Below are 144,179 nucleotides of genomic sequence, written 5' to 3'. Positions count from 1 at the left end.
TTCCCATTTCCATTCTCTGTAGTAATTTATCCTGTACAGTTGTTGGTGGTTAAAAATGTTTTGTGATCATTAATTTCAGCCTATTCTAGCATGAAGTATGTAATGAGGTACCACAAAGTATCCCTTTCCTGGAAGAATGAGAGATTAAAGGGAGGAGGAGTTGCTACACATTACTACATATCAAGTACATCATTTTCTTTCTTTCTTTTTAAAAATTTGTCTTGTACTCTCAGCTAGAGGTGTGCGCTGAAAAAAATTCCGTTTCAGTTTTGGATCTTGGACTCGAGTTCTTAACCAACTACATGCCGTCCTTGTTTCTTTCTGGCTGGGGCATTGTCGGCTTGGATGTAATCCATTTGGGTTTTTACATTATCATGAGTTTTGGCTCCATTCTTTGCAATGCAGGCTCTTTGGGTCACCTGTTTTTGCACTTAATGGCACCAAAATCGCACAGAACACAGTCCTCTCTCTAAACCATCAATCCACCAAGTTTTTCCTCAATTACACTACATACACAGACACATACAACAACAGACTTGAAGAAGGAGGGTGGGTGTGCACTGCACACCATGGCAAGAAACGGGCTGGCTAAGGGAAAGTGAGGCAGAGGTGGCAGCATTAAAAACAATCCTGCTTTATGTTCACTTTTTTTCTTTTTCTAGAGTGCCAATAAATTATTGCCTTTGGTGCCATGTTTCCTTGTGCATTCTCCCAGGGAAGTGTCTTTAGAATTGCAAGCTATGATTGAAATCTGCATATTCCCCCTTCCAAATGCAAAGAGGTGTTGCCCCCTGTGAGGACCCGATTGGCAGGGAGTCAGTGCCATTTCCTGGATAGCAATGGGGAAAAAAAGGTGCACTCATGTGCGTTGCTCTTTCCCCCTTCCTGCCAAGAGAGTTAATAACATAAGGGCTCTCTCCCCTTCGGATCCAATTAGTGAATGCTGTTAGGGAAAACAAGATGCTGACCAATTAGTGAATGCTATTAAGGAAAACAAGATGCTGCCCTTTAAGGAGAGCCCAGTGTCTGTTTGCTGCTGTGGCAAAGTACAAACCGAAACTAAACAGACAAACTTTTTGGTGGGAGGGACTCATTACTATTTATTTTCCCAAATACAGTTCACTGTTCAGTAAACTGCTTTAATAAAACGAAACAGCAATTTCTATGTATATTTTGGCTCATTTTTTAAATTTTTGTTTTTCATTTCCCTACTCTCAGCCACATGGGTTCAAGGGGATTTCACAATCATATATTTAAAAACACCACAATATAGTACAATAAAAGATGGACAGATATAAAACTTAATTCAATAATAAAGGCCAACCAAGGGAAAAACCTGGCCAGTGGACATAAAATCCCCTATCCATCCATTCAATTAAACCTCAGTTAAAAACCTGGGCAAGAAGCAACATTTTAGCCTGATGCCTAAAACTACCAAGGTTAGGATCCTGGCAAAACTCCATGTGGGATAGGGTTGCCGTTCCCAGGGTGGGGGGCAGGGGATCCACTGCTCCCAGCCTTCTCCTTCGCCATTATTTACTTGGCCAGCCAGGGGGAAAGCATCGGAGTCGGCCTCCGGGGCTGCATGCCCACTACTGCGCAACAACATCACTCTTGAGAGTGATGTTATTGCGCAGGCCCTGAGAGTCCTTCCAGGCTTCATGCAATGCTGATTCAGCCTGTTCAGCAGCCCAAATTGCCCAATGTGAAGCCCAGGAGCACTTCCAGGGCCTGAAAGTGGTGTGATGACACCACTCACGGAAGTGACATCATTGTGTCGGGAGCATGCACCCGTTTTGCGTGTGCACGAGGGCGTCCAAAAGGTAAGTGCCAGATCCCATCCCTCCCACTGGGAAGGTAAGGATACCTGGCAACCCTAACTTGGGGGGAAGTTAAACAGAAAAGATTCTCCATTGCAGCCTCCAAGCTTGCTTTGGAAAGGGGAACACATGGAGAAGGGCCTAATGGCTGGTAAATGAGCAGAGAGGCCTTGGCTTCTGTGCCCTGTTTGTTGCCCCTCTGGGGCAAATAGTTGGCCACCTCATGAAACAGGATGTTAGACTAGATTAGGGTTGCCAGGTCCCTATAACTTCCTGGTGTGGGGGAGGGCAACACCTGGCACTTACCTTGTGCTTTCTGTGTGGTTCTTTTCGCGCATGCTCCCGGCACTTGGGTGATGACATCATCACAGTGGTAGGGTTGCCAGGTCCAGGTTGGGAAATTCCTGGAGATTTTGATGGTGGAGCCTGGTGAGGGTGGGATTTGGGGAGGAGAGAGGCCTCAGTGGGGTATAAGGCCATATATTTCACCCTTCAGAGGAGCTATTTTCTTCAGGGGAACTTGTCTCTGTTGCCTGGAGATCAGTTTTAATTTTGGGAGATCTACAGCCACCACCTGGAGGCTGGCAATCCTACACCACAGACATGGGCATGATGGCCAAAATTGGTCCCAGCGAAGTACGGGAGCACGCCTGTGGCTGGCAAGACAACATCATTTGAGGAAGTGATGTCGTTGCATCCCACCTGAAGCACCCCTGGTGCATGCTTTCCAATCTCCTGGAGGCTTGCCACCTCCTGTAAATTACCAGTGATCAGCAGACAATGGAGCAAACCTACAGAAGATTGCCTGTCACCAGCGGGCACCTGGGAAGCCTAGACTAGATGGACTTCGGTGTGACCCAGCAGGGTTCATCTTGCATTCTAATGGAAGAAGGCGGCCCTTACTACCCTGATCCAAGGATGGTTAGGTCTTCAAAGAAAATGACCAGTACTGGGCCAAGAAGCTAATAGGCAGTTAATAGCAGATCATATGAGCTCTACCACCAGCCCCAGATAATAATCTAGCGGTTGCATTTTGTACTAACTGAAGCTTTTGAACCCTTTTCAATCTGGATGAGAACCACGTGTGGTAAAGTGGGGCCACATCCTTTCTTGTTTACTTGATTCAGTTATATCCAGAGTGGCGTGGTCAGCTGTCACACTGAATATTTATCTTTCATTTCCACATCCTTTTATTCTCTGAAAAGCATTTTATGTTCTCAGCAAACCAAGACCAAGTTATTAGCATTTGATTGTTAGCGTTCCCAGAAGAAGAAAAAACCCAAGAAAATTATACAGCATCTCTTCCTGCAGTCTTTCAAAGTCAGTGGGAGTTTTGCCACTGAGGTAAACGGGAGCCAAATTACAACAGGCCCATTCTTATTAGGCAATATTTATTTCCAGCTGTGAAGCAGAAGGTCACAATTAAGACAAGAACACACAATAAAAAGCACACCCTGTCCTGTCCTGAAGGGTTGCCACCTGTTTCGATTTGTCTGGTTACAGTACTGCAACATTATCATTTTGGCTATCAAGATGGGTCAGCAATTTTGAGTCACTATGAACAGAATGTCATGAGAAGAGGAAAAGCACATTCAGGAGTTGTTGCCTCAGCCCACAGAGAACCACAGAAGAAGGCTACAAGCCTAAAACAGCAAACAGATGATCTAAAGCCAGCCACTGCAAGCATTTACTCATAACAATACCTCTTCCAATTCAGGGAGAGATGTTAAGTACTCTTGGTAAGGTTTGTTATACAGTTATAACAGTATCTCGTCTATTTCATACTTAACCCCAACCCTATGAGATGTGACAATGAATTGCCTAGGACCTAGGATTGCCAACTCCAGGTTGAGAAATTCTGTGAAATTTAGGGGTACAGCCTGGGAAGGGAGAAATTCGGCACAGATGTGATGTCATACAGTCCACTTTTGGGAAGGTGCCCTTTTCTCCAGGGGAACTAAACTCTGTCATGTGATCAGTTGTGATTCCAGGAGATCTCCAGGCTCTACCTAGAGGTTGACAAGCCTACTAAGTTTCCATTGGCTGGGCAGGGATTTTTAAATTCACATCTCTCCTCAGTACCACATTGGCTTAAACTCTGATCGCCATTATCTAAGGACACTTAATGAAGTCCCAAAAAGAGCAGGGTTGGGTTTGTGGCAAAACGGGGTCGTTCCCTTCTTTTTTGTCTTAACTGGTAGACCCCGTTCTGCCTACCCCTCCCTTGCCTAACCTAGCACCTGGAGGAGCCGTCTCACTTTCCTGTCTCCGGGTAGTTGCTGCCACCACTGTCCCTGTATGGGGTCCTGGTTAGGCAGGACAGCCTCCTAACCCCCCTCCTCTGCTAGTGGGCCCAAGCAGTTGGGAGACTATGTGGAACAGAAGATCTTTCTTCCTTCATAAATTTCAAAAATCATTTATTTAACTTCTAACTATACACAGGCAAATATACAGTGAATGGAAGGACTCTAATCTGGAGAGCCAGGTTTGATTCCCCACTCCTCCACTTATAGCCAGCTGGGTGACCTTGGGCTAGTCACAGTTCTTTGAAGCTCTCTCAGCCCCACCCACCTCACAAGGTGTTTTGTTGTGGGGATAATAATGACATACTTTGTAAACCGCTCTGAGTGGGCATTAAGTTGTCCTGAACATATATAAATCGAATGTTGTTGTTGTTGTTGTTGTTATTATCTCCCTCTGCTTCTCTGTACTCATGCCCTAGCTAGATGTTGTGTAGGGCAGGCCCAGTCCTTGAGTACCTGGGGTTACATTCGATCTACATCTCCCCTCAGAGCCAACTCCAGCCATCAACTGTCAACTTCCATCTCCCCTCCACCAACTGACTTGCTCTCCCTCCAATCACATTCTACTCCAGAACTGGCCCCTCCCCTCTGCAGCCCATAGAAAGTTAACTCCACAAACAGAATGGCGTTTCTCCACAGGGTTCAATAAAAACCTGCCGAAAAATAGCAAAATAACCCCCACTCGTCCCAGACATTCTGGATTGGGTTGCCATGAGGCAGACACATGCACCTATCTCTTGAGCCACCAGGAGGGACCACAGTAACTGAGGTGTACGTGCAGGCATAAGCAAGGATGTTTCAGTCTATTAGGCTAAAGGTAAAAGGAGTGGTTGCCCACTTCCCTGCAGCCACACACAAGCCTTCCTGCAGGTCACTTCATGGCTGGAGCAGCTGATTAGCCAAGCTCTGGACCCTGAATAGCAGAAAACTGGGGCTTTGTGCCTACTGGCTGTCACTTGGTCCACAAACCTCCTCCAACTGCTCCTTGTAACCATTGCCTCTTTTTCCTCCTCCATCTCTGGGAATACTATTTATTTCTTCACCCTACTGTGGATGTTCATGGGAATTATTCATGAACAGCAGCCTAAATAGCCCAGACTAGCCTGAGCGCATCAGAACTGAGAAACTAAGCAGTATGGGCCATGGTTAGTACTTGAGTGGGAGACCGCCAAGGAAACCCAGAGTTGCTATGCCAAGAAAAACAATCAGAAACCACCTCTGCTCAACTCTTGCCTTGAAAACCCCTTGAGGGGGTTGCCATAAGTCGATGGCACTTGTGATTAATTATTCATTTATACCAGTTATATTCCGAAACTCTCTCAAAGAAACTCAAGATGAATTATATGGGGGTTGTCTCAGTTCTCGTCCTCAGAGTTGTGCAGGCTGTTGCCTTGTGAATACATAATGCTGCTTTATACCGAGTCAGAACATTGGTCTGTGGAGGTCAGTCTTGGCTCCTCTTGACCGGCAGCAGCTCTCCAGGGGTTCGGGCAGAGGGCTTTCACCTGGTCCTTTAAACCAGGGACACAGGGGTTGAACCTGGGACCTTCTGCATGCCAAGCAGATGCTCTACCACTGAGCCACAGCCCGCCCTCATCTAGGTGTATTTATCATTCTTAGGGGCTCACAAAAAAAATCAGAGAGATATTTGGTGCTCCTAACAAATTTTAATGAAAGTGTGCTAAAAAATTTTATATGCAGATGTAAAAAAAATGGCTGCTGAAGAGTCACCATTTATATGGTTCTCTACGCATGAGCCAAACTCAATTTTTATTGTAGGAAACACCAAATGAACTCAAATTTAACATGTGACCTAAAGCTTACCTTTAAAGCAGTGGTGGTGGTGGTGGTGGTGGCCAAACCAGTTGTGTGCAGAAGAGGAGCATCTTCATCCCCTCCTTTGCACCCTGCAAAGGGCCGTGCGGGGAGCGTTGTCTTACAGCCAGTTCCACACATCTGCCCAGGTATGATTAGACTATGCAGACAGATTCTGGGCAGACACATGGAACCAGCTATGAGACAACTAGCCCTTCTCCCAGAGTCCTTCTCTGCTAGTTAAAGCATGCAGGGTGAAAAGGAAGGAATGAAGACGCTTTTCTTCCCTCCACACACAGGAGCAGATTTCTCCCCCTCCCTGCGATGTTTTAAAGGTAAACTTTGGGTCACACATTAAACATGAGTTGAGTGAGGATTTCCCCCAATAAAACTTGAGTTTGGCACATAAGTAAAGAGACTTTATATGTTCCTGCCATTTATACATCTGCACGTTCCTTAAACAATGTGGTGGAGGCAGCAGGTATGTGTGCTCTGGCAAGGCAAGCAGGCACTTCCCGTGCCCCCTTCCATGAAACCCCCAAAGTCCCAGAGACCAAATACAAACTCTTCACCACCTTTACACCTGAAAAATTCATTTGAAGGTGTGTCAATGCCCCTTCTCCCAAATGCCTCTGCTCATGCATTAGTACTACCATGACAAGTCCCATCTATCCCACCTCCTTCCTCAGCTCCAGTTCTGGAGAGAAGCAATGGGAGAGGCAAACAGCGCAGGAAAAATTAGCACAATTGGCTGTAAAACACCAGCATGAATAGGAACCCGCCTTCTTTGAACATTTGTTTGCTGCGTACAGCCAGTGCTTCTTAGCTGAGCACTGAGGCACCTTGCTGCAGGGAAGATGGTGGCCATTTCTGTGCTTTCAACCTCCTCTGGTCTTCTCAGGGCTAATTCACACATAAATGTTCATCCTCTGATGACTGATTACTGGCTAACTCATCTTTCAATGACTCACAGCCGAACATGAGTCATCACTTTCTATTCCCTTGAAAACGACTGCTTTCAGACAATATAAAAGCACACTTTGATGTGTGATGATGACTGTTTCACATGAGTGGCTTATTGCTTTATGTTGCAACAATGTGTATGGGGTCTTTGAAAAGGGGAAAGGACAGTTGTATGTAAGGGCTTCTCATAACTACCCCTCTCCCCTTGATTGAGCATATATGAAAAACATGCATGCGTAAATCAGGAGGAGAACCACAGAACGGTGTTCATTATGCTCCACTTTTCTTAAAGTTCAGTAATTACTGCGAAATTCTGGAAAAGGTGTAAAGGACATTTTTGTCCAGTTCTCACAGGTGGAGAAGAGAAGAGGCACAAAGATGTGCTTTCCTTTAAAGTCCATTCCCCAATCTCATGTGCATGCATTATCAACTTGGCAAAAAAGACCTAATTCAAAGGATAACAAAATGTATTTCAACATAAGCTCACTTCATCAGATACAGGGAGGAATGCTAAAGGGACACACACACACATTAATTTATTTAGGGCCCAATGGAGATCCAAAGCAGCTACCACATCGTTCTCCCTTCCACCCCCCTCTTCTCACAACAACCCTGTGAGGTGGGTTACACTAAGACAGTGTAATGGGCCCAAGGTCACCCAGCAAGTTTCCATGACAAAGCATGGATTTGAACAAAGTTGTCTCAGGTCCAAGCCCAACACTCTGGCCACAATGCCACACCAATACACATACCTACACATTCCCTTCTGCTGATCTCAGCAGGTGAAGTGGAGATGCTGGAATACCCTTCTAAGTGTGCCTATGACCAAAATATGTGGTTGAGGGAACAATCCGAAGCTCATTTCCACTTTAATTATCTGTGTCTTATTGCAAGTTTCCATTTTTCTTTACATTTCTTCCTACAGTATATGAAGACATCAGAGCAGGACATACACAAGCTACATCATGTGATGGCCTGCATCCGTCAATCAACCAGAATTCATAGCTCTCAAACAAACCTCCTATCTCCTGATACTGCAGCATTCACAGCATAGACAGCCTGCGTGGTGCAGTGGCTACAGCGACAGACTAGGATCAGGATGATTCCTTGCTCTGCCATGGAAGTTTGCTGGGTGACTCACCTTGGGCCAGTCACATACTCCCTGCAGACACAGAGCTGATGCCTCCTGGGCTCTTCTGAATCATGTTTTGCTCCAATGAGGTGGAAGAAAGCCAGGACTGGTTCTTTCCTTTGGGACAGAAACAAGGGTGTGGCAAGAAACATATATCAATAGGCGTCACAGTGGGAATCACTGAATTAGTCTTCAAATAAAGCCCTTTTCTGGGTCTTAAGTCATGATAAGGCCTTTTCTGTGGTGGCCTTCTGATGTGGAATGCTCTCCTGAGTTACCCACGTGGTGCCCTTTACTCACATATAGGCGCCCAGTTAAGACATTTTTATTCTCCCAAGTGTTTAATGATTGATTTTATACCTCATTTGCTCATATTCCTGCTGCTTCTGTTTTGTTTCTTGGACTGATTTTATTGCTATTTTGGTTATTTTATCTTGGTTTGGTGTGACATAATGGTTAAAATATTAGACCCTGGGAAACACAGGTTCAGATCTCAACTCTGCAATGGGAACTTGCTGGGTGAACTGGGGCCATTAGTTCTCTCTCAGACTAACCTACCTCACTGGGTTGTTGTGAGAATAAAACAGAGGAAGGAATAATCATGGGTGATGTTTTGAGCTTCTGAGAGAAAGTGTTATGTAAAGCTGTATAAAATAAATGCTTTAAACAAACATAAATCAGCAATGACTGACAGTTATGAACACTGACTTTTTAATGGTTGTGTCAGTCCTTGGCAACCCTGTGGCAACTCACAGGAGATTGACAGGGACAGAACTTACCCTAACAGCAATCTTCCGACACCACAATGTCACTTCTGGCTACACAACTGCAAATGAAGTTGCAATCCAGTGTTGGAAGATTGCTGTCCCCCTTCTTTTGTCCCACTGACATACTGAGTGCCAGCGGTGAATAGGGGAGTGCCAGCAGGGATTTCCCCACCGGCAGCTGTTAGTAGTCTGACCCCTCCTCACTGCTAAGAGGGCAGTTTATGAGCGGAATATCATAAACACCCTCTTCTCATACATCATAAGTCCAAGGCACTACCTGGGCCAGAGCAGATGCCAGCTAGCGGGAGCCTGAACAATTACCAGATTGTGAGTTAGGATGGCTGATTGAGAGATGCTTTTCCATGCCCTGGAGGGAGATGTATAACTTAGAACAATGACGCTCCCAGGAAACTCCTGATTTATCTTGCCAATGCCCAATATCGCTCCCCCGCACCTACCAATCCTAATCAAGCTATTCAGGAAATCTGGTAGCTTTTCTCATCCAGTACTAAAAGAGTCATCAAGCACCATTTTCACCTACAGCCCACCCCAGGTAGACCCATTAAGCCTCTCCCAACTCCATTGTCCACCTCTGGAGACAACCATCAAGTTACCTTCCCTCAGGGAGCATTTTGATCTATAACTGGACTTGTGTGTGTGTGTGTGTGTGTGTGAGAGAGAGAGAGAGAGAAGGAGAGAGAGAGCTGAGACATGCCATACACCCCCAATCCGTTTGGGCCTCTTCTCTCCATCATGAAACTGGTAGTTTTGCTGTTATCTTCATGGTTATCACCCTCCCTAATGTGCTTTCTCCCCCTTTCTTCCCTGATTTTTCTTAAGTTAGCCTTGTATGCATGCTGTGTGTGCTTTTTGTACATTTGCCCTTTATTACTTCTTTTAAATAAAAAAACCCTTTCTGGTTGAATATCTACCTGATTTATTTGAGAGTTCTCTAAGGGAATAATCCTCATAGATGAAGGTGGAGAATCCCAGTTACCCCCTCTCGCTTGTCTCTTTAAAGCTAATTCCCCCAACTAATTAAGGAGACTGCCTATTTGGGTAACACAGCAGCCTCTTTCTGTGTTCAAGGTATAGAAATCACTTCATCTTTGATAAACAGCAACGGGAACACCATTCAGAACTGCTTTTTCCCTCCCAATAAGACCTTGCCCCTCCTCCTTTCCCTTCAGAGCCTCTTCCTGGAAATCCATAAATATTAATCCTTATAGCTTCAACTCTATAGACCCAACAATGCCTCCTTCCATCTGTACTGGAAAGCCTTGTTTGTGATCCAGCCTTCTCCTGCCTAGACCTCCTCCCCCTTTTAAGAAAATCTTTTCTACTTCTGAGGCCATCCAAATTGGTGCCAAAGTCTCTTTTACACTTGTTATTCAGACTTTCCCTTCCAAGCCACTTTGTTGGCATTACATCTTCTCATATACCAAATGCAATTCCTTTATCTTGTTTCCAGTGCCCTCTACCATGTGCCCTCCACCCTCTTCACTCAACATGGTGACCATGCTTAGTAAGAAGGATCATGGGAAGTGCATGCTCCAGTTAGTCACAGTTGGTGGGTTCCTACCAGGTTGGTATGTGTGACTGTAAGGTCTGAAAAGGGTTTTTTTTACTCCCATGCGGCCACCTTGCACATAACAAATTTCCTGTAATTCTTCATTTGGATTCACTTTTCAAACAATGCTTATACCAGTGATAACTTTATAATAGGGCAGTAATAAAAGAGATCAGGAAACAGAAGACCACTACATAACAGCATGCCACGCTCAACTGCTTGACTTAGTACAGCAAAAACTTTGTCCTTCTTTTAACCTATTCTCCTTCTTGCCTTTCCTCACTTTCTTCCTTGGTGTCTTTCATATGGGTCATCAGGCCTAAGTTCAATGGTTTGGGGAAGTGGTTCCCCCCCCCCACACACACACAGCCTCGAGATGCATCTTTTGGAGTTTCTCCAGCTTTTCTCTATCTTGCTCAAACTGCCTTTGCTCTGAAATTTCTGGACAGATCACAGTAAAGCTGGGATGTCTTCTGTGTTGCTGGGTAAATTTAGATTTATTGACCTACATGGCAGCCATTTCCTCTATCCATCAATGAGGGGGGAAGCTTTTTTTTTCTTTTTTTTTTAATCAGCACTAGGGTGTCATTATATTGATATACCATTGTAACAATAGGTGTAGAAGATTCTCTGAATTCTCAGCTTTGATTTTTGAAAAAAGGGAAGTCTCTAGCTGCTGCCCCACCCCTTTTGCAGAGATATAAGAAAAAAGCTTATCTCTACAAGGGATGGAGCTAGAGACTTAAAAGGACAGATGTACCCACATTCTAGTACCCACATTTGAAGAAGTGAGCTGTGTCTCGCAAAAGCTCATACCTTACAATAAATTTTGTTAGTCTTATAGGTGCTACTAGTCTCTTGCTCTTTTCTACTCCTATATTAAGAAAGTTCACCTAATGGACTGGAGATTTGGGGGATGAGCCTGAGGAAAGTGGGGCTTGGGGAGGGGAGGAACCTCTGCTGGGTATAATGCCTTCCAAGGCAGCCATTTTCTTCAGGGGGACTGATCTCCATCACTTGGAGATTAGCTGTAATTCCAGGAGATCTCCAGCCACCAACTGGAAGTTGGCAAGTCTTTTTTCTATATACTGACTTTGTTAAAACCTATTCACCTCCTTTCAAAAGCTTCCACTCTTTTCTACCAATATGGGTTGATCTCATCTTATCTTCATTTTATTTCTCCTCTCTCAGGGATCAACGTGACAATAACACTCCATGGCAAATCTATTTCTCACTAGACAAGGGGGGAAAATAGTTGTGAGATGATTGCTTCGTGCAGGCAAGCCCCATTTCGAGGAGGAAAAAAAACACCCATAGAACCATTCTGAATGAGCTCTCTTAGCACCTAGTCCCTGACTTATTAACTTGATTCCTCGATGCACACTCAAAGACCGCCTGTTCTTCTGTGTCGTGATTCCTTAAGTGCTGTGGGAAGCCTCGCATGTGTGTTTTAACTCTGAGTCAATATAAAGCTTCCCTCAGAGAAAAACAATGAAGAGGGAAAAGATGGTCACCGTATGCCTTTCGAAATCAGGTTGTTCCCAGAGCCACTTCAGACATTTTTAAAAGTGTCCTTGTAAAACGTTTGATGTGTAAATGTAAAAACGTACTGTGTGAACATGACGAAAAAGAAATCCTGAGGGGGTTGATGGCAGTTCCCTGACAAGTAAACGTTTGGTAGCAAGCAAAATTTTGCTGTCACCTGTTACACAGAGGCTGCATCTACATGAAGGGGCATGAGAGGTGCCCCCAGCCATGAAGCAGCAGCAACAAGCAGCTTAGGAATGACATCCACGTGCTACTGGCTGCTGCTTCTACCTTCCTAACCCCCAGCCACATCAGTGCAAAAACATGGACATTACACGGATTTCATTCCAGAGGCCCAGAAACCCCCTTATGACCATTCTTTATAAAGAAAAACAGCTTTGGGAGGTGGATATTTGGAGTGCAAAAGCACCAGCAGAGGTGAGGAGGTGCTAAACCTTTCTCCTATCTAGTCTTTCCCCACTCTAAATCCAGCGCCACCCTTTACACGTATTTCTGTTCTTCACAGAAGTTCCAGACAAATGTTTGCAAGGATATATGACCGGAACCACACAGCTAGGAGGGATGGATTCTGAGAGGGGAAAAAAACAACTTGGCAAGGGAAAGGTTGAACACCACTTGTCCATCCACCTGGCATTGCTTCTTCACTCAAATCTACCTCCTCCTTAAGCTGCTTTTCTATAAAGAAAAGCCCATCAGAGCACAGTATATGACATGTCATTAGCGCCACATAACTCAATCTGTTGTTTGTCTGTTCAGAAAAAAAGGCCTGCTCCGTTCAAGAGGGTTTATTTCCCAGTGAGTGTCCACAGGATTGCAGTCTTGAGGTTACATTCAAGCTCTTTCACAACAAAAGTTGCTGTCCCCTCCTCACAGCTGGGATAGGGAATGCATCAAACAGATCAGGGGGATTTTTTCTACCAGAGCTGCTGATAGGGTTGCCAACCTCCAAGTGGGGCCTGGAGATCTTCTAGGATTCCATTTTAGCTATAGATCTCTGTTCCCCTGGAGAAAATGGCAGCAGCAAAGGGTAGACTCCATATGGCATCATATCTCTACTGCATTCCTTTTCCAGTCTCCACCCTGAAATCTCTAAGAACTTCTCAATCTAGAGTGGGCAACCATAGCTGCTGACATCCCTTTCAGTTCTTTAAATCCATCGGTGTGCTTTAGCTAAACCAGAAGAGAAAATCATTCTGAAATGTCGATCTTGTCCATGTTACCAGTACAGTAATGTGCACTGCTGGTAACATGTAAAATCACGGCAAGGGGACTGTCTGTATAGTGCAAAGGCCAGTGTGGTATAGTAGTTAGAATGATGGACTAGGATCTTGGAGACCCAAGTTAGAATCCCTGTACTAACATGGAAGCTCACTGGGTGACCTTGGGCCAGTCAACGCAGCCTCTGCCTAACCTACTTCACTGCGTTGTTGTGAGAAGAAAAAAGAGGCCACTTTGAGAAAAAAATACAAATCTATGTTGTACTTGTGCAAAGGCGTCTAGTAGCTAAGAAGTGCATACTGATGAGGTCATCAGTCGATGCTGTGCCACTAGTAGCATGACATGAGCATCTAACATGTGGCCCACTGGGAAAAATGTAGGCCCATGTGACCCTGGGGTGCGACCCATCTGATATTTTTAGCACAAAAAATGTTGAGCTATTTAATTCCACTACAATTACATGATGAAATTGGGGCATTATGAAGAATTACTAGCACGCATTGGCTCTCTCAATGTGGCCCAGTTGTAAGAGGAGCTCACTGAGCTGAAAACTATGCTCACCAAGAAGACACAGTATCCCTGGGACTTTGAAGACGAGTATACGAATTCAAGAACTGTCTTGAAATTTATCTGTGATCAAACTATGGGCAACGTGTGGGTTCACCTGGCTTTGTGAAAGTAAATTCTTTTCCACAAAACTGCTGAAATTGAAACTGAGAGCCACCATCAGTGATGTAAACCTGGAGTCAGAACTGAGATGTGCCCTGAATGCATATATTTCACATTTCTAGAGAACAGTTCAATCTGCTAAATACCAGCGTTCTCATTGACTTGACTAGCACTGGGCCAGTAACTGTAAACTTTTGTATGAATAAAATAGATTAAACTGGGGATTTTTTTTTTACTTATTTCGTAATGGTGGTGGAAAGTGCCATTAGATCATAGCCAAGTTATGGTGACCCCACAGGGTTTTCAAGGCAAGAGATGAGCACAGGTGGTTTGCCAATGTCTGCCTCTGGATAGTGACTCTGGACTTCCTAGGTGATCTCCCATCCAAGTACTAAGCAAGGCTTCTGAGATCTGATGAGACTGGCCTAGCTCAGAACATCCAGGTCAGAGTTCTTTTGTCTTACTACTAGAAAATTAGTACTATATTTGAAAAGGTAACAGGCTGTATTTTACTATTATGAATTTTTAAAAAATCATATAGTGCCACACACATGGATTCCTAGGGCTCACTCCTGAAATAACTTGGATGACTCTGAGCTATGAGTCTTCTATGCAGACTTAACTCTGCTCAACTGCACAAGTCATGGCCAGCATAACTTTTACACACAGCAATGGCCAGACAGTTCCTGTTCCTCCGCTGGTAGCAGAAAGCTTCAGGATGGAATGGGCTGCCCCACAGCTGCCACAACAGCTTTTATCAGCTCTAGCACAGGACGGAAACACAAGGCCCACCTTTGCAACGTGTACATGAATTCTTCTAAATTCCTACATTCCAGAGTTTTTGTTTGCTGTCATGCTTGTCGATCGAGAGACAAACTGAACATGTAATTCTGCAATCCTAATATGCAGCTTTTATTTATTTAGTACATTTTAAATCCTGCCCTTCCTCTGAGGAACTCAGGGCAAGGTATATTGGTCTTCCTTCCTCTATATTACTTTTACAGGTTGTGTGTTATGTGCTGTCAAGTCACCTCCAACCTATGGCAATCCTATGAATGAGAAACCTCCAAAACGTCCTATCATTAACAGACTTGCTCAGATCCTGCCAACTGGAGGACATGGCATCTTTTATTGAGTCAAGCCATTTCATTTTGGGTCTTCCTTTTTTCCTACTGCCTTCCACTTTTCTTAACATTATTGACTTGAGATTATGTGACTGGCCCATAGTCACCCAGCAAGCTTCGTGGCAGAGGGAAGATTTGAACCTGGGTCTCCCACCTCCTCGTCTGACACACCAACTACTAGTCTACCCTGTCTCTTAGAGCAGATAACCTTTACAAAAATAATATTATGAAATTATTTTTAAGTAGATTCAAAGATTGTGGGTACTGCCCATAAATCTGGTTGACTCAACGGGACTTCACTTAGTCATGACTCAATTTTTAAAACACACTGCTAAAACAACCCCTTGTTTTATTCCCAATTTATGTAAGTCTTTGGAAGATGCTCAGATCTGGACTTTGGTAAATGTTGTAAAGCTCAAGAAGAGCTTCAAAGGAGGGGAGGAACTGCTAAGGAGACCACAGTACTTGCCCTATTTGTTTGAACAGGGTTGGCGTGTTTAAGCGTGCCTATAAAAGGATCACTGAGTGGTGAAGGGCAGCAGGCAGGGTGGAGGACCCAAGTTCTATCGGAACATCAGACCATTACAGATCATACTGATGTTCAGGACACTTCCTGAGATGCTGATAAGAAGGCAGACAAGAACCTAAATTACCTTGGCAGGCATGGGGTTCGAAACAGGGCTTAATTTAGAAGTCACGGCCTCTGGTCTTTCAAGCACTCTTTCTTAATCCAAGTACCTGCGTTCCTATTACTTACTGCAAGAGAGGAAGACACACCCTGCCAATAGATGTTCAAAGGCTCTTCATGCACATGTTCCATAGCACCAAGATGGCATTTAAGGAAACACAGTCTGTACATGCTCATGGGCCTTCTCCTTTAGAAAGCTCCTGGCTGAGGTGCTGCTAATAGACAGCTAGAGTTTCCTCACAGTACAGCTGCCAGCTCCAGATTAGGAAATGCCTGGAGATTTGGGGGGCACAACTTGAGGTGGGCAGAGTTTGGGGAGGTGAAGGAGCTCAGCAGCAGGACATATTATTGTTCCGCCAGGCCTGTAAGACAGAGCTGTTCCGCCAGGTGTTCGGTGGTTGAAGGGGGAGGTGCCATGTCAGCCTCCCACTTTTGGGGTGGGGGGGGTTCTCCCCACCATTGCACTTTAATGTACTTGGTTAATTTATTTTATTATTGTTTATTGTATGTTGATTTTAGAATTATTGTTTTCTTGTTATTGATTTTAACTGTTGTTCACCACCCAGAGCCCCTGAGGATGGGCGGTTTATAAATCGAAATAATAAAATAAAATAAATAAATAATAAATAACGTCCTAGAGTTCATCTTCCAAAGTAGCCATTTTCTCCAGGGGGAGAAATCTCCGTAGCCTGGAGATCAGTTGTAATTCCAGGAAATCTCCAGCCCCCACCTGGAGGATGGCAACCTTAAGCATTGGACCCACTTAAGACGCAACAGGCCAAGAATCCCTTCGAAGCCTCTTCCGCCATCCCCTAAAGCGTCACGGGTGGGTGGGTCGGTGGGTACGCGCGGCCACGGTTATTTCTGGGGCTGCGTTCCGGGTCGACAGGCATTGTTGTCTGTTGCCTGATTTAGAAAAGGAGACGATGGGGGAGGAAGGAAGAGAAGAAGCCGCACAAAGGCGGAAGGCGGCAAGAGCTGCCGCCTGCGGCACCTTACCCCTGGCGCGTGTGAGTGCGTGCGCGCGTGTCTTGCCTTACCCCGCACGCCCTTTTCCTCCCATCGAGGCTCCCCCCGCTCCGCTCTTTCAGCCTCTCACGTTTTAAACTCTGCTCTATCCCGATCTCCGAAGATAGACGCCTGTGAGTCACCCTTTCCCAGCACACTCGCGTGTAGAATTTCTTTTCCCCTCTGAAAAAGGAGACGAGCGAGGGGATCCCGGCGCGCTCGCGTGGAACGGGCGAGACCCCTCCGAGCCGAGCGGCAGGAGAGGGAGGCGACGGGGGCGCCGTGGCAGAAAAGTCCCCCTGGCACCCCCTCCTCCTTCCTTCTCTTCCCCGGCAGTTCCCGGTTGGCAGCTACGTGACTCCTCCATTGCGTAACCACGACGCTGCGGTTATTGAAAGCGATCGCGCTGCCGATCTGCACGACACCCTTCGCCCGAGATCTAGCGTGAGAAGGGCGAAGGCCGCTCCGAGGGACCCGGCCCTTCTCCCCCCCCCCCCTCCCTCCGCCTACAGCCCCTCTCCTAGCCCCCGAGCCGCTCCCAAAGCCAACGGCAGTGCGAGGCTCTCTGTGACAGGAGGAACATCTGTTCAAAGGGCAAAATCAAAGGCGGAGAGGAGCGCCTTTGTTTGCCGGGGCCGATCAAGGGGCCTGCTTTCTCCGCACCCCCCCCCCCCCACAGAGCTCGGAATTAAAATCTCTCCAGTGGTGATAATAATAAGGTTCAATTCATGCTCCCGATTAACTGCACGCAAGCCGGCTAGAGCAGCGTTTCAGGCCCAAAAGGCAGGATTCCAATTAGTAGTAGGCTATTTACTACTAGATCAAGATGGGTAGCCCTGTTTGTCTGTAAGAGCAAGAGTCCAGTAGCACCTTTAAGACTAACAGCATTTGTGGTAGGGTATGAGCTTTCGTGAGTTGCAGCTCAGATACTTCTTCAGCTACTTAACTACTGCAATTGTAAAAAAACTTTTTTTTTTGCTCTTTGCCCTGAAGTTATATGATGAATGGCCCGGTTATAACTTTTGCAGCTGAAATGTTTACCCTCCCCCCCCCAAGTTTGTGGCACCCTGATGTATTTGTTTTGGCATAATTCCAGATGGGCTGCCTAGCTGTATTTGTATCTTGGCATACATTTTTGAGGGCTAGATCACACTTCCTCAAATGTGTGCTGGCCACAGGAAGGAAACAAATTGTAAACAGCACATGTTCTTGATAGCCATGCCTTTCTGACTAATTCTGGGGGCTGAGGATGCACCGGGCAGCTGGTGAAGAGGGCAGTAATCCATGAACACTTACTTAGAATAAACTTGTGAGTTTTCAAGAGGCCTCAAAACAAATTCTCTTGATTTTGCTGTGGCAAACTGAACTTCATGTTTCGTGTGATTTGCCTAAACATGGCTTGTGAGAGATCAGTGATGATCCTTTTATTTATTTATTGGTTGTTAGCTGTGTTGGTCTGTAGTAGAAGAGTAAGATTCTAGTCCAGTAGCACCTTAAAGACCAACTAGATTTCCAGGGTATGAGTCAGCTCATACCCTGGAAATCTAGCTGCTCTCTAACATGCTACTGGACCTGAATCTAGCTCTTATTTGTTGTTGTTAGTGAGGAGAGCCAGGTTCAAATCCCCACTCAGCCATGAGGATTGCTGGATGAAATTAGGCCAGTCACTCTCTCTCTCTCAGCCTAACCTACTTCACAGGGTTGTTGTCAAGATCAAATTGAGGGCGGCACACCAATGCAGGCCATCCTGAGCTCACTGGGAGGAAGGGTGGGAGAATAATGCAGTAAATAAATAAAAATATTTCTCCTGTGCTGCTTTATTATCATGTTCCAAAGAGCTGCTTACAGACTAAAATCACAGAAGAATAAAAGCATAAAACAAACGGTGCATAATAATAATAGCAAACAGCTCAAAGCAGCCCAAAGCAGCAACTTCTCAGAACAATCTATTTTTAAAACGCCCTTCAAAAAAGAATAGCCTTATATAATTTTTGAAATCTTGGGAGGCTCGGGAACTAGCTGGCTGTTTTGTAGGGCTGGTCAAACTCCGTTGTTGGGAGAATGACATGGAGAAGGGGAGAATGCTGTAAGCCACTTTGGGTCCTCATTCAGGAGAAAACCGGGTATAAATGAAGTAAGTACATAAATAAATAAAGATGTATATTTATTTCTAAACAATTACTTTAAAAAACACCAGCTTGTACATCCAAGGAGACAGGATAGACAACTCCAGCTCTTTCAGTGAGTGTTTGGGGAAAATAAAGTTCCAAGCCATTGATTTTGACCTTTGAACATATGGGCCTCCTTCGTGACAGCATACAATAAGCTTGCAAGCAGCTTTCCCCTTGTAAAATGCGATATGAGTACTAAGGAACTTGCTGAAGAGATGGTTTATTAAAGGACCCTGCTAACTGGAGGAGAAGGGAAACTGGAAACATAAGATAATGTTACCCACATCCAATCCTAGGGAACCTGCAGACTGATCATGTGAAGCCGGCTTCTAATGGTACCTCTCAGACTGCTGGTGGTGGGGAGAACACATTTTAAATTCCCTGAGACTTGAGAGTTTTAGCCCATCCTTTTCCTGTCCATGAAATTCTATATCATATGATTTATCTGCCTGCATAGATTGACTCTGCCTCCTTGTCCCTCAAAAAGAGAGCAGTGTATGTGGGGGTGGGGGTTAGGTCCTTTTGACCTTGTTTGTTGTACAAGTCAAGTGAGCCTATGTGGTATAGTGGACTACTACACCACACTCGCTCACTCGTGGTGAAAGTGTTGGACTAGGATATGGGATACACAGGTTTGAACCCCCACTCTGCCATGGAAGCTTACCAGATGGCCTAAGTAGTTTTAGGTGTCTGAAGAAGGAGCCCTGACTCAAACGCTCATACCTTGAAAATCTTGTTAGTCTCTGGACTGTAATCTGGGTGACCCAGAGTCCGTCATACACTCTCAGCCTAACCTACTTTAGCAGATTATTCAGAAGATAAAATGGAGGAGAGCTATGCAAAGTTGGTTTGGCTCTCCATTGAGAAAAAAGGTGGGATATAAAGGAATTAAATAAATCTACATGCTGACTAGAGGTAAATCTCTGTATGTGAGTAGTAAAAATCTCTGGATGTGCTTAGGCATATAGTAATAGTGCAGTAGGTAAAATTAAAATGCAGAAATGTAAGGTGTGTGCAAGATCACCATCTTCTCTGTGTGCAGGAACACAGTTCTGGCAGTTCCCCAAAGAGGTCATATGACAGGTGGCCCCGCCCACCTGATTCCACCATTTTGGGCCCGTTTTGGCCTGGATTGGGGCCAAAACGGCCTGGATCGAGCCTCTGACAGGTGGTGGATTGCTCTCCCGCTCATCAGCAGCCCGATCCTGACCATTTTGGGCCCCCTTTCAGCCATTTTCAGCCCTTTTTTGCCATTTTGGGCCCAATTTCGGCCCTGAATGGCCAGGATTGGGTCCAAAACAGCCAGGATAGGTGATGGCAGGGGGTGTGGCATATGCAAATCAGTTATGCTAATGACACACTGCCAGCGATGGCAAGGGGCATGGCATATGCTAATGAGTTCCTCCTGCTCTTTTTCTACGAAATGACCCCTGGACATAGGTACCTTTTGTTGGTCTTGTGCACAAAGACAGAAGATACATAGAGGGGAGAGCACCAGAAGGCAAGGTAAGGAGGCTGTTCATTTACAGCGGCAGAGTGGGGGAAAGATGGGTGCTGTAAGACCTATGCAAACTCCATTAAAATAAATGGGCGTTCCCAAGTGCATGTTGTACAGTGGGCAAAGACCATACAAATGCTTTCACAAAGACGAGCCAAATGTTTGAATGGACTTCTTTGGACATTTCAGGTGGATGTTCTGCCTTTAGTGTGTTGATATGAGATGGCCCATTCACATGTGCAAGTCATCACCTGATGCTGCAATCACCAAGTACTGTGTGCGCATGCATGACCCAGCCCCAAGGCATCAAGTCGCACACACGGACTTTCTGTCTTTATATATATTTTATTTAGAATATTTATAGGCTGGTCTTTCTCCTGACTATTTCAGACCAACTCAGAATCCAAGGCATGTTATAACATTAATACAAAATACGATGAAACTGTATAAAATTGCATTATGAAGAACATTAAAACAATAAAACTATATTAAAAATTATTCTAAAAACTCCCTGCATACATCTGGAAATATCTTCCCTTTGGACCAGACTGCTCCCACAGCTCTGCAGAATAATTCTGTTTTACAGCCTTGCTGGAAAGCCGGGAGAGTAGAAGCCTCTTTACATCTTCCAAGGGACTGTTCCAGAGGCGTCGGGAAGCCACAAAAAAAGCCAGTGCCTGGGCTATTGCAGTGTGTGCTGTAGACAAAGGGGGTACGGACAGTAGCAGGGAGGGCAGGCAAGAAATCTAATAAATGAAATTAAATTAGACCCTACTGCGGGGAGCAAAGTTGCTGTATGACAACCCTCCCTCTTGCACACACATGCACTTAATAGTGTACAAAACCAGCATCGCCAATTTGGGAAGGGATTGTGGCTCAGTGGTAGAGCATCGGAATAGCATACAGAAGGCCCCAAGTTCAAACCCAGACATCTCATTACAAAGACAAAGTAGCAGGTGATATGAAAGACCATGACGTTAGACCCCAGGGAACTGCTGCCCATCAGAGCAGGCAATACTGACCTCATGTGTCAATGTGATTTGTCTATACTGCACATTTGTACAATTAGTTGACAGGACTTGTTCTGTCTGACCTGCTCCACTGAATTATAAGCAAATCCTACATTTATACTACAACAGGCTATCCTGTGCCAAACAAACTGCCCCACGGCTTCCTTTCTGTCATTGCTTTTTTTTAAAAAAAAAAAGCTCAAAAATGCTTAAGTGATTTGCAAAGAACACATGGCGAAATCAAGCAGACAAACGTGCAGTTCTGCAAAACTCTCCCCTCCACCCAAAGCAAACTGGATGGAATAGGCCTTGCTCTGTTTTGTGTCAGGCAGCCAGTCCACAGAAGGGACCAGAGAATTGTCTGAAGGAATGTGAAGTAGTTTCTCTGTTGATGTGAAGCAGCACTTGTTTTGTAACCTGCCTGGATGGGATTCTGTGGGAACCACACACCAGCTGCTCGGAGCTCTCTGGATGAAGTACAGGAGAGAAGCATAAGAAGTATTATCGTGCTGCAGCCGCTACTGATCTAGTCAGAGACACCTCTGCGCTTCATTAGGAGCTGGCGATATAAAATTGCTGCAAATTGGACAGAACATTGATTCGTGTCATTTATATCCCACCTCTCTTCCTAATGAGGACCCAAAGCAGCTTACATAATTCTCCTCACTTTATCCTCACAATAATCCTGTGAGGTAGGTTAGGCTGAGTGTGTGACTGGCCTCCTGTAACCAAGCAGGTTTCCATGGAAGAGTGGGACTCAAACCTGGGTCTCCCAGATCCTAGTATAACACTCTTAAGCATTACACCACACTGCCTCTTAAGTCTGGTTTCCAGTCAAGGAACTGCAGCATCACCAATAGGCAGCAGTGGGCAGTTGCTAAATCCTGTTCCGTGTGAAGTGCTGTACTCAGCAGAATGTGTACTCTGTGCATGCCTGCACACACACTCACAGATTCTGACACCCCAGCTCTTATGCATTCATATTTAAAGTGGAGGGCATGCACCGCCTCTGTATCCACCCACCACTCAGTATTGTGATAGTAAGCATGCCTAGTAGTCAGGGCCGACATCTGCACACCCTGAAGAGGGGCAGCTGCCAGGGCCAAACCGCTCCCTTACGCCTTTATCCCACCAAGGACTGAGCCACCTGAGCTCCTGGCAACACCTGCTGTCCAGCACCACCAAAGAAGGGTGTGCAGGTGGTGTGGGCAGCTGTGAGTATGCTCAGCACAGCTGCAGGAGGGTGCAGCAGGAGGCCACATAAGTGGACAGCAAACAATGCAGTGGTGGGGCGGAAAAGAGCCCAGCGGTGGTCAGAGGAGGGAAGGGGGGCCCTTGGACATTCCCCCCAAACCGGGAACTGACCACTCTGGTAGTAAGTAACTGCATCACCTGGCGATCTGGCAATGCAATCTCACTGCCTCGTCTGGTTGGAGGGGCGGTATTATTTATTAGGTTGTTTTGTCTGCGGGTCGCCCGGCCTCCCGTGTGCCCCCTGCCCGTCTGGGGCAGTTCTAGCTGGGAGACGATTAGCAGCTTCCCCGGGAGATCAAAGGGAGCTCTTGCCAAGCGAAGGATTAGCGCAGCAGCCCAGTTTCGAGGTCGGCACGCAAAGCTCCCAGCAGCTCCGCTGCAAACGCGACCCCGAGGGACTCGCTGCGAGTCAGCTAAGCCGGTTAACACGCGGAGCGCAGCTGAAAACGAAGGCAGCGGCTGCAGCCCGGAGAGCCAGCTGGAGAGAGGAGGGGCAGCCAGGACGTGGGGGAGGGATCCGCGAGGGGGAGGCAAGGAGGAATGAGACTCCAGGGCGGACTCCGCGGAGCTGGCCCTGCTGCTCCCCCGAAATGCAGCCGTTCCGTGATTGACATCCGCACGTGTTACCTAATAGCGTGTAATCTACCAGATCCAGAAAATTAGATACGGAAGCAATTAAATGGGGAGGGGTGATGTGCAGCAAAAACATCTTGCGTTCACAATGACCTTTCCTCGATGGTAAAAAATACTCGGGAAGGACGCTCTCTGCATATGCTTAGAAGCACTCTTTCCCGCATTCGGGTATTCAAAACTGCTCCTGGGGTTGAGCCAAACCACTTCAGCCTGGAAGAGGGCCTGACTTGAATTTCTGTTCCATGTAGTTCAACGGCTGGTACTACTTTTGCCAACTTCCAGGTGGGGCCTGGAGAAGTCCAGGAATTACCACTGAACTCCAGCCTACAGAGATCAATTGCCCTGGAGGAAATAGATGTCTTGGAGGGTAGACTCTGTGGCATTAGACCAGGTCCCAGTCCTTCCCAACCCCACCCTTCATCCCCAAATTTCCAGGAATTTTCCAGCCTGGAGCTGGCACCCATAGCTGGTACTTTGCAAGCCACGCCCTGGGCCTTTACCTTCGCCGGAAGCCAAGGTGAATCAACGAGGATTTGCATTCTCTACCCCTTTTAATAATAATGCCCCCCGCCCCCGCCCAGCATAGGTCGTGTCTTCAAACGCCAGCCGGCTCCCTGGGGCTGCTCGTGACCTCGGAGTTCACACACTTCCAAGGACTTAATTGAATTAATCGAAACCAGGGCTCAGTCTCGGCGCTTCTTTCCAGGCAAGCGAGAATGAATGAAGAACATGTGCAGAACCGTGCGATGGCAGCCAGCCCATGCCTCCTGCATTAGCAGCGTGTCGTTTTCTTGTGGAAGGGCTCGCGTGTGTTTTAAGAGACGGGAGTTCAACAGGGCAGCCCAACCCCCAACCCCCCGCCCGAGATGCTGGTATAGGAACGTTGAACTTCTGCCTGCCACCACGGTCTTTCTACCAAAGACGGCAATAGTCCGCGGCCTTGCCAGGAGTAAGGCTAGAAAGGCCCCCAGTTTAAGGCCTGCAGGAGGAGGATAGGGACGCCCCCTCCCTCATATTCACGAAATAGGTCAGGGGCTGAGATTTCCCCCCTCCCTTGCTTCGGCGTCGCCCGCCTGCCCTCTTCTCTGGCTGCACAGAAGCCTTTTCTCGAAGAGGCTGATTGCCGACCTCCGGGTAGGGCCCGGAGATCTGGAATTACAATTGATTTCCAGCACAGAGATCAGCTCCCCTGGCAATCAAAATCTGCTGCTTTGGAGGAGAGACTCAATACTGAGCTCCCTCCGCCCCCAGGCTCCGCCTCCAAAATCTCCAGGAATTGCCCACCTTGGAGTTGGCAACGCTAGATGAGTAAGACCGCTACGCCCTGCAGTGCACAGCCAGGCAGCCCAGAGAGCGGGCGGGCGGGCGCTGGGCCGGATGTAGGGGGAGCCGGCCCCGCGTGTCCCTTGCGTGCAAAACTTGCCGAGCCGGGCTCTGCCGTGCGCAGCGACTGGCACGCAAGGCCAGCTGGCGCTGCCTGCCGGGCTCTGCGTTGCGTGCGGCGACGGGATCAGCCGGCTGGCTGGCAGCAGGGCGCGCACGCACTCGCCGCGCCTTCTCGCCCCGCTGACCCGGCCGCCCTCCGCCTGCTGCTGCTGGCGTGGAGGTGCCGCCGTGCCTCCTGCTTGCTCAACGCGGCAGGGCGAGCCAGGCACGCAAGCGGGCGGAACGCGCCCTCTCCACCTCTCCGCGGCGCAGCACCCCACCAGCGGGCGCAGCTTTCTGGCCTCAGCTTTGCTCGCGGTTCCCCCGAGCTCCATTAAAGTTTGGCAACGGAACCAGCCCAGTTCCGTTCCCTCTCTATCGAGGCTCTCTTGGGACAGGAGACTTTTTGCAGTACAATCCTAAGGTCTCCTCAAAACCCTACTCGTGTCTATTCAGCGGGCTTACTCTCAGGAAAGGGTTTTTGGGATAGCACTCCTAGTGGGGTGAACTTGAATTGCTTATTCTCCCCCCAAACTGGGCCTCAAAACTGGCACCAGCAAATAGGGTCGCCATTCACCATGTTCAGGTTCGGTAATTCCTGGGATTTGGAGGGTGTAGCCTGAGGAGGGTGGAGTTTGGGGACGGGAAGGACGGGACCCCAGAGAGGTATAATGCTATAGGATCCACCCTCCAAAGCAAGCCATATTCACCTGGGGAACTGATCCCTGTAGCCTGGAGTTCAGCTGTAATTCCTGGAGATCTCCAGGCACCAACTGGAGGTTGGTAACCCAGTGATAAAAATGCACCCTAAAACAAGAACAGGCCATGACAAATTGGATTGGATTGTAGAGAGCAGGCAGCCTCGTTCACTCCTCCCCTGGTTCCTCTGACTTTGCAAGCCTGGATTTGAAGTAAATGGGCATCTACATGTGTGAAGGGGAGAGGAGATGCTGCACGATTTTGTAATATTTAACAAAGTTTAAATTCAGTCTCTTCCCAAAGGGTAGGAAAGTTTGAGTCTGCAGGTGCCTGGGTTGCGATCAGAAACGAGGGGGACCTACTTTACATGCTGCAACGTGATGTTCTGAGTCTGTAGGGAGGCTCTTGTGTTTTTGCCTCAATGTTTTATTGATTCCAGTTTGTTCCCGTAAGCCAGTTATGCAAGCGGAGCATTGAATGGTGGCTCGTTCTGTCCTCTATATCCTCAGTGCCTGGAGAACATGCTGCAAAGTATCACAGCGGGACGGTTATTTGTTTTATTACATTTTTGCCCCACTTTTCTCCAGGCAGAGAATTCAAGGAAGCTCTCATGGTGGTTGGTAGGCAGTCTCCCAACCAGGCACTGACTACACCCGGACCTGCTTAGCTGCTGAATCACATGCCTTCAGGCCATTACACTGGTGCTGGAAGGAAACATTTGAGTTTGGAGCATGCTAGACAAGGCTTTGGCTCCTCCTTACCCATTTCCGCCATTTCCACCCTGACTCTGCACCTGCATGGCAAATGCATACATTCCATACAGGTACTATATGGGCATCTTTTCCTCCCTTTCTCACACTTCCCACCCCTGTCTTTGAGTCATGCTTCTGTCCTGGCATTGCCAAGTCTGGGAGAAGTGCATTGTAGGGGCTTGGCAGCCTCAGGCGTTGGTTCCAATTATTTCCAGACTGGCTTCTTTGCTGTTTTGCTCCTTGCAGGGTTTCTTCATTAGGAACATGAAAATAGACTCATAAGCGTTTGTAACAGAGGCATTATTTAGGGAAGTTTTTTAGGACAGGGAGTCCTCCCCTCACAATGTTTCACACCACACGTGATTGTTCCTCAGGCCAATCTATTTCTGCAGACAGAATTTTGTTCAAGACATTAAAGGGACATGTGTGCTACATTTAAATGCTAAGAGCCTTCATGCGTTTGCTTCAAAAATATTTCTCCGGTATTGATAGCACTCCAGTAGGTATTGTGAGGTACAGTAAAGCCTCCCCCCCCCCCATGTGCCATTAATATATTGGGGGGATTGCAATTTAATCGTAAAGGGTTCTGAAAGTGGGCCCTTGAATATTAATTTCAGTGCAATTCTATACATGGATACTTGGAATTAAGTTCCCCTGTGTAATATGGGGCTTACTCCAAGTAAGTGTGCATAAAATAGCATCATAAAACTGCTCCCCAAAATCTTGCCTGCTTTCTCCCCTTCTTCCGGATTTTGAGGCTTGTGGCCCTTGAAGCCTATGACAACTTGTGAGTGAGGTTTTGCCTTGCAGTACAGTTGGGAGGTAAGTGTGCAAAGCTGGAGACGGGGAAAACCTAGTTTGATTCAAACTCCCTGCAGAGCAGGTTGGATTTGGAAACTATGGAAACAGTAGTACTATATATATATGTACAGCTCGATCCTATCCATGTTTACTCAGAATCAAGTTCCTCTTGATTCAGTGTGACTTGCTGAAGATTGCATACTCAGTTCCATGTTAGATACAGTCTTTTTTGTTTAAGAATTAGAAATGACACTCAGTAAATTGGCTCCATGTGAATGAATGAAAATACGTTTGATGATGAATGGTACTTCAGGAGGGTTGCCTTATTTTCCCTTTCATCGTGCTTGCTGAAAGCTTTTTATAATTCTGAATGGTAGCAGATGTTTGATCAAAAACTGTTATATAATCAAACTGTTAGATCTGAAGGAATCAGTAACACAGTTTGACTCATTAATTAGCAATGGGGGTTTCAATATGAAAGTTCTTAAAAAGGAAATTGACTGCATTTGCACAGGGGATGATTTTTTTAAAAGTCATGTTAACCCCTTGTGTCTTGTGGGTTTAAGGCACACTGAAACTGCATGCCTGACACTTTTTTTGTGTGTGGGGGGGTAACATCCTAAAGAGTAATGGACAATTGCTAATCCTCTTATTTCTCAGAAGGAGAGTCAAATTTCTGTAGTGTCAAAATAGGTAGATAAGTGCATACAAAACTGCCCCCAAAGCCAGCCAAGTATTTGTGACCTGAACCAGATCTATACAAACTCAGTCCCAGGTGTGAAATAAATTCCGCTTTTGCATCATGAGAAGTAAAAATAGATTTAAGCTGCTTTCAGTGCATTGCTTGGTGTGTGTGTGTGTGTAATCCCAAAAGTTGAATGTTGTAATTTGTGAAGAATTAGCCTTGCCAAGTCTGGGAAAAGTACATGATGGCATCTTGGTAACTACAGGCCATTCATTCAAACTATTTACTTGTGGCTTCTTCCAGAATTGATGCCAGCATTTCTACATCATAATCAAGAGGTCCAAAGAGCCCCCAAAGCCAGGCAAGTATTTGTGACCTGAACCAGTCAGATTTGAGCAATAATTGGAGCCACGAGTTCGTCACCTCATCTGAAGCAGACAAAAGTGTGATAAGAAGCAGGCTTAGATACTCTTTTCCACTGGCAGAGTCACACTAGATGTGCAGGTTTTTAAAGAGTTGGGTCTGGGTTTCCCAGACCCAGCTCGGGTTCCCTGCAGCCACACAGCAGCTGTGAGGTATGGCTGTTTACAAATAAAGGACAGCCCAAACAACCCTGGCTTATTGGGAATAAAGGCTGCTCACCCAAGTTGTTTATTGGCGTATGTGGTCTGTGGAATGATGAACAAGGCAGTGGTAGCTAGCACCTTTTGGTATAGTGACCTACAAGTCCAAATGTACTTGGTATTGTGATCCACTTAAAAAATAAAACTGTAAAAGCCCAGGACCCTGTTTCACAGGCGTTGTGGCTGACTTTTGAGTTGGGACTCACAGGATGAGAAACGCTGGGATAAAAGCTATTTATGGAAATCCTCGGAGCAGCTTCTGTGAGTAGGACATTGAAGATGAGAAGATTTCAGGTTAAAGAAGTTTCTGGTACGGTTGGTTCACACGTGCTCATCGATCATGACTGCCACAATCAATCAATGTGTCTGAACAGGCCATTTACCAAACAGTCTAGATAAAACCTCATAGCCTCAAATGCATGACCAGAGTCCAAAGCAGCTTACAACGTTGGTAATACAGAAACAGATTCCATTAAAAAAAGAAGAAACATTTTTCTCTTTTTAAAAATTAATACGATGGTAAGGAGAGAGATGGGCGGGGGCTGAATACAGAATTCTAAAAATACTGAATTAAAAAAAAATCCAAAAAACCAAAATCTAAGGAAGCAAAAACAAAATCCTCTCATGTATGGAGAACGCTTAGTTCCTCTGAATGTGGGGGATCCTTCTGGAATTAGTGCAGAGATGTGAAGCAGCCTCTGTTGCTTCCATATGAAGGGTTGCTGTGGTTTGGCATCCAAACACACATGGGGGGGTCTTTTTTTTTTTTTAAGTAGCCATATGACACCACCCCCTCATGGTCCACTTTTTGTGCTTTCCCATGTTGTGATGCTATCTCTCCCAAACCTGGTCTGATGCAATCATTTTGGAAAGGCTGTAGTCAAAACACCTTAGCATGCAGTGTGGAGAGAAAATTGCACGTTTTTGAAGGTTCTGTCCACTTCGGTGTCATTTTCCTTGCCTCAGACTCTCATGATCACCATTTCCCCCCACACCACCGGATGGATTTTTAAAACCGGCAGTTTCTAGATTATCCTAGTGCCATAAAATTCTAACAATCAGTTGCCATGATTAGTTTTTTTTAAAAAAGTTACTCTTTAGCTCTTTTAGTTGTGGATCTTTTCAATGAGAAGAGCTAGAGGTTTCTTCTTCTTTTTAAAAAATGAATTGCACTGCTTATGCAAATAGACAAATAATGGGGGGTGGGGTGGTAGAGATTGTGCATATGAGCCGTGAAGGAGCATGTCCAAACCAATTCTGAGGCCAGTCTACATATCTGCCTGATAAAGCCCTTTAAAACACACACCAAAACCTAAGCTTAAATGGGTACGTCAAACCCTGTTGTTCCAAAATAGGGCAAGTCACAGGAATCTTGACCTTGGTAGTATTTAAAGGATGAACCTTGTTGTGAGTGATGACAAGAATGAAACAGATGAGTGGAATTAATTCCACTAGGATGGAATTGTAACAAACGCCTACTCTGCGGATCGCCTCATTTATTAGTTCATTTTCCTTTTGTTGCATGTTGCTCTGAAGGAAAAAAAGCTTTCATCCATGGCTGGCAGAGCAAAGGCAGTTCAAGTAGAGGGTAAACAGATGTCCTGGTTTAAAGGGATTGACCTGGGTTTAAGGGACTGCTTTGGGTCACAGAGAATTCTAGTGAAATCCGGACTGTGCGCTGGTTTCACTAATAGATGATCAGGCGGTTCCTCATTTCCCTGGCCCCTTCCTCCTGTTGTGCCTGAATGTGCTGTGCTATATGTGTAAACCGCTGGTCACTAATTTTAATGGGGGGGGGGACCGAACAGGCTGCAGACACTGCCATCTGTCATGCAGCAGCACAGAATATCCTGTAAAGCCGGAAGAGAGAGAGCAGCACGCACAGGCTAGGGGTTCATAGGAGCAAGAGCAAAATGCTACAGTTAGGCTGTGGTCCCATTCTACAGCCTGTGGGTTCATCACAGTTCAAACCTTTCATAGCAGCTGAGTGGCAGAGTGTCTAGGGGCATTATGTTACTGGAAACGCCTAGGAGGAGATCGAGGATCTCTCTCCGCCAGCAGTTTTTTGCACACGCCGTGTCCCAGAACAGCTGGTGCCGGCTAAGCCCGTGCCGCCTTCTGGAGAGGTGCCCCAATTGAGGTTCTGCTCCTGGGTGTTGTCCCAATAAAGAGAGTACTTGATTAGAATGTTATTTTCCAGCAAGCTTCCTAGGGATATGTTACTCATGTAGCTATCGAAAGAAAGAAAGAAAGAAAGAAAGGAAAGAGAAAGAAAGAAAGAAAGAAAGAAAGAAAGACAGAAAGAAAGACAGAAAGACAGAAAGACAGAAAGACAGAAAGAAAAAGAAAGAAAGTTGTCAAATTGTGTTCTCAGTAGCACTGGGATTTCTTGTAAACTTGTCAGGTGCTCCCTCCATGAGATCCGTAATGATGCTCACTCTTGCAATAAAGACAGCTTGCTGGCTATTAATCTCTTCCTGCTATGTGGAATTCCAAGGAAACGCTGGATATGGTTAGATTGCCTTCTCACTTCATATGCAACATCAAGGAGGCCCAACGAGGCCTAGCCAGGATCCTACCTGAACTAAGAATGTCCCCTAGAACACTTCCCAGAAATCTTTGCAACATGTTCAGTCTCTGTATGTGGGCAGACCTGTAAGAGAGCAATATTTATTTATTTAAATATTTAACCCTCACTTTTCTCACCAAACTCAAAGCAGTTTACATTGTTCTCCCTCCCACCCTTCCACTTTTCTCTGTGAGGTAGTTTGGGCTGTGCCAAGGTCCCCCACCAAGTTTTCATGGCAGATGGTGATTCGAACCTGGATCTCCAAGATCCTCGTTGGACGTTAACCACTTCAGTTTGCTTATGTTAAAATGTACAGAAGTGGGTCTTTCTGACCTTTTTTTGTCATGGTTTCTGTGAATTTCATTAAATTATTTGTATGTTATGCTCGTCTCAGAAGGCACTTTTTGTTATATCAGCACGGAATGAAAAGTGGGAAGCAGGTTACGGAAATGGAGATTGGAGTCAGGCAAACGGGTCCCCCTCTGAAATTTGTTGCCCGGAGAGAGAGCTTTATCTTTCTTGTTGCTAAGGCCAGCCCTGCACAGTGCTGAGTGACTGCTAAATTGCCTTTACTGACAGGCCTCCAGTTAACTGGCAGCCCTTAAAGTCAAGAGTTCCTGAGACAGCTCTAATTTTGTATTTCGGCATTTCTTATCCCCATATGCCGTGTTTCAGCTTGTACTAATTCCCTGTCAGTCCACATAGCTGACAGGGACTGGCATAAGCTCAGGCTCTGTACAGATGATGTCTTATGCTCTTGGTGGGGTGACACCAAAGGAAAAGGTACCACTTCTGTTGCTGTTCAATACACTTAGTGTTTTACAGAAAACAAGAGCAGATGACTGCTTTTCTTCATGGCTTGGGATGCATACCATGTCATGGAACACTTGAAGCACAGAAATCTTTAGTCAGTGCTCTTTCATGCCTAGGGTTGCCAGCTCCATGTTGAGAACTTCCTGGAGATTTGGAGGGTGAAACCTGGAGAAAGGGGGGTTTGGGGAGGGAAAGGACCTTGGCATGGCATAATTTCATAAAGTCCACCCCCAAAGCAGCCATTTTCTCCAGGTGAACTGATCTCTGTGGCCTTGAGACCAGTTGTAATTCCAGGAGATCTCCAGCCACTGGCAACCCTATTCATGCCTCTCGAAACATCAAACCTTGCTTTTCACATAGGCTGCAACCAGGGCTTTTTTTCTGGGGAAAAAGGTGGTGGAACTCCGTGGTGGAACTCAGGACCGCACAATGATATCATTTTGGGTCAGCTGGAACAAGTGTGGAGTTTTTAAAAGTTTAAATCGCTCTCGTTGAAAATGATCACATGGCTGGTGGCCCGCGCCCCCTGATCTCCAGACAGGGGAGTTTAGATTACCCAGTGGCACGGAGGGCAATCTAAACTCCCTTCTGTCTGGAGATCAGGGGGCAGGGCCACCGGCCATGTGACCATTTTCTAGAGGTGCCGGAACTCCATTCCACTGTGTTCCAGCTGAAAAAAAGCCCTCGCTGCAACACTGAAATGGGTGTGTTGACTAAGACCTTACAGTGCAACAAAGATCCAGCGACAAGGCACTTGTCCACATTACCATGGGAGTATCTGTAGATTGCATGTAAAGATGCATAGAGATATATTAAAATATTATTTTATTTATACATTTATGCTCTGCTTTTCCCCCCAGTGGGGACCCAAAGGATCTTACAAATTATTATCCCTCTTCTATTTTATCCTCATAACAACAACCCTGTAAGGTAGGTGAGATTGAGAGAAAATGACTGGCCCAAAGTCACCCAGCAAGCTTCCATAACAGAGCAGGGATTTGAACCTGATCTTCCAGATACAAGACTGAGCCTCTAACCACTACTTCACATATTAATTTGTTTATAATATATCAGCCACTCCATGTCAATCTAAACAATGCTATATATTAATATAGTCCACTGTGCACATATATCAAAATTATTATTAATTGGCTAATAATATCAACAAATCAAAATACATACTGATAAATCAGATATTCAACCTCTAGGGGGTTTTTTGCATTGCAATTCTAAACAAGTCTACTCAGCAATAAATCCCACCGAGTTCAATAGGACTTACTGGTTAAGTCTGCAGAGAATTGAGGCCCTGGGCATGTCTCAGGGTTTCCTCATGCACAGGACCTTCATTCTTCCTTTAAGGTCCAAAAGGAGCTTGAAAAATACGTGTGCATGTGCTTCTGCATTATTCCTGTTCCAAGCATTAAATACGTTAAGAGCCAGAAGTGGGGAGATAACAGTATGTCAAAATAGTATAATAGTATTTACATAACACGCCAAACATAGGAGGCACTTTATTTATAGTCCCGACTTTCTCATTGAGTCTAAAGGCAAATTACATAGTGTAAGTCAATCCAATCAGTTATATTGTATGTCTCATGCACTTTTATAATACAGAATAAATAACAAATACAAATAATAAAAGTACTATTACTGGAGTGATCAAGTTTTGTTTTATTTGGAAGTATAATTACATAACAAAAAAGCAGCCAGACAGCAACTTTTTCCAACTTGCCTATCATCGAAATGGTGCTGTGAGTTTTGTGGATACCACGGACAGCCAAAAAGACAAATAAATGGGTTCTAGATCAAATCAAGCCTGAATTCTCCCTAGAAGCTAAAATAATAAAACTGAGACTATGGTACTTTGGTCACATCACGAGAAGACAAGATTCTCTGGAAAAGTCAATAATGCTAGGAAAAGTGGAAGGCAGTATGAAAAGAGGAAGACCTAAAGCAAGATGGCTTGACTCAATAAAAGAAGCCACATCCTCCAGTTTGCAGGACCTGAGCAAGTCTGTTAATGATAGGACATTTTGGAGGTCTTTCATTTGTAGGGTCGCCATAGGTCAGAGGTGACTTAACAGCAGATAACACACACACACTTCATCCAAATACATGGCCTCATGATCCACTCCCCAAAGCCCTATCCTAATGAAAAATCAGTTCCATTGTAGCTAATTGTGTTTATGAGCAGGTGTGCATCCTGTAACACTGAATGATTCCCATTTAACTTGGTAGGATAACCATAATATTAGATTGGGTTGTACACAACTGTGAGTTACATAATCACTTCAAAGCAAGCCCGGTTGAACTCTGTGGGACTGTCCTCCAAAATTCTAAGGTTGCCGACCTCCAAGTAGTGGTTGGAGATCTCCAAGATACAATTGCCAGCTCCAGGTTGTGAAATATTTGGAGAGTTGGGGGGTGGAGCTTAGGGAAGGGCCTTAGAGGGGTATGCCTCAGCATCACTTCGATTTGTGTTGCTGGCTTTACATCCGCTTGACTTTTGAGGACTTCCAGGCTGTTGCTGATATTATGTACATAAACATTTTTGTATAAGGGTATTTATTGATAATTGGGTTTTCTGGAATTATTTATACCATTCTTATTTATATGACTATATTTATGTTAGAGCATAGAACTTGTACACTTTGCAGTTTATCTACAATATATTTATAAATATTTATTATCATCTTTGTATATAGTCTTCTCCAGTATTTCCTCCAACTTGTGGGATTCCACTGTACTTTAACCTCCAACTGGTGGCGGGAGATCTCCAAGATACAATTGCCACCTCCGGGTTGAGAAATATTTGGGAGAGTTGCGGGCTGGAGCCTGGGGAGGGGCATCAGCGGGGTATGATTCCATAGAGTCCACTCTCCAAAGGAGCCATTTCCTCCAAGGGAAAGGATCTTTTTAGTCTGGATAACAGCTATAATACTAGGAGATCTCCAGGCCCCACCAGGAAGTTGGTAATCCCTGGACGGTAGGGATCAGCATGCTGAAGTCCCTCCCCTCCCCCTTTCCTGGCTCCAGCATCAAAATCTCCAGGAATTTCATAACCGGGAATTGGCAGCCCTAGAAGCGCTCATAAACTAGGGTTGCAATACCATAGAGATGGGCGGGAAGGGAGTACTGCGCATGCCTGGTATGCCGGAAGAAGCCGGCAGAATAAGTTCTGCCCTTATTTCCTGGTTCTTCCCCGGAGCTCAGGCCGGTTGCCCGGGCAACCAGGAAGCGGCGTCGCATGGCTGCGTGTCTACAGAGCTCATTATTTTTTTTGTCTCCTGCAGTGTAGGACTGACCGGCTTAGGTGAGTACCTGAGGGGCTTTGCCCCCAAGGGAAAGGCCACCTTAGGAGGATGCCACCCTTCTGCAAACTATTCCATCAGCCGTCGGCTCTTGCGTGTCCGGACAGTGGGAGCCACAAAAATAGCACCGTTGGATGCCCTATTGCAGGAGCTGCTGGCGTGTCACAAAATGTGCTGCCACGACCTGTAGAAGACGTTGGCTGCAGTCTTAAGCATGTGTACCTGGGATAAAGCTCTCTTGAACACACGGTGGTCCTTCTGAATAAATCTGTATAGGTTTGCGCTGACGGCATCACATGAGCAGAAATAGGCATGTAGGCAGTTGCTTCATAGTGATATTTATGCATTTTAATCCCACTGTTCCTGGGCACTCAGATTGGTATGCATGAGTCACTCCTCTTCCATTTTATCCTTACATCAACCCTGTGAGGTAGGTTTGGCTTAGGGAGAATGACTGGCCAAAGTATATTGTTCAGAACTGAAAAGCTTGCATACTGCTCTATGTTGTTTCGGTTGGTCCTGGAAAAGATAGCCAATAAAGAAAGGGCTTTGTCCCCTGGAGAAAAATTAATCTTGGGAAAGACTGTGCTTATCACCCCACCCCGTCCCCTCCAAACACACATCAACACTGCTCAGTTTGGCTTCCATTGACTCTTTTCATCTTGTGTATTAACTAAAATTAATCTCAAGTACTGAAAGTAGAATGACTAGGACATTTCCCCTCTGCTGTCAGTCTTGTAAGGGACTTGAATGTTCTGTCTGGCTCCAGAGAGACATTTTTGTGTTTTCATTTGGCCTGGTGTCCTAAGCAGCAAGAGAGGTGAAGGCAGTGTCTAAATGATAACAAGAGACCCTCTTTCATCCTCCTTCATCTATGATGTTGTCAGAAGCTTCCAAGTGAAGGTGCTAGGAGCAATTGTCTCCCAAGCTAAGTATTCAGGAGGGGAAGCAAAAGACATACATCCGTTTCCTTAGAAGTAGGTCCCACTGTGTTCGGTGGAGCTTCCTCCCAGGTAAATAGCCGTGGGATTATAGCCTTAGATTTGTGTTGGTTTACTTAAAGTATTTATATCCCCAGCCTTCTGTATAAAATAGTCAAGGCTAAAAATAACATAAAGCGTTAAATAAACAATTGCTGATAATAAAAACAAAACCCCACTAATCATAAAGCATGCCATTAAAACAGTAGTGCGAGCATTACCACAATCACCTCGGTTATTTTTTTTAATTGAGGTGGTAGTTGTATTACTTCATTGTTTTACTTCATTCGCTTATTTAAAACATTTTGGTGCCACCTTTCCACCCAGTTTGGAGTCCCGAAGGCGGCTATGTGTATGTATATATAAGCCACATAGACACATACATAAAAACAAATAAACAAGGACGGTAGCTGAGGGAATACCAAATAAAACTGAAATGTTTTCACCTGCTGGTGGAAGACAGTGATAGGAGAGGGCTACCAAATCTCCAGGGGAGGGGGGAGATGGACAGGGGACGGCGGACTCCATCATTTCAGTGCCTCAGCTGAGAAGGCCTGTTTTCAGGTTGCCACTTATCTAACCTCAGATGCCAGAGACTCATGAAACAGGGCCTCTGAGGATGACAGTAATGATCAGGTAGGTAAGCTTTTCTTAAAGTATGCGGACCCCAAATCATATGGGACTTTAAAGGTTACCAGCATCTGGAATTGGACCTGAGAGCAAACTGTAAGCCAATGTAGGTGGAACAAGACTGGAGTGCTATGGGCTGTACATGCATTCCAGTCAGCATTCTGGCCGCAGCTTCCTATACCAATTGTAGCTTCTGAAAACTCTTCAAAGGCAGCTCCATGTAGAACAGATTGCAGTAATTAATCTAGATGCTACCACGACATGTACCTATAGGGGAATAAAGTTGGTGCCAAGGGAGGGAATTTTGTAACTGAGGCATCATCACAGAAAAGGGCCAGCCTCCAACAGCACTACACCTAAAGGAAGAAGAGTATCCATAAAAGGAGCATGATTTCAGAGAAGAAACCATTACAGCAGGGAGCGAGAGGCCCAGTACCTGTTATCGTTTAGATTGGTGGTAGTGGGGATACTCAGACTCAATTGAGTCATGCTCCCCTTCTTTTAATAGGGGATTGTCAACAATGAGTATATATGTAGGCTTTAGAGCTCACAGTGTCTTCCTATTGAAATACTTAGCTGACCTCCCCTATCTCTGAAAATGTAGCTGCTCCACTCTTGCAGCCTGGAGGTTGGGTGCAGGCTTCTTGCCTCTCTCCTGGAAACAAAGTTGGGTTTTGTGTCTATTTTGTAAATTTTATTTTTCTTCATTTGTATCCTGTGTTTATCCCCAATGGGGACCCAAAACAGCTTACATCATTCTCCTTTCCTCCCTGTGAGGTAGGTTAGACTGAGAGCATGTGACTGGTCCAAGGTCAGCTAGTGAGTTTCCATGCCAGAACGAGGAACTGAACGTGGGTCACCACCAATACACCACACTGGCTTTCTCTGGTAAATGCCTGGTAACTGTTTCTATATGTGGTTGCCATCACTGGATTGGTACAACAGAGTTGAAAAACAAGATATTTGCTCAATTAGAAACCAAGGTGTTATATGTGTGTTACTTTCCTGTTCCCATTTCAGCTAATTTTGTCTGTTTGTAACCTCTTAATAGTTTTGTTTGGCAGTGGTGTTCCACTCTTAAGTCCTAGAAGACCATGGACCGACATGTTCCTATGCATCCATTACCTGAGGAATTACAGAAGGTATGCTACAGTGAAGAAACCCAATGTCTTCCTGCTTTTGCACTCACATCAATATAGGTTGTAGTTGGTTTCTCTGCAGTTTATTAGTGTGCCCAAACCAGTATTCTTTTTGCATTTTACTTCATTTCCTGTATATGCATACTGTGTCCTCTTGGAATTGTGGCCTTCAGGATTTTGAAAAAAAATTATAATTTGTAGGATGGAACCTAGTGCAGACCTTAACAAATATGATGCAGCATGGAAGATGGTGGAGATTAGAGATGGGCACGAACTGCAAGACGAACTAAAGTTTGTCACGAACTGGGCTGGTTTGTGCTTTGCAAACCAGCGGTTCGTGGAAGCCCATTTTCCACGAACTTCCACGAACTGGGCTGCCAGTTTGTATGGTTCATGAGAAAGCCCAATACCCCTTTCCGTGCTGCTGCGAAGTGGCAAGGAGTGGCAAGGAAGGGGTTACCCTGATCAGATGCTTGTCAGGGAGATCCCTGACAAGCAGCTGATTCAACCCAGTGGGGGGCGAAATGCCCCTGTCCCTGCTACTGTGAAGCAGCACAGAAAGGGGCATTTAAACCCCCGATCAGCTGCTTGTGAGAGATCTCTCCCACAAGCAGCTGATCCAATGGGGGGAATGCCCCTTTCCCTGTTGCTGCGAAGCAGCACAGAAAGGGGCATTTAAACCCCCAATCAACTGCTTGCCGGGGATCTCCCCAACACACTGCTGATCCAAGCTGGTGGGGGGAATGCCCCTTTCCCTGCTGCTGCGAAGCAGCACAGAAAGGGGCATTTAACCCCCCCCCCGATCAGCTGCTTGTCCCCGCCAAGCAGCTGATCCAAGCAGGGGTGAAATGCCCCTTTCCTTGCCACTTTGCAGCAGCACGGAAAGGGGTATTTAAACCCCATGAACCATGAACCACAACCAGTTCGCGAACTGGGGCAAGTTTGTGAAAGTTCGTGGTCCATGGTTTGTGTAATGGGATGAATCATGAACCACACGGTTCAGTTTTTTCCCTGGTTCGTGCCCACCTCTACTTGAGATGGAAGAGAATAGAGTCACTAGAGTTAGTGTCTGCTGAAAGACAATAGGAAAGGAAAGAATTTGAAGTAAAGAGGGAGGTTGGGAAGATGGCTGCTGCCAGTCCTCTATCCACTCAAATCACAGGGAAGGTTTGTACCTCTTTAATGAGGTATGGCTTAGGGAAAACCCAGAGTGTCATGCTAGTAGTAGTACCAGGTCATAGAAGTAGCCTGTGGAGCTTTTTACAATTAGTAGCTGGAGATTCAGTGAAAAAATTCTGGTTTGTACACAGCTCAGGGGTGGGAGAGCCTTGGTTTATATGAATATATAAACATAATATATACACTTCCCTCAATACCAGTTTTTGTTTCAAACTCTGAAGATAATGAACTTGTGAACTACAAGAGTTCTAAAACACTATTCTCAAACTACAAAAGTTGAAAATGCCATTTCTCTTATTGGTTTTTGTATTTATTGTTGTTAATAATAATGTGAATAGCTTCTATGTTTAAAAATAATTCATACATTCAATACAAATATAGAGGCTTGTGTCATTCTGCGGTTCCATTCCCTCATGTGTGTACATATATATTTTACAGCAATAAATATGTGAGGTAGTTTAGGTTGTGAGAGAGTGATTGGACCAATGTTATCCAAAGAGTTTCCGTGACAAAATGGGAATTCAAACCTGGGTCTCTCAGATCCTAGTCCAGCACTAATTAATTAACTGTTGTTCTTCATAGAATAGATGTTCAATCAAACCTGAGGAAATTCTCTATGAGACAAGCTTTTCTGCAGTTGTAATGCAGTCAGATATAACTTGCAGTTTGGTGCTTTTGAATATTTGTGTTTTCAAAAAAATTAAAGTATTTCATATTGGGGAGATTATATTACAATAATTATAGTTTCTTACTTATATGCATGAAAGGCTTTGAAAAAACAAACTAAGTCTTTCTTGAAAGGTGCCCCACAATAACGTTTTTGTAGCCTGACAATAGGCACAATTAAGCTTCCAATCCTACACGTACTTAACCAGAACATAGCATCCCTTTGAACTCCTTGGGATTTACCTTCCTATTAAACATTGAAGAGTATGCTTTCCCTCTCCGTTTTAAAAGACATTGACATTTGTCTTTGGAAAGATAATTGCCTGCACTTCAATAGAATCATTAATAATTTTCATGAGACTTTTTAAAAACAGCTATGTTATTTATGCCATGTAATTAGGGAGGGGTTTTTAGGGGGGGGGTGCACGCACATGTGCATGTTTTGACGTCTGGGCCCAGATGCCAGACTGCCATTTTTCGTGTTGCTTGCTGCGGCTGATACAGTTCTGTTCTTAGGAGGGACTGAAAGAAGTTGGATGGAATGTAAGAAACAAGGAAAGCAGTAGCCAGAAAAGACACAGTGTGCTTGGATTGTGGGTGTGAGGACTATCATTTCACCTTTTGTTTCCTAATCTCCCCCCTGCCCCCACCTTTGGTAAACTTTTGAGAGTCAATGGCACAAATATCTCAAAGATATTATATTGGGGTATTTGGGCCTTTGACACATTTAAATAATTAATACATTTCATTAAAAGCTAGACTATTTCATTCTTTTATTATACAGTCATGTCTTAGGTGGGTAGCCGTGATGATCTTACTTTTTAAAAATTTTTAAAAATCAGACATGACTGTAGGATTTAAGTCCAGTAGCACCTAAGAAACCAGAAAGATTTTCAGAATGTAAGCTTTCAAGAGTCAAAGCTTCCTTCTTCAGATACCAACAAGGGAAGGGAGCTCTGACTCTCAAAAGCTTACCCTCTGAAAATCTTGTTGGTCTCTAAGGTGTCACTGGACTTAAATCCTACAGTCATGCCTGAATTTTATAATAGTCTTATAAAAGTAACAAATTATACTTCTGGCTAATAAAATGAAACCATTTTTATACATTGCAACTGTTTTTCTGTTAGAGCAGTTTATGTACCTGAGTGTGAATCTTTGGAAAGAAGAGATGAGACGCTAGGGAAAGGATCAAGGGCATAGAAGAGACTTGAGTAATATATAAATAGTTGTGCCGTAGAGCCATATCTATTAATTTCTTATGCATAAACGAAATCTTCTCAGTGGTATGGCAGATATTCACAGTAAGGGATTTTCAGCGCAACTCTTAACTCAGAATCCTGCTCAGGTCTGTTCAATGGGGCTTACTCCCTAGAAACTGTTCTTAGGATTACATTGTGTGAGGAGGTGGGCTGGCAATAGCAGCATGAAGTGAAGGCCATCCAGTGATCTGTGGCTGGTGGGTTGTTTAGTGAAGGTACCACACACGTGCCTCCTCGGAGATGAGGCAGCAGGACAGCATACTGAGTTCACCTTCCACCCCTATACTGGCCTAAGACTGGCAGTGGGGGGGGGGGAGTTGAGGCTCCTTATTGATCCATCTCTTCCTGTTAGGACTCTCCTGACCTTCTCTTTGAGCTAGCTCTGTGGAGAGAGGAGTAGCTCTCCTTGTCTCTTGGCTGGAGGCACTTAAATAGCTCCTTGCAATCTCTGCAAATCCCTTTCCTCTGATTCATGGGGAACCAGCCAGTCCTTGGGGTTGCCTCCTGCCTCTGAACAGGCTTGGGATTGGTCTGTGCCCCCTTGTGACTGACTGTACACTGGTGTCCTCCCTGGCATTTAAAAGTTTTTAATTTCATTTATACCCCACCTTTCTCCCCAAAGGGGATCCAAAACAGCTTACATTATCTCTCCTCCATTTTTCCTTACAACAAACCATGTGAGGTAAGTTAGGCAGAGCTTTTGTAACCGGCCCAAGGTCATGCAGTGAGCTTCCATGGCAGAGTGGAGAATTGAATCTGGCTCTCCCAGATCCTAGTCCATCATTCTAGCCATTACACTGCATCAGGCCATTGTTGAGCTGTGGTTTCTGGCCTGCCAGGATTTAAAGTCATGGCATTGCCAGCTTGCCACCTATTCCTGCCATTCTGAGGAAGCCTGGCCCCATAGCTGTACCAACCACCAGCCTTGCCTCTAGAGCTGTAGGCAAGCCCCATGTCCTCCTTTCATTCTCTCTGAGGAACTGTGGCCCTTCCCTGTTGCCCTGCATTTGCAGTGGTTGTGGCACCAGCACTGGAGCTCCCATCTGGGTTCTAGACACAGTCTGTCTCTCAGCTCCCTTTACCCACCAAGGAAGGACTGTGTAGGGGATTAAGTTTCCACACGCAATTTCCCTTGCTGGATCACAAACCTGCACAGAGAGTGGAGGTGGCTGCACAGAGAGTGCAGGTGGCTGTCATTGGATCAGGGACTGGGCAGGCAGGAAACAGGCAGGCAATCTAAGCTGTGGGTCACTTGGAAAGCTGATGGTCATTCCTTGGTAGGGGATGACAAGGGGTACCAGAATGGTGGCTCTTTATGACGAGCGAGGGGGCATCAGTTAAAATGCAATGTCTCAGTTGCTTCTTCAGCACAAACATTTATGTATTTATTGGCTTCATTTGCCCCTCCTTTTCTTCCATTTGGGTACTCCAAGTGGCTTACAGCATTCTCCCCTACTCCATTTGTTCCTCACAACTACCCTGTGAAGCAGGTTAGGCTGAGAGTGTACAGTTCTCCCAAGGTCACCCAGCAAGCTTCCACAGCTGAGTGGGGATTTGAACCTGGGTCTCCCAAATCCTAACCTGACCACTATACCATGCTGTGGCTGTTCACTGCCTCCTTAGTTGATTCTTTCTTTTCCCATGTCTCCCCCCTTTCCATATGACCTCCCTTTTGACTTGAATGTTGCACCTGCTGTTCCCTGTTCCCCTCTTTGATGTCCTTGTGTCAGAGTTATTTTCAATGCCTCTCTTTTTCTCTCTGCCCCATGCGTCCCATGCCCTACTCAGTTTGCCGGTCTCTCTGTAATATGATAATCTCTAAATATATACAGGTTCATTTGCAGCTTCACAGTAAGGAATGCTGCACCCGGAAAACTTCTATTATAGCGTGATTAGATTATTTTTTAAAAGGATTACACACATTTGTGGAGGAGAGGTCTGTCAACAGCTGTTAGGCCTGATAGCTGAAAGAACCTTGATGAACAAAGGCAAGTGTACATCTGAACACTGGGTTGTGGTAATAAGAACAATCCAAAGCACATCATCCTCCAATTCCATGATTGCTTACGTTCTCCATATGAATAAGCTGCTTTTGGACAACTGAGAGAAGGGAGACTGTGAGAAAACATATATGGGCAAATTTTGGATGGACAGGCGCAGGTGTTACACAGGTCAAATCCACATTCACCCATTACCAGCATGTTTATCGGATATCTTCCATTTGCCTCCAATCCGCAATTTTTTCCTCTTCGTTCACATTCCTGCTTCCAATCCGTCTTTCTCGCGCGTCCCTCCAGTCACACGGCTGCTCGAAAACTGCTTTTTTGGGCGGGACCTTTTTTTCCCGCCCATTTTTAAAAAAATTTTTGAGCGCACTTTTCCGTTATTTCGATCTTGCCTTATAAAGAAACATCATTGAAGATAATGATGCCTCTCTTTCCCCCACTGACAGCACTGATGGCTCTCTCCCGTTTCTTTTTTGGAAATTTGGAAGCATGTGGGAAGCTTTCGTGGGCATTTCCTATGCAGGACAGTTCAGTGCCTGAATTTTACTGAAGTTTCACTTCCTTGGAGTGTCATTATTTCGATATTTCATAATTTCGATATTACAGTAATATAAAATAAAAAAAATAAAAAACAGATAAAAAGTTTCGCGAGTCCGTTCTGAGGATGGATTCACCCCAAAATGATTTTTCAAACTACCAGATTTGATTCAGAAACAGCATAATCAATAAATCCAATGCTATGAAGTCAAAAACAGTCTTTTGCAGACTACGGAGCACTTGCAAGTTGAATCAGCCAATAGGAACTCTCGGAACGGCCGGAGAGACAGGAAGGGGGGTGGTTTTTAAAAAAACCACGTAAATTGCGCATTGGCCCGTTCACGGCCACCGTGAATCTCCCGTTGAAAACCTGTGACCACATATTCGGGAGAAATGCGAATGAAACGCGTCTGTTTAATGAGGTAATGTGACCGGCGCTCGGGATTGTGTGGGGAATGCGGGGAACATGCGACTTAGAATGAGTAATGTGGATTTGACCACAAATAGGCAGTCTTTTAATTAGTTGGGGGGAAGTAACTTAAAGTGACAAAGCGAGAGGGAGTAACAGGGATTTTCCACCAGTGTTTATGGGAATTTTTCCCTTAAGAGAACTCTCGAAATAAACCAACCAGATGTTCAGCCAGAAAGGTTTTTATTAAAAGAGTAATAAAAGAGCAAACATATAATCACACACAGAACACATATGAGGTTAACTAAGAGGAAATCAGGGAGGAGAGGAGAGAGAGCAATTTCAGGGAAGGCTATAATTACCAGTCTTGAAGATGGAGGTCTACAGAGGCAGCAGTGAAATGACCAATGTTTCACAGAGAGAAGAAGAGAAGGCCCAAACAGATTTGGGTGTGTGTGTGTACACACACAATGATGGCTTGTGATTCCAGATATAGGGAAAATGATCCCTGGGGCAAGCGGATATTTTCACCCCTTAAACAATAACTTATTGGGTTTTCTGGAGGCGGATAATGGGTGTAAATGGTGCTTGATGCCCCTGTGAGTACTGGATGGGAAAAGCTACCAGGTTTGGTGAACAATGTTAAGTGTTGTTTAATCAGGGTAAATGGGTGAAGGGAAGTGAGGCCAGTCGTGGATGAGATTAGTCAGGAGTTTCTTGGGAGTCTCATTATCCTAAATTATACATCTCTCTGGGACATGGGGGGGGCATTAGTCAGTCAGCTGCTTCTGACTCCCCTTCTAAAAAAATTTCCAGGCTCTTACCTGTCTGGCATCCCTTTTATTTTATTTCAGGCCAGGCAGTGTATGATATTAGAGGGAGGGAGGGTGTTTATGCTTTTACTAGTAATAAAGCCCATTGTGGGAAAAATATAACAAGCTCTAGAAAGGCGAGGGCAGGCAGTGGGGGATTGCCTCCTCCTCCTCTGACTGATTCTGGCCGGGTGAAGGTGGGGGGGCACTGACATTGCCACCTGCTCCACTCCTGATCCGAGTTGGGTGAAGTGGCAGGCAGGCATTGCCACTTGCGCCACTCCTGATCGCTGCTGGGTGAAGGTGTGGACGAGCATTGCCACCTGTTCAGTTCCTGATCCCAGCTGGGTGAAGATAGGGTGCAGGTATTGCCACCTGCTCCACTCCTGATCCCACACAAACAACAAAGAGGTGTCCCAAGGTGTGGCATTAAGAACAAACAACCCTTCTTTTTGGAGACTGTATTTTCAACACTGAGGGATTCCTCTGCAGACGTCGGTCCATTCTTTGTTTCTTATATATTCAGAATTGATGTACCTATCTTCTTGCTTGACAGACATATGAATTGGTATATTTATATATTTATTGTGTACTAGTATTAGAATATTCATTTCCTTGCACTTAGCATTTTGCATATAAAAGAAATATTTATATAATAGATGTACTGCAAGTTATCCACTCCTGATCCCAGCTGGGTGAAGGCGGGAGGGGGCATTGCCGCCTGCTCCATGCCTGATCCCATCCTGGGTTTCCTGCCACAGTGCACTTTCGGAGGGACGGGCTGCCTTTTCTAGGCTTCCTTCCATGGCAGCGCCCTCTGGAGGTGCACCTGGGTAGGAAGTGAGTTGTCTGGAACACGTTTAGCCTTTTATATAGTAGGATATCTATAAACTGCCCCTCAGCGAAAGGTGCAGTCTGACTGTTAACACAGGTTGGTGTGGGTTTTTATTGGGGCCATAGATGCGGCAATATTTTAAAATTCCATTTTAATGCTTCTGTGGCATTTCCATCTTCTCATGGTAATAAAAATAAGGTATAGCAGCACTGGAATTATTGTAGTAAGGTCATTCTGATTTGTTCCTCCATTGTTCCACATGTAAAGCAGAAATCTAGTGGCATTTTAAAGACTTAACACAGTTTATTACAGCATAAGTTTACTTCTTCAGATGCATATGGTGTGGAAAGTCTTTTGACAGATTTTTATAACCCAAATCACTGAAGGGGGAAGAGGTGGAGTTGTAGCAGAGAGAGGCCTCTGGTAAATCATTCAGGTGCATGTATGTAGCAACTTCTCACTCTTGACTGATCTGTCATGCATCTGCTTTTTGCAGTTTGGTCTGTTACATTGTCTGCCTGTGTTTAAAACTGGCATTCAACATTTTTAACCATTCTTTGCTCAGTAAGCTATGATGTACTTATGTGTTTCTGCATGAAGGAACATATGCAAGAAACTAAAACGGTGATTATAGCATATATTCCAACCCCCCTATTTAAGTTTGAGGGTACACAGAGAAGGCAGAATCAAGAGCTTGATTCAAATTTTCAATTGCGAACAACTTAATTTGTCAGCTAAGCTCGGTGCATGTTGAGGATGAAGAAATTAGCACTGTCATATATTTAGATAGATACTGAAAAAGTCCCCTGCCCTGCCCCCCCGGGGACATACAGTGAATTCTCTATAACTGTTTATTTTGAAAGATAGAAGCAGTAATGCTGTAAGGCATCATGGTGTTCTTTTCAGGATAACAGGCCCTCCCTTCCCTTCACATTACAGCTCAGTTTGTCCCCTTTCAATAAGTAATTTTAGTACTTTGGAACCTTATGGTATTTATTCTGAATAACAGTTTCATATTTCCAAGCACAAGTTGTAACTGCCAGGAAAAATAGAATTAATTTTTCATTTCCTTCAGAGCCACTGTAGCTATGATCAGGCTTTGAGAAGCAAAAATGAATTAGGATAAATAAAGGTTGGTGAGGCAAATACTGGAACCAACATTTTGGACTTCGTCATTGGGTAGTTAAAATGTATAGTGTTGAGGTATGTGTTGATTTGATTATGGCTTATTTCACAATAAAACCCTATGAATAAAACCCTACGAATTTTTCTTGTTTTGGCTATAGCAAAACCATTTTAATCTTCTGCTCTTTTGTTTACATTTGAATATTTTCTTCCTCTTCTCAGAGTAATTTTTCTTTTTCTGGTCTCTTTCATCCCTATTCCTGTTGATTCCTCCTAATCTTTCTAGGCTAGAACGTTAAAATAAGCATGCTGTGTTGGATGTGGGGTTTTTTATTCATGAAAATCATGACGGATTATATATCTGTCATCCTTTCTTTGATACAGATTTGATGATGATGGTCTCATTTCTGTGAGGGGGAAATTCACACAGCTGATTCGGTTTAATAAGCCTCCCAAAGCTCTAATTCATAGTGCACGTGTAATTAAATTGTGGAACTCATTGCTAGTGTACACAGTGATCCTATATATGTGCTTGGAACTTTTGAGTGTCCAGAGGGCTTTTGGGATGACACTTTTGACTATAACCCCTTGTACAGTAATCAGCTTTAGATGGTCCTCCAAAGGCAGGCAGAGACTGTAATGGGGCATGTGGGGGTGAAATAAGCTGGTTGAATCCAACTCACTGTTTCAGCATCTGTGGTATTATACATGTATGTAGGTGGGAGCAAAGAAAACAGTGGAGGTTAGATGAAACAAATTACCAAAATGTAAAAAATGAAAAAAAAAGTTTGTTGGGCTCTCAGCATAGTTTGTGATCTTGTTCATAAGGATTCTTAAATGTATCCAAATATGGAGCTGTGTGCTGAAGTGCATCCTGTGTAGATGAAGGGCAATGTCACACCTGTCAAATGTCGTAGTTTCTGAATGACTCAGAAGTCCAATATACAGTATATCACATGATGCCTTCTATGAATGCTACCCCGCTCATGGTTTTGGGTGGACCACAAATGTGGTGTTGTCAAGCTGTCCGTCTGCCAAAGAGATGATAACAATTTCTTTGGAGTGCTTTTGAAGTGTAGCAAGTTATAAAACATAAATGACAAGTCCTCCGAAGAGGATGATAATACAGAATCGTGAGTGAAATAAGGCTTCTGGAATTTAGAAAAGCAATCTTATTCAGGTTTGTGCCACCTGTGGAAAAATGGAAGCAAAACTCTTCTAGCTTTCAGTAGCTTCAATTGAGGACGAAAGATTTATCTCTGCCTCCGTTGCAAGGATTTCCATTGTATTGTGATCTCCTGTCAGCCTCCCCTGCTGTCTGTAGCAATTAGCAGATGGCAGAGGAGAACAGAATACAACAGCACTGAGGCAAAAGATTCCGTTCCCATCACAGAAAGTGGTTTGTGCTCTCAGGGGCTCTACTGCGCGGCATTCTTTCCACCCTTCCTCTTCAGGTTACAAACTACTGAAGTTTACAAACTACTTTCTTTACGTATGTACTACCTTTTCAGCTTTGGTTCCCAAGGCAGTTCACAACATTTTAAAAAATTCTCTTAGAACAATCAAAACACTGGGGTGACTACTACACTGCTGAAAAGGGCCTACATTGGATGAAAAGGGGAGCAGGAGGACCTCACAGAACTGAAATCCTTCTAGAAGGAGCAGAAACATTCTGCCGTTTTTAAGCGATAAGGTCTTCTTCAGGCCATAACTTTGGTTTCACTATTTTTTTTACTTATATTATCAAGCTTGTGTTAAGGGCTGCAGGGGGGAACTCCATATTGTCCATTTATTTCTACACTTTCCTTTGAGGTTGCTTTATCCCATTAATATGAAGTTAGCTTAGTATCTTAGAGTTGGAAGGGACCTAATTTAACCATCTGACCAATGCAGGGAATCCAAAATAGAGCGTTGGTCTAATTGTTCTCATAATTACGAAATTTCTTCTCAATTTCAGTGGAAAACTACCCTCCTGTAACTTAATCCATCTGGAGTGTAAGCCTTTGTCCTGTTCTGTGTGACTGAGAGCCCTTCAGATATTTTCAGAATGCTACCCTGTCTTCCCACTAGGGTTGCCAGTCCCACACTGGGGGTGGGGGATCCCGCACTCCCACCCTTCACCCCCTGCCCCTGCTTTCCTGGTCAGTGGGGAGGGGAATGCACCTCCCAGGGTGTGCTCCTGGGCCACACAGTGCACTCCTATGCACAGTGGCAGTCCAATCTGGGCCCAATTTGGCCCAAATTGGGGCCAAATCGGCCCCGATTGCACCCAGTTTGGCCTGGATCAGGCCGCTGTGGAGTGCAGCAGGGCTCCCGTGCTCCACAGCAGCCCGATCCAGGCTGAATTGGCCTGAATTTGGGCTGAATTGGCCTGGATTGGGCCGCTGCAGAGCAAAGCAGAGCTGCGCGCCACAGCGGCCCAAATTGGCCCAGATCAGGCCCAAATCAGCATGGATCAGTCCCCTGCGGAGAAGTGGAAGTGGTGTCATCACACAGGCCAGGAACACGTGCATGTATGTACACTGAAGAGAGGGTGAGTGTCAGGCCTCCCACCTCCCACCCGTGGGGTAGGGGGACCTGGCAGCCCTACTTCCCACAGTCTTCTTTTCTGCAGGCTAAACATGCCCAGTTCCTTCATTCTTTCCTTGCAGGATTTGTATTCCAGACCACTGACCATCCCTGGCCTCCTTTGTATCTGTTCTAGTCTGGTCTACATTTTAATTGAAGCATGGCGCTCAAAACAAGACAAAGTATACCAGTTGAGGTCTGACTAGAATGGAATAGAGTGCAACAGTTATTTTTGTTGACTCAAATACCATACAGTTTGTTAATTCAGTCTAAATTCACATTAGCCCTTCTGCAGCTGTGTTACACTGTTGCCCAAGGTTCAGCTTGTGATTGTCTGCAGTCCTCCTGAAATCTCTTCACATGTACTATTGCCAGACACATGTCCTGTTGTTCCTGTCCCGTACTTGTTCAGAACTTTGCATTTGTGTCTGCTGAATTTCATTTTGTTAATATCAGCTCGGCTTTACAGCCTATCACATTCATTGAATGCAGGAAGCTGCATTATACAGAGTCAGACCATTGGCCCATCAAGTCCTGAGTCAAGAGGAAAAGCAGGTTACAAATATTTTAATAAATAAATAAGTCAGTATCGTCTGCTCAGGATTGCAGTGGCTTTCCAAGGTCTCAGACGTTTCACATCACTGCTGGCCTGATCCTTAACTGACAATGCTGGGGATTGATCCTGCGACCTTCTGTATGCAAAGCAGAGACTCTATCACTCAGCTTCCATTTTTGCTGCCTCCTCAAGTGTTAGCTGTTCTCCCCAGGTTTTTGTTGACTGCAGATTTGCAAACATTCTGTCCACCCCTTCAAGTCATCGATAAAAACACTGAGGAGTATCAGGCCCTGTTTCTTTCAATATATTCCCTAAATACGTTGCTTATTGGTTTTTTTCCCCTAGATGTCCCGGGATGAGACAGTGTGTAAATACTGCGGAGTCAGCTATTTGATCCTTCATGAGTTTAAAATGCTAGAAGAGAAAGTCAAGGTGATGGAAGACAAGGTGAAGTTTTACGAGGGAAGTGTAGAACGGGAGAAACAGCTTCGGGAAACACTCCAGCGCCTAAGTCAAGAATTTGACCAGTGCACAGCAGCCAGTGAATCAAAAACAGAAAGGTCTGAGCATGTTATTCCCTCTTGTGTTTCAGATTAATATGTTGGTCAATGTAATTCAGAGGAGAACAGTCTTTGACTGTCTTGCCAGCCAGCTTGCATCACGTATAATTTTCAGCTAAATTCACGTCAACGATATGTTGTCATTTGAACCATGCTTTAGAGACCAGTTGCTTGCTACTTGGATTGTTGAGCACCAGTTGATAACATCATGGAAAGAAAAATGGAAAGTTATTTTAAAGTCTGCTGTCATCAGAAAGTGAAACTTAGCTTTTCATTTACTCGTTTGCAGACTCCCAGGAGGTTTGCCTTGTTACGGACAGTGAGATCATGCTGTTGCTTTCCCAGGTGTGGCCTGTGTGATTTGCTCTCATGCATGGAGATAGACCTGCCATCTAGGCAGCAAACCTAAAAATGCCTCCCCTTAAACACTGCAGCCCAGCTACTATTGGGCACAGAGTGTGCATGTCTTGCAGACACTCTATTGATTACCAAACAGTTACTAGTAACTAGCCCTTAATGGCCTTGGATCCACATATGTGCAAGGCCACCTCTCCTGCTATGTCCCATCATGACAGTTTTGCTTATCTGAGCTAAAATTTCTGAGGGTGCCATGCAGCAAATGGGTAAAAGAGGCAATGGCTTGTTCACACACGTTCTCTGTGGTGGCTCCAAAGTTGTGGAATGGCCTGCCTGGGGTGCTCAGGAAAGCCCCCACGCTTCTATCATTTCACAGAATGTGCAAAGCAGAAATGTTCAGGACGGCATTTTTACAAAGAGATTAGAATGGTAATATAATGGAACAGCATGGAAGATTATTTCTGTAATGAAAAGTAATGTAGTCTGTTGCACATCTTACTGTTCGTACCACTTCCCTTTTTATTGCAATATCTTCTTCCTTTGTGACACCCTTTCTTCATCATGGTATGTCATGCCTTAGACTGGTTTTCATTTGCATTGTTTTCCTAGTTTTGCAATCCTATTCCTACTGCATTGTGTATTGGAGGCCTTTGCTGTCTGATTGAATTGCTTTTCATATTTTGTAATCTGCCTTGAGTCTCAGTAGAAAAGGTGGGCTATAAATGAACTTAATACTATCACTACTACTATTAAATAATTAATAAATAATAACAATAAAATGACTGTTTGCAAATTGGGATAAAATGACTCCTTTCCCTCATCTCTAGGGCATAAATTCTTCCCTTCATTTGTCAACTTTAATCACTAATTGTTTATCGTATGTCTGGTGGTGACAGAAGTTTTTCAATACAATTCCTGATTCAGATAACATAACCTGGTTTGCAGCAGAGATATGCATAATAATGAGATCTGAATGCAGATTATTCCCAGGACTGGACACTGAAGTTTTCTCTCTGTGGCCACAGACAAGGTGTGGCAGGATCTGTAGCCTGTGACTATAGAGCCAAATGTGGCTCAGTAAGGAACCAAATACTTCTCTTTAAAAAAGAAAAATAAATATTTAAGTTAAGATATATTGGAAGGTTAAGTGAGATGCTAGAATAACCAGTATGTGAAGGGAGTGGCAGGCAAAGGGTTTTTTTTTAGTAGCATGAAAGGGCTTCTTAGATGCTTTATTGAAAGGGAAATGATAGAGGTCAACAGTTGCCAATAATCCATGTGCAGCTTTATGCTAGATCATTAAAACAATTGCACAGGGTGTTCCTTGTGTATATTCATTATTTATTGCAAGATCTTGTATGTGTCACTTCCCAATAAAGGACCTGTAACAACTGGAGTTTCGGCTGCTGAAAATTTATGGATTATTAATCAGTGTGCCAATTGTCAGCAAGGTTGTGTTTCAGTTATACAAATGGGCTTTCTTAGACTGGCTGATCTCTTGCTCTGAATTTTGACATAGTTTAGCTCTTGGGATTATAAAAGTTTGCTGGTGTCTGAAGTATAGTATGAACAGCAGCAATGATAATACTGATAATGACCAAAATCTTATCAATGATACAGTGTTTTAGAGGATTCAGAGCACTTCCGTTACATTATGTCAGTAATCCTTAAGACAGCCCTGTAAAGTAGGATGGTATTATGATGAATGAATTCCTGCAGGTTCACAGTTGCCTATCTGTGACCACCCATTCGCTGGCCTTGTCCTCAAAGTTGTCCTGTTACAAGTTGCTGGTTCTTTTTCCTTGCAGTTCTGGCCTCTAATGGCTCTTGTCCTCCTAATGCAGAGAATGCTAGTAACAAAAAGCTCCATTTGAGGAAAGGAGGGTAAGATCTGGCAAAAGTGCAAGAGATTGTGCTGTTCAGCAGCCCCGGCAGGAACAGCAGCTCATAAAAGCTCAAAGGGGAAAAGGTTACAAAGAAAAGGGTTGAGGCTCTGGCTGGCCGTTTGAGGAAGTGCCTTGTGTACACAAGATAAAGCATTATTGATCTGGTCTCTTGTATACACAGCATTCAGAGTCCAGGTGTTCCCAGATAATGGAGCAATGGCCTTTTCCTTCAGTTTTACGGAGGCAGAACACAAAGGTTGTTGATGTAAGTACCATCTGAAGTCTGCTTGGGTAGGGAAACTTACTGATCACTAGAGGACTCCCTTATTTGAGAACCCCCAATGTTGGCTCGCTTTGCTAGGTTACTTATTTATCTTATTTTAAATATTTCTGAGTCCCTTTTCCACCCAACATGGCAAACATCAAACATTAAAACATTTCAACTTTGAAAACCTTTAAAGTAAAGTATATATAAACAGGCATAACATCAAAAACCAGGGAGGAAGCCAATAACAGTTCCTAGGCCTATGCTGGCGGAAGATAACAGTAGAAGTAGACAGATTAATCTCCCTGGGGAGGGAATTCCAAAGTTTTGGCACCACAACCAAGAAGTCCCTTTCTCAGGTTCTCACATGTCTAGCTTCAGATGGCAGAGGCACCTGAAGCAGTGTCTGAAGAAGTGATGGGTAGGTTCATATGGGAGAAGGTGGACCTTAAGGTATGATGACCCCAAGCCATATAGGGTTTTAAAGGTCAATACTAGAACCTTGAATTGAACTGGGCAACAAATTGGGAGCCAGTGTAGATAGGACTAGAATGATACATTCCCTACAACACACTTCTGGCTGCAGCATGCTGTACCAACTCAGATTTAAAAACAGCCTTCAAAGGCAGCTCTGCATAGAGTACATTGCAGCAAACTAATCTAGATGTTACAAGGGCATGTATCATAGTGGCAAGATCTCCCCCCCGCTCCCGAAGGGCCATAGCTGGCTCATGAGCTGAAGCTGGTGAAAGGTACCCCTGACCACCAGTGCTGCCTGGATCCAGGACACCCCCAAGATATGAAGCGGTTCTTTTAGAGGGAGTACAACCCCATCTAGAACAGGACATATTCCAGTTCCTAGGTCAGACCTTCACTCCCAACAGTAGCACCTCCATTTTGTTGAAATTAAGTTTCAGTTTGTTAGCACTTATCCATTCTAAAACTGCCTCCAGGCAACTGTTCAGAATTTCCACAGCCACCCTGGGATCTGCTGGAAGCATGAAGTAAATCTGAGTATCATCTGTATATTGGTGGCATCTCAGCCCAAATATCCAGATGACTTCTCTCAGCACTTTTACATAGATGTTGAAAAGCATGGGGGGAAAGATAGAACTTTGTAGACCAAATGCAGAGGAGCAGAGCTGCAGTCCCTGAGAACCACTCTCTGAAACCTACTTTCAAGGATGGACTCGAACCACCACACAGCTGAATTCCAGTTCCCAAAGGTGGTGCATAAAGTCACAGGGCTTTTTTTGAGCTGGAACACACCAGAACAGTGTTCTGGCAGCTCTTTAAAATACCCACATGACTGGTGTTACATGGGTATTTTTAAAATGGCCTCTTTTGGCCATTTTGATCTTGTTTGGGCCCGGATTGGGCCCAAAATGGCCCAGATCAGGCCGTTGCCACGTGTGGGAGAGTTTCCCCATCTGGAAGCGGCCCGTTCAAGACCATTTCAGTCCCAATCCGGGCTATTTCAGCTATTTGGGGCCCATTTTGGGCCCCAAATGACCAGGATTGGGTCCCAAACAGCCCAAACTGGGCCTGAAATGGCTAGGACCGGGCCAGTGCCGGGCCGTGGCCCATTCCAGGCTGTTTCAGCCCCGATCTGGGCCAGAATTGCCAGGATCCAGCTCCTGCCAACTGGGGGAACAGTGTCCCACCCAGCAGCAGCCCAATCCTGGCCATTTTGGACCTCTTTCGGCCATTTTGGGCCAAATTTGGGCCCAAAATGGCCAGGATCAGGCCCCAAACAGCCAGGATCGGTCCTGAAATGGTGAGGATTGGGCTCAAAATGGTCAGGATCGGGCCCCTGCCCATTGGGGGAAGATTCCCCTGCTTGGTATCGGCCTGATCCTGGTCATTTTGGGCCTCTTTCGGCCCTTTTGGGCCCAATTCTGGCCTCAAATGGCCAGGATCTGGCCCCAAATGGCCAGGATTGGGCCTGTAACGGCCAGGATCGGGTCTCTTTCAGGTGGGGGAACAGTCCCCTGCCTGGCAGCAGCCTGATTCTGGCCATTTGGGGCCCCTTTCAGCCATTTTGTTTGCAATTCAGGCCCAATATGGCCAGAATCAGGCCCGAAACGGCCAGAATTAGTCCCTAAATGGCCAGGATTGGGCTGCTGCCCAATTTGGGCCCAAAATGACCTAGATCAGACCTTAAACTGCCAGGTTCGGGCTGCTTATGGGTGTGGGAGTGCTCTCCCATGTGGCAGCAGCCTGTTCCAGGCTGATCCGGGCCATTTTGGGCCCATTTTGGCCCCAAATGGCTTGGATCTGACCACTGCCAGGCCAGGGAGTGCTCCCCTGTGGCAGAGCAGTCCGTTCCAGGCCAATTCAGGCCCATTCTGGGCTGAATTTAGCCTGATCCTGGCCAAATCAGACCCCCCTGTTGGGTCATAGGAGTGCTCCTGGGGTGGCCACAGCCTGTGTGATGATGTCACTTTCCGGAAGTGACGTCATCGTGCAGTCCTGGGAGCAAGCATACGCATGTACTGAGAGACACACCACCTCCTCCCAGGAGTTGCCCTGGGTGAGAGTTCCCCCACCTCTTTCCCCAGAAAAAAAGCCCTGCATAAAGATACCATGATTGATGGTATCAATAGCCCCCAAGGGAGTCCAGGAGAATTAACAGGGTTGCACTCCACTTGTTCATCTTCTGGTGCATGTCATCCACCAGCGTGACCAGGGCCATTTCAGCCCCATAATCAGGCCTGACACTAAACTGGAACAGATTCAAACAATCTGTTTCACTCAGGAATCCCTAAAGTTGGCCAGCCACCACCTGGCTTAGGAATGGTACATTTGAGACTGGGCAGTAGTTATTTAACTGTCCTTGGACCAGAGTTGGTTTCTTTAGGAATGGGCACACCACTGCCTGCTCAAAGCAGGAGTGACCACACCCTCTCCTGAACCTAGTCTACCACACCTTTCTCCTGAACCTAGTCTACCAGCTCCCCCGCCCCTCCTCGGCAGATTTAAGCAGCCTGGAGGCGAGGGTCTTACAAGCAAGTGGTAGGTCTCAAATTTCCAAGAATCCTGTCCACATCCCCAGTATAAAAGGTATCTCACACAACTGCACAAATTGGCACCCTGGGACCATCTGATCCTGTAATTGCTAATGTGGAGTCCAAGTCTGAATGGATCCAAGAGATTTTATCTGCAAAGTGCTTAGAAAAATGATTGCAGCAGGTTGCAGAGCAATCCACTTCCTTCTGTAAGCTGGAACCCCAATAAGCCCCTGACAACCTGGAAGATGCAATGGTGGCGGAGAAATATTGTCTCCTTGCTGCCATCATTGCCACAGAGTAGGCTTTAAAATGAGTTCTAGCTTGTGCCTTGTTGGATTTGTCCTGAGTCTTTCTCCACATTAGTACATATTGTAGCCTTGTTAGTCTTATTGGGTGATGTTTGCAATTAAATACTTTTGAATGGATCTATTACCACCTTCAGAAGTATGAGACTACCGTCTCTGACCAGGTGTGTTATCTTTGTGGACTGCAGATCTGAATTTCCATCCCTTTGTCACACATTCATATAATGCTTGCCATCAACAGCCTCTTTACTTGGATGGACTTTTAGAGTGACTCAAATGCTGCCGGTGAGATTTGATTCAAGCACTCTAGACAGAGTGTATTGTCTGTTATCAATCAGGTTTTTTTTTTAAAAAAAAACAGGAATAGTATCTGCTGAAGAAAGATTATTTTAGCTGTGCTTGGAGAAGTTCTTGTGAAGAATCTCAGTTTTCTTAAATCATGCATTGAGCAAAGATATGTTTCTGGAAAAACAATGTATAATCGGACTGTTCTAATGAAGCTAGCATTGCAGAATTTTCCACTGCAGCCCCAGGTTTAATATGCCTCTGTATATGCTACATAGCTAACTGCTAGCTAGCAGAAAGCAGCCCTGCTAAGGTTTCTTTCTCATGAAAATAAGAGTCATATTGTGGCATCAGCTTCCGTGAGATATTGGTCACTTTGATGGAAGCCTGAAGCTTTACTGTTTGTTACTGTTTGTTGTGGTTCTGATGTCACAGTCCATGAAAGTTTGTGCCTCAATACATCTATTAGTTTTAACATGCCATAAGACTGATGTTGTAGCTGCAACTGACTCAACACAGTTGCTCTTCTAGGACACATGTTATTTGCACATTGTTGTTTTGTGATATTATCATTTCCTGTAGGCGCATGTATGCCATTTTAATATGTAACCCGAAACTTGACTCTGGTATTCAAAGTTAGAACAGGAGCTGATGCTGGAAATATGGAAAATAGTTCAACATTTTCCTCCTCAGTGTTTCACTTTGAATAAAGTTAGCCATGCTTTATCTGAAACACTGAGAGGTTTCTGTCAGTAGGCTTGCCTGCCCTTCCATAAGGAGGGAATCCTATGCCTGTGAGTTGGGGCTGCCTCAAGAGTAGAACACACCATTGGATAACCTAATAAGTTGGTTCAGCATATGGGCAAATCGCACTCCCATCATTTTATGAATAATTGCTAAAAAATATAATGATTTACTGTGCCATCCTAAGAGGTTGAACCGGTATAAGCCCATTGACTTGAATGGATGTACAAGGGTACAGCCGCGGTTAAGATTGCACTATTAATATTCAGAAAGTAACTAGCAAAAGATGGCTTGAATGTTGAAAGGAAGATTTTAAAGCTTACAGCATATGGCTTGGATCCTGCTCTTCCTTGAACAGAGAGAGTTTGCAGAAGGGATTCTTGGCTGCCACCATCTTCCGAGTGCAGTCCTCTAGTACACCTAGGAATGCCAACTGTGAACTGAGAAATTCCCAGAGATTGGAGTGGGAGCTTAGGGAAAGGAGGGACCTCAGCAGAGTATAATGCCACCCTCCAAAGAAGCCATTTTCTCCAAAGAAACTGATCTGTGTAGCCTGAAGATCAGTTGTAATCTCCAGGTTTCACCTGGAAGTTGACAACCCTATGTACAACCCTCCCTCAGTGTGGCTTCTGAAGTGAGGGAATTCTCAGGAACAGCATGAGAAGAGATTCAGAGGGCTTCAGCAATAAAGGAAAATCCCCCGACATCTCTCTCACATTCTGTGTTCTGTCACATTCAAGTGTATTATGTGTGTGGGTGAGTGTATGATTTCTGCCAGTCTTCGTTTCTTACTGCAGCTCTCTGTGCCATATTCCACACTGTTCCTGAAGAGAGCTGCACTGGAAAGGAAGAGTTGGCACAACCCCCCTCACTGTGACTTTTCCTCAGTTAGTGAAAAGGTTGGATCCAGCCCATTCTGTGTGTTTCTGAGTCGGCTGTTCTCAGCAGGATTTCTTTTCTGCATTTTCTCATATTCTCAAATGAGTCCCGAGGAACAATAATCCTGGTTAAATAGCACTTGTTATAAAGTACCTAGACATCCAAAATGTATTTTAAGTATTTTCCCCCTCTCTGAAGCCTGTATATATTTAATATCTGCAGAAATCTGTATGAATGTTTAAAAGTAGTATCTGTAGAATTACTTGTTGAAGAAATCAGTGGTTCTATCCATGAGTTATGTCTTCAACATGGGCAAGATCATTTCTAACCCCGGTGGCTAGTGTAGTATGTAGTCAGTGTAGCAAAGTCCTTGAATATGTTGGAAGCATCTTTCCAATCTTTATCTCCACAACAAAAACGGCTAGATACTTACTTTAAAAAACTATTATTTTAGAAGAACTAGTAGATCATGGCAATGTATCATTATAATATTGTTCTACTATAGCACAATAGCAATCACTGATTTTTTTTAAAAAAGCCCTCCAGTGGTGTGGAAGGGCAGACATGAGGAGCTGATAGACAGAAAATGCCAGTGTGGGCAGGATCTTCAAAAACGTACACTTTCTTGTTCAGATCACTTGTGAATACACTTAGAACACATTCTTTCTAGAAAGATCTTGTTCAGATTTGGTTTGGTGTGAACATACCAAGAACAGAGCAAGCCTGTGGACGATGGAGGATGAGGTGGTACAGATGCTTCTCCTCAACCCTCTCAAATTCGTAACAAACCCCAGCCTTCTGCAGTTTTGAAGCCAAGGCTGAGAAAAGCCTCCAAGTGGATGCCACCCAGAACAGAATTGATGAGTGTTCATAGAAGACGAATAGCCTAACCCTTTTTATTTGGAGATGATGTGCAGGTATCCTCCCAGAAGAATGGGCTGCAGGTCAGGATCACAGACAGAAGAATATTTCAGCTCCAAATCTGATTGCTTTAGCATCATTGTTTTCTTGGTCGCAGCAAATGTCAGGAAGCCCAGCTAGTCCATTCCACTGTTCTTGCTGCTGTGGTACAGAATCTTGCTATTGGATGGGAGGTTGTGTCTTGCTTCCCTACTGCCCCTTTACTCTCAAGCTGTTTCTTGTTGAGTTAAATTCCCAGGTACACAGATGTTCCCAGAGGTGTTCCAAACACATTTTATCCCTAGTGTGATGTACCTGGAAGACATGATCCAGCACTAGTAGAATGATCATCCAACTACATGTTATGGATAGCCTTGCTGTTATTGTAGTGATAGTGAGATAACCATCTTGCTGTTTGCATCCTTAAAAAAAAAGAAAAGACCTGTTGTAGCCTGCATTTGTTTCTGTACACAAACTCACTTTCTCTGGATTCAACTGTCATAGAGTTTGAGCTGTGTGGGTCACTTCCTTGTGCTTGTTGATATTATGTGACAATGATCATTTCACCTTACTGCAAGGCATGGAAAAATAAAGTGGTATTATTGCCTTGGACAGATGAAAGCCAGAAGCCCAAGATTCTCTTGTGATGTCATTAACTGCAACCAAGCTTTTGGAGAATGCATTAGAAGATACGTCCCTGCTGAGTAGGATGTGCAGATATTTCCTTTAGAAATGTCCATCCGTTTTCCGACTTACAACGTGTAGAACTGTCCATCTTAGTTTTGTGCGCCCTCCTTTCCCTACATGTTGCGTGGAGTCAATTTTTGAAACCAATTAGTGTTTCAGAAGCAGTTCATGACACGGCGTTTTTATTCAAAGAAAAAAAATTTCCAGTGGCAAAGGGCAAGCTTTCCTTTGGCATGTTTCATGTCCCTTCAGTAGACGGACTGTTACTTGCTTGATGCATGCAAATAGTAATGTGTGAATAGAACATGAGAAGAGCTGTGCTGAACTGGACCAGAGATCTGTTTGTCTAACATCTTGTCTCTCACAGAGGCCAATCAGCTGCCTCTAAGAAGCCCTCCAGAGGGGGCTTCAAGCTGTTCTCTGTTGCTGCCTCTTTCTGCAACTAAGGCCTAACTACATATTCATCTTCGTTCTTCTGTGCCTCCACACATGGGGGACTGCGCAGGCGCAGGCCAGCCGCCGGAGAATTTTCTAGAGCTTCCAAGGCTCCGAAGGGGCCGTTTGTCGCGCGCCTCAGCGACCGTCTTCCCGCCCAAACGGTCACGTGATCCTACAGCGACCAACGGCCCCTTCCCTCAGTTCTCCTTTGCCGCCGCTTGACCAACACACTTCAGCCATAACACCTTAAAAACACCAATATCCGTTACAGCCATCACAGTATTGTGCATTGGAGTTCACAGCGGGGTAGGAGGGAGGGTTGTGTGTCAGCACAGAAGAACTCGATGAACACAAGTTACAGGTATGTTAACCCTGTTTTATATTGGTTCCTTGTCCACCCCGGGTCCTGTCAGACCTTATGGGGCCTGGGAGTTCTATATTTCGCGCTCTCAGTGAAGTTTGAAACTTAATTCTCAGGCGTGTGGGGGCCTGATTCATATTGACAGCCCAGTGTGTGGGCCCTTCCCTTCCTGTGCTGGTTTCCTGACCCAAGGAGTTGCTGCTTGCCCCATTGGGCAAACTTTTGTGTAGCTCATCAGTACATGTAAACTTTCACAGTGGGGAAAACAGTGGCTTTGCAGGGCCATTTCAGGTTGCCTTGGTACCAGTGTGATCATTACCACTGCTCTAACAGGCCTGAGAATTAAGTGTAAATGTGGAATCCCTAGCGTGCATGTGTAGTTTGACAAAACTGGGGTAGGCCATACCTAGTGTAACATGAAGAGGCATACTGCTTCTGATCCTGGAGGTTCATTATAACCATTGTGGTTGACAGCGGATAGACTTATCCTCTGTTAATTTGTTTGATCTCCCTTGAAAGCCATCTAAGCTACTGGCCATTGACACACCTTACTTACAGCAGCAAATTCCATAAATTAATTACACATATAGTGTAAGTACATACACTGTTTGTCCTAAATCAGTCTGTTTCATTGGTGTGCCCCAAATTCTTGTATTGTAGGAGTATTATACAAATTCTTGTATTGTAGGAGTTTTTCAAAACCATGTATAATTTTATAGTTTTATGTCATCCCCCACCCTGTTGTCCTTTTTTCCTCATAAACTAAACGATCATTTTAGCCTCACTTTTCCGGCTCTGTGACACCCTTTTTGAGATGGGGCAACAGTAACTGTACACAGTATTCCAAATGCAGCCATGGCCATAAGTTTAAGTAAACACATTGCAATATCTGCAGTTCTGCTTTCGATCTCACTTAGTGCCTGGAATGGGGATCTACCACTGCATAGTGATTTAATATTTTCCATTGAGCTATTCAAAATCTCATTCCTGCTTTGTCACTGTTAGTTCAGACCTCTTCAGCTAGGATTTTTTGCCACAGTGTGCATGAGCCAGAGTGGCGAGAGCCATGGACTAGAATATTAAGGAAGACCCAAGTTCGAATTCCCATTCTGCCATGGAAGCTTACCAGGTGACCTTGGACCACATGGCCTAACCTGCCTCACAGGACTATTGTGAGAATAAAAGAGAGGCATGGAGAATAATGTAAGCCATACTGAGTCCCTGTCGGGGAGAAACATGGGGTATAAATTAAGTAAATAAATAAACGTACCATTCATACTGCCCATAGGATGGTCCCATTTTATTCTGATACTTAATGCTTAACACTTCTTTTCTTTCTTGTTCCTGTCAGCACTTGTCAAGATGTCACAGTGTTACTACCTCTCTGTGCAAATTTCTCCTAGTTTCCGCATAAACGTACCCTGGCTGTGATAGCAAGATGTTCAATTTCACAGATTCTGTGAAATGTACAAATGCAGAAAAGATCGCCATGTTCTTAATGGTTTCTCTCTCTTTTTAGTGCCAGGAGTTAATGATCCATGGAGTTTAGGATGGTTTTCATCATTTCTCATGGTAAATGTTGCCATAATGACAAAATACCTTTTCTTGCTCCAGAGTATGACTTTAAAAAAATGTTATAAGTAATAATTTGGTTATATTGCCAGTTTGAGCAAAAAGCAGCTGTATGTGTTCTTCAGGTTTCTGGGTTTCCCAGGATGCAATATGCATTGGTCAGATTTTCTGTCTGTTGTATTTTCATGATGGATCAGAGTTTTCCCCTTCTCACAGAATTACGTTCATAAGTGAGAAAAGGAAGAACTAGTCCTATAAAATGCTGAGTGTGTGGACTGCTCTATACCTATAGCCTTATAGCTATTGTTTCCAACCTCAAGGAAAGGATAGCTTGTAGTAGTAGATAGCTCAGTGGGACAGTATAGGTTTTGCTTGCAAGATGGTTTATTCAGAAGCATTTCCAGTTTAAAGTGTCACACACAGGTTGTTGGGAAAGTACCTCGAGAGGAGATGCCATCAATATGGATGGTTCTGGGTAGATGGCTCTGATGGGGGGGGGGAATATTACGATCATGGCATGCTCTTCTGGACTAGTGGTCTAATTCTATATATATTATCTTCAGTCCAGTTCATAAGTCTTTGGCTTGTCTTCTCTCTTTTTTGAAAAAGGTATACTTCATAAGATTGCAAACGCATGCCATAAGAATATAAGCCCTGCTGGATCAAACCAGAGGTTTTCCTAGTCCAGCACCATATTTCACATATCCAGAGGAATTAGTTCTGTTAGACTGTAGTCGCAAAATAGTAAAGAGTCCAGTAGCACCTTCAAGACTAACCAAGTTTATTGTAGCATAAGCTTCTGAGAACCACAGTTCTGTTTGTCAGATGCATGGAGGGTATGAAGAAACTGGCCAGAGATATATAGGTGGTGAGGGGAGCGGGGAGTAGATCACATATATTTCACATAGTAACCAAACAGTCCCCCCCTCCTCCAGGAGGCCTGGAGCCAGGGCATAGAGGCAAAGAACTTCCCCAAATGTTGCCTTCTTACTGACTGTGAGAATAGAGGTACCCTTTAGTTCCAAACCATTATCGGCCAGTCTCAAGTTCAGCCAGTCTCTCTTGTACTCAGCACAGTTGGGAAGATGCCTTCCGATGAAAGTGAAGGATATTTGCCGTTGCTTCCTGAGACACAAACCATGTAAATATCTAGGCTGCCTTTGTTCCTTGCTCTCTGTTTCTATCCTCTAACGATTTTTGCAAACAACCTCACTTTATGGGAAACTATTTGTGGGCTCTTTCTATCTGCAGAGCTACCTCAAAAGTGTTTATGGAGACTGCAGTCTGTAAAGATTCTAAGCAGAACAAGTGTATATTCAATCCAGCCAGGAGAGTAGGCACAGCCAGGTGACTTGCCCATCTCCTGTATTTTTTTCTCACTCAGAGTTATGCACTTGCTTGTGGAAGAGGAAAAGACTCCTGTCACAAATTTCAGGAACACTGATCTAGAATTAATTTGTTGAATTCATTTCTTTACCCGAATAACTGTTGGATCTACAAATTTCAGCCGCACTGTAAAGAGCTCTTTTACCCTTTCAGGTTGTTTCTAAGAGATATACATTGCCCAACACAGAAAAATTACTTTCCAGAGAAAATGTGATCAAGTTGTTAGTATTTTGGGGAGATGGAAGGTAGCGTGGTATTATGTTTCTCATAGAAGTTGTAGGCAAACATTGCTGAAATGTTCATTACTTCATAAAGGACAGCTAGCTTAGTTCAAGAAAAGTTTTTTTTTGTTTAGCATTAATAGTTTTCAAAATCTATCAGTCATTGATTTTCCTAAAGGACTTTGATTGGAAGAAATGCTGATTTGTGTATTGTTGTATAAGCTGTTTTTCATCTTCTGTTTTAGACAAACATGTATAATGATGTCTTGCATGTGTTTCATTTGTACACAGTTGGCACATTTAATTAAATATTGAAGTAGGATGTCCAGTTCTGCCTTCAGTAACTGCCCTCAGTATGTCCCAACTAGCTTTTTTCCCTTTGCAAATGTCTTCCGTGAATCTCTTATACTGCTATAGAAGTATAGTATGTGGAAAATGCCTTGCTGCCAAGCTTGGTAGAGGAGGGACCATAGTTCAATGAAAGAACGCATGCTTTCCATGCATGTGTCAGTCCCCAGTATGCTCAGTTAAATGGCCGTTTGGCTAGAGAAATGCTCCTGCCTGAGATGCTGGCAATCAGAGTAGATAATAATGAGTTAGCTGTGCCAGTGGGCTGGCTCAGTATAAGACAGCTTCATGCAAATGCCATTTTCCTAATGAGCCTGCCTACCACATTAGGTTCCAGGGAGTACTTTCAATCCTGTAGGAATCGTGAGAACCTCTCTCTTCTTGTTTCACCACAGGGATATTGTAACCAATGGATACCGCAGGAAACAGTGGCTTGGATCCTGCCCTTTCTCCTGGGAGGAGCTGATAACCTTGGATCTTCCTGGCTTTCCCCCTTCCCCAAGCAGTCATTTCTGACTACAGGAGCTCTCTCATGGAACAATAGCCACGTGGGTTGGGAGGCTCGGAGGAGGTAAAATTGTTCCCTTTTGCCTCATGAGCAGAGCTCCACTGACTGAAGAGGAAGAAGGTAATGATTTTGCCTCTTTTCCCCTTCTGGCTGAGGCCTCCTGGCACATGTGGCTATTGCTCTAATGCAGAGGAATAACCTTTTCCAGCATTGGAAAGGACTGCTGTGGGAGGGGAAAGCTGGGGAGACCCACAGTCCTTGTACAATCCTTGTTCTGGAGCCAACCCAGTGAACCCAACAAACTGGATTTCACTTCCAGGCTGCTTGATTTTTTTAAATTTTAGATGTTAATCAGTTGCTTAAGAGGATACTGTGTAGCATTCAGATACAGCCCAGCTCATTCATTATTTTCTTCTGCTTTGAAGGATGCATGAGAGGCTGGGGTCATACATGATTGAGAGTTTTCCCCAGAATACCACATATGTAACAAGCATTCACGTACAACTAGTTTTTTTTTCCAATCTGAGGTTCCTTAATTTTAGTTAGCTAGGTGATGAAGTTGAGAGCCAATGTGAAGCAGTGGTTCGCGTGTTGGACTATGTTATGGGAGTATTGTGCAGATCCTAACCTACCTCACAGGGCTGTTTTGAGGATAAAATGAAAGGAAGGAGAACAGTCTCAGCTGCTTTGGGTCCCCATTGGGAAGAAAAGCAGAGTGTAAATGAAGACAATAAATAGTATAGGTGAAGATGGGGGGGGGCAGATAAAAAGATGGGTGGGTGGGTGGGTAGGCGGGAAGGAAACAAGAAAGAAAAAAATGTGAGGATATGGGGGTTGCCAGAAGGAGAGAGAGGAAATAATGTGCGGAGGGAGATCCTGAGGAGAGTGATCTGCCCCCTGCAGGTCCTTGTTGATTTGCCACCATGCAAATCATGGTGGGCCTCACTTTGCAATCGGCACCATCCAAATGGGCCCAGCCCAGCAGCCAGCACCGCACAACTCAGCCAGAGTTTTCCCAGGAAGAGGCCAGGGGAGAGATTAATGGAAAGCTGAAGACAGAAAGGCAGACAAAGACAGGCTGGCTGGTGGATGGGAAACAGAAGAAAGTTGGAAAGGGGCAGGGGGAGGCTATGGGACTGCCAGGGAAGGGAACTGGGGGGCGGGATGAGATGCCCTCTGCAAGTGCTTTCAGGTCCTCTGCTTATATATATTTCAGGATGTGGAGCTGATTGTCTGGATATTTGCTAAAAGTAAATCCCTCTAAATTTCATAGGATGTTTCAAGGTAACTGGGCATTAGATCACACCTTTAGGCATATGAACATTGTGAAGATTCTTTCGGTCACCTTATCAGCAGAAAATTTTTAATACATACATGTGTTTCATTTCCAAAGAAGAGGTACATTTCATATTTGTAATCTGAGTATCATGCATTGACTCTGTGGACAGCTAGAAAGATCTGTTTACACTTCAAAGAAAAGCTAGTACTTTGATTGTCAATGTATGTGCTGACATATTTGCTTTTAACACACGTTGCAATGTCATGTTTTGTGAAACATTTTTGACACTGAGCTACTGCAGCAGATGGTATGTTCCAACTTAAGCCCTCGGAGCAAAAGATCTTTACATTGGTTTGGATACTACATGGCATAGTGAAAGGGAGTCAGAGGATCCAAATCATTATCACAAGATTGCTAGCAGTTTTTAAACTAAAAAAAGACGTATCATATTTTTACTATCTGTAAACAACGAATGTTGAAATGTGTTAATGAGCACAGGGAACAGTTCTGAAAGCTGTAACATTCAGGTGCCTAGCAGCTGAGTGTCACAGGGAAAAGATAATTGGTAGTGGTAGTGAGAAACCATAAAGCTATGAACCATAAAGACATCAGTGGTACATAGCCCCGAACACTTGGTACCCAGTTAAAAATTGCCTTTGTGGATGGAGGAGTTGTTCTAGCTCTGTATCTCTGTGCTGCTCTCAGTAGATGACCCTAGCGCTGTGTTCCCTTTACATCTATTGTTGCTATTGATTCTACTGTTTTTATTTCTCTTGTTACCATTCTGACTTCGTATGGGCCAATTTTAATCAGGATGGCTGCCTGATTACTAATTTCTTTTCGTACTTCTGTAGACCTCTTAAACTGGACATAGCATGTCTTAATCTTGCTAGTTGAGGGTTAAAACTACAACTACAAAAAAGTTGATTTTTCCCCATAGCTGTTTTATACCCAGGTGTTTTTCGTTTACAGAAAAAGAACATGTAACCAGTAAGTGGTTATATTCTGGGGACAGTGTTTACTGTAATGTACAAGTACCAATATCCTAAATGGCAAATGTTGCAAAGCTTCTTCTCTATGAATTCTGTCAAAAAAAGAAAAGAAAAAGTGAAGCTGGGGAGGAGCTTCACAACAAAATGTCTACAAGCAGTTAATGGTAGATTAGAATAAGTCATTGAAATTTTGATAATATGCACATTTATTTACATTTAATTGATTAACCAGATAAAAGCCAGCTGAGTAAAACATTTTACGGTGTCATCCTAAGCATTTTACAGTGCCATCTTAGCACATCAACTTCAACAGACTTAGAACAGTGTATAGAAAAGTGTAATTCCTCTTAGGAATGCAGTGCTAGTCAGTTAACATGACTTCTTACCTTAATGGAAAAGCGACCGTTACATAGTATAGTATACATTCCTCGAAGAGAGCTGTACAAAGCAGCTGTGTAGAAGATATTTATAACATTGTTCAATGGGGTATGTATTTATAATATTGTCATGTCTTATTTATGAGTGACATATGGGGGCTTTGTTGAAGTATCAGTAATAGCACTAATATCAATGAAGTGTTCATTTTTAATGATAATTACAGTTTTATTTTAAATGTACACTAGGCAGTACTCTGCAGTGCGTTATGGTTGGAGCCTAATGCATAATTGACCACTGCTGTTGTTGCTCCTCCTGCATGGCAGCGGTGGAAAATAATGGGAGGAGTGGTTTCTGCGAAGGTGAACCAGGTTGTGATCACCTCATGTAGGAGAGTTGTGATTGGCCCTGCACTGGTCGTAATGTACCACTCTCATTGGCGGGCAGCACTAGCCACAATACACCACTCATTGGCTGAAAGTACAGCTTTGGTCGAATCCACATTCACCCATTACCCACATGTTTATCGGATATCTTCCATTTGCCTCCAATCCGCGATTTTTTCCTCTTCGTTCACATTCCTGCTTCCAATCCATCTTTCTCGCGTGTCCCTCCGGTCACACGGCCGCTCGAAAACCGCTTTTTTGGGCGGGACTTTTTTTTCCTGCCAATTTTTTAAAAAAATTTTGAGCGCACTTTTCCGTTATTTCGATCTTGCCTTATAAAGAAACATCATTGAAGATAATGATGCCTCTCTTTCCCCCACTGACAGCACTGATGGCTCTCTCCCGTTTCTTTTTTGGAAATTTGGAAGCATGTGGGAAGCTTTCGTGGGCATTTCCTATGCAGGACAGTTCAGTGCCTGAATTTTACTGAAGTTTCACTTCCTTGGAGTGTCATTATTTCAATACTTCATAATTTCGATATTACAGTAATATAAAATAAAAAAAATAAAAAACAGTTAAAAAGGAAGTTTCGTGAGTCCGTTCTGAGGATGGATTCACCCCAAAGTGATTTTTCAAACTACCAGATTTGATTCAGAAACAGCATAATAAATAAATCCAATGCTATGAAGTCAAAAACAGTCTTTTGCAGACTACGGAGCACTTGCAAGTTGAATCAGCCAATAGGAACTCTCGGAACAGCTGGAGAGACAGGAAGGGGGGTGGTTTTTAAAAAAAACGTGTAAATTGCGCATTGGCCCATTCATGGCCACCGTGAAACTCCCGTTGAAAACCTGTGACCACATATTCGGGAGAAATGCGAATGAAATGCATCTGTTTAATGAGGTAATGTGACCGGCACTCGGGATTGCGTGGGGAATGCGGGGAACATGCGACTTAGAATGAGTAATGTGGATTCGACCTTTGACTGCAACACTTTTGCGTGTGGAACTATAATTTCCCTTTTAGATTAAAATTAACACCCAGGATACAGAGTACAATAATGAAACAGATTCATAGCAAGCATTGTGATAGGAGGTATTAGATATTCATTCATTTCTTTAGTTACAGTCATTTGACCAATAATAAAACATACAATGAAACAAATAAAACAATTTAGAATTAAAAACCAGTTACAATATCATATAATTTCCGAGACTTGTATATCACCAAGCAATATCTGGCTACTTGATAGGTAATCTTAACATTCTTATCGGATAGGAGATAATCAAGTCTAACTTTTTCAGTGAGACTAGAGATTTTACCTAATAGTGGTGTGATCATCTCATCATGTGCTTCCTTATAATATGGACCACTGAAAAACATATGATCTATAGTTTCCAGCTCTCTTAGCGGACAGGAACAAAGCCTTTCCAGATAAGGGATATTATTGTATCTGTCTTCCAATACTGCAGAAGGAAGGGCCAAACATCTTGCTAGAGTGAGCGCTCTTCTGAAGCCATTTATTCATTTTTGGTCTTCTTGTGCAGTCCCACATGGGACTGTGCATGCGCAGGTCTGCTGATTGGAGGTTTTGTAGCTTTAAAAAGTCACTAGAGGGTACACGACACCTCCCAGAGCGCAGCCATGGCTGTTTTCCCCAAACAGCCTATACCTTGGAGGTGTGGCGCCCTCCACCCTCAGTTTCTCTTTCACTGCCGGCAGGAGAGGCTAACTGTAGAGTTTGTGGAGGCTTTTGAGTCAGCGTTTTTCCTTCTCTTCTTCTGTTGTCTTTGTAAGAGAAAAGAAGCTTGTGAGTTGTGGCTGAAAAGGCATTATTTAAGCGTTGCTTGAAATGCAACACAAAGTTGTCTAAGGCCAATGGCCACTTGCTCTACCTGCTCTGCTTGGGTGAAGAGCACAATACTCAGTCATCCAAGATCTGCCAGGGCTTTACTACAAAAGCATGTGCAGAATGGGCTAGCCCATTGAAGGTGATCCTTTGGGAAAAGGTGCTAGCCGCGGTGGGCCCGGGACCTAAATCCCGGGCCCTGAAGCCACCATGGGACAGTCAGATCTGATCCCAACCCCATCAGCCCCGTCAGCGCAATCAGAACCAACAGCCTCTGGGAGCCGACCACCATCCATTGCTCATGAGGCATTGAGTTTGTTGGACTCCACACGAAGCCAAAAGAAATGACACTCGGAACTGAGATCCCCAACGTGTTCGGAGCTGGCAGTACCTTGGGCCTGATGCTCGGGTTTGAGAGACTTGATCCCACCGGTATTGACAGCTCCAGCTCCACTGCAATCCTTGGACCTGACATCTACCGATCCAGCATCGACTGAGCCTCCCAAAAAGAAGCGTGCTAAGTCTCACCCAAGTTCTCGTCAGGGGGTCCTTGTCAGAAGGTCCACTTGGGCTGTCCTTTTCATAGAGTTTTGATCCAGTTCTTGCAGCTAGAAAGCCATTGTTGACCCATGAATTGAGTGTGGCACTTGTTGAGCAAGGAGCCTGATAACTCCAGGATGTCAAGGTAGCTACAGTCCTCTGACGTGGAGATCTTCGACTCACCAAGGACCCCCATCACCTGAACTTAGATATCCATCACCCTTATCCTTGGAAGAAGAAGAGGAGATTGTGAGGGATGGACCAACCAGGAGAAACTCTAGCTCCAGCCACTCAGAGCGGTGCTGTTCACATGGGTGCTCTCCATGGTACCATCAGCAGTTTCCTATGCACTATGGAGTGGACATGGGTGAACCTTTTCGTACTGAGTCTCTCTTCTCTGCAAGATCTCATTCGGAATTAGGGAGGAGGCCACACTCAATTCATGGGTCAACAATGGCTTTCTAGCTGCAAGAACTGGATCAAAACTCTATGAAAAGAAGGACAACCCAAGTGGGCCTTCTGACAAGGACCCCCTGACGCGAACTTGGGTGAGACTGATGAAGCTTCACCTACTGATGACTTCCGCTCCTATTCTGAAAAGCTCCTGCGAATGGCTAAGGCACTGGAAATTGATATTACTTCAACTGACCCTAAACATAAAGATAAAATACTGCAGCACCTGTATTCAGGATCCACTTCTAGCATCACCTTCCTGGTTATAGAAGGATTTGTCGAAATGATGAACTCATTGTGTGAAAAACCAGCCTCCAACACGCCTACTACAAAGAAGGCAGAGGCACTGTATGAGACTAAGGATGAATCCTGTCCTTTCTATACACCCTCCCTCCTCCTCTTTAGTGACTGAGGAAACGCAGTCTCAGCAACATCAAGGGAGGCATGCTGTGCCCTCAGATAAGGAGAGGAGGAAGTTGGACACAATCGGTTGAAAGATCTATGCCTTGGGCATCAAAATTGACAATTATGCCACCATAATGGGGATGTACCAAATTTTTCTGTGGAGCGAAGCAGCTGCCTTCCACAAAAAGCTACCAGAAGATCAAAACCTTTTGGCAAAGGTCATTAAAGAGAAAGCCTTGCATCTGGCTCGCCACCAGATCAATGCAGGCAGGAACACTGTGGATGCAGCAACCAGAGCCTTGACATTGGCCATAGTTTTGTGGAGGCATGCGTGGCTTAGGTCTATGGCCCTGCCTGTGGATACCAGGAATAAGGTGGAAGATCTACCCTTTGAGGGCAAGACTTTATTTTCTGAAAAGACTGATGATTATTTATCGCAGAAGTGAAAGAACTGTCAGACCGCGAGGTCATATGGAGTCCTCCCACACACTTCACAGGGATTCAGCAGGGATCAGTATTGTCTTATAACGTCAGAAGACGACTGTATCGGTGAGCTGAAAGGGTCCAGGAGAAGTGGCCCGGCTCATACTTGCGGAGCGCGAAAAGCTCCAAGGATCATAAGGATTACTATAGAGTAAGACCAGGGGGCATTTCGTAGAAAAAGAGCTGGAAGAACTCATTAGCATAACTCATTAGCGTAATTCATTAGCATATGCCACGCCTCTTGCCATCACTGGAAGTGTGTCATTAGTATAACTGATTTGCATATGCCACACCCCATGACATCACCTATTCTGGCTGTTTTGGATCCAATCCTGGCCATTCAGGGCCAAAATTGGGCCCAAAATGGCAAAAAGGGGCTGAAAAGGGGCCCAAAATGGTCAGGATTGGGCCGCTGATGACTGGGAGAGTGATCCACCACCCGTCAGAGGCCCAATCCAGGCTGTTTCGGCCCCAATCCAGGCCCAAAATGTCCGAGAGTCAGGTGGGTGGGGCCACCTGACATGTGACCTCTTTGGGGAACTGCTGGAACTGTGTTCCTGTGCGTTCCCCCTCGAAATGAGCCTTGAGTAAGACAATACCGATACCAGCTCTATCAGAGCTTTTCATATCCACAAAATCGCCCCTACCAGGCTGGCCAGGGGAGTGTCCCCAAGCAGAAGGCATTGCATAGGCCCAGGCATAGCTCGCAGCAACATGCTGGCAAGGAACCTCAGCTTAGTTAGAAACAGTTCTGACTAGATCAGGATGATGGAAAGCCTTTTGGTAATAGGCTCCGTGCTTATTTTGCAGCTTGATGTGCCATCACTTCCGATTTGTGGGTGTTGGATATAGTCCAGTTTGGTTATAAAATTGAACTTGATTACTTACTGTGTTTGCATCTTCCTGGTAAAACTGATTCTATTCCTCAAATTGAGCTGCTGGAGGAATTGAAAGCTCTCATAGACAAGGGAGCTGTCCAGCAGGTACCAGCACATGAGGGACAGTTGGGCTTCTATTCCAAATTCTTCCTAGTGGAGAAGAAGGATGGGGAATTTAGGCCCATATTAGACTTAAGGAGTCTTAATAGGTATATTAAGTTATAAAAGTTCAGGATGACCACACTGAGTGACACTACTACCCTCTGACTGTAGGCTGGTGCTTTAGGCTGATCCTGCTTTAGGCTGGTCCTGCACTGGGCAGGGGGTTGGACTAGATGGTCTGTATGGCCCCTTCCAACTCTATGATTCTATGACTTGTGGTTTGCTGTTATTGACTTGAAAGATGCATATTTCCATATCTCTTCAATCTTCCCACAAGAGATATCTGAGATTTGTTTGCACAGATAAGGCATACCGATATCAGGTGCTTCCCTTCACACCACTGTTCTGTTTCAGGGAAGGTCTGGAACCCAGCTCCTTGGGGGACGCTTTCCAGATTGCTTCGTGCACTCCCTCCGATACCCCTGATCTTGAGAATGATAAGCAAGATGCAGGCAGAGGCGATGAGGGCAATAGTAGTGACAACCTTCTGGCTAAGGCAGCCATGGGTTCATCGGTTGTACCAAATGGCCAACCGGATCTTCCGCCAGTTGCCAATGGAATCAGACATGACAGTATGATGGGGGGTATTCCACCATGCGATAGACAAACTCAAACTGACAGCATGGTTACTGAAGCAGTAGGGTGCTTCTCCACAGGGGTGGCAGAAGCTCTACTTAATGCTAAACGACTGTCTACAAGGCAATCCTATGCATACAAATGGGAGAGATTCTCTGCTTGGGCAGCCAAAAAAGGAAATAACCCTATCACTTGCCCTTTGGCCACAGTTCTAGAGTTTCTATTGCAATTAAAAAAATCGAGCCTCTCTCTGTCATCTATTAAGGTCTATATGGTGGCTGTATCAGCCTTCCATGAACCTGTTGACAAAAGGACAGTGTTCTCACATTACACCTCGAAGTTATTCTTAACGGGTTTAAAGAACATGTTTCCTCCGATGGGGAAATAGTGCTGCGGTGGTCCCTACAACTTGTTCTGACCAATCTGATATTAAAACCCTTTGAGCCCCTAGTCAAATGTCATTTAAAGGCACTGACCTTGAAGGTAGCACTGCTAGTAGTCGTGACCTCTGCTGGGAGGGTCAGCAAGCTACCAGTGCTATGCATAGATCCAGGGGCGGCGCGCAGCCGGCCGGGCACCCCCCCCCATGTGCGCACAAGCGCACGTGCGCGCTGGCCTGCATGACGACATCACACGTGATGTCATCATGGATCGCGTGTGCGCCGCCGCCAGCCCGATCACTGCGGCGGGCGGCCTCTGAGCTCTTCCGCTCGGTTGCCTGCTCCACTGCAGATGCCTGCCCACGGCGGCTGTGCCCGGCCGGGGGCTTGTGCTGGCGGTGGCGGTGGCGTGGGGCGGGAGGGATAGGAGGCTGCTGCTTTGTGACGTGCGCTCCCGCCCCCGCCCCTCCTCCAGCACCCCCTCCGGCACCCTGCGCCTGAGGCCACCGCCTACCTGGCCTCTATGGGCGTGCTGGCCCTGCATAGATCAACCATTCCTTAAAGTACATTTGGAAAAGGTTGTATTTAGACCAAATCTGGACTTCCTACCCAAAATAGTATTAAAGTTCCATGTGATGCAAGAAATATCATTGCCAGTTTTCTTCCCAAATTACTCGAATGAGGCAGAAGGGGCCCTACACACTCTGGACGTTAGAAGGGCGGTATTATTCTACCTGGACCATGCAAGAGACTTTAGGATAGATAGACTTCTTTGTTTGTTATGCTGGACCTAAAAAAGGGAAAAGAGCAAGTGCACAGACTATCTTCCTTTAGTTAGTACAGGCTATTAAGCTATGTTATATGAATGCCAACTTAACCTTGTCCGCTTGACGTGCACGCACACTCTATTAGGTCGCAAGCTGCATCGACAGCACTCCTGAAAGGCGTCCCTCTACAGGATATTCGCAAAACGGCAACATGGTCCTCAGCAGACACCTTTGTGAGACACTACACCTTGGACGTCCTTTATAGAAAGGAGATGGCAGAGGACACAGCAGTACTACAATCAATTTTTCAGTGAAGAGAAAGCTCCACCACGCAGGTAAGAAGCTTGTTAAACTCCCATGTGGGACTGCACAAGAAGACCAACAGTGAAAACAGGGTTGCACTTAACTGTAACAGTTGTTCATTGAAGTCTTCCGTGCAGGCACACATACCCTCCCTCTTTCCCCGCTGAATGCTCTTCTTGGTCACTGAGGAGTGAGGCAGCAAAAGAGGAACTGAGGGTTGAGGGCACTGCACCTCCTGGGTATAGGCTGTTTTGGCGGGAAAACAGCTGCGGCTGCACTCTGGGAGGCATCATATGCCCTCTAGTGATTTTTTAAAGCTACAAAGCTTCCGATTGGCAGGCCTGCATATGCACAGTCCCATGTATGCCTGCACAGAAGACCTTAATGAACAACAGTTACAGTGCAACCCTGTTTTTCTAAGGATGTTAAATAAACTGCCGGCTTCACAATATTTTGAAAATTTGACCACACATACTAGTTTTGTAAGCTAGCAATATCAGTTTGGTGGTCTATATCCTCAGTCCTCTATTTAACTAGTCTCTTTGCCTGATCATAGACACAGGACAGGAGGACGTGAGGAAACAAACCCAATAATAGCAATATGGTTTTGAACAGACTTAAACCAATTAGATTGGAAATTATCTCTGTGTATAAATGGAAATAAACCTTGAGGATTAAATGACCATTCAGTCATATGTATATAGATGATATACACAACCATGCTTCAACTCTGTCTCCAGTCTTACCTTAGCATTAGACACACACCTGGGAACCTGCAAAATTGATAGGAGGCATTACTGTAATGTTACTTTAGGAATACGAGCTGCCAATGCTTGTTTCTCTCTTTTTAAAAAAGGTGCCATTATCCATGATGTTCTCTCAGCCCAAGTCCCAAATGCCCCAAAGGAACCAGTACTCTCTACCAGTGCATACCCCCTGAAAAAACAAACAAACCCTGTGAGCTATCAAAAAAGAGGCTTCTTGTTGTATAAACATACTTTTCACATATGTAGACCTTTCTAAATGTACCAAAATCATTTGAATCTTTGGTTATGCAAATGTTTTAGTTGTCTTCCTTGCCAGTTGGAATAAATTTCAGTGAATCCATTTGTTTGATTTTCTACACAGTTACTCTACTTTTTACTGCTGAAATTCTTTACTGATAAAATTCTTGTAGGAAAAAGACAAAGTAAACTACATGGATTTATTAAATTATACAAATGCTATATTTTATTCACTTCCTATAGAATAAAAAAAATACACCTGGAGCTGGAACAGAAGCAAGCTGCAATACAAAATCTAAACGAGCAGCTGAGATGCCTCCAAAAAGAGGAAGAAGTTTCACTTAGGCAGGCACAACTGTTGAGGTAAGAATTCTCACAGGCAATATACAGGATGTCTAATTTTTTCCTGTTTGATAGTGGTTAGATATACTTGAGGAAATTACAGAAAGCATGGCTTTGTGAATGATACACTGAAACTTGTGTATGCTATTCCTATCAATGGGTCTGTTCATTGAAGTTGTCATAGACTTATAATGCAGGAACGTGCCTCCAAATAGTTAAATCTGTCTTCGGCTTGAAAGGACAGCTCATTCAGGTGTTTAGGTCTGTCAAACACATTTGGATTATTTATATTTGCACCTTGCTTTTCTCCCCAGTGGGAGCTGAAAGCAACTTACAAGATTGTTCTCACCTTCTCCATTTTAACCTTACAATAAAACTCTGAGATAGGTTAGAATGGGAGAGAATCACTGGCCAGAGGTCACCTAATGAGCTGGCATAATAGAGTATGGAATAGACCTGGGTTCTCCCAAACCCCAATCCTAATCTGACTCTCTGGCCATTCCACCACACTGGTTGCACAGAGAGAGTGAATGCAGTATATAGTTAGTAAAATTTGTGGAAGTAATTCTTCCTTGTTCCTGAAATTTAGGAATCTGTTGCTTCATTAAACTAGGAATTCACAGATTCTAATCTCACTTCCCAGTGTGAATCACAGAGCATTCTTTTGTGCCAATAACAGACTACTTTTAAGATTTCCATAAGTGCTGCAGTTTGGGTAAGACCACTTAAATTCACTTACATGTGTTACTGGATTGAAACCATAGAATCATAGGGTTGGAAGGGACCTCCAGGTGAATTCTTTTTGTTCATTCCCATGTACACACACAAAACGGGCGCTTGGGATAGCATCCTTTGTTGTGTAGTGTTCTTGCTTTAAAATCTCCTCAGGATTCTAAATCTCCAGAGTGCCTAAAGGTTCTATAAAGACCACGAAAGAATCCCACCACTAATTGCAAGGTCCATAGATTGCAATCCTAATGAAGATGAGAGCAATCCTAAGGAGATATATTCAGACATGAGTCCCATTTGATTCAGTGGGGCTTTCTCCCAGGAATAAGCCCCATTGATTAAAATAGGACTTGCTTCAGAGTAGACCTGCTTAGGCTTGCTCCCATTGTCTTTGCAGTCTCTGGGAACTTCCAGCACTGGGGCCACACAGATATCCAAGGGTGCTGCTTCCTCATCTTCTCCCTTGATCCTAACATAGGTGGGATTGAAAAGGGGAATAGAATGGGATCGTCCTTGTTGAAAACCCTACCACAGATATGAAGAGCATTAAATATTTCTTCATCCATCTTCCTTGCAAGTTGTATATCATAAGACAAAACTTGCTCATCTCTGCTATGTGTCATATGTTACCTGTTTTAAAACAACTACGTTTGTTGCCAGTCTGTTTCTGAGCTCAATTCAAGGTGCTGGTTATGACTTTTAAGCTCTTCATGACCTGGGATCTACATATTTGAAGGACTGTCTTGTTCTATAAGTCTCTGTGTGCCAGATATGGTCTTAAAGCAGCCATCTGCTGGCAATCCCACCTTCCAGGGTGACCCATCTGGCATTGACCAGAGCTTGGACCTTTTCCATTGTGGCTCCTGCTCTGCGTAATGGGCTCCTTGAAACAGTGAGAGGAGCTCCTACTTTAGAGATCTTTAGGAGGTACTGCAAGGCCTCTCTGTTTGCTGGGGCTTTTGATGGCCTTTAAATGACAGGCATCTTTTAAGGGGAGATGGAGGGGGTTGGGAGGTTGTTATTTTATTTTATTTTATTTTATTTTATTTTATTTTATTTTATTTTATTTTATTTTATTTTATTTTATGTTTTAATCTATTATTGTAAGCTGCCTTGAACCATGAAGAAATGCAAGGTAAATATGTTACAGTAAAACAAACAAATAAATAAAGATTTAGACTCATTCAACATGTTCATATTCAGAAAACCCATCAAATGCAAGAGACTTATGGCTGTTATTCTGGGTCCACAATGTTAATGAAAATGGTAGGTTCCCCAGAGGAAATGAGGCCAGCACCTGCTGTTTTTGTTATTAGAAGGTGATGCAGAACTATTCTTTTCCAGAGGAGTTTTGTTGAACAAGTATGAATGTGGTAGATTGCAGATATTTTCTTAGTCAGTAGCATGATGAAGACCTGACTTGGATGACCCAGGCTAGCCTGATTGCATCAGATCTCAGCTGCTAAGCAGGGTCAGCCCTGCATAGTATTTGGATGAGAGACCACCAAGGGAGGCCAGAGTTGCTAAACAGAGGCAGGCCATGGCAGAACCCCTCTGTTCATCTTTTGCCTTGAAAACCCCATGGGGTTGCCATAAGTTGGCTGCAACTTGATAGTGTCACCACTGTCACAGTGTGGTGATAATTTTGGGCAAGGATTTATGAGCTAAGATGCATCTGAAGGTTGCCCTTGTATTGTTTTTATTTATTAAAATAAAGATTTGTAAGTTGCCTTGGACCCTTTATAGGGATAAAAGAATATAAGATACTGTATTTCAAAATCAATGACCAATTAGATGATTTCCCCCATTTTTCTTTTACAGAAAAACAGTGGAACGACATCAGTCAGTCCTAAAGAAAGCCTTTGCACTTCTTCCCTTCATCAGAGGAGAGCTAAAGAGTGTTAAAGCGGACATATGTGGCAGTCTCCATAACTGGAAAACTCTAAAAGGACAGATGTTTGTACAGATCAAAAACATGAGTAAGACAGCATTTTCAGGTAACTTTACCAGCTTACAGATTCTTCCAGTGTTTTACACTCCGTCATTATTAAAATAACATTAGCCACCTTGAGTCTAAGGAGGTATAAAAAAATTTCTGTAGGCTTGCTTAGAATGTACAGTCCTCATTTCTTTCGTAAACCGTGTCGTCACTGGGGAGGTATTTTACTTCCTTACTTGAAGCATCTTTGGTTTGCCTCTCTACCAATGTTAGTACCCAAGGCAGTTTGCAGGAGGTTGGATTCTAAGCACCACCAGTGCTGGAACATTCCCGTAATGGAACTTGCCTCCCTCCCTTTTTCTTCTGCAGCCCGCTGTGCTTGGTGAAATTCTTTCTTGACTGAAAATAAATGTTCTAAATATTGGGAGACCACTGGAAGTAGAATGTGGGGTCTGTGGAGGGCCACCAGTGGAAGGGGAGGAATTCGAAGAAATTCGGGACAAGCAGAAGTGCTGTTTGCATGAATGAAACAAAGCATTTGATTAAGATCAGCGTTTTTATGCCTGCTTGGATTCTTTCATCTATTCTTTATATGCTGTTCCTGATTTGTTTCTGTTGGTGTCAGTGGAAAACGTATTTCCACCGGTAACTCTCGGCTTAACTGGGATCAAGTGATCAATGATTGTACCACTCACAAAGCATTGCCTATTCCCCTTCATCTTGGAATGCAAAGCAAGGAAGCTGCTCTCCCCGTTAGGGAATGGGGCACAATGTACCTCTTCTATCTCCTCTCCCTGCTCCCTGATTTATGCAACTCTGCCTGCCAGATAGTATAAGTAAAGTGTTTGCCTTTGTCAGCACCTGCAAGGAAGAGGAATTTCTGGGATAATTTCACCACACAGTTCTGTCCATCCAAAGTAGCTGACTGCAGCATGTGACTGTTTGACTCATTTTTTCTGGGTAGAGAGGTGAAATACCTTGAACAAATCCAACAGAGGGAATTTTCTGCATCACAGAAATTACAACTGGCACCCTTCCCCTTCAGCCACAGAGGACAGAGCTGAGTGGCTGTGGAATCTGAAATCTCCAATGATGCCTAAAGGGTATCTGCTCTGAGAGAACTTGCTATACTCTTGGTCATAAAAGGCAAGGAAGGACATGCTGGCAGGCTGCTGCTGCTCTCTGTGCTCCCGGGTTTCCCCTGAGGTGATATCAGGTCCCTGTGCAAGCGTTAAATTCACTGCAACGTTTTTGTCCACAAACAGAATAGAAGAACAGCAGTTTGCTACAAGAATGTGATCGAAATTATTCTGACCCTGGGCTTGTGTAGAAAGTCCAATAACATCAGATGTATAGCAGGAAAATACATACAAAGATACTGGTTTGGATCCAGTGATGCAGAAGCATAAGTGGACTTCGCACAGTTCTGCTTGCATGAGTTCTTATGCAACACAAAGCACTTTCCTTCTTATATATTGAAGTGCCCAAAAATCTGCTGCACAAAGTCCTGTGCAAGCAGATGGGGGACACAATAGGGTTGACTTAGTGTAAGTGTCTACCACGGTCTTTTTCTTGCCTTTCTGCTTGCACAAGAGCTCCGTTGCAAGCAGAAATTTTGTGCTGGATCCCACCTATTATGCTCAATGCACATAAGCCTTGCAATGATTCTCTTTTTTTCTGTGTGCAAAGCGAAGCTATAGTATACACCATTTTTTCTGGCAATTTTCAAAAATCTGTGCTTCACCTGATCCAGACATGCTTTTATTTTGATTAATGATTACAGAAGATTTCTGCAGATGTTGGCAACTGTGCTGTTCAACATACATTTCTTGCTAAACGTGATCCTGTCTGTGCCTTTTTGAGCAGATTATGCAAGGCTATTCCAAATATCTTCTGTAATGTGAAATTAGACACTTTTTTCCTCTTTCCAAGAAGCACGAATAGAGGAAAACTCATTTTAAAAGTGTGCCTGTTGTTAACACAAAAATTGGGTAGAGAAAATATTGAAAGCTTGACAGCTGAGTAACATTATGACCCCTGGCATGAACTGCCATTTTTTAACTATGTTTTGCTCTCTCTGCACTTGGCAAGTCAAACCATGCTTATAATTACATTCCATTTTAGTTGTTCAGCCCTTACTCGTCACAATTAATGAACCTTTCCAACAGCAAACTGACATAACATTTTCAAGTTTAGGAAAGGAAGACTGAATTTTGGATCCTAGCCAGTGTTTGAATAGGATGGCCACTTGTCAGCTATATTGTACAAATCAACAATTAAGTTGCAGCTGGAACCGAAGGACTCCAACAGTGCAATTCAAATTGCACTGTAAGTTACGTTACATTTATAAATACATTTGTTGTGATGGGATCCTTTGTGACTTGAGTGGTAAAGAAAAATATTATAGAGCATATTCTGTTAACATGATTTATGTGTCTGTTAATTTTTTTGTTTGCTTTTTCTCTGAACATCCTTGCAAACTGTATTTTAGCGGGCACGTGGCCTGATCCAGAGATGTAAAAGGGTAGCAGTACAGGCATAGCATCCCTTTTTAGGCATTGACACCTGATCACTATTATGAAAACAAATTAGGGAAGGCAGGGCTGGAATGAAGACATATATAATTTGTTTTTTAATGTGGAGGTCTCAGGAATGCACCCCAAATCGTGTTCAGTTGTTGCTGCTGGATGTTGTTAATTTACTCTTTGTTTATATATGTTTTCTTGTTCCAATAGAAAATGTGTGCACAAAATACACAGACATAAATCAACTGATTTTCATAGGGGAAAAGGAGACTGGGGTGGGGGGTTATATTCTGAGGTTGTGGGTTTATTTGAGTAGGAAACTTTTGGATCAAAACACATTAAGCTTGTTTATCTTGTCTGAGACATAACTATCCTAGTACAAACATACAGGAGGCTATTTATTGGATCTAGGACAGTTTAAGTTAGAGGTTTACATCTATTTCTGAGAGAGTGCCCAGACCAATAAGAAGTCTGCCAAACTGTCTTGATTATTACCAAGCCTAATGTGTGTAATTTCCTCCGTCACCAGAGTATCCCACACAACATCCGCCTATCGGTCTTCAAAGACAAAGGCTTATGCTTTCCAGTGACTCTCAGAGCCAAACTAGATGTTACTTTTTTCACAAGTTCACCACCGACCTAACTCATGTTCCCCACAGTCACATAGCAGCTCCCATAGGATTGCCCAAGGTGCTGCCAAGATGCTGCCAAGGAGGGAAGAAATGCTCCTGCCTTCTCCCCCAGCCACTTTCCCATGTAAAAACAGTGTCAGATATGGGGGGGGGGGGTAATTATTTCCCTGTTTTTGCTGTTTCACATAGAGTATATGGGCATGTGGTGCAGCAAAAACAGGGACCTCCCCACAGAACTTTCCCCATGTGGGATAATGGCTTGAAGGGAAGGCAAGAGCCCACCCCCTCAGTAGCGGCATTCTGAGCCCATTAGCACTCTCCTTTTTTTTCGTTTTAGAAGCCATTCCCCTGCAACTACTGTGGGGCTTCAGGAAAGACTTGGATCCATGGTGAACTCGCATTTGCTGTCTTAGTCACCATTATATAATCAGATTATTAGGGCTTGCTTAAGGAGGATTTGGTCTCTTGTATAGGCAACAGGGACAATCCAGAGGCATCAAGACTGAAGTCCAGTGGCACTTTAAAGACCAACAAGATTTTCAGGTTATAAGCTATCAAGAGTCAAAGCTCCCTTTGCCAGAGACAAGCAGGAATAGAGATTCCTGAGCCTTTATATCCCAAGCAGAAGGTGGGAAGGGAGTGGCAAGGAAAGGCGTCAGGCTGCAAAGGTACAATGGAACAGTGCAGCTTGATTAGAGCAGAAAATAGCATCTGTAGTGAGATAAGAATCCTATGTCTTCGGCATGCACTATGTTCTCAAGGAACAGAACCCACCCACCCCCGGATCTGCTTCTGGGGCTAAACAGGAGCTACAGAAGATAGTGGGAAGTGGCAAGATCTGCTCTGCTTGCACATCTTTGGTTCCATTACCTCATGCTAAGTACTTAAATAGCCAGCATAAATTTACTGAGAGTTATCACCTCCTCTTTTAGGTTTCTGCTGTAACAAACAAGTATCTCTTATATTCTCCTAAGTGATGTGATTTATTTGGATAAATTCCAGGCCTCTAACAGAACACAAGATTTCTTTTTAATGGCTGAGTACAGCAATTTTTATGTACTTTTCAGAAATTTCCAGTTTAAACCGAAGCTTAGCTGAATGCCAGAGAGAAAATGTTCTCCTCCAAGAGGAGGTGAAGCAGTTACGGTTGATGTCAGAGGCAGCTGAAAAGGAAATCAAGCACCTTAAAGCTTCTCTGCTGCGAGAGAGTGAATTACAAAATAGATGTCATGAACTGCAAAAGAAAACACAAGGTAAGAGAAGTTTAAAACAAGCTACTTGGTCCACTGGAAGGCAGCACTTTTTAAAAGAGTTGGCCACGAGATGAAAGTTACATCCTTCTGCAGCGGACCACTCTCAGGATGCATCCACACCATACCTTATCACATTATTAGGTTCATAGTTTGTGTCTATATGGGCTTCCTTTCTGACACTCTCGTCTCCTTTCTGACACTGAAGATGCACAGTGTTAATCTCTTGCCCCTTTTCTTTTACAATGACAATGCTGACACATTCAAACTCTTCCTGTCTTTTTCCGTTTGAACATCATCATTTGGCCCATAATCCTGCCTGGTAACTAAAACAGTCTAAAAATGTACAGGGTGTGGTATTCCAGAAACAGGCTTTTAATTCTTCAGCATGACAATGTGGTTGTGGGGTATTGCTTTTCTCCCAGTATATAACTTTAAGTCCTAAACAGCGGAACTCACGGTACTGAATGACTTTAATCTTGTAGCCAACAGGAATGGCAAGAAATGGGCCCGAAGGAGTTGCTCTTTTTGCCTGTGGACTGTTGACTCAGAATGAGTCCCTGACCTTGTAGAAGCAACCTGAATGGAACCTCTGGGTTTGGGCATGTCAGATAAGTGGCCAAACACCTGCAGCCCTGCTCAGGCCAACTTCTAGATCAGTTGCCATTGTACATGGTGGAGATCATCCTTTATCGTGTCCTGCAGCATTGCAGTGTCCATAGGGGTTGTTAGTTAGCATTATGATGGGAAATAACCTCTCCAAATCACTGAACCCATCTTTAATGAAGCTGTACGAAGGCTTAGCATTAGTTGTTCCACTGAAGTGACCAGTGTATTAAGCAGGGTAATATTATGGCTGTTAAGCCCTCAAATCAGGGCATTAATAAAGTCACGCTTTGTTCTCACAGAAGTAATTTGAAAATATTCATGCTTTAAAAAGCTTGTTTTCCACCTCCTAATCTTCTTTCTCTTCCCAGAGGTCGTTATGACCAGAAAATTAGTAAACTGCATTCCTGTTTTCCCCAAGAAGATGCGGAGTGCTCTCCTTCTTTCAGTAAACAGGAGCACATTATGACAAGTCATGGGGCAAAAATAATAATAAATAATAAATAACTGTAAATTGAATTCCCATTTTCTCCAAACAAGAATTTAAAAAGCACAAGTGCATTTTGACTAGTTGTGGAAGTTATTATTTTTTCCTCCTTGTAAATTTACAATTTTTTTAAAGCATGTGTCTAACTTTCCAAGTGACCTGTCCCATACAGGAGTTCTTGGAAGACTAAAATGTGTTTGCAGAAAGCTTTTATTCTATGGAGCAGGATACCAGATGGCACAAGGACCACTGCAGCTTTTCTTTCCTAACCCTGACACTAATATTGGGAGCAAAAGGTGGCTCTTAGGAGAAGGCAAAATTATATAATCTAGATAAAAGGAATGGCACTGTATTTCCTTTACATGCATATTTTATTATGGCAATTCTCTTTGCCCTCAGCTATTAACAAAGGTGTCAGCAGTTAGCAGCGTCACTGCCACTGACAGGGTTGTATGGTTCTTTCCGTTCTATTTGATTGCCTTATTCAAGATATTTTATTGTACTTTTTAAAAAAATGAGCAATTATATTGCATATGTTGTACTTGTGATTGTAATGTTTGCGCCAGATGAAATTGTATTCCAAAGGACAGTACAAGCCAAGATAAAAGAACATTAACCTTTCTTCTCAAAGGTGTTCTGTTTAAAGTCTATGTTATGTTTGTATAGCTTGTTCTGACAAAACAGCCTTTTGGGGGGTAGAGAAAAACAAAACTAATTTTCCATGTATATTTTGTTTCAGTGTTCTATTAGAAATAGAATGACTTGCAGAGGAAATGCCTATCTTAAACCTAGACCTGCCCTATAAAAATGCTCACATATGCATAATAGGAGGGTGTTCCCCACCCCCCTCTAGATTCATGTAGGAGGAAGATTCTGTGCAGCTTGACTTTCAACAGACAAACCAATTGGTTATGGACCTTTATCAGTCAACATGAGCTCACCCATATACCACAGCGTATAAGCAAGATGATGTTGAAATGGATTTTGCCTTTTGACAGGGGCTCCATGCGAGGTGCTTACCGTCTAGATCAACCTTATTATACAGAATCTGCATTCAGTTATCCTAATCCTGTCAAATCTCAGAAGCTAAGCACGGTCCAGCCCTGGTTAGCTGTTGGATGAGAGACCACTGAGAAAATCCAGGCTTGCTATGTGGAGTTATCACAAACTAACTCTGGTTTGTTGATAATGAGAATAGGTTTAGGAAGCCCTTGCTTTGTGCACTTGGTATGACCTCCCATGTGCTGAGCCAAGATTGAAGACTTCCTGGATTATAAGAAGCTGAAGTTTGTTGTGATGTCCGAATGGGTGGAGCAACAAACTCTTGTTTTGTTGTTGTGCTCCAAACCAGGATTTCAAACCCCAGTTTAAACCTGGTTTAGAATCCAGGTTAGTAACAAGGGCACAAACCAGTATCTATTTCTTTGACCTAACCAGACATCACCACAAACTGAAATTTCTTAAAAACCAGGAAGTCTTAAGTTTGCAACAGGAGAGGACGAGGAACCATGTGACCCTAAGGATTTCCTGGTTCATTGTTATCACAGACTAGAGTTGATGATGTTCAGACAGCCATAGAATATCCATACTGAGCATGTTTTTTGTGGTAACTGGTATTCTGATGGAGATTCTCCATAAAATAGGGTTGATATATGAGATGAATTGTTAGTGGTCAGACCTGCCCTCACATTAATAGAAGGCTTATCAATATGGCAGTATCATAAGACCCTCTTCCTCATGTGTTTTAAACACTGAGACACTGCCTGGTAAGGCAGGAAATGGCTGCCAGCTCCCAGTTGGCATGTGAGTCACCAGGGGAGACTAGCTTTCAGCCCTACACCCCTGGAGATGTGCAAAGATCATAAGACAATAGGGTCTTCTGGAAGTTCTTAAATTTATCAACTCCATACTCTGCCGATCTTCTCTTTGTCCACTCTCCTATTGTGGGATATTCAGGAATCTGATAAGCCTCACCCATCCAGCCATCACAGGTCATCAAGCAGCTTTCTACCTTTAGTAACTCCCAGGGAAGTTTACTCAAATCTTCCCAGGTTTATTGTCTTGCCCTGGAGACAGCCATTAAGTTATTGTTTTTGGGCAGAAGACACAATCCTGCTTCAGGGTACATTTCACAATATAACTGGACTACCCGTGGCTTCACGCCGTGTGCATCCTTCAAATCCAGCATCCACCCTCAATCCCCCATCTCAGCCTCTCATTTTCCTGTTGCAAAGCACTGGTTCATCTACGGTCTTCCTGTGCAGTCCCACATGGGACTGCGCACGCGCAGGCCTGCCGATACCGGAGATTTTAATAGCTAAAAACCACCAGGGGGCGCTCCCGCCTCCCAGCGCGCATGCACGGCCGCTTTCCCGCCGAAACGGCTCTTAAGAGGCGGAGCGCCCCCCACATACCCTCAGTTTCTCTTTCGCCGCCGATCATTGAGGTTTACAGCTTTCTTCGTTCGCGATGTCTGAGAAGGCCTTGTTTAAGCGTTGCGAGACCTGCAATCGTAAGATGACAAGGTCGGATGGTTGTTCCGTTTGCTTATATTGCCTTGGAGAAACACACAACACTCAGGCGTGCAAGCATTGCCGCGCGTTTACCTCCAAGGCCAGGGCGGAACGGGCGGATCGTTTGCATGCCTTCCTCTGGCAGCGTGCGATGTCGGTCGAGGACCCTCCACCGAAGTCTTCGTCTGCTCCGTCTGCGTCCTCTCGTCCTCCTGTGGCGTCGGGTTCCAAGACTCCTCGTTCACAACCGCCTCCGAGTCGCTCGGAGTCGAGGCCCGAGAGGATCCCTTCGGGTCGGAGTTTGTCGGAACCGACCGCTTCGGTTCCGAGACTTTTGGCAAGTCGACCTCCTTCGGTCTCATCGGCTGTCCAGGCTTCACCTGTCCATGGAGCCCATAGAAGTTCGACCCCGTCGGTTCCGAGGTCGACTCCTCCAACTCATACAACCTCTACGGTTCCGATGACTTCGGATCCCTCTGCAAGGTCGAAGACCGTTCCTGAAAAGAAGAAGAAAAAGCATAAGCATTCCAGTAAGCATGATAAGGCAGTGTTGGAAGGTTTACTCACCTCTCCCCCGTCGGTTCCGATCGACTCCACTCCTGTCCAAGTGGAGCAGCGGGCAGAAGCGAGTGATCATCCGCAGTCCAAGACTCCTCCGGACTGGGAGGCTCCGGAGGACGACGTCATACTCCTCGAGAAGCCTCTTACACCTTCGGGTCGGGCCCGATCGGTCTCCTACGAATCAGGCTCGGTTCGGTTGGTTCGGAGTCGACAGAGTCGGTCTACCTGTCGCTCTAGCTGTCGAAGCCCGCCGCGGTCCTACCGGAGCCGATCCAGGGAGAGTCGACGTTGAGATGAACCTGTTCCTCGTTACTTTAGTAGGGAGAGTTCATACTACTCTGACCGACATTATAGAGGTGCTTCGTTGTCTCCCTCATTTCGAGTCGGTTCCGATGTTGGATATGACCCGTCCCGCCTCCCGTCGGATCGGGTCTCTCCGCGGCCCCGGGCCTGCTACAGTGTTTCTCCTTTGTCGGAGTCACCTGAAAGGGAAATTGGGCCATCTGATGAGGCTTCGCCCACTGATGATTTTCGGGCCTATAACGAGTTGCTCTAAAGAATGGCGAAAGCCTTGGACCTTGAAGTGACTTCCACTGAATCTAAATTTACTGATAAGATATTGCAACATATCTATTCGTGATCTACTCCCTCGATTGCCTTTCCCCTTATAGAGGGGTTTGCTGATCTTTGGAAGAAACTGCAGTCTCGACCTGCGTCTGCTACCACCACTAACCAGAAGGTGGAGAGCTTGTACAGGACCAAAGATGATGCTCATCCGTTCCTGGCCGTTCACCCTCCTCCATCTTCTCTTGTCACTGAGGAGATGCAAGCTCGGCCTCGCCAGGGCTCTCTGTCGGCTCCAACTGACAAGGATAGTAGAAAGATCGATGCCTTGGGCAGGAAGTTGTATACTTCAGCTACGTTTGGCATTAAAGTGGCGAATTATGCCGCGATGGTGGCGGCCTATCAACTGTTTTTATGGAAGAAGGTGGCGTCTTTTCTTCCTAAGATTCCCGAAGACCAGCGCACCTTGCTTCGGGTCATTCAGGAGGAGGCTGTCCGCCTATCCAGACACCAGATCAATGTTGGGCGAAGTATGGCTGACACCGCATCTAGATCGCTCCTCTCCTCGGTGGTACTGCACAGGTACGCCTGGCTTCGCACGACCGCCCTCCCAGTGGAGACGAGGAACAGGGTTGAGGACCTGCCGTTCGAGGGCACCACCCTGTTCTCAGAGAAAACTGACGAGTTCCTCTCTAAGAAGAGGACCGACCGTCTGACAGCCCGCTCGTATGGGGTTCTACACCAGCCATCGCAGCAGTCTTCTCGCCCATACTATCGTTCCAGCGTGGCAGACAACACCGCTATCAGCCCTATCAAGGGTATGCTTACCAGCCGCGCAGGAACTACCAGAGCCCACAATCTGCCTTTCCCAGACGGAGGCAGGGCCAACGTCCCAAGCCTGGTTCCCAACAGCATCAGGCCAAGGACCAGGACCAATTGCATAAGCAATTCTGACAATCACAGGGACCTGACCCCACATTTGGGGACAGGTTTAATGCTTTCTTGGATGCATGGTGTTCAATTTGTTCCGATGTTTGGGTTTTGTCTATTATCCAGTTTGGTTATAAAGTTGAATTTCTTGGTTTACCTTACCTACGTCTCCCTGTGTTTTCTTCTGACCCCCCTCGTTCAGAGATCCTGGGGGAGCTCTCAGCCCTCTTGCAGAAAGGGGCTATAGAGGAGGTTCCGGTTGCTTCAGCTGGTTTGGGGTTCTATTCCAACCTGTTTCTAGTGGAGAAGAAGGATGGTGGGCTTCGGCCTATCCTGGATCTCAGGGGATTGAATAAATTTATACGAGTTCGTAAATTCAAAATGGTTACTTTACAAATGGTTTTGACTTTGTTGCCCCGACAGTCGTGGTTTGCAGTCCTGGATCTGAAGGATGCGTATTTTCATATTTCAATTTTCCCTGAGCACAGAAAGTTTTTACGTTTTGTCTATGGTCAACATGTTTTTCAATACAATGTTTTGCCCTTTGGGTTGGCCACTGCACCTAGAGTGTTCACTAAGTGTGTGGCAGTGGTGGTGGCTCATTTACGCCTCCAGGGCTGCCAAATCTTTCCTTATCTGGATGACTGGCTCTTGGTTGGTGATTCTGCTGAATCTGTGTCTAATCAGGTGTATCTCACTTTAAATTTATGTTTACGCCTGGGTCTTTTTGTTAATCAGAAGAAATCCAAGTTGACCCCTGTGCGCTCCATCCAATTTATTGGAGTAATTTTGGATGGTGTTAGGGATGCGGGCTTCTTACCTACAGAGCGTGCTTCAAAAATTAAGAGGCTTATTTCGACCCTTCAGAGGTGTCGTTTCCAATCTGTTCGCTTTATCCAGACCCTTTTGGGTTGCATGGCTTCTACTACAGCAGTGGTTCCACTGGCCAGGTTATTTATGCGACCCTTCCAATTGTGGTTCAATTCAGTGTTCTCACCGGCCCGTGATTCTCAAAATAGGAGACTTTCCGTCCCTAGGGGGGTGGTGTCCTCCCTGGAGTGGTGGCTGGATGATGCTAATTTATTTAAAGGGATGGAGTTTGGTTTTCAACAAACTCATCTGTCAGTTACTTCAGATGCTTCCCTTTTCGGTTGGGGGGCTCACTGTGCTGGCTTTTATGCCCATGGGTTATGGTCTGAGTCTGAATGTGAGGAACATATTAATGTTCTTGAGTTACGGGCAATTTTATATGCATTGATCTCCTTTTCAGATGTCGTGCGGAACAAGTCCGTTCAAGTCCTGACAGACAACACGACGGCAATGTTTTACATCAACAAGCAAGGTGGCACGGCGTCTGTGGCTCTCTGCACAGAGGCGATGAGACTCTGGAAGTGGGCCATAGATCATGCTGTGTGGCTGCATGCAGTTCACATCCCGGGGGTACAGAATTCCATGGCGGACCACCTGAGCAGACTCCACAGGGAAAACTACGAGTGGTCTCGTACAAGTATCTCGCCCCTATCTTCTCGGAATGGGGGACTCCAGAGTTGGACCTCTTTGCGACAGTGGAAAATCGCAAGGTCCTAGCTTATTGTTCCAGAGGAGGAGTAGGCCCAGAATCAAGTGGGGACGCGTTTCAATTAAGTTGGTCAGGTCCCCTGTGTTATGCCTTTCCTCCGTTCCCGCTTCTGGCACGGGTCCTCAGCAAGATCCAGAGGGACAGGGCGTCCATCATCCTGGTGACCCCGTATTGGCCGAGGCAACCCTGGTTTCACTCCCTTCTGAGTCTGCAGACTCAATCAATCTGTCTCCCGGTGGTTCCCGATCTCCTGACCTGCGGGGGGGTTCTTCACCACGACATCAGGAGACTCAAACTCACAGCGTGGTTGATCAGGCCGGGGCTGCTTTCTCCGAGGCTGTGACTAATGTTCTCTTTATTTTTTTTTATTTTTTTTTTATTTTTTTTTCTAACATACAACTACTACATACATACATACCCTACAAAACAGTAACTACAAAAGACTACAATAACACAAGGGATAGGAAAGAGGAAAGAAAAAAGAGAGAGGGAGGGAGGGGTGGAAAAAAGGGGAAGGTACCCTACAAACACTAAACACTAAACACTACATTTCTGTTTTCCCTTCATACTGCCATTATTCAAAAGTTAAAGCTTTATATTATATTGATGGAGTGGTTGACCTTACTAAATGCAAATTACAATTTAATTTCAAGTTAAATTTTTCTTCCCCTCCTGGGTCCCGGACGGAGTTCTCTCTGCGCAACTGCAGCCGCATTGCTCGTTTCCTCCCCCTCCCCCTCAGACTTCTCCTTTTCGTCTTGCTTGGTGCACTGGAATTCTGGGTTCCTGTCCTCAAAATCCCTTAGTTGATCTTCTGATAATATCTTAAAGGCTTGATCTTTATGGGTGAACCAGATTCCTTCCGGAAATAACCATTTGTACTTTATTCCACGTTCTCTCAGAAGAGCTGCGAACTTTTTATACTTAAAACGTCTTTTCCGGACTAGAAATGGGACGTCTTTCAATATCTTAATTTTGTTGCCCAAGAAGTCCAAATCCGCATTGTATGAATTGTATAGGATAGTGTCCCGGATCCTCTTAGATGAAAAATCGATGATGATCTCGCGCGGCAACTGACGCTTCATTGCATACTTTGAAGTAGCCCGACGGGCTTCCAAAATGGCGCTTTTAACTTCTTCTTTAGTTGCCCTTGCGGGTGTCGCCAATAGTTCCGAGACAAGACCCCGTAAGTCCTCGTTTTCCTCCTCTTTCACATTCTGGAGGCGCAAAATTGTCTGTGTTCGTTCCACTTGTAGCCCGATCAACTGATTCTCCACCAGTTTAAGCTCTTTATTTGTAGCCTTCACGAGTGACGCACTTTCCCGAGCAGACTTCTCTGCCCCCCCCGCTGCTTCCTTGATGGTTTTCACTTCGCTCTCAATTAAGCCGACCCTTTGATCTGTTTCATTCAGCTTGTCAACAAAGGGTTTTATAGCTTCACCAACCGCCCTCCGTACAATTTCCTCCAACGATTCTCCCTTTAAGGCAGCCGAAACTGACTTGCCAAGGGCAGGACTTTGTTTCTTTGTTGCCATTTGGGGGGGGGCGCCAACCAAATTTTGAGACTCAGCAAAGGGGAAGAGTGAGCCCTCTTGGCTTCAGATCTCACCTCTCCTTCACGTACGCTTGTAATAACAGAAGGAATTCGCTTACTTGTAGGCTCTCGCCTAATTCTGCTCTTTGCCGTTTCTCATGGCCCGGCAGCACTCGAGGCGCCGCGCACGTCCGCCGGCCTCCGTAGGGACAAACGGGCAATTAACCCCCCGCATTGATTCCAGGGGGCTCTTCCCGCAGCGTCCCGGACCCAGCCTCCCTCACTGGGAGTTTTGGGGGCTAATCTTCGCAGATCAGCCGCCCGGACAGGGTGCTCGGCCGCTTCCTCTCGAGCCAGCGAAGAGGAGCGTCCGACATGGCGGAGAAAACGAAACCGAATCCGTGACTAATGTTCTCTTAAATGCTAGACGTTTGTCTACCAGACAGTCTTATGCCCTTAAGTGGGACAAATTTTCTGTGTGGTGTAGTCGCAGGGGTTTGGATCCTTTTGAGTCCACCCTTTCTGATATTTTGGACTTTTTGTGGGAGGTGAAACAGGAGGGTTTGGCCAACTCCTCAGTCAAGGTTTATCTGGCAGCCATCTCTGCTTTTCACCCTCCAGTGGATAGAAAATCTGTTTTTTCCCACTGTTCTGCTAAATTATTTTTACGAGGGTTGAATAATTTGTTTCCCCCTGTGCGGGCTTTGGTCCCTCAGTGGTCATTGCCCCTGGTTCTGACTCGTTTGATGTCTAAGCCTTTTGAACCCTTGGCTTCCTGTCCACTCCGTTTTTTGTCCATGAAAGTGGCCTTTTTGGTTGCGGCTACTTCAGCCAGGAGGGTTGGGGAGCTAGCGGCGTTATCCTGCGAGCCCCCTTATTTGAAATTCCACCCTGAGAAGGTCGTTCTTCGTACAAAGGTCGAATTTTTGCCTAAAGTGGTATCTCGTTTTCATTTGTCTCAAGAATTGGTTCTACCAGTTTTCTTTCCAACTCCGGCTTCTGAGGCAGAGACGGCCCTTCATTCTTTGGATGTTCGCAGGGCCATTTTATTTTATTTGGATAGGGTGAAACCGTTTAGGATTGACTCTAATTTATTTGTTTGTTTTGCTGGACAGAATAAGGGTAACCGGGCCTCGTCTCAGACTATCTCTAGATGGGTGGTCCAGGCTATACTGACTTGTTATTCTGCTGCTAACTTACCTTGTCCTTTGGAAGTGCATGCCCACTCCACCAGGTCCCAGGCATCGTCAGCGGCTCTCTTCAGGGGTGTTCCACTCCAGGACATCTGCAGAGCGGCGACGTGGGCCTCGGCGGATACTTTCGTGAAGCATTATGCGCTGGACATCCTAGATAGAAAGGAGACAGCGGTGGGCACAGCTGTTCTGCACTCCATCTTTGAGTGATGCCTTGGCGTCACCTCCACCCAGGTATTTAGCTTTGGAATCTTCCCATGTGGGACTGCACAGGAAGACCGTAGATGAAAAACAGGTTTTACTTACCATAACTGTTGTTCATCTAGGTCTTCCGTGCAGGCACACATGCCCTCCCTCCTTCCCCGCTAACTCTCTTGGTACTTACCTTGCAGGGGGCGGCGAAAGAGGAACTGAGGGTATGTGGGGGGCGCTCCGCCTCTTAAGAGCCGTTTCGGCGGGAAAGTGGCCGCGCATGCGCGCTGGGAGGCGGGAGCGCCCCCTGGTGGTTTTTAGCTATTAAAATCTCCGGTATCGGCAGGCCTGCGCGTGCGCAGTCCCATGTGTGCCTGCACGGAAGACCTAGATGAACAACAGTTATGGTAAGTAAAACCTGTTTTTACTCAATGCTGCTCTCTCACGAATGCCCCCTTATCTTCAGAATTAGTAACCATCACCCAAGCCTTCCACTCTCTCCACTTTTTCTCCCTGCTTTTTTACTTAGCTCTGTTTGTGTGTGCTAGGTGATTTGTGTGCAATTGATCTTTATTATTTTATAAATAAAAACCTTTTGATTGAACATCCACTTGTTTATTAAAAGAGTCCTCTAGAGGAACAGGTGGAATCTCGCTAGTTACCTTCCTCTCACTGCCTCTCCTTGAATGATAATTTCCCCAACTTGCAAGGAGACCCCCGTTTTGGGTAACCGAATGGCTCCCACACATCATAGAGTCCATGAAGAAACTGCCTAATTAGGGAGTTTTGACTCTTCAAAGCTTAAACTCTGAAAATCTAGTTGGCCTTTAAGGTTCTACTGAACCCAAATCTTGCTCTTGTCTAATATGTGTTTCTAGTGTTCCACATGTGAAAACTGTAAGAATGGCCCCTTAGATTTAAGGTTATTTACAGTGCAGTACTACGCAGAGTTACTTCAGTCTAAGCCTGCTGAAATCAGTGAACAGAAATTGGAATAGCCGTGCATAGGATTGCACTGTTTTTTTATTAATGTTGGTAACAATACCTGACAACCATATATGTAATAAGCAAGCTTTATTTCGCTAATGTTTCTTTTCTCAGACAAATCTCTGTTGGCACATTGATCCTTCCTTGTTACTGGATTGAAATATTTGTTGCAATTGCTATGGAAGTATTTTGAATATAACAGTTCTTCTGCTTGTTATGTATAATTTTGTTCTTTTCTCAGTAAATTAAGTATATTGAGAAGATTGGCTTTTTTAATGTAAAAGATTCACTTAAAGTTATCTCAACATTTGGTGCCATTGTGTGGAATCTTTAATATCTCTGCAATGCCTACCTTGTAGCCGAAGGGTCATTGTGACCAGTTATAGCTGTTGACAATAGCATTTTGACATAACACTAGATGGTGGAGGGTTTTTTTTTTGTCATTGTCAGATATTTCCAATGTTGTATCAGAACAGCAATATAAAAATAGTTCTGAGAGGGTAAGAAATTCAGATAAAGTATTCTGATCTGAATACAAATAATTTTAAAATTCTGGAGCACATAACTGAAGAAGGAAAACGTTGCCGGTTGTCAGATACAAGTGATTTTATAGAGCAGTTTAGAGCAGAGAAGCTATAGACAGCGATGGGAGGAGACATATGCATATGCATCTAATTTAGCATACAGGATATGCATCTTACTGTGCGAACATTTGTAGATCACCTAGTGTTCACCCACAAATGCCTTTAGCTTTCTAGACATGCTACCAGAGTGGTATGGGCTCCTTGCTGTGCAACCTGATATACAGGATAAATTGTTACTTGGCAGTGTGCTATTATTGGCTATAAGGTTAGTCAGTATCTGACTCATTGTTGAGGAGCATCCATCTGGTGCTGTCTGTTGAATTCAGTGGTAGTGTTTGCAGTTAAATTACCTCTTTGGTAAGGGTAATATTACTCCACTGTCAGGGACAGAAGTGAGCACAGGATTTGGGCTTGCTTCTCTGCAACTCTGCCCAATTTTTCTCCCTTTGTGTTAGCAGAAGTTCCTACTGGCACAACTAAGTATGCGACATCCTGGTTGCGTTCCACTGCCACAAAGGAATAATCTTGCATCACCCAACTAAAACTTTCAGGAAGTGGTACTTCAGTGAACAATTGACCCGTGGAGACATAAATGCCTACAAAAGTGCATGCCACAATAAACCAGTCAGTTTCTGAGAAATTTTTTAGCTGGTTGTTAATTTATTTACCATATTTACATGCCACTTTTCAATGGAACATTCTCAAGGCAGCAGCCATTTCATGTGGCTGCCTCCAAGGGAGAGGAGAGGCAGCAGGGCTCTCCCTCCATTGGCTTGCCCTGGCATTAGCAGCCCTTGGTCCCTCTCCCCCCAGAATTGTCTCCTGCAGCAGCCATTTCATCTGGTCACTATTATACAAGTTACCTAAGGGCCTGAATTTGCTTGTTCTTCCTTTTCTATAGGCAGTTATTTAGAATTGTAAAACACCTTGAAAGCAAGGCGCAGAGAGTGAGAGGCAATATAAATGTATAAAAATATAAGTTTAATAAATATACTTTGGACAACAGTGAAACCATCTGAACTCATTGACTTCCATCACAGTTTTTCTTCTCCCTTGAACATATTTCTTGATCCTCCTAGGTTTTTCTGGGCAGATGGTACGAATGACTGTTGGAGGTGCTCTCTGTGTGTGTATGTGTGCGGCTCTTATTTTTATTATATAGCTTTGCTAGACTCAAAACAGCCACATGAAAAATTATCCCCCTCTTCCAGAACTATGTTACCAAGCACAAGGCCTGGGTAAATAGTAGCCTGATAAACAGAAATGTCATAGGTAAAGTTTTCTTCCTCCATTTTATTGCCATGCCATAAATAGTATCACCTGCTAAATTGTTGTATTAATTTGCTGCTCCTTGAAACATTTATGAGTTGCGTTTCTGCTCAGAATCCAAGTGCTCAAAGGTACATACAGTAGACTATTACAAGCTGATAATAATAGTAATTTTTGTTTCAGATTTAACAAGCCAAATAGAGACAACAGAACACAAATTCCAGAAAACAGCTGCTGAAATGGGCCATTATAAAAAGTTATTCACGTAAGACATCTAATTTTATTCATTTCAGGTATAATTCTTTCTGACTGATCTCCTCCATAATTATGTACTAAAATATAATAATAAATTAATAACAGTGTTCAGATCTGTGCTGTTGATTTCAGACAGTAGCAGAGATTGTTATTGTGAAGTTTGATTCGTGGGGGAAAATTTTATTATGTTTGGATTGCCATTAGGACTTTGTATATAAGGTTGCATCCTGAGTTTATATGCATGAAATCTTTTTGAATATGTAAAGAAATTGCAAAAAAAAAGTAGAACTGTAGGTACTGAAAATGTTTCACTTCATAAGGAAATTGGGGAAAGTATATTTCCTATCATCACAAAATTTTAGTTGATTTCAAAATAGGCTGTATTCCCATTTTCTTACTGTAGAATATGAGTTATCTTGACACATAGGGTTGGAGCCCATAGAAGAGATTTGCTGGCATGGGGGATGGATTGCTCAGGTCCCTCTGTCTCCCCAGAAGCAGCACTTTGGCCTGCAGAGGAGGGGGGGGCAAGAAAATCATGCTCTTTGGGAGGAAATCCTACTGCCTGCAGTAAATTTCAGTGGTATCTAAGCCATTATTTTGATCTATTATAATGCAGAGTATAAATTATATATGTATCTAGCAGTACCTGAAGTAAGCAGCAGGAAAGGAGTAGAACAGACAGGCAGCTTTCTGAAAGCCAAACAAAGGACTGAACCTGTCAATCAAAAGGGCAACTCCGGATGTGTAGTGTGTAGCCTCCTGATGTCATCAGGTATCAGAAGAAGAGCTACACAAGGGCTCATAGAGCAAGAATTTTGAGGGAGACAGAGTATGTAATCCTGGGCTTTTCCTGCCTCACAGTTGAGTGGACATCAGTCGGACAAACTGGCCATGGCACATCTTGGAGTACCAAAGGGAAAACGCAGGGGAAAATACCCAGTCCATAACAAGTTAACCAAAAAGTTGAAAAAAACAAGCTAAAATGAAAAAGGTACCCAAGTTAATGCAGAAAATGAAAAACTGGGATGTTCTATTAAAGTTTTCATAGAATAATAAAAACATAGAATTAAAACAATGGCCATATGTGTAGCACCTAAGCACGTCCTCTTGTGTAGCACAAATAATGATCGAGACAAAATAATGCACGCAAGTATGTCCATATATCCCTTTCAAATGACCAAGCCCAACATTATAATCATGTGTGCTTTGGCCATAAGGCATTATTTGATGGTCATTAATAATTTGCTACACCTAATTTATCTGTTTATAAAGTAAAATAGCCCTCACCAGGCAGAGAATGAATGCTAGAGGTGTGTGAATGTAAATTATGTTTTAACTGAAAATAGTTTTAATTTTTTTCTGAAAATTACTTCAATTTTTTAAAAGCAAATTACTTACAAAAATGCTGTGTGAGGACATGAAATGAGTTGATGTAAATCTCAACCATCCATGGATAATCGGTATGCATTACCTGAGCACACTTATGGGAATGATGTTACTTCCAGTGTCCCGTGTACCTAAAATTAGACATAAAGCATAATCTTCAATTTATCCAAATTCAATAATACACCAATAAGGAAGAAAAAGGCCATTTAAATTATTTACCTTTCTAGGAAGTTTCCAAGTGCTGAAAGTTACATACTGTTTTGGCACTTAAAAATCTACTGTGTGGAGAGACACGATCTCATTGTACTGCCACTCTGCAGGTCCAATCAGGACTGGACCTTCATAGCAATTTTTAAATGGTTAAATTCTCCCCTGAAATGGTGTTACCATGGCCACTGTGATGTGTAGCTTGGCTTTTAACCAGGATCACTTTGGGTACTGGAGATGCAGCTGGGGGGAAATTGTCATTCAACACATTATTGGCTGTTCTGCATTTAAATACATAGAATTGCTACTTTTATGTTTCAGTCCAAGTATGGACCAAATCTGAGGGAAAGATAGGAAGAAGACAACCTAAGGCACTGTCCAGCTCTGAGTATGGACATAGCACAAACCCCACCCTAGCACATCATCCCGATGCTATTTGCCAGTATCCTGTTTCACAGACACAAGGTAACCCTGTGAATGAGGAGAGAGGCAACCAGGCAAAGGATCCCACAAGACAAAATAGGAAAAGTTGGCAGGCAGAAGCATAAAGGCTATTCATGGGTATGTAAGATCCAGGACAAAAGCCCGGTCCAGATCCATCTTTTTCAATACAAAGAGTCTGGCATTGCAGGGATAAGGAACAGCTGCAAATTCCTCCCAGCAGTATGATACCCAGCAACTACAAAGAAAACAGGAAATCCTGCACAGTCCCAGAAGGGCTGATAGAGAGACCGGAGACTCAGATGCTATCTAGAAAACACCTGCACCAGCCTAAAGTCAAGGTGGAACCCATACATTTCAGACAGATGCACACAGAATAGGCTGCCCTGGAGCAAGGGCGCAGGAGCATTGTGACAGCCTGGCTGCTTGTCTGGCTCATAACAGACGACTGTTTGCAGGAGTGAGACAAATAGGGCCTCACTGCTGAACACCAGGCATGGATATTTTCTGCATCTTGGCAGGTATTGGCATGGTAGTGGTAATGATGGGAGAAGGCATTGAGCAGTCATGTTCACAGTACTAGTCCTGGACTGTCCAAATCTGTCCCAGTTGTCTGTCTTCCAGCCTAACACAGCCCTTTGCAAATACTGAAGAGTTACTCACAAACTCAAGGAACCCTCCAGAGCAGCGTTCTGTGAATGGTTTATGCTGTAAAGAGAAAACAACTGCCTTCTTTTCCATGCACCACAGAAATGCTTTATGCACATAGAGGCCTTATTGGATTCTAGCCAAGTATGGTGTAGAGATTAGTGTGTTGGACTAGAACTGAGACCCAGGCTTGAATCCTCACTCTGCCTTGGAAGCTTGCTGTATAATTTGGGGTTTATAATCCCCCTGCAAAGAGGACAAGGAGAGGGAAAGAGAAGGGGAATCAGCAGACAGCTCTACACTTTCCCCAGCCACTGCCCTGTCCTTGTTCTCTCACTAGAAGAGAGGGAACACTTGCCTGTCGCACACTGTGTTCACAAGGCCACCTTCTCGGAGCTGAACTGCAAGGCAGTCTTCCCAAAGATGCCCACTATGGACACCTCCTCTTCTTCCACCAGAGCGACCACCCTCTCATCCTAACCTATTTCAAAGGGTTGCAAGGATAAAAGAGAGGGAACAACAATGTAAGCTGCTTTGGGTCCCCATAGGTGAGAAAGGCGTGGTATAAATGAAGTAAATAAATTGATAAATAACTGATGGTATTATTTATTTACTTATTAAAATATCTATCTCTTTTCATTCCTCATGGCTCAAGGCAGCTTCAAGTCACAATTAAAATATTACATTTTAAAACCATCAAACTAAACCACGTATTATTATTATTCAAATTATCTGAAACACAATCAACAATAAGCAGAGGTCACATTTCATTATTGATTGGCTTTGCTAAGCTGATACAAGTTTCCACCGGAGACCTAAGTATCAACCAGATATCAGAATAATATGTACGCTGTTCCAAGTAGCGCCGTCTGTTGTTCTGTAGATGTTATGTCAGAAAACTGCAGTTTTTCCATATGAATTGCAAAGTTTTTCAAGATGGTTCCAAGTGCCCTGATGACAATGGGGATTACTGTTGCATTCTTCTTCCATAGTCGGGTGGTTTCTATTGCCAGATCTCTATATTTAATCGTTTTCTCTTGTTCTTTTTCTTCAACTGGCATATCCAGGAATTGCGACGTTGATTATCCAGACTTTTTGATTTTCCACGACTGCTATGTCTGGTGTATTATGTTCAAGGTGCCAATCAGTTTGAATTCTGAAATCCCACAAGTTCTTGACTTGTTCATTTTCTAACACCTTTTCCACCTGATGTTCCCATTAATTATTTGATACTGGCAAGTCATACTTTTTACACAATGACCAATGAATCAGCTTTGCGACCCTGTCATGTCTAGCTTTGTAGTCCATCTGTGCAATTTTGCTGCATTCAGAGATAAGATGGGCACAGTTGCATCTTTTTCCTGGCAAAGTCGACATCTTGGATTTTCACTGATTTTCTGAATTTTGGCTTTCATAACATTTGTTTGCAATGGTTGTTCTTGTGCTGCAAAGACCTTCCGTTTCTTTCTTGATTGTACCCATCTTCAACCATGCCCAAGTTAGGCCGTTGTCACTTTTTCCTTCAATATTTTTTAGTATTCAGCCTTTGTTTCAGTTGTTTTTAATATGTTCTCTGTTTCACAGCCTGAAGTAATTTTTCTGTGCTTCTGCTGATGTAAACATTCAGGCCTCTCTTTTCTTCTTCCACTACCTGATGTACTTGTAACAGTACTCTTCCACCAATTTTTCATGGTAAATATAGCCTGTCAACATCACTTTTTGGGTGTAAAGAGTGATGCATGTTCATTAGTTTTCATATTTTTGATCCAATTTTTCTAAATCGCTTCGTGTCCAATCTATTATTCCAGCTGGATATCTGATCACTGGAATTGCCCGTGTATTTATGGCCTTGATTGTATTTCCACCAATTTTGACTTCAGAATTTTTCATACTCTTGATATATTCTTTCTAAGTCAGTTCTTTTACTTTCACATGCAGGATGTTATCTAATTCTAATATTCCAAGATATTTATAATTTTCATTGTTTGATAATTATTTCATAATGTTGCCATTTTCAAGTTCCGTCAATATTTTTTACTTTTCCACGCTGCATGGAGAGTATTGAACATTTGTCTAAGCCAAATTTCATTTGAATATCATCACTGTACATTTTCACTGTATTAAGCAATGATTCAAGTTCAGTGGGACTCTTTGCATACAATTTCAAATCCATGTACAGGAGATGGTTTATTTTCCCAGCCTGATCAGAAATATAATAACCCATTTTCATTTTCTCTAGGACCATTGTCAAGGGGATTACTGAGATGTTGAATAATAAAGGCGATAAGGAGTCCCCTTGAAATATACCTCTTTTGATACAAACTTCCCCAATTTCTTCACCATAGGCCATTAACATGGTTTTCCATTTTTGCATATTTTCCTTAAGGAACAGCTTGATATTTTCACTAATTCCAAAAATTTCCAGGCAGGTATTAATCCAACTGTGTGGCAGTGAATCAAATGCTTTTTTGTAGTCAATCCATGCCATATTCAAATTCGTCTTTCTTCTTGAATTTTTCAGTACCATTTTGTCTATTAGCAGTTGATCTTTAGTGCCTCTTGACTTTTTAAAATTGCCTTTCTGTTCAATAGGGTACATATTGTTTTCCATTAAATAATTATATACTGAAGTTGATAATATCCTTGTGAAAAGTTTGAATGTTGGTGGAAGGCATGTGATGTGATTGGGCGGTAATTGCCAGGTTCACTGCCTTTTCCTTCATTCTTCACAATCAGAAATGTGCGGCCTTTTGTAAGCCATTCTTCATTGGTAGAATTTTGAAGCATTTCATTGAATTGCACTGCCATACATTGATGAAAACTTGTTAGATGCTTTAGCCAAAACTCATGCAATTCATCTGGCCCAGGTGCACTCCAGTTCTTCACATTCTTCACTTGTCCAGCAATCATTTCAGTTGTTATTACCACATCATTCATCTGTTTCCCTTTACATTTTAATCCATAGGGCATTTCTGTTATGCTCTACTGGGCTTTCCCAAATTTCTTGCCAAAATTTCAGGGCATCTTCTTTATATGGGATGATGTTCTTCTGCACTGTATTTTCTCCCAGTGACTTATAGAATAATCACTGATTGCTTCGAAATTGCAAATTTTCTTTATACTGTTTTATTCACCCATCATATCTTTCTATTTTGCCAGGCTCACTGATTGCTTCGAAATTGCAAATTTTCTTTATACTGTTTTATTCGCCCATCATATCTTTCTATTTTCTTTGCTGTTGCTGTTACCCGCTGTTTTAATTCTTCTATGATTTCAGCAATTGTTTTCCTTTCCAAATCATCCCTTTGGCATAGTCCATCTTTTATCCTCTCATTTTTCAATTTTCCATATTTCAGGTATTTTGGATTACTGATATCTCCATTGCTGGAATCTTCTTTTCCAGTCAGATTTTCCATTTTGGTATGCCAGGCCTTTTCTTTTTTTGGCAGTTTGTAACCAATCTCTGCTGTTATTATAGCAGCTGTACTATACATGAGTTGATTTGTTTCTTTTAATGTGTTGGTTGGAATTGTATCGATGACATCATTGGCTACATTCAGTAAAATTTTCACTTGGTTTTCTTTGTATTTGGCGAATTATAGGCAGTCTTTGTCGTTCACTGCCTTGGCTGATAGGACTTTAAAAATTTTCTTTCAGAACTCTTTGCTGTTCATTCAAATCATTATTATCCGCCTGATCCATAGCTTGTATTTCAGGTAGAGCATGTTCGTCCACTGTGGCTTTAATCTGTTCAGCCGTGATATTTTCCCTTCTTTGGTCATTATTTTTTGTTGTTTCTTTTTTTGCCAGTTTCTCCAATTCTTGCAATTCCAGTTCTGTCAAAACTTTATTCTGAATATTGAACCTTCTTTGATCCATTATTCTTTGCTCTGTTATACCACATTGTGGGTGATTTTCTTTCTAAATTTGCATCATTCTTTTCTGGAAACCATGGGCAGATGGATTTGCCTTAGAATATTTCATTATTTTTCGATTTTCGGCGGTTGTCCAAGTTTTGTTCTTACTTTGTTCCAGCAGCACTTCAGCAGTCTGTCCTGGTTCCTCAACATAATCTGCTGAGCTCTGTAGCCCATTTGTTGACAGGTGTCCTGGAGCCATAGCACCTGCCATGGTCCTTGTAGACCTGGGCGACGACCAATCTTGTATGGATTGCTGTTTATTTTGTCTCATTATGATTGTTGGGCGTGCTTAGTCTGGCTCCTCAGTTGAGACCTGTCTGGTTTGGGTGACCCTACTGGTAACAACGCTACCACCAGCATAGCTCTCAGCCTCATTGGAACACACAAGCCCCACCACCACTGCAAGATGGCACCCTTGGTGGGGTTGTTGTTGTTGTTGTTATTTATACACACCTCCACCCAAAAGATGCTTGCAGTTTAAATATGTGCCCTATTAAAAGCATTGACAAATATAATGTTCTTGCAGTGCCTTTGTAAGGTTTAAACATCAACCACGACAAGTTCAGAAGTGAGATAACCTTTTTATATTTGTTTTTTTAAAATGCATTAAGATGTATTTATGTATGCAGTGTATTTACATACATAGATGTATGTGGTGTATTTACATTGACATCACCTAAAGACAGAATCAGAATCAGTTTCAGGGAGTTCCTTAAATATTAAAGAAGGTTCTTTTCTACAAAATGTACACTGCAATTCTTGCATTTGCATTTTTATCAGAACTGCAAATGTGCTGTTGCTAAGCATTCTAAATATTTTAGCAGTAATGTAAATGAAAGGAACAGTGAGCACCATGTACGTAAATATACTGCAATGAGTTTCTAAATGTAATTTTGAGACGTGGATATAATCTGGGTCTCATTTAACAAAATAATATATTTTATTTCACTTTAAATGTAAATATGAAGATTAACTAGGGTTATTAATAGTAACTCAAGTTAATGTAATGTTGTCATAATGTAATGATCAGAAATTTCTCTCTAGTGTCCAGCCCAAACTTTCATTTGAATGGTTACACTGCATGACCATTTATGATACTGAAAATAACGGGCACTGCAAATTCAATATTTTGTGGTTGCTACAGTAAATGATCACATATTAGTTTGGAATTACGTTGAGAACATACATTGCTGAAGCTTAAAATGGCAGGAAGCTGCTCTCTCTTGTAAGGTTAACCTGCCAACTTTTAAAACCCCAATGGAGATTGGCTAGGGTTGCCAACTTCCAGATGGGGCCTGGAGATCTGAAATTACAGCTCATCTCTAGACGACAGAAATCAGTTTCTTTGAAGAAAGTGGTTGCTTTGTAGCGTGGACTCTACAGCATCAAACCAGGCTGAGGTCCTTCCTTTCCCCAAACCCTGCTCTCCCCAGACACCACCCCGAAATCTTCAAGTATTTCCCAACCCAGTGTTGGCAAGCCTAAAATTAAGGCTGTTCCCCTGATCTTAAGTCTTATCCTTCATATTCTTTCACCTGTAACTAATAACAAGAAAGATTATGTTTATATTCACTATGTGCTTATACACATTAAAGATAGTTCATACTTCAAAAACAAACAGTTAGCCCCATTCAGCCACAACAACCAGTCTCTGTTCTTCTATAGCAGACATTGACCCAGCTTGTTCTCCTGCTTAGATGTTCCCTTCCTCTAGTGGACAGAGTGCGATTTCCTTGTTTGAAAAGCCTTGAAACACTCTTCAGTTTGCCATAATGTATGAGTTCAGATCTTGGGAAAATTGGGATTTGGTGCTAGGATAACCGACCTCAAGGTGGGGCCTGGAGTTCTTTGAGAATTACAATAGATCTCCAGATTACAGAGATCTCTTCCCCCAAAGGAAATAACAGTATCTGATGGCAAGCTCTATGGCTTCTCCTCCATCCTCCCCTGGCACCACACCCCAGTTTCCCAAACCAGAGCTGCCCACCCTAGTTTTGGGAAGGAAACAAACTCCATTTTGCCCAGGGGCCCATGCTCAAAGTTCACTGCAAGCTGGAGATTATTTCAAGGCTTCACAAACCAAGAAGGCTTCTGTTGCTCTCTGCATCTAAGAAAGGAGTGGCACATGCAAGTGCAAGGTGCATTGGTGTCCATCTTGATGACTACAGCTGAAAGACATCAGTTATTACAGCCGTCTGTCTGATTGCTTGCTGCTGCATGGACAGAGCCTTCTCTCCTCCTGTTAAAATATGAAGCTAACAATAGAAAGCAAAGTCTTTGGTTCTCATACCTCATTGTGGTCTGCTGACTCTGACTCTTTCCAAGATCTTAGGAAGAGATGGGGCTTCCCTGGTGCCAACTACATAAAGCCCTTGAAGTGGAGATGCCAGGGACTGATAGTTCTGCGTTCAAAGCATGAGCTCTACTGCTGAGCTTTAAGAAGCATAAGACACCGTTCGCCTACTTCAGTTATTATTTGGGCCTCGGGATTCTACTGGGGCTGAGGCCAGAAGCAGGCTCTGAGCACACTATCATTCCTGCTACCCTGTCCAGCACAATTTCCTCTATGAAAAACAGTGTTGCGCTTACCTGTAACTGTTGTTAATCGAGGTCTTCCATGCAGTCACACATATCCTCCCTCCTTCCCTTCTAAGCCTTCCAACTTGGGGTGGTATGGCGGCAAAAGAGGAACCGAGGGTATCGGGGGCACTCCGCCCTCCTAGGGGCTGTTTTGGCAGGAAGACAGCCACACGTGCGATGGAGAGTGAGAGCTCCCCCTAGTGGATTTTCAGCTAAAGTAACCTCCGAATCGGCAGGGCTGCACGTGCTCAGTCCCATGTGTGCCTGCATGGAAGACCTCGATGAACAACAGTTACAGGTAAGTGCAACACTGTTTTTCACCCAGATGTAGTGTGTGTAGTGGTTAGAGTGGGATCTGAACATAGGTTCAAATCCCCAGTCTGCCTTGGAAACTTGTGGGGTGACCTTGGGCCAGTAACACACTTCAGCCTAACCTTACAGGGTTGTGAGGAAAAAATTAAGTGGAAGAGAACAATGTAAGCCACTTTGAGTCACCACTGGGGGAGAAGGTCGGGGTATAAATGAAGTAAATAAAATAAATATTTCCTGGTTCAGTCAAAGATTTCTGCCCACAGAGAAGGGAGTACATAAGCGATCAGTGGGTGGTTGTGTGGGACAGGATGTGGCACAACCACCAAGGGGCATGCTTTATTAGGTGACAGTGAAGGCCAAGGTAGGTGCCTCGGGTCAGTGTAGGTACATGGTTTCTGCCTGCCCCAGTACATCCAGTGTGGGCTCGTCGTGACATCATGAACTCTGGACATTGCTGGCTCATCAACAGCTGTGTATCTGCATAGTACTCAGCCCCCTGCCCTCTGCCTCTGCCACATGATGATTGCCTTTCAGCTGCACTGAACAAGCACATTGGGCTCCAAATCTCTGGCTGGGGTAAATGCAAGTTCCACTCTCACCACTGCTTAAATCAAGAAGAGCCAGGTAATGGCTGAACAGGCCTATAGTTCATGTCTCTTCAGGATTGATCATATGGATCCCATGTCAATACATTTTTAATGACTAGATTAATGACTAGGCAGAGGGCTTTCACTATACAGTTAAAAACAGCTGAAAATCCAAAACAATGGATCTTCTAAGCTGAATAACAACATGCTGCCATAAGAAATTCTGTCGCTGCTCTATATCTGTTAGCATACAATTGGTTAACAAAGACTGCAGGATAACAGGCACTGTGTGCACAGAGCCTGGTGCTTTCGGGAGACATGCTTTTCTTCTGGCAGGTCCTCCTGATAATCATTACTAAGCAGAGCTTTCCCAAAAGAATCATCACCCAAAGGTGTGGCTCCATTTGGAAAACATGTTCCCGGAACGCTGTGCTAAATTACTCCTTTCCTCCTACTTCATTTTCCAAAACTGCTCTTCTGCTAGAGTCTCCTGATTTCCATCTGTCTGAACTGAAAGTTTCATTAAATGGAACATCAGTTGGAGATAACAAGGATGTGTACAATTTGAAATTATAATCTAGGTGTGGGATAATATTTCCAGTTCTCTTTGATACTTCACTTCATGCCACTACAACAGTATTTTTCCTAGAGAGAGTGAGTGTGTGTGCGTGCATGCGTGCGTGTGTAGCATGGGTTGTCTTCATAACCTACAAGGTGTTAAATCTCAAGGAGTTGCATTAATTTATCTCCCTACTAGTACTGAATGTTACGAATTACATTTATTAATCCATTTTATGCATTCCCTACCTTCTTAAGTGATTTTGTTCACAAGCTTTGCAAGTTGATACCAGAAGTATAGTAGGACTCAAAATAGTTGAACCACCTACCCAACTCCCCTCATGTGCCTGTGTGACAAAAAGCAGTTATGCATCGAACATGCCGATTGCCTGGAAGGAACAGTTACCTGCACTGAGGAGTGCAGAACAACAAGCGTACTAAAATAATTTTTCTAAAACAGTGTTTATGGAAGCATGACACTACAAATAGCAAGTTCACATTGGTTGTGTCTGGAGAGGGCCTGTGGGATAATGGTAGAGCGTTGATACCTGCAGTTAAAAGGTCTTGGATAGCACATACTGGGAAATAGCTTTCCCTGCCTGAGACCATGAAGAACTACGCACTTTTGAGTGTTTATTGGAAAAGCCTATATAACTATTTTAAATAATCAAACGAACAGACCTGAGTTTGATGGAACGATGGTATAACTATGAGTTGGATCCAACCAATGATTTAACAGAGCCTTGCCCAGTTGGCCCCACCTTAAGGAGTGGATTGCCTGATGAGCTTATGAAGGCTTCCGTTCTTGTGGCTTTCCACAAACTATGCAAAACTGAATGCTTTTTTTTACACAAATAATATAGCTGTGCTGTAATAAAATGCTTCAGAAAGATGCTTTGGTAAAGGGACAGCAGGATTTGAGTCCAGTGGCACCTTAGGCACCAACCATCTTTTCAGAGTCTGAAGAAGGGAGCTCTGACTCTTGAAAGCTTACACTTTGAAAATCTCATTGATCTCTAAGGTGCCACTGGACTCAAATCCTGCTGTTCTACCGCAGACCAACATGGCTATTCATGTAAACTATGGTAAGGGGACAGGGGCTATAAATTATACTACTGCGTACTGCCTGTTGCTGAAATATGCTCCTACTGTGTAATTTCGGCATCATTTTAACTTTCCATGTTTAAATGTTTATGCTTTATTTCATCATTGTTTCAGCTCTGTATCAGAGCTTGTTTTCCAGTTTGTGCAACCCAAACCCTATTGCATTGTTTATTGGACATCTCAGTCGGTTGACCATATTGACACTGTGTAATCTGCCTTGAGCCTAAGTAAGAAAGGCAGTCTATAAATAGTGTAATTAAATAAATAAAATTCCCCTCCTTATTACACCCCATCATCCCACATAGCTTTTGTCCAAGCAGGTCACGAATCGATCCCCAGCATAGCCTTCTTTGGTGGTTGAAGGGGATTCTTCTTTCCTTTTTTACCAGCAGAAAAGCTGTTTGTATCCAACCTTATATGTTCATATGACATGCATAGCAAATTTTTTGATTCTACCAATATTCAGCATGCATCATACTTCCTGATACTAGTTCTAATGCTTAGAATTAAGTGCTTTTAATCTGTAATTAGTCTGTGATTGTAATTGAGTTGAATCTGTGATGTCGGTTATATTTTCTGGATTTTCTTCTTGAGTAATTGTACAGGGTTTTACAAAGAATATCTACGTTTTACAAAGAAATACCCACCCGCAACACTGGCAAGTTACCCTTGCATTATATGCCATGTGTAATGTTCTTCTGAATTGAAAGCTTTAATTCAACAGTTACATAAATCATGGTGACAGCCAGTTCCAGAAATCATTTGGCATGACAAATTTCAAAAGAAATTCTTCAAGACTTGAAGGTCTTCATACATTCTTCAACAAATGTTTCTACTTTCTTGTGGCAGTTATTTAATGATAATTATGCAAATGAATCATTTAATAGTTGGATAATTATCTTTGACTTCTTAGGATAGGAAGAAATGAAATAGATGAAAGGGAGTTTTAAAATTCTGTCTGTTAAAAAAACCCCAGTCGGCATAATATATTATCACTGAATGCAGGTCTACACTAAAACTACACTGTTTCAGCACCAAATTAATTAGTTTGATGTATTCAAAGGTCAAACTATATACAGTTGCTTTTAACTTTCCTGTACTATTTTTTTCAGTGAAAAGTAGCCATAGGAGGCTGTAATCTTGAACATACAAATAGCAGTGGGAACACTTGCTTAACAGTTTCTCTGTGGACCATGCCCTCTCAAAAGTGTCTGCTGCTTGCTTTTTTCCCTGCAGGCAAAAAGATAAAAGGACTTACAGATACTTAACTACCAGTTTGGTAAAGATCAGGTGAAGCAGCCAATAGTGCCCCACCTGATCCTATAAAAGTGGTGATTCAGTTGTTTCTCAGCTCATCTCTTGGGCTGACCTTCTCTTTTCCCTCTTGCCCATGTGCTTCCTGGTTCAATTTATCTTCAGACAGAAGTGAATGTATTCTAGACTGAGGAAACATGAACCCATGATGCTGCTATACACTGAGTCAGACTACTTGTCCATCAGGGCTGGTACTGTCTACTCTTTCTGGTAGGTGCTGTCTGAGGTCTCAGGTTGAGGTCATTTACTCGCTAGCTGATTCTTTTAACTGGAGAGCTTGATCCTGGATCCTTCTGCATGCAAAGCAGATGCCTTATCACTGAGCTATGCCTTCCCAAGACCTTACTTACTATCTCCAGAAGTCAAACTCCTGACACACCAGCATAACAGAAGCTCTGCCAAAGAGCTTTGTTAGATATAGTATTGATCTCTAGACTTCAAAACAGTTACCTTTTCTAAATGCTGGTGTTTCTTATTGGCCTTCTGCTTGAGTAGAGTAGAGTGAAGATTTTTTAGGGAGGGGGAATCCTGGAGAGGCTGCAGTTTGGGAAGGAGAGTGATCACAGAGGGCTATAATGCCGTTGAGTTCACATGCCAAAGCAGCCATTTTCTCCAGGGGAACTGATCTCTGTAGTCTGGAGATCCGTTGTAATTCGGGGAGAACTCTAGGCCCCACCTGGAGGCCTCTCTCTCTTTCTCTCTCCCCCTCTCTTGGGCCGGTCCTCTGATTGTGGTTTCTGATTCTAGGGTGCCAGACTAGTGCAAACTGTAGCTTGCAGGTTTGGATGTAAGGCAAAGCTGTGGTTTTCTGCAAAAGAGAAGGGACTGGAGCCCACAAGGAGAGGGGTGAGGGAGCGTGTGACAAGCATTGCTCATGTAATGTCAGAACCAGCGTTTAGCGTTGCATGTGAACCAATCCAGGTGTTTAATCTCTGCTTGTCCAACCATTATCCTCATTCTGCTTATCTCTTTGGACTTTTATCTGGCACATCTGCACAGTCCAGAAATATCCTTCTGAAATAAGTTCAGAGGTTTTTTCAAAGTCTGTCTTCATCAGTACAAAATCCACACCGTAGATTATTGAAAGTATAAACCCCGCACGATTGGGGGGGAATTTCCCCATTGCCTGATGTGATCATTTTCTTTTGCTGGACAAGAGGTTCCATGTTCAGTCCTCATTGTGTCTCATCTGTTCAAAAGGATGGCAGTTCTGAGTACAGTTTTTAAGATACTTGCAGTGAAATCCTAAGCAGAGTTACACCAGTCTAAGCCCGTTGACTTCATTGGGCTTAGATTGGAGTAATGCTGTTTAGGATTTCACTGTTAGTCAATGAATCTGAACCACTCTTAAACCAGTCCACACAGAGAAGAGCTCCATGCAGATTCTTTGCCCTCCCCTATAGATGTTTGGAAAGTCAAAACCATGCAGAAGACCTGCTGTAGAAAAATGGAAACTCGAATTCAGGCTGGCTGCTTTAGACAGCATTCCTTCTGTTTAGTGTTCCTAAACTATTTTCTATCTATGTTATCTTTTTAAATCTTTTTTTCCTTGGCTTCTTTTCCAACCCCTTCTGTTCAACAACACTTATCTGTTCCTTTGTATCTGTTTACCAACCTTTCACCAAAAGAGTATTCAAGACAAAACAGCAGCAATGCAAATTTTCCAGCACCAACAGTGTACAGATTATCTAATTGTTCGTATGCTGTGGGTTGACTCCAGCTAGCATTTTCTCTCACTCAGTTCCCCTCATTAGAGTCCCTGTATGGCTTTTGTACATGCAGGTCCCAGTTTTGGTGGTCAGAGAGAACTCTTCCTTCCTTCCTTCCTTCCCCCCCACCATACATTTTGGGGGTTTGTTTGAGTCATTATGACTGTGCAAATTATGTGGAATAAAATCAACAAAGTGCTGTGGAGTCAATACTTAAAGAGAGAGGGGTATGTAGAGGTAGGGAGGGCTGAGAATGGTTTTCAATTAGTCTGAATTCTAGTTGTAGATATAAAGAAAAAAACAAATATAATTTTAACCGTCCTTTTAAACATTAATAGCAAAAAAAGTGTACCAAAACACACTTTCACATTTTATAGCTGCCGGATAAAACTGAAACTCTTGAGATTGCATTAAAAATTTGCCAAATAAAAATGTCTTTTATCTAGAAAATGTTTATCCTGCTTCTCCAGGGAAACATCTCACTGCATGAGAAAAGTTTATAGTGATTTTATAAGCAGGGCATTTTGTAACGTGAAATTTTATTTTCTAGAAAAACATCAAGAGAAGTTGAGGAGTATCAAAGTGAACTTAAGAAACTGGAATCTAAAATTGGAACATCAGAAGCTCGGTACAAGTTTCTGTTGGTTATAATTGGAGACAAATATAAAAACAGGACTGAAATTTGGAAAATCATATCCTCCTTTTAAAATATTTTTCTCATAATCATTGTTTTTTCCCATTATCTGAGCTTCTTTTTGTGTTTGTTATTTTTCTATTTTTGTACATTCCCACATCATCTCCTTTTCTTATTGTGTCATCTTCCCTTTCTCTGAATTTCTGTCCCTTGCAGACTGCACACCTACAGGCAGGGTCTGCCTTTTTAAAACTTTGGTGAAACAAGGGTTGGATCCCATGCCCCTGTCCCATTATGCTTACATAAGCAGCATTTCTGCTCATTCAAGAGCCGCCCCCTGTACCGTACATCCCTTTCTAGCCCCCCCATCTTGCTTCTGAGGTTCTGCTGACCCCCAGGAAAAACATTTCAAGGAGCACAGCAGATTGCAGCAAAAAAGGGGAAGAAGGAAATTTCCATTCCACAGGCACAACTGTGTTCAAGGTGCATAGGATTCAACCCTTTTTTTCAAGTGCTGTATGAATCATCATCATCATAATGACCATTTCCTAATTTCATTCCTGTTACCCTTTCATATACGTTATCTGTACATAGTCATTTTACGCTGATGGAATTACATTGGTTAAATAGAGAAATATTCTTTGCATAATACTGGTATTTACTGGAAGGGTCATATGAAAATACATTTTATATATACTTCTGTATGTTTCAGTTATGGGATTTGGTTTTGTTTCTTTTGTTCCCTTTTAGATTTACTAATACTCTGAAAGAGCACAAGCAATCTTTGCTCGCCTGCCAGCAAGTATGCAAATGTTTACAGGAAGAAGTGATTGAGAAAGAAAGGGAAGAAGAAGGTCTGAAAAAAAGAACCAACCATTTGGAGAGTGAACTAGAAACAATTAAGAATCATCTAAGGCAGCAAGAGGAAGAAGTGGTAATGCTTAAGCAAGAAAGGTAATCAGAAATGACTTGTCATGTGTAGCATTACAGGACAGGATGTTCTGCCCAGGATTTTCTTTCTGAGAATGTCACTGAGCTAAAAGTCCCCTACAAGTTGACTTTTTGTGGTTCGTAACACCCAAAATAAATCATTGTGAAGCAAGGCAACTGTACAATGAAAGGAGCAATATTTTACCATAAGAAGAGTGAAACTATATTTAACAATATAGTAGTAATGTGAGTAGCCCAGATTTAAAGAAAGTTAAGTTCCATGCAAATTTAACTGCAACTGATGGAAGTCTCACTGTTTTCAATCACACTTATGCATGACTAATTTTTCTCATGACCAGAATCAGTAGCAATGAGCATTCCATGTGCTTTACTTATGTCACCCTTTTAATCACCTGCAGCAGTGCCAATGAGGTGGGGCAAGATGGAAGAAAAGAAATCTAAGGATAGACATCTTTCCCAGCAAATATTGCTGGAAGACAGCAGAGGCAGGGATGCCATGTAAGCCCACTACTTGGAGAACAGCCAGCAGCACCCACAGTGGCAACTGTGATGGGCACTGCGGCCAATTATACCAGTGATATCACAGTGAATCATGTACCATTCCCCATACCTGCCTCCATCAAGGATGTGCAACTCCACCTCTGTGGGTGTTACTTTGTCCCACCTCACTGCCTGCCCGTCAGATGGGTCAGTATTTCTGTTCCCATATTGCTGATGAGGATGCCGAGAACAAAAGATGGTATCTTACCTAAAGTGAGTTCATAACTAATGTCAACGTTGAAGCAGGGACTTCCCCTTTACAACTTGCGCAGTTAGCCATGGTATTCTATCAGTTCTCTGCTGTGCCATATACCATTCAGTTCTGACAATTGTGTTAATCTTATTTTTCCCCCAAAAAAACCCTACAGCATATAAAATTGTTCCCTGCCTGTTTTCTAAACATGCTATCCTATGAGGAGAGCTTGGTGTTACTTCCTGGTAAGTGATGTCTTCAAATAACATTTACAGACAGGCTGCAGGTGCATCCGTTTTGGTAATATGAAGTACTGAGTCTGCAAGTGAAGAAGCAGTGTAATTATTTGGGTAAACTCTCATGAGTTGCAACATTAGAACTGGCTTGTTTTTTTTCTAGCTATCTGTTTTAAATTGCTAATCTGTAAATTGCTAATTGCTTATGCTTTGTCTCAGCTCTCTGCTGGATTTCTGTTCGTATTCAAATTTCTGCAATTTGTACTATATTGCTCTGTTATTAAATGTCTGAGCCACTGCTCATGTAATGCACCTTGAATCTCAGTGAGAAAGGCAGACTATAAATAACGTAAATAAAGAAATAAATAAAATTGCGATATTGGAGCAGCTGTGATGAAGCATTAGGAGTGTTCGTGAAGAGTTGTCCTTAATGTTACACAGATAGCCAAGCTACAAGTGACGCCTTGCACAGGTTGGACACTTGTCAGCTTCCCTCAAGTTTTGATGGGAAATGTAGGTGTCCTGGTTTTACAGCTTGGCTCTCCATTACAGCTGCGAGACCAGGATGCCTACATTTCCCATCAAAACTTGAGAGAAGCTGACAAGTGTCCAACCTGTGCAAGGCGTCACTTGTAGCTTGGCTCAGAATGGGAAGCTCTGACAAATATGGAAGTTCCCTGTGTGTTCTGAAGCTTCCATATATACAAGAAACTTCTGTACAGAGATGATTGGGCCTCGATTTCTTCACACGCTGGAGCCATCAGGAGTTTTCCTGAATGAAGAGGGCAGTGTGCTACATGCAGAAAGCATTAGCATTCTTCATACCTTCATCGAAAAAACTGATTTCAACAGAACTTTTTTCTTTCACAGAAGAATATTTCTGTAGAAATCTTCATGTAGATTATGAATTCCAATGCAATGTGGATTCTTCTGAGGCAAACTGTCAACACTGGGAACATAACATGGTTTATTGGAAGTCCCATGCTTTTGATTGTACTTAATCTACAGATCCAGAGGAGTTAGCCATAGTTAGTTTGTAGTTGTAAAATAGTAAAAAGTCCAGTAGCACCTTTAAGACTAACCAACTTATTTGTAGCATAAGCTTTTCGAGAACCGTGTGTCTGACAAAGAGAGCTGTGGTTCTCGAAAGCTTATGCTACAAATAAATTGGTTGGCCTTAAAGGTGCTACTGGACTCTTTACTTAATCTACATTATGTAATCTCCCCTGAATCTCTGTGAGAACGGCAGACTATAAATACATACATACATACATAATTATAGTAACACATAAACATTATTAAACAAGGGCTGTTCAAGAGCTCTCAAAGTGGTTCACAGTGTAGGTTCAATAAAGTGGGTTTAGTCCACCTGTTCTTTCTACCAGGAGTTAACTTTCAGTCATTTGGTAGTGCAGAAAGAGATTGGACCCACGGCAGTGTCCCTAGCCATTGTCCACTGTACAGACTTGATTTATGCAGCTTGCCAAAATGATGTCTACAGCCCTTTGTTTCCTGGAGAGCCTTCTGCTTGATTCATGCTACTTGGTATGGTGAAAACACTGTGCATCTTAGGATCCATGCCCATAATAGGTGACTAGCCGTGAAATCCTAAGCAGAGTTACTCCAGTATAAGCCCATTGTAAAAATATCAAGGCTTTTGAGGAAAAAATTGTCCAAATCTGAGCCCTTAGAAGTTAAGACATACAAATGAAAGTTATTTGATGTTTTGCCAGCTCCTGCTATGAAGAAAATCTTTAAGAGATACTAAACTGTAAGGGGTTCAGCAAGTGCAGGTTCTTTCTTCACAAGACACGCCAAGTTCCTTCTACGCAGAACCCCTCTCAAGTTATGAGTTGGAAACTTCGGTCTGGCTGATCTGCCACAGATCACATCTAATTTAGATTTCCATTTAAAAAAACAAACAAATACAGGATTGTTCTTGTGATTTTTATAATTAATCCACACTGATCTAAGAAAAGCTTGTTGTTTAAAACTGATTTACCAATAAGCTTCTCAGTCGAAATAAACAATCAGTTAATTGAATAAGGTGTCATTGTAGGAAGCGATTCATATGAAATGTTTTTAAATACAGGTCAAAGTTCATTCTTCCAACTGTGTACTTTAGGAGCCTTTGGCTTTTATTTGATGGGAGGCATTTAGTAGGACTAAATAGGAATGGATTGCGTCAGTGCAGCAGCTCCCGGTGATCCCTCTGTTATCATCACAGAGCTTTAAGAGAGTCCCCTGCCTACACTTGATCACTATATGCAAACTGATGTGTGGTGGTGGTGAGACTATTGACTCAGATTTAAACCCTCACTTTCTTATGAAGGTCACTGAGTAACTAGAATGAACAATCTCTCTATGGGGGCAAACTAGATGTAATTGCATCCCTGTGGACTACACAAGGATGCTGCTGCCATTTTAAAGTCATTTAAATATGCCACGAGGGCCTGATCTTGATTGGATCCACAGCACGGTGGCCTGAGGTGCTCCTCTTGTTGCCCCCCTCCAACCTTAACAAGTGCTGAAACAACTACAGTCAGTCTGGTGCAGTGGTTAAGAGTGGTGGGACTCTAATCTGAAGAACTAGGTTTGATTCCTCACTCCTCCACTTGAAGCCAGCTGGGTGACCTTGGGTTAGTCACAGCTCTCTGGAGCTCTCTCAGCCCCACCCATCTCACAGGGTGATTGTTGTGGGGATAATAATAATATACTTTGTACACCACTCTTAGTGGGTGTTGAGTTGTCTTGACGGGCAGTATATAAATTGAATGTTCTTGTTGTTGTTGTTATATAACCCCCACAGCTGTTACGGTACTTGAAAAGGCATGCATGGGGAGGTGGGGGGGACAAGAGTTCCATGCTGCCCTCACAGCATCTTTAAATGACTTTTAAATGGGGGTGTCATCCTTGTGGTGGCCATGAGGATACTGCAAAGTCTAGTTTGGCCTTTTGTCTAGCCTGCTTAACAGAATAGTGGTGTGGTTTCAAGTGGGAAAAGAAAATTATATATACTGCATTGAGCTCCTTGGAGGAAAGACAGGATGGATAGATAGATAGATAGATAGATAGATAGATAGATAGATAGATAGATAGATAGATAGATAGATAGATAGATAGATAGATAGATAGATAGATAGATAGATAGATAGATAGATAGATAGATAGATGGAAATATGACTTGCCTTACTCTCTGTATGGTACTGTGCATTAAAGGATTAACATTCCTTCTTGTATCTCTGTTCAGTATAGAGCTTGCCTTGCAGAACCTTGAGTCACAGCTGCATTTTTCTGGCGTTGTTTCAGACAAGCAGTGGCATTTTTATTGGACCAAGTATTCTCAAATCCCACCTGTTACTCCACCAGAGTAACACACCCAGAACACTCTGCAGGGCACAAAATGCTCCCAGTTCTAAACATGGGGAGCAGGAAGTTAACAAGAAACATTTCCTTCTTCCTGACATGACACTTTGCCTCTGAGAGTTATTAATATGAGAGATAAATTGTATCCAAATTATTACTTGCTTTGAACTAAGGGGATTGGGATTGGCTTGCGTGTCTTGTGGAGACAATGAAGTAGTAAGAATGAAGATGTTGAAATCAGGCCTGAATCACTTGACCAGATATGGGTGTGGTAGCATAGTGTAATGGATAGAGTTCTGCCCTATGGGTTGTGCTATGTAGGTGCAGCACAAAATGGACCTTTTGTACACAGAGTCTAAAATGCATCCCTTGCCTGTCTATCTGATTAATGTATGCAAGTAGTAGGAATCTCCTTCACTTTCTTATAATGCACCATGGGCCATTTTCCCACGCCCGTAACCTCCAGAAAATCGTGCAAAACTCACGGCACTAAGCATTTTCCTAGTGAGATTTCCCATCAGGATCCTGTTTAATGGCATCATTTCTGACATCATTGCGGAATTAAACAGGATCGTGATGGAAAAACGCTCTAGGAAGATGCTTTGTGCTGTGAGTTTTGCGCGATTTTCCGGAGGGTTATGGGGGCGTGTGAAAACAGCCCATATCAGAATGCCACACAGACAGTAATACTATGGCCAGCATGGCAAGATGAAAAGTATCACTCTCCCCTACGGTATTCCATGATCCAGGATCCACTGCAATACAGATTATTATTAGAGCCCTTGTGTGGTCCCACAATCAAATGAGTAGATGCCCAGACAGGACTGAGTTTGGCACACCATTGATCAGTCTACATTTTGACCTTAATAATACTTAGCATTTGCGTGAGACTTTGCATATTATGTCATTGCATATTATGTCAGTAATTCTTACAACAGCCTGAAACATTGGGGAGGGGGGGATTGAGCACAGAGAGTTGTTGGCCTGAGGCCATCTTGTGAGTTCACAGCTAAAGTGAAATTTGAACCAAAATAGTTTCTGCACATGCCAGAGCTGTCACATGACTACATGACGATGATAAATAACTGCACATATACTGCTCTTCTGGACAAATTAGTACCCCATTCAGAGCAGTGAACAAAGTCAACGTTATTATTTTTGCCACAATACAGCCAGGGAGCTGGGGCTGAGAGGAATAGCTTACCCAAGGTTTACCTGTTGAGCTCATAGCAGTAGTGGAATTCCAACCAGCAGAATGCTGATTTGCAAACCCAACAACATAACCGCTAAGCTTACAGCCCTGAACTGATCTTTGGAGACATCCTGGACTACTACTCGCTTTTGAAGCCCCTAACCATAATAAAAATTAAAATAATGACATACTTAACTAAAAGAAGACATCAAAAAAGAGTGAGTCAAGTCGCAAAATTTATCAAATGCCAAAAAATTATAGTGTCTAAATTTGAGGCCTCGTTTGAGCTTAATGCCCAGGGTAGATGGCCCTCCTCTCTCCCTGCCCAAATTGTTCCTAGTTCTGAATGACAAGTATCATTTACTGAAATAGGATATGTTATGCACTCATTAAAGGTCCTAATTTAAAAATGTGAGAAAATTACCATGCCATCATCTAACATTGAACACTAATCATTATTTCTATTTTAATTTGTTGTGCAAGTTTGTATTCAGTCATACGAAATGAAAAATCATCCAGTGAAAGTATCCACACCTATAGAAAACTACATGATTGTAATACTAATGTAATGTGGAGCATGCAGGTCCTGACAGGATTACTGTCTGCATTGTAATCCCAGCAAACAAAATTAATTAAAAAGAGAACGGCATGCACACTGTAGCTGAACTGCAAGTTGAAGGAGAAATCTCATAACTAGGACAGTATTTCTTGAACTGAAGTCTACAGACAATTGGGTGTCCGTGAGGGTACTCCACAGGGTCTACAAGTTGTCTCTGTCTTTCTAGAATGAGTGGAGATGCGGGATCCACTTGCTTTTAAGGTATCCCCTGCTACAATAGACAATGGTAGTAGTCACATTGAAATGCCCAGGGCAGTGGCTGACGCAGCCTACATGGGACTTGTGTGACATGCCATGTACACTTTAAAAAGGGCTATTTTCACACTGCTTACCAGCCATGGAACATCACGCCAAGCTCCCAGAACGACTGCGTCTTCCTGGTGCGATTTCGTGCGAAAAGTTCTCGTGCGAAATCATGCCAGGAAGACGCTGTCGTTCCAGGAGCTTGGTGCGACAAGCATCAGATAAGAGAAGAAAGGAGGAGGAAGGAACAGGTAGCAGCTAACCACCTTCCCCTCCAGTTATGAAGGGGGCTGTGTGGTGCATTGTGAGGCATTGGTGGGAAAGAAGCAGAGGGGTCTGTGGGATCCATGAAACAGTCTAAATCAAAACAGATCTTATATTTCTCAAGTTTGAGAACCACAGATGTTGCTCAGTTTTCAGCAGTAGTTCCTTCCTTCCCCTTTGGTTAAAATATATGCTGTTTATATGTCATTCATGGATATTTGTCATGTTTAGGGAGTCCCATCAAAGCAGAATGAAGCAACTGCAGGAAACATTAAAGGAGAAGGTGATGAAGGAAAAGAACTGGCAGGAAAAGGTAATGCTGAATTTCCACTCATCACTGTGTTTACTTGTTTTCTTCTGCTTCAGTCGGTAGTCAGGCAGATGCACCCAGCAGCAGTTTCCTAACAGCTTCTGTTCTTCTTTGCTGTATAATTCTTTGTACAAAATTAAGGTTAGTCGGCAACAGAATATTTATTTATTCATTGATTTTTGACAGTTTATCTTGGCACAAGATGCTACAAACAAACTCTCAGGACTATAAATATTTCATAATACAAGTAAAAGCAGTTCAAAAATAACCACTAAAACACCATAAAACTATTGTTTATTGACAATAAATGGAACAAGCATCATCAAAATTTAAAAAAAAAATCAGTGATGGACTTCTAAAGGCAGATGGTATAAAAAGTATTCATCAGTTTTGGTAAAACTGAAACCTGAAGTGCTAACATGTCTTTTGATGAATTATTCCTCATATAGCTACTAGCTAATGAGTTACAGTGCAATCCAAAGCAGAATTATTCCAGTCTAAGTCCATTAACTTCAATGGGCTTAGACTGGAGTAACTCTTCTTAGGATTTCACTGTTATTCTATTTATGAAAAAAAAATGGGCATACCTGCTTCCAGGAAATGCACTTGAGAAACAAGCAGGTTCTTTCCCATCCCATAAATTATGCTATTAATATCATCAGTAACAGCAACAGGAAATATAAGTCAGAATGACTGCAGCTGTCCTTCTCAAATTGTGGGTTAGGCTAGATAATCAAGGAATCTCTAAAACAGGGTGTGATGAAAACCACATAACCTATATGAAAAAGCTTGGAGTTATCACACATATACAAACGCCAAAATTATCCTCAGATATTCTGAAATGTCTAGATAGAAAAACAAGAAAGGATAGAGCATATGTTAATTATTTTAATGTTAATTTTTTTTATTTCAATGTTAATTACTTTAATCAGTCTGCAAAATTCATTTAATAGCATGTAACACTAGCTCATGATGGTCTGTGCAGGAAAATCTGGAATTCAAATTCAGCAGAGGGGAAACTTACTCTTCTGCATTTGAGTGTCTCCCCCCTCCCTTATGTATATAGCTAAACAAGTCCCTTGGCTATTTTGAATACTGTTATAGCAGAGATCACCCTCAAAATGTAGCCACAGTAGCAGTTCCCTTAATTAAGACAGATCTATTAAACAAAGTTCTACTCATATAAAGTAGAACACTCTACTCATCACAAAATGCAGACAACTGGTTCTATTTGTCTGAAATCTGGCATAGAGAATCAGATATGGACTGGTATAATCTGGCCGGATTTCTAAAAATCAATTATAAAATGACTCAAGTATAGAAGGTCTACCCCCTGCCCCAAAAGTTACCTTGATCTTGAAACTTCACAAGTTTGTGCTTACTCCAAATGTATCCTTAATTCTCCTTTTTTTGGTTTGCTTTTCCTATCAAAATTCAAAAATATTCCAGGGGTTGCACCCTAAATGTTTGGATAAAAAAAATGTACCAGGCGGCAAAGTTTCCCATTTAGTATTTTCATTGATGAGTAATTTACACAGGCATGGTTGGTGAAGTAAGCTTTCTGGAAAGTCACCGCCAAAGAAGAATAGCCACTGCCTGTTCATCTGAACATAGAGAAGGGGAAGCCCCAGCTGTGGTTACAGAACCACTTATCTGGAGGATGAGATCCAGAGAGAAGCTGTATAATGGAAAAGTTTGTTCAGGACATAAAGCTATTTTAAAAGGCTTTTGTTTGGTTTGTGGTATAATGCCATGGCTGAGTGATCATGCAGTGGCCGTAGACTATGAAGAGTGCTATCCAGATGTGCAATTAATTTTTTAAAAATACAAATGCTAGGGAAGTTTGAGAAAGGAGATGCTAATGGTGGCAGGCCCTTCCTTCTTGCCGCCCAGCTCTTCCCCCTGCCCCTGGTGCTGTGATGTCATAATAGCAAGCAAGATGCAAAGTCAGAGTAGGCATGGTAGAAATGGCCTGTGAAGGTGTGCTTGAAAGTGGCTTTCCCACTAGGCCGTGCAGTTAAATTCTGCCTGACATATTCATAAGAGGTACAGTACCTCACCACCATCACCACAGCAACAAGCATACTGTATGTCCAAACAGACATCCTACAGGTGCAACTTCCACAAAAACCTTGCAACATAGGCACTTAGTGAATTTCTGCCTGAGTCACTATACATCCATACAAGGCACAATGATTTTCCCAAATGTCAACACAGTGACTAAACCCTGCAACAGACATTCATGGCAAAAATGGTCTACCAGAGCAAGTGATCTAACATGGGATCAAGGAAATGGGACAAAACCGAAGTGTCCCTGTGCCAGTCCTCAGTTCTTTTCCTGTCTACTTACTTGTGCAATCAGATCCATACAAACCTCATTGAGAGTCTCTCTACACAAGGGGCTTCGGCACATGTTCATCAAGTGTTGGGAAATGCAACGTTAGCCGGGAAGCTTGGTTTTAAAAGACAGAGCCCACAGAGATCGCTCCTCAAAGGGTTTGTTAATTTCAGCTTTGCCTCCCAGAAGACTCTGTCAATTTCAATTCTCTAGTCTAAAACTATGGGGTCAGAACCAGAGGGCAGTGAGGAATAGAAATGAGCTGAAGCTGCCTTCCAGAGCCAGGCTTGGGCATGGAGAGGATGTAATGGGCTGAGGTTTCTCTTCTGGCATTTCACAGCCCCTTCACACAGCTCTAGTGTATAGCAAAGCCATTGCCCTGCCACCAGCTCTGTCTTTTTAAACTACCCTTCCCAGCTACCATTGCATCTCCCGGCATGTGTTCTTCATATCAGATGTCTCATATAAAGAGACTCTGGAGCAATCATTGTTTTATTCTCCATGGACCTCTAGATACATTATGTGCTCATGTTCAAAATCATGCCCTAAAATCATGTCAGTAGTAATCTTGACAGTGGATTGCTGCATGAATAAAACATGTATATGCATAAATGTACAACGTACATTGCATAAATGTACAACGTACAACGTAAGAGACATACTCAGTAGGTCAGATCCCACCAGCTTTTCTGCTCATCCAAGAGGAAACAGGGATGATGTCGCCTCACTCCCCTACTCTGTCCCACGGTTCCCAGCATGGTCTTCGGGGGTGCTTGGTCTAAAGGAGCCTCTGTTTCCTCCTGCATCAGTGAAAAACATGGCACAATCCAGCTCAGGGTGTTAGCAATGATTTGTCACTATCATATTTAGGAAGAGATTGCCAAAATTCAGTTGATTTTTCCATCTTATAGGCCTCTGGCATGACCAATATTATATGGGAGCAGGGAAACAAGCCATGAGTGTATTGCAGCTGTCTGATAGTCTCCTGACCACTTAAGTAATAAATATCTAAACAGTGACTCAATGAAGTAGTCTACTGAAGCACTTAGATGCATAACTGTATTTGTCAGTGTGGTGGACAATAGTTATACCTTGTATGGATGAGTCAGGCAGAAATGGGTGAAAAATTCTGGTTGGAGGATCACATGTTGTCACTTAGAAAGGGCATACATTTTGCTGGCTATTATGTAAGGTGAGGTTGAATTCCTGGGCCAATTGGCATATTCAGACAGGAAAAAAAATATATATGACTTCCATCAGATACAGAGGAGAGCTGTACATATAGATACCCCTAACAAACTACATAGTTTATTCAAGAAACAATATTGAATAAAACAGCAAGATTTGAATCCAGTAGTACCTTAACGACCAGCAAGAAGATGATGATGATGATGATGGTGATGGTGGTGGTGGTGGTGGTGGTGGTGGTGGTGATGGTGATAACATTCGATTTATATACCACCCTTCAGGATGACTTAACACCCACTTGGAGTGGTTTACAAAGTATGCCATTATTATCCCCACAACAAACAGCCTGTGAGGTGGGTGGGGCTGAGAGAGCTCCAGAGAGCTGTGACTGACCTGAAGTCACCCAGCTGGCTTCAAGTGGAGAAGTCGGGAATGAAACCAGATTCTCCAGATTAGAGTACATTGCTCTTAACATCTAACTGGTTCTCCAGGTTATAAGCTATGTCTCCAAGATTTCCAGAGTATAAGCTTTCGAGTGCATTTGTGTAGAGTTTGCACTGAGTTCACAAAACAAATCATAAACATGCTGATTTGTAAGCCTTTTGGGGCTGTTCACAAATATATGTATTGCCCTTGATTTCTCATCTTCATTGCTAATCTCTTGATGACTTCCAGCTTGGATGTGTGAATTGATTCCATCAAACTACATGTTTTCAAGGATGCTATATTCTATCTTTGGTGTTTGACTAGTAATGGTTTGTTCAAGGATGTATATCGTTATTGGATTCTGCTTCCATCAGGTGACACTAGCAAATGTGTGAACCATCTTTCTCTGCCTTCTGTGCTGAAGGGCAGGGGACTAGAATGAGGGATCTTCACTTCTGTTTTTAAAATCTTTCATGTATTAAAAGACTACTTTTATTGTTTACTTGCTATCAGTCAGCAAGACTCAGTTTTCAATGCCTGGCTCTCAAACTTTCAAACCTTTCCTTTTACAGATTATACTTGTCATGACATAATTTTAGGCTTTTACTAATACATAGATCAAGCTGTCTTAAACAACTACATTTCTTGCATGTAAGATATAATTTTAGCATGAGGTCAGTCTGTTTGCACAATCAGAATCTGTTGTGCAGCTTGACATTTAAACAGGAGAAAGTACTAATAGAAATAGGAGACAGCAGTTATATATTTGCTAACAACTATTAAAATGTGCTGAATGTCAAGTGTTCTGAAAACGCTCTCATCAGAGCAAAGAGATGTTGTCGCCTTTTTCTTGGGTCACTGTGCCTTTACATAGGCATACAATGTTCTCTCTTTTTTAAAATATATATATATATATATATATTTCTATCCATGTGTTTGTTAAATGGGAGTGGGGTGTCTTTTTCAAAACTGGGTTGTTTAAAGTGCTGTTTCTGTATTAAATGCATTTGGGTTATAAAAATGTCCCCCCCCCCCCCAAATCAATAGTTGCTATGAAACTTGAATGGGATCAGAGAGAAGCATTCTGGCTCATTAGTTACTGTGATTTCAGGCATTAGCTAAATGGGATCCATTTTCATACGCAGAGTAGCTTCTAGCGATGTCAGTTACTGTCGAAATTCATTTCAGTCCCTTTTTGTTTGCAGGCTAAGCTGGTCATTATAAACACTTAAGACACTTCATGATCAAAGGCTCAAGGCAAAATAAAACTTGTTCCACACTTCACTAGTGATAGTGAAAGCTGTTTTTTCTTACAATGAGATGATGTTCTGATAGGGAAAAAAAATCATGCCTTCTAAATTAAGGCAAGGAAGATCAATGGAAGATTGGGTACTTCCAAAAGGGAAGCAGTGAAGGAACTGTTCCCCTGAAGGTACACAAAGGACGAGAGCTAGCTATAGTGAGGCCCAAGCATTTGACAAAATGTGGGCCTGTTAACACCGTAACTATCCATGGGGAGTCTGTAAACAGTACCTAGACAAGGTCAGATGTCCCCCCCACACACACACCTGACTGTTATACCTGCTGATGCTCACAGTGTGATTTTAACTTCAATATTCCAAATCATCTTTTGAACGCCTAATGTAATTTCAAAAGAATTATTTTATGAGCTTGCCCTGACCTAGATAGCCCAGGCAAGCCCGATCTCATAAAATCTTGGAAGCTAAGTAGGTTAGTGATTGGATGGGAGACCTGAAACAAAGACCAGAATTGCAGAGGCAGGCAATGGCAAACCACCTCTGTTAGTCTCCTGCACTGAAAGCCCCACCAAGGTTTGCCGTATGTCAGCTATGATTTGACGGCACTTTCTACCATCACCATTTCACGAGCTTAACTAGATATGGCAAAGTGTAGTCTATAAAAGAAATGTGTTTGCTATCATGCCTTTTACCAATACATGTTTAAATTCATTGAGTGCATGAACCTTTGGTTAGAAAGCTGCTATAATGAGATCACAATTTTGTCTATGCTCCATTAATTTCAGCAATTCACCTTTTGAGACACAATGCAAGTAAAAACATTTAAAGTAATTAAGAATTCTGAAAATATATTGTTACCTGCTTCCTCACCTTCTCTGAGTGGTGAGCCACTTCAAAAGCAACTCTACAGACATCAGTTTCTACTGGATGATTGAACACTGGAAATTTAACTGAATTTGTAATATTTGTTTCATTTACAAGCATACAAGTAGAATGTGGCAGAAGAAAACAGATGGGGCAAATCTATTAATCCAGCATCAGATTTCCAGAGAGCTACTGCACCACAAGATGTTTTACTTCTCAACAGCTAATAATTAAGGGCTAAACTACAAATTACACTGAAGAGCTGTGATTGGATCTCCTGGTGTTTTCTTTCAGCTTGAATTGTGTCTGTGGAGGTCCTGAATTGGATTCAAGGCTATGGAGCTAGGGAAAAGGAGGTTCCACTGGTTCTGCCAAATTGAAATTGCCCCCTTGAAGCTGCTATTACCTGTATTATACCTGTCTTCTCCCCCTCCCCCCAAAATAGGGGAAGGGGTTAACTAGGGTTGCCAATTCCTGACTGGGAAATTTCTAGAGATCTGGGGATGGAGCTTGGTGAGGGCAGGGTTTAAGAGGGGACAGGCCTCAGTGGGTATAATACCATAGAGTTCACCTGGCAAACCTGCTATTTCCTCCAGGGGAACTGATCCCTGTAGCCTGGAAATCAGTTATGATTTCAGGAGAACTGCACCTGGAATTTGGTAACCCTAGATTAAACCCTTCCTCCCATGGCTCCACAACCCCAGTGTAGGCTTCTCCTCCACAGCTGCCTTTCACTTTGAAAGAAAGTATCAGGATATCCAATTATGTGTCTCCTAGCTTTGAATTTCTTAATCCAGGCTCTTTCTCTGCCCCTCCTCTAGCTCCAGTAGAGATGAAGGCTCATTCTGAAGGCTAGGGTCATCATGGATTATTTGGGCTCCCTTTTCAAATCCTTGAATCCCATCAGGCAACTTTTTAGGGAGACCCATAGAGATAGGCTGTTCGTTGCCCGGCTGATAGCATCATCAAGGCAGCAAAAGTTAGTCATTACAAGTTCTTTTGAAAAAAAATGAAATGGGTCTGGGTGTACTGGGAGTACGTTCCACTGGATGGGATTTATTTCTGAATAAACTTGCACTGTGCTCAGCAACTTGTCGTGACTAACTTAAAAGAGAAGACACTGAAAGCCAAACTATTTTGGTTTCTAGATTAAAGACGATCGAGAAAAAGAACAAGCTCATCACAAAAAGGAGATTCTCAGAATCAAAGAAGAAGCTAGAATGGAATTGGACATCGAGAAACAAAAGCATCAGGAATTGACTGCAAAATATCAGAGAGATCAGGAGGAGCTCCTTCACAAAAAGGTTTTAGTAACTGCATATTATTATTTACTTTTTGGAAACAATAATATTCACTCATTTTCTTCATGTGGGTCATATGATGCAAGGGAGTTGTTAAGATAAATGACTGAGCTCCTTTCTGAATTTGATAATTTAGGGCTGGTGTTCATAAACAATCCTAGAATCCAACCATTCTTGTTGACCTGGGCAGATGATCTAAGGATGTTTTAGGCACATCATCTTGCTCAAAATGGGTTTGTTTATGCAATCAGGCTTAGTAGGTTGCCATTCCTGAGTTGTTGTCCTGTCGACAAGAACAAGGAATTCCAGGGAGCTTCAGGCACAGCCCTAGATGATTATTTTAGGTCATTCATGGGTCATGGTGTTCTTCAGTGGGATTAAGAATTCTATCAAAAACAGTCGTCCTGTTACTTACACTGAGCCAGGCTGGAAGAGAAATGATGAGCTTAGACTGGAGTAACTCTTCTTAGGATGGCACTGTCTGCCATGCGTAGCCAACTCTTATTCAATGAACTTCAGCTCTAGATTGGATAGATTGACCAGTCACAGGCTGAAGGGACTTTGAGGACTGTTGTCCCAGGATAAGTGATAAATAAGTCCTCTCTCAGGATTTTCTTCTATTCCTAGTGTGCTTGGAATAAATTCTTGGTTATCACAGAATAATTAGTTGGGGCAGCAAGCCCAGTCCCTTTCAACACAAGCCAAGGACTTTTCAAATGAACTTAATTCAAAAATAAAAAAATGATGTGGCACCTCCAGTTTAATTTAAGGGAAAAGATCATATGATTTGTTATGAATTAGTAAAATTGCATTTTTAAGCAACGATAAAATATTTTAACGGTCTGCTCTTCAGTATACATGTAAGACTTGGTACAACAGAACTATTAACCAGACTCTGAAGAATCTAAGGCCTTTCCCTTGATTGTATGGTCCTATCAAAAATGTTTCTGTTGCAGAGAAATCACATTTTCCCAGGACCTAAAACAGAGCTTTATCACTGTACCTCATCGAATCTCTTCACTTCCATGTAGCCATAGCAGTACATTCCAAAGTTTATTGCTGGGGCCGTTGTCTCCAATAGATATTTCAGTTTTGGAAAAGATCTTTTTCCTTCTCTTTTCTTAAATTTAATATTATTTTTTCTTTTACATAATAACCTGTAGAATACCCTTAGTAATATCTTGGTGAAAGAAATTTGTAGAAGATTTACAGATACTGTCTCTTACATAAATGATTCATTGACATTAAGCAAAATATTCTGAACCATCTTTGTAGCAGCATTTCTCAAACATGTGATAGCTTTACTTCCAAAGGAGAATTGGAAGTAGGCTGCTTACAAACGAAGTTATATCTGGAATGTACAGTACAGTAGTATGAATCACCTGCCTTTAGAGGAGCTCCCTGAGCCTCTGCTTAAGTCCCTGCTCTAAGCAAACCCAAAGCAGGGACATCTGGTGGTCCCAAGCCCAAGGGACATTCGGCTGGCCTCGACTAGGGCGAGGGCCTTTTCTGCCCTGGTCCCGGCCTGGTGGAGCACTCTCTCACTGGGACCTACTACCATTCCACAGGGCCTGCAATTTGGGTATGTTCCACTGGGCCTTTGATTAGGGGCCAGCTTTGTGTCCCCCCTTTCCCTCCTTTTGCAGCTGCCCCAGATTTGCGCCATGGCGGTGCCTGTGGCTTGTAGTGATTTTGTAGTAGCCCAGTTTGATCATTGGCACCTGAATTATTTTATCTGGATTAAGTGTGTTTAATGTTTTTATTGAAACATGGTTGGAAGCAGCCCTGAGCTCGCTTGCAGGAAGTGGGTAGGTATAAGTCAAATAAATAAATAACACCAAGACTAGACTACTATAGGTTATAATTTATAATATGTATACATCTTTTCACAGAGAAACTTGGTACTTATTCCTAATTTCCCTTGCTTTTTTTTTCCTTTCTGGCTATGTTTTTTTTCTTTTTCCCTCTTTTTCTTTTTTGCTGTTTTTTATTAATCTGGAAAAAACTTTTCAATAAAACTCTTATAAAAAAAGTTTGAGAGGCATGAGGCCCATTCCCTATTCTGTCACATTAAAAGCTGCTATGACCTTGGGCAGTTTGGTCACTCTCCTCCTACCTCCAAGTTTTATTTCTGTAAAGCACTTCTTCATAGCATTCATTTTTGACAAGTGCATATCAGAGTAAGTGCTACATATTCTTTGTCTTGCAAAAATCTCGTAGACATATTTTAAATCTGTTTAATCAAGAAATGTCATGCAAACAAATGAATGTCAGATTTCTTTTTCAGGTACCTTCATTAATAAGCAGCGCTATTAATAACCTGAAAACGGAAATGGACACCCTTGAAACGGAGCTCCATGAAGCCCGAACCAAACTAGCAGAAAAAAACAAAGAGGCAGAAGATGAGCGTCAGAGCCTTGGAAAGCTGGTCGCAGACCTTGAGATCCAGCTATCAGAGGAACAGAATAGCCATCATGGAGTTACAAAAGACATGAGAGAAGAAATAAAAAATAAATCAGATGAGCTGAAAAAACTGGCTCAGGAGCAAACACAGCTGATCCAAAATTTGAGTCAAGTTCAAGAAGAGGTGAGGGTTCAACCAAAGATTTATACTCTTAAGACTGGTTTTACATAGCCAAGTGTCTCATTGCTTTTCAGTACTGAAAAGTCATTGCAGAGCTATTCCCTTAGCCACAATAGTGTTTGAAGTCATGCCAAGAGATTTAGAAAAACAACCAAAAAGGTGAGCAGTATTTTAACTGCACTGACTGGTTAACAACACCTGATATTACAGTCACAGAGTGATGAACTTGCATATCTGAACTCACCTCTAAAGCATGTCCAGATGGCATCTTTGTATACTTCCAGTTTGTAGTGTGCAGTGTGCAAACTGATCGAGAGACAGGTGGTTGCAGGTAGGTATGTTGTTCTGCAGTTCAACAGCAGGATTTGAGTCCAGCAGGATTTGAGTCTAAGGTACCACTGGACTCAAATCCAGAGAAAGGTGAATACTTTTCTTCAGGGATGTTTTCGAGGAGTCTTAATAGTCCTTAGAAACAGGGTGGGTGGTACAAGAAAATAAATGGTAGCATCACTCTCAAAAGTGTGCAATTTGTGCCCCCAATGGCTGCATCTGTATACTTACAGTTATACGGGAGTATTCTCCATGTTTCCCTCAGAATCCCCTCAAATCTACCGTTTCTCCCTCACTACCACTTATGGGCTTTGTACCTTTAAAAAAAATGATAGTAGCTGCAGTATATCATTATAGTGTTATGACACTATAGCAAATACTATTTAAAAAAAATCTGGCAAAAGGCCCAATGATCCAGTGGTAGCTTAGCAGAAGGAGGGATTGTGGGCATGAGGAGATACTGTGAGAAAATGGTGCCAGTGTGGGCAGGGATGTCTGAACATTCATACCCACATGTTGAGCAAATCTACTTTGACTATGAGCTTTCAGAAAGATTGTATCAGTGCAGGTTTAAGATTGCAGCAGAGAAAAAAATCTAGAAGGTGGGTGATTGCATGACAATGTCATGCAAACACTTCAGAAACCCCACACACTCTCGTTTGGGAGGCATGGTGGGGCAAATGTCCATATGGATCATCCACTGATGGCATTCTTGGCATTAATAATCATTAATGTACTAAGAATTATTAATGTAATAAGATATTCCCTCTGTGCACATGAACCTTAACAGGTACTGTGGGCATGTTTATTCCTTTTTCTGTAACACCTGAAGACCACAACTCCTTTTGAAGTTTCCAGGAAGGTAGAATGTTGCCCACCATCTGCCGACCAAAATGTCCCAGATATGTGAGAGCCATCCCTTTCTCCCGACCTGGGTATTAGCTTTCTAAGTTCAGTCAGCCTGTGATGGTGGCCTTGAATCTTGCATGATGTAGTAAATGCAGTTTATAGGTCATAACAATGAAATAAAACATTGGAAATTGAATGTCATCCAAAGAACAAAGGTTCGGACCAAAATCACAAGCCCATTATCGGAAGCAGACCATCCAGATCAGGCATGTATATTGTTCTCCAGACAACAGATTATATATCATAGGATGAAATCGCACAATATGTTGACAAAAGGGATTGCAAATTGGATAACCTTAGCCTCAATTTCTTGCAAAATGTGATTTTTTTGTAGTTACAAGAGTTTGTGGATGACATCCATGAAAATTACTACTACTGTCATCATCAATTTCTATTTATAAAAAATTTACAATCTCCCAAACACAGTGAAAGAATTAAAGTTTAAAAAAAAAAAAGGACCTAGCTATGGACAGACCTGACATAAAAGTGGGGAGCGGGGAAATGGAATAAGCACAATTAAATAGTAGGCTACGAATGGAATAGAAAGACCATTCGCCAAGTAGTGCTGGACTGGTGTCTTATAAATAAAAGGAACAGGGATCAAGAAGGAAAGGGAAAAGGAAAATAAATATTTTGAGGTTTGCTGAGGAAGGGAATAGAGAGAAATGAATATTCTTGGGGAGACAGATCCAAGAATAAGAAGCAGGGTTTTTTCCCATTTTGCACTGGTAACTTAATGAATAATTGAGGACCTTTGCTAAATGTCTGCAATCTAAACATTAACCTTTTGTCTTCACCTTGATGAAACTGTAACTCCCAAAGCCTGTATCCCCAGTGCCATTAGCACCAGACTGCCTTCCAGTGTGTTTCCTGGCATCTATTTGCTTGTTCCCCAAAGATCTCCTTAAACGAGCAAAAAGTCAATTTGGCCTTTCTTCCACTTCACTGAAAGAGGAGATGCTTCTCTAGAGACCAGGAGGCATCATATCATCTTTCTGATTCAGGGAACACCTTTGGAACCCGCTGCCTCCGTGACAGAATGCTTCGCTTTGAAACTTCCAATATTTTGGGGACTCTTCCAACATTCTTTGATTGGACTTTGCCCCTAAGGCAGCCATTTTATGATTGTTCAGCTGATGGCAGCCATTTTATTGTCATACCCACTGTACTCAAAATTCCAAACGTGCCCTCAGGTTCAACAAGGTTGAGGACCCCTGGGCAAATGAGTGCGTTGTCTTGAATCAGGCCGTCTATTTTATGCCTTTCACGTGCAATATGAGGGCATCATGACTGATCCAAAGTCATGTTTCAGTGACTGACTGACAGCTTTTAAGCTCATCATAACATTCAGCATATTTTTCTCCCTGAGATTATTCCCTGCCCCACAGCTGAAAATTGGAAATTACACTGCACCTAGATAATGTTCTATTTTCTGTCTAACTGAAAACTTCCTTAAATATGTTTTGTTTTATGCCATTGGAGGTTAGTCCATATTGGACTGTTGATAATTTTAGCCTTTAAATCTGCTGTGCTCTGGGCGGCAGGGGATATATGATTAAACTGCAGTGACTTCATTTCTTGCATACTCCTTTCAGATTCAGTACTGATCAAATCATGGTTACTGAGCTCAGGTGTGTGTGTATTTTTAAAAATTCTTTCTTATAAAATGCAAACACATCTAACATTTTCCCAGGCCATCATGTCCAATGATTATTGCTGTAGTGCAGGAAGAACATTTGTTTTACATTATTTACATTTTTACTTGCTTCATTCCAAGTGCCAGAGGCAAGTAACAGCACTAAAGATGTTTCCAGACAACAGGTAGGGTGAGGTGGAGTGCACATACTTTGCCCAATTGATGTTGTGATGGCAAACACCTATATTGTCAGTAAATCAACCAGCAGTCAAACTACTAAATGGAAATACTGGGAAAAGTCCGCAGGTTCAATGACTTTCAATTGAGATTCTGCAAGAGAATTTCTCACTGGGTGTATATATTTATATTTAGCTTTAAAATGTGATGTCTTTGCCATAAAAGTGGCTTATACCTAAAAAGCAAACAGTGATATAAAAAACAATAAAAACCAGTTGCAGTAAACACAGCAGTAAAACAAAAATTAATAAGAACTGAAGTGTTGGGTGGGAGCAGGTGCAGGAGAGAAAAGTAGCAAAGGACAAACAGGATAGATGATAGAGATGGTACCAGGTGAACATTCCTTAAGAGGGAGTTCCATAGGAGGGGACAACCACAGAAAAGGCCCTGTCTTTGTTAGACAGCTGCCTAAGCTGGGGGCACCTGGTGATGTAGGATTGCAATGTGCTGGCTGGGAGCAGAAGACCCCAGAAGTGCTGTCAGTTTTCTCTAGGAAATATCAAAAATGCTATGGTTTTATCGCAGAGTTTCCGGCAATTCCTAGAGAGGACTGACATCACATTTGGGTTTCCCAGGAATGGATGTAATTGTGACAGCCACCTTACCATGTCTCTGCCCTACCTGAGCTCCTGCTGCTTGCCTTGCTGGGCCTGGAAATGCTATGAAGAAGGGCCTCTGATGATGGTCTCAATTGATGAACAGGTTCTGAGAATCATATCCTGTGACTTTGGAAAATGAATGTAGCCCCATTATTAATAAATTAATTGCAATAGTAGGCTTTCAAACTGTACTTAATGAATTAATACTAGTTTGAATATCTAGTGTTGTGATGGGAGGTTGAAACTATTAACAGTATTGCTCTTGTATTGTCGAAGGCTTTCACGGCCGGAGAACGATGGTTGTTGTGGGTTTTCCGGGCTGTATTGCCGTGGCCAATGCCAAGACCACGGCAATACAGCCCGGAAAACCCACAACAACCATCAGTATTGCTCTTCATTGAATATCCCCCCCCCCTTTGGGGTAGAAGCGAGCCCCATGGTTTATTGTGGAGTTTGGTGATCTAAAGAGGGCTAGAAAACATCTATAAGGACACTGGCCAAAAACTTGTACTGAATCTGACAGAGCAAACTATAGGGCCCATCGGAAGGTCTATGAAACAGCGAAAGAAATGTTATTTTGTTGAGAATACTGCAACAGCTAGCTAACCACCATCCAGACTGTTTACTATATCTTGACCTCTGTTGACTCCTAAATCTGAGCCTTAATTGTCTCAGGAACAAGCAGTTAACATATATAACATGTCATGTTTACATATGCTTATGCTTGATTTTTAGCTCTGTTTTAAGATTTCTGATATCCAGACCCTGTTTCCTTGTACATTGGATATCCCAGATGTTGGTTGCATCTGTTTTTATACTGTGTGTGTCTTCAGTCTCAGTGAGAAAAGTGGAAAATAAATAAATAAATACATACTTCCTCTACCATTGTAATTCTTATGTAACCTTACAGCAAGGTTGGAAATAAAGGACAAAAGTTATAAAGTAGTGAATAGTATGGATGGATAGCATGAATAGAAATTGGGTTGGATCTTGCGTAGATTTTAATGGGCACAGAGAAGGTGTGTGAATTTGCCAATTCCTCCCTTCTGCAGCAGCCCAAAACTCACCCTGACATGCTGCTCCTGTGGTATGGGGGACCCCAAGGAATAACTTGGGGTGGGGAGATTGGAGGTCTCCCACAGGAAGGGGGTTCAGAAAAAATCACCCTCCCTCTTGCACCTGCAAAAGTCTAGGCAGGATCCAAGCCACCATCTCTCTTGCCCAACACAACAGATGAGCTGTGGAATTCATTGCTACATGATGTTGTGACAGTTTCTAGCTTAAATTATTTGTCAGAATGAACCTTAGATGTGCCCAATTTTTCATCATGAGTTGACAAGAAATCAGTCTTTTCAAGTATTTTAAATATGATTTATTTAAGGCATATCTCTTTATTTGTCTCTTGGTTGTTAATTTAATTTAATTTAATTGATTTGATTTTTACCTGCCCTTCCCGCAAGCAGGCTCAGGGTTGGTTACAACAATATAATAACAATAGAACAATTTAAAATACAATACATAGAAGTAAAAACATTAGCAAGTTAAAACCAAGTTACCCAAGATGGCTAACATATTCACAATACATCCCATCACTCGAGATATTATGGGGTAGGGCAGGCAGATGATACATGGTGTTAATAACAGGTGTACCACAGATCACAGTGGGGGGGGCAGTCGGACAGTTTTGGAGTAGCAGCTTTTGCCTGGATCGTACAAACTGCATAGCTAAAGTATATGAGGGGGGGGGTCGTCATGAACAACAGCTTCCCCACCTCTCCCCCTGCAACCTGACTGCTGAACAGTATGCCTCTTTTGAAACTCAGATAAGTTTCAAAAGCAAAAAAACAGCAATTTGTGATGTGCCCATTCAAAGCAAAGGCCCTTTCACAGTGCATCTAAAATAGCTCTTTTGTTGCCAGTGATGTTTTTTTCCCCTCCCTCACTCCTAAGACAAGAAAATGCATTAGCCAAAATGTTAATAAAGTAGAAATGGTTTATCTGTGGCATGCTGCCAGCCTTCCCAATGCGTCATTGGTCAGCCCGTGCCCTCTGTTCCCCAAGTCTTGTACGATGAAAAGTGAAGAAACCACCCAAACAATTATGCACTTCCTTTTATTTTTAATTTTGACAGCGTCTTATGAAATATGCCTTTCTGTCTGCTTTCAGAATGCTCTTCTCCAGGACACAGTGCGCAGGGAGTGTGAGGAACGCTATGAGCTCACCGAAGCTTTGACCCAAGCCAGAGAACAAGTAATGGAGCTAAAGAAGCTCAGTGGAAATTTCCCATTGTCACAGTGTTCTCTCAGTCAGGGCAACCTCACCTCCTCCACTGTGTTGGTCAGTGGTCACGGTCAGAAAAGCTCAAATCGTGGGAGAGAAAGAACACCCTCAGGACTCTGTGGCATTTCAAGAGCCACTAAAGTACAGTCTTACAGTCAGTACAAGTGCAGTAGCAACAGGACTGGGCCTGGTCTTCCCGCACTGCAGCCATCTAGCAGAAGAGGATCTTCTCTAGATGAATCTAGGAGGAGAATTGCAGCAGCCATAACAAGACAGCTGAGTCAGCTTTGACATTTCAGGGGCTGTACTCTTGCCATCCAAAACAGGACCCCACCCCACCCCAACTGCCTGGAGCAGGTCTTTGGACGGAGCTTAGTAGACAACTATTACCAGAGACACAGGTTTCTTTCCGGCAATTAGCACACTTCCAGGACTGAATGTTTTTATACAGGATAACATCAAATTAAGCTAAAGGTCATGTAAAAAAATAGCTCAAACAGTGCAATCATGAATCAGCATTTTGGTAAGCAGTGTTGGTGTTTTAAGTCTCGTTCGCCGGCCAAAGCAGACTTGACCCCTGTATGGGTACTTGCATGGTTTTTCTTTTCTTTTTTAATGCTAATTTGCAGCTCTGGGCAGCTGATCTGAAGATGGGAGGGATCAGTCATGGAGGAAAGATAGTTTAACCCTTTTCTCCCATTCCTCTTCTACAATGTAGAACACTACCCCCAAAGTTGAAATGGACTAAAACCTGTATATTTTCCCATGGGAGGCAATCACTGAAGTGGTCAACCTGTGTCTGGGCCAGCTCAGACTTCAAGTTGGGGCTCACATGCTTAAATGTTCATTCTTCCATGCCAAAAAAGAAAAAAAATCTTATCACAGACACTTAACTTGTCAGGGAGATGAGAGACTTCCTTCTGACATGGTTTTCCTTGAGTGGGACTTTTGCATATGGAGGAGCAATCATATGAACCCTCACCTACTATCTTAAGTGGTCCAGACTCCAGACACAAGGTTTGCCACCTCAGTGAGAACTAAATGTAATGTGCATTTGTATGTAAAATACGGTGCATAGATTAAGGCACTTAACACTTGCCCACGATAGCAGTTTCATCCCACTTGTTTCAGTGGTAGTCAAAATGTAAGCAAAGAGATGTACAGTTATCAGAACATTTTTTTCTCTCTTACAGTATGGGTTGTTTTCATAAAATACATAATTATTGCAGACTTTCTTTTCTCATTCGATTTTCTAATCCTGGTTTATCACATGGAAGAAAACAGTAGAGTGTTTTTCTAAGGAATAAGCAAGCTGCTTAACAGGACAGAGGAAACTACCACCCATTTTTATAAGCATCATGCTGCATGGAAGCTAAACCATTTGACCAATGAGTGATCCAGCAACAGTTCTCAGTTTTATAGAAGTCTATGTTGATGGCTGTGTGTGCTAGTTTATCCTTTTCCTGGGGACCAGTTCAGGGCTCATATAAATGATTTCCTTGTGCATCATTCCACCTGGGCTATAACATTTTAAACCTACTACAAATGGAGAATCTTCTTTGCTGTGCTGCACGCAGAACATGCATAGAGACTTCAATGCTTGTGATCTATGGATTTGGGGCAGCCTCCATACAAGAAGGAAAGTCCTCTTAGAATTGAATGAGTTGTGTCCTCCCCCCGGCCCCCATACATTATTATAGTTATAGGAACCATGCCCCCAGCCATCATGCACCTGGGCCTAATTTGGCTGAAGTGCCATCCCTTGGACTCAGAGAGGGGTGGGGGTTGGGTACCACCCCAATCTACCTCCTCTTCCCTAGCTCTACCCCCTTTGGAACTGAGAGCCTTAGTTGGTTTGGCCTCCTCCTACCCAGGAGATTTATGAGGGTGTGGCCCAGCTTGTGAGGGACCAATTGTGCCCTGTCCCTGTCCCCAGGGTGGAACTTCCCAACAGCTGGTTGGCAAGCAGCCATCTGTCAAAGGGCCTGCTGTTAGTGGGTGCCTGACTCTTAAAGGGCCAGCTGCCATTGATCAACTGGCTGGTATACAGCTCTTTATAAGCTGTTTTGGTTACCCCACTGGGTCTGGTGGTTGTCAGACTTGACCCTGTATGGGCAATGAGCAAGGGGGTATGTGGTTGTCTCCCCTCTCCCAACGACAGTTATATTTTAACATATATTTTCTCTGTAATGTAATTAGGAGTTCTAGCCATAAAAATTCATGTATTCTAGACTTTGTGAAGCTTTAATGGTGGACTGAAATTTGCTTGCTTTAGGAAATGACCCTAGCTGTAGAATCCCAGAAACAACCTACTTTTACTGCTTTGAGAAGGCCTAGGAGAGATGGCAGTGAAGCAGGGAAAACCCCAGAAAGTGGACAATTGCACAGTGATGTAGTACACCTCCCACCTCCCCAGTGCTCCAGTTTGAGAGGCAAGGCAGAGCAAAATACCAATATGGAAGCATCCTCTGTGGGCAAAGGTGAAGCAGCATTTGCTTCATGGCAGAATAGCACATCAAAAGAAAGGCAGGTTTATTCAGGAATGTGTTCCCTAGCAAAGGCATATTTTAAAAGCCAGTGAGCCCTTTCTGCAAAATGTGGCTATCTTTAAAGTGCTCTGCTGGATAGCTTGGCAAAGTGTTGTTAATAAGCGCTGCTCTTAAGGAGAAAATTCCCATGTAGTAGCTGTCAGCTCCAAGATAAAATTTGTATCACCAGGGTTTAAAAGAGGAAGTCTTAGGGACCTGCAGATCTACTGATTTTCTATAGCTTCTAAGTTGGGTAGACTCTTCTGCAGTATGTTTTCATTGCAGTCAAGTGCTTGTGATGGGATATCTTTTTAAATAATGAGCAGCCAGACCCTCTTGACTTTCTGAGTCCTGAGCCAGCTATTGCACAACAATGATAACTGGCAACAGAATTTCTCTGCCTATTGAGCTAGCTTTTGGTCCCAATGAGCACATACTGGAATAAATCAGGAATGGCTCCATTTAATTCCATGGCGCTGTGCTGGAAGACTGTAGCACAGCCAAGCTGGAATGAAGGCTAAAATATTTGGTGAGGGGCAGAAACACAAAGGAGAGCTACAGGAGACTGAGAAACAATTGAAAATAACTTTCCTTCCAGTTTCACATAGTCAAGACCTTATTTGAGAACAAACAGGTTAACTTTGACTCTTTGGGAAATGAAAAAAAAAAGCTTGATCTACAAAGCTGATAGGCTGGGGTAAATGAATTTACTTCCATGAGGCCGCCTCATATTAAATATGACAGGACTCAGCACAGGAGCACCTTAACATATTTGTTCCCGCGCCAGCTTTCACGGGCCGTGAATTCACTTCATCTGATGCCGATGAGTACAAATCTGTCAGACCTGCCACTGCAGTCTAACATGGCTGCCCATTTGGAATCTTATTAAATAGAATATGCTAACTGGGTGTTTCCTCAAATATATGCATTGTGACATGGTAACTATACTTTTATTTAGCACAAACCATGTATGGTAATGCACCATAAAATGTAGTAAGACAAAAGCAGGGAGATAGCCAAAACAAGGCTGGCTTTACAGGGTGTCTTTTTAGGATCTCTAAACTGTAGGTTTAGAGATCCAACATGCACACACAAGCTCTTTCTGCTCAGTGGGAACCCCTACAAAATGCAAGATCCCTAGTAGTGATCACATAATCTTATGTGCCTATGCACATAATCTTGCATGTGCATTGCCTGGGTTCAGACCTCCAGTTGAACGTGGTGGTGAGAAGTGGAAGCAGGTCTGGAGCACAGGCATAGTCTCAAGCCACCCTCACATCCCTCCCTCATGTCCGTGTTTGGGCTACCATTACACCATGGCTCTTTATTCGCGTTCCCCTTGCAGAGAGAGAGGATGCATCATAGTGGTTAAGTAATGGAGTTACAATGTAGCACTTTACCGGTTTGTATCTCACTGCAGTCATGAACTCACCAGGTGGCCTTGGGTAAGCCACTCCTCTCAGCCTCAGCTCCGGAGCTGCATTGAGGGGATAACAACACTGAATTTGTTCACTGCTGTGAATGAGCCCTAATCTACCCAGAAGAGAGTTATGTAAACGAACTCTTACTGTTGTTATAATAGGGGCCATCATCATCTGAAACTCTTTACTCGTTAATTTTTAAACTTAAATTTTCAAAGCATTCTGCAAGAGATATTTGCATAAAAGATATTAGCTGCAGAGATTTGATTTGTGGGGCAGAAAATCGGTGTTCCACAATACTGAAAAGAAAAAATTTCCAAAGAGACACGAGGATTTTTTTCCAGCAAAGTTATCTCAGCCTGGCTCTCAAGAGAGACCCTTCTGTCCACCGAGCACAAATAAGAGGACAAACATTCCATCATTAAGAGCTTTCCATCCGGAACTTTGTGTTTGTCATGAATGTAAAGCACTGCCAGGATATAAATGACCCTGCATTCCTAATAAATAAAAGGATCTCTCTGTACCCCCAGGCAGCAAATATTCTGTTAACACAGAGTTACATAGAGTTCTTTACGCTACACTATGGAAGAGAAAGGACTAAATTGCCTTGATTATTAAAACAGGAAAACAAGAAGATGTGTATGGAAAGAAAATGCTGGTTTTATTTACCATTATTTTGCCCGGGTTTAAGTAAAGTAAGCAGGTTTCTATTAAAGTCCAGTTTGGTATTAATTGTGGTGCAGTAGACATAAGGAGTTAAACACATTTCACAGGGTTCTTTAAAATAAAGGGGAAATGACTGACTATAACACATGTCTCGGAACGAAAACCCAGTATTACTAGCGAATGTTCTGTACCTATTGCAGGACAGAATGTTTTTGCATAGGCTCCCAAAACTCTTGACCCCTAGGGGTTAGTAATACAGCACAACCTATCCAAAGAGACACCTAGTTCTGGACTGCATCAGACTGAAGATCACAGCGTACTGTGTTATTAACACAACTTGTTTCACACACAAAAATGCTGGCTAGGAGTTGGCTGAAAACTTGCTAGTAAAATTGGGGCAGTCACCTTTTGACCTGGTAGTCAACTTTGCCAGAATCTAACAAAATGTTAACCAATAGCATTTTTGTTAGCTATTGGGGGTCTCGTAAAAGCTGTTCAACTTCCAGTCCAATGTGAATAATACTTGTTTTTTAAAAAATGACAAAATCCTGCGTTTTGAAGAAAGGTGTGTCTCTCTTGTTTTTAGAACATGAACGTGCTCTAATATGTCAGAACTCAGGGTTTCCATCAAAAAGGGACTGAGGAGCTATCAGCATGTAATATGATCAAGACTTCTTTGATCATTACTACAAACACATATTCCCTAACCTGGTCAGCATTTTCTTCTAGGTCTATGAATACCAACACTTTGGAATGTAGTTTATGCCTTATTCCAGCTTCAGTAAAGAGGAACAAATTCCCTTGGCTCCATTTTGTCATTGTTTCTCTGATGACCTACACATAGGTGTTTTTTTAAAAATAAATTTATTCCACATTAACTTAAAACATAACCATACAAAACCCATTCCACATAAACATAATCATACAAAACCCAAAATATAACAATTCCTAAGGAGTTCCATACATCTAGAAATTCAATAGTTCTTGATAATGAATGTTAGAAGAAACAATATCTTTTTCCTGCAAAAATTGCACAATAGGACACCATACACATAGGTGTTTTATTCCTCTCTTCAGATTATTTTTTTATTTTGGCATTTTGTCTGCAAAACACATGTTTTGGATACATACTTTAAAGTGTTGAATTTAACCACATTTCATAGGTGTTTGACCAAATGAACACTACAGTCATACTCCGGCATTGTATATTTGTGGAATAACTTGTTTGGGCTGAGGGAGTGGGAGGCAAGAGACATCGGTCAGTGACTGTTTCCCAGACTGCACACCCTCTAGGCTTCTTTGCATGAGGTCTCACACAGAGAAAACTGAAGCCTGTTCTATAAATAAATATGTAACTAAATAAATTGTAAATAATAATTTCACAGGCAGAAATCAAGTCTGTGGGGAAAAGGTCAATCCATGTCAGTGTGCTGAGCGAGTGAATGCACAGCTTAGCTACGGAATTATCCTAACCATTCTGTACCTGTAGAAAAGAGCAAGAGTCCAGTAGCACCTGTAAGACTAACAAAATATGTGGTAGGGTATGAGCTTTCATGAAACCACGAAAGCCATGAAAGCTCATACCCTACCACATATTTTGTTAGTCTTATAGGTGCTACTGGACTCTTGCTCTTTTTGACAGCTACAGACAAACATGGCTATCCATCTTGATCATTCTGTACCTCTGTCAGTGAATGAGCTGCATGACATGATATAATTTATTCCACATACTGCATCTTACATTTCTGGTGTTAACTAAACCAGTCCCTGTGTTAGGGCCAGCATGTGAAGAGCATTCTTTACACATGTAAAGCATGGATTCTGGGGAAGAGATTGTTTGAGTTCAGTGTATACACAATTCCCAGACTGATGCAATAAGTCTCCAGGGGAAGGAAAGAAGAAGAGTGGGCCACATAATTGGCCTAACCAAGATAACAGAATAGAAAAGAGGAAGCAGAACAGGAGCCGTACAAGACAGCAAGATTGAACTATTTAAATGGAAACAATACAGAGCAATTTACTTGAAGCAGTCCATTAAAACCATTAACATTCACTCAGTCCTAGTGTTTAATTGTATTACTTTAAGTTGATTCCCAATGACAGTTACTTTTAACAAACTGGCTAGAGAAACCCAGAGAGATGTGCTGAGCTGCATGGAAGGGTTTTTCAGGATAGGAAGGAAGAAGTCCCCAGCCAGGTGCAGATGTTATAGGAGAAGAAAAGGCTTTGGAGACTTAGATTGACTGCTATCCAAGAAAGGACACAGCTCCTTCCACATTTTCTGAAACAATGTGAGTAGCAGATGCTTGTCAAAACGCCCTGTTTATTGCTTGCACATGCAATATATACATATGTTGATTCCTGGCACCAAGGTGTGGGGCAGGATCAGGGTTTACAGCTGGAGATATTTCCAAGCTTTTGAATGCTTCGATTGCAGTAAAAGTTGAAGAACAATTTAGCATAAATAGGGATTTGATTACATTGAACACGTTCAAAATAAAAAGGCCAGCTGCGGCAAACAGCCTGCTGAAAAAAGGTCTTTTAAAGCTCGCCTTATTTTTTGGACAAAGTTCCTAAAGGAAAATTGGCTATGAAAGTCAAGAGTGGAAGAAGACGACTGATTTTTTAAAAAGGTCCCCACCTGCCCTGTTTCAGAGGCCTAGTTTTGGCACCTGCAGCCGTTTGATAACAAATGGTAACCCATAGATGAGTGGGCAACTTGTTTGTGTTCCTTACTATGAAAATCAAGCACACTCCTATGCAGATGCTCAACTTTTGTGCATAAACCTTTGAATTGTTTAAAGGACAGTTAGTATTGCAAGAAGAGTAACACCTGTGGAGGTGCATAAAAGGGTTATTTAGATCTGACCCTGGAAGGTTCCCAACACTAACAGCAGGACTACAAATTCACCAATATTTTACAGATCCAAGCAGTAATATTGTCTTCTAGCAGATAACCAGTGTTAGGGTCTGGAAAGGTTAATAAAGTCCAGATTCTACCAGGCTTTGCTTTCAAGGTTGCCAAGTGGACTGGGTGAAAAAAGCCTTGCTCCATTGTGTGTGTGTGTGTGTGTGTGTGCTGTCAAGTTGCAGCTGACTTATGGCGAAGTTTTCAAAGCAAGAGACATTCAGAGGTGGTTTGCCATTTCCTCTGCATAGCAACCCTGACCTTTCTTGGTGGTCTGGTCTCCCATCCAAATAGTGAACAGGGCCAACCCTGCTTACTTCTGAGATTTAACAAGATCATGGACCATTCAGGGCCGAATCCACACTTCCTTTTTTTTCCGCGCCTTTTTCGCAAGCGGTGCGCTGTTCATGCAGATACTCACATGCTTTCCCATTCCGCGTGTTCCCCGCCATCACACTGCCACAATTGTGCCTTCCTTCCAAACCACGTGATAGTGGCGGAAATCCATTTTCTCCCCGCTTTTTTTTTTTTTTTTTTGCACACTGCAGAAAGGTCAGTATACTGATAAACCAACTGTAGTGAGCAGCGGTTTGTGCGGGAAAAGAAACGGTCACCGGAGCATGTGCATATCACATGGGGACCGTTTCCCTACTGTGCCCAGCCATTTTTAAGAGCACGAGGAGCCAAGCCGAGCAATCCTGTATTTCCTACAACAATCGTCTCCAGTAAACAGCAGGTGCAGAAACAAATATATTCCTGAAAGCTTAGGATGCAGGTGGGAGATTCTACCATGTGTGAAAGACAGAATGCATCATCTCATGGTGTCGTGTGGCTGTGCTACAAAGCATGCCAACCACAATCTGAGCCATCATCACAAATATCACACTCTCAGCATCCATGTTGTTAACTACTAAAAGCAGAAAACCACTCTGAGCAGCAGAATTTCCGGACAATGCCTTTAATGTGACAATCTAATTTCAAATTTGCCTGCCATACCACCCAGCCAATTGTTAGAAAGTGGTCTGTGATTAGCAAAAAATGAGCCAATCAAAGATGAGGGGGAGGGTACATTGCCATTTCTTAAAAGTTGGAATATCGGTATTCCGGAAAATTGACCTTTTTTTTAAAAAAAAAAAAAGGGAAGTGACGTGCGCCATCAATTCTGACGGTGGAGGATGGAACCGCCCACTGTAACTCTTTACTCAATGGCGTGTGGAGAAATGATTCGCCATGAAGACGCACTGGAAGGGTGAATGTGATGATGCACAGCATGGTAGCAGAATGAACCCGATTGCCACGACTGCACAAGATAAGCGGATAGTGAGTGAGTATGGATTTGGCCCAGATCAAGGCCCTGTCCCATTAATAGAGGTTTAATGTGTAGAAAATGAACAGTTGAAGCTTTTCATATCATGAAATTAAATAACATCACCTGATAATTGCAAGATCATCATGATGATGTTTTTTGTTGTTTTCCTAGTAAATAATATTTCAGGCTTTGAGATTGTTCCTTAGGGCTCAGAAAGACAACAGCGGAGTTGCTACTAGAGTGCAAATAGATTATTAGGGAAGAAGGAGTAAAGCATCCTCCTCATGTTTGAG

General features: G+C 43.3%; 1 protein-coding gene across 1 annotated transcript; it reads left to right on the top strand.

Annotated features, from left to right (window-relative positions):
• The first annotated feature begins 34,781 nt into the window (after positions 1-34,781).
• LEKR1 (leucine, glutamate and lysine rich 1) lies at positions 34,782-136,237 on the top strand. The gene is made up of 13 exons (XM_054983882.1): positions 34,782-34,871; positions 37,531-37,621; positions 49,916-50,130; positions 75,359-75,478; positions 78,008-78,183; positions 82,350-82,535; positions 95,715-95,796; positions 111,106-111,183; positions 111,940-112,143; positions 119,025-119,106; positions 126,327-126,482; positions 128,767-129,066; positions 134,941-136,237. The coding sequence occupies exons 2-13, from the start codon at positions 37,574-37,576 to the stop codon at positions 135,343-135,345; spliced, it is 2,052 nt and encodes a 683-aa protein (XP_054839857.1). The 5' UTR covers positions 34,782-34,871; positions 37,531-37,573; the 3' UTR covers positions 135,346-136,237.
• Positions 136,238-144,179: the final 7,942 nt, after the last annotated feature.

This window comes from Eublepharis macularius, chromosome 6 (assembly GCF_028583425.1).
Source record: "Eublepharis macularius isolate TG4126 chromosome 6, MPM_Emac_v1.0, whole genome shotgun sequence".
NCBI lineage: Eukaryota > Metazoa > Chordata > Lepidosauria > Squamata > Eublepharidae > Eublepharis > Eublepharis macularius.
This window is presented reverse-complemented; position numbering and strand designations above follow the sequence as displayed.

Excerpts from the sequence above, each read along its gene's own strand:
- LEKR1 (XM_054983882.1), top strand. The coding sequence starts at position 37,574 with ATGGACCGACATGTTCCTATGCATCCATTACCTGAGGAATTACAGAAG. Across the intron at positions 50,131-75,358 it reads AGTGAATCAAAAACAGAAAG|AATAAAAAAAATACACCTGG; the intron begins GTCTGAGCATGT and ends CACTTCCTATAG. Across the intron at positions 82,536-95,714 it reads ACTGCAAAAGAAAACACAAG|ATTTAACAAGCCAAATAGAG; the intron begins GTAAGAGAAGTT and ends TTTTTGTTTCAG.